The sequence below is a fragment of the Acinonyx jubatus genome, chromosome C2 (assembly GCF_027475565.1).
Source record: "Acinonyx jubatus isolate Ajub_Pintada_27869175 chromosome C2, VMU_Ajub_asm_v1.0, whole genome shotgun sequence".
Lineage (NCBI taxonomy): Eukaryota > Metazoa > Chordata > Mammalia > Carnivora > Felidae > Acinonyx > Acinonyx jubatus.
This window is the reverse complement of record NC_069384.1, coordinates 113,359,847-113,490,315: the sequence shown is the minus strand read 5'-3', so window position 1 is coordinate 113,490,315 and position 130,469 is coordinate 113,359,847. Positions and strand designations below refer to the sequence as shown.

The 130,469-nt window shown below is 40.6% G+C and overlaps 1 protein-coding gene, 1 long non-coding RNA gene and 1 pseudogene across 4 annotated transcripts; 2 read left to right on the top strand and 1 right to left on the bottom strand.

The window, feature by feature from the left end:
* Positions 1 to 28,041: 28,041 nt before the first annotated feature.
* Positions 28,042 to 30,411, top strand: LOC113600009 (methionine aminopeptidase 1D, mitochondrial-like; annotated as a pseudogene).
* A 24,245-nt stretch (positions 30,412 to 54,656) lies between these two features.
* On the top strand, positions 54,657 to 129,660 carry GYG1 (glycogenin 1). Of its 2 annotated transcripts, none has more exons than XM_027061633.2 (7): positions 54,657 to 54,786; positions 97,123 to 97,258; positions 99,083 to 99,257; positions 99,544 to 99,706; positions 111,191 to 111,317; positions 126,053 to 126,272; positions 128,753 to 129,660. In XM_027061633.2, the coding sequence occupies exons 1-7, from the start codon at positions 54,735 to 54,737 to the stop codon at positions 128,924 to 128,926; spliced, it is 1,047 nt and encodes a 348-aa protein (XP_026917434.1). In that variant the 5' UTR covers positions 54,657 to 54,734; the 3' UTR covers positions 128,927 to 129,660. The 2 variants fall into 2 exon arrangements, with proteins under 2 accessions (XP_026917434.1, XP_053077299.1); XM_053221324.1 differs by lacking the exon at positions 54,657 to 54,786 and adding an exon at positions 94,433 to 94,800.
* Positions 106,407 to 113,051, bottom strand: LOC113599929 (uncharacterized). 2 transcript variants are annotated; one of them, XR_008297947.1, is made up of 3 exons: positions 112,570 to 113,051; positions 107,756 to 107,922; positions 106,407 to 107,383 (listed from the first exon to the last, which is right to left on the bottom strand). It is a non-coding gene; the product is annotated as an uncharacterized LOC113599929 (long non-coding RNA). The 2 variants fall into 2 exon arrangements; XR_003420898.2 differs by having other exon boundaries at positions 107,756 to 107,918; positions 112,579 to 113,051.
* Positions 129,661 to 130,469: the final 809 nt, after the last annotated feature.

Sequence of the window (130,469 nt, the reverse complement as noted above, 5' to 3'; positions counted from 1 at the left end):
GTGCCTCATGCTAGCCATCCAGGTGCCAGGATTTTGTTTTGTATTGACCCAAACCCCTAACACCTCTTCAAAACTCCCTTTCTCTCATGCCCACGAGTTAATGTTCAGTTTCACTGTCTCTGTGCACGTCCATCAAGCTTGTAAGACTTCTGATCCTAATAAAAATGGAGCAAGGACCCTTACTCAGGACTCTTGTCTCCTCCCAGGCATTAGCCTATCTAGCATTTTAATCCTGCATCTGCTCTCTTGCTGGACAAGAGAGAACTCCTGACCCAGAGTCCATGACAGTGTCACAGAGTATTTGCTTCTTTGACTTCATATGAATTATAAAAATACATGTGAAGAAACATACATTAAAAGTTTAAAACTGAAATGTCATTTATGGGAAAGTTTGAGTAATCAATGCTGTGATTCTTCTCTTGTCATTTTTCATTTATCAGTAAAAGGACTTGGTACCCAAGTTATAAATTGTGCTACCTCCTATTCTTAACAATATGTCTCACAAAACACACACACACAAACACACAAACACACACACACACACATACTACTAAACCCTCACTCATTTCCTAGTTTTAACTCAAGAGACATTGTTCAGTATTGAACATTTATTATTTTATGGCATTGGTTTAGTGGCTAAGACATACATCACCATTATATGAGAAAATGAAATATCTTACCATTTTCACTAATTCAAATAAATGAGATTCCAGTGGGCATGCAACTCCAAACTGATTTTAAAATATCATATCAGAGGTTCCAACCCCATATCTTACACAATGTATATCTTCTATAACTATGTAAGTGCTCATTGGCTAAGTAAACATTAGGTTTATTGACAAGAGTTTCTGTTTCTCATTTAAGGCAAACATCTATGCCTGATTTTCTTTAGATAAAAAATAAATAATTCCCAGAGAAACTTGCAACAGATCACTGAGAATATACAAGTTCTCTCTGTCTCTCCCTCTCCACTAGCAGCTTGTTCTCATAAAAGAATTTAAATGATTTTGGTAATTCCAAATGGATGGATGTTGGGCTTTTCTGGACATGGGAAAAGATCACAGAGAACTCTTCTTATTCCACCACGTGGTTCTCTCAGTACTATACACTAATCTTTAACCTTTAATATTAAAAAGACAAATTGGAGTTTTTCTAAAAAAGAATACGCATTGGTTCCAAATTTCCAAGGATACATATAATACAAAGTAGCAGTAGTAAGCAATCTTAGTTGAACACTCATTTATTTGAGCATCTACGAGAAACAATGGAGTCCAGAAACTGTGACTGACTTCAAGAACTTCTAGTTGTCCCCTAAAAATCTATTCTTCCTTCTTCCTAGTAGTAGGTCTCCCAATTCTGAACTGGGCACATGGCCACTCAAAGTCTCAAATTCAAAACTTCCCTTTCAAAAGAGATGGTTCTTCAACTGATCTGGCCAGTGAGTTGTAAGAGTAAACAGCATGTGGCAAAGTCTAAGTAGCTAACTTTAAAGACCTCTGGCATATACATTTTGGTCCGTCTCCATCCTTTCTTTCTTTGGAACTGAAATACAATTGTGATGACTGATTCCAAGCAATCATTTTGAACCATAAAATGCTCTCAAGAATTGAAGCAAAAAATAGAATAGTAGAAGCCTATGCTCATGACAATTAGCAGAACAGTTCCAGATGTGTCCTGGGTAGAAATCCTTGGAAAGTGATGTTGTGTTGCCCAACATCACAGGACTAGAAATCAGGTTTGGGTTAGAAAACTGAATCTACCACCAAATGACACCCAGTAAGATACAATCACCCTTTCCCACCCTGCCTATCTTCTAGATTTTTTGGAGTATTTGAAATAATAAATGCTCACCAAGATAAACCACTAATTTCCATTTTGTTTGTATTTGGGACAAAGCACACTTACCTTAGAGGTTGACTCAGGTGGTTCCTAACTGAGGTAGGTGTTGGGTGGCACAAAAACAATGGCACTACTGCTACTCTCAAGGGTGGTTCTTCCCCAAAGCTCTGCTATGGTGGATACGAAGTGACATGTGCATGTGCATATGTACATTTTCGCCCATGCAAAGCTCTCAACAAATTATTACAGTCAAAGGATTATTGATCCGCAAAAGTTTAAGCATAATAGGAAACAAAATTCAACATAATATTGAAAAATATTTGCATACATCAAAGTAACTATTAACTCCAATTCAGGGATCTCAGAATTTGTGTAGCAATTTGCTTCTTTTTTGTTGTTACTACTATTAATTTTTTTTCTGTTTGCTTAGCAATATTCAGAAAACATATATAAAATATCTATTACATTTCCAATTACCAAAACCAAGAAAATTAAATACCCTAAAATTTAACAAAATGATTAAAGCCTGCCAATTTATTTGTTATAGAAGTCCAGGAGTCTAGTGGAGAAGCTCCAGCACACCACTGGAGCAAAAATGTCTGCATTTGGACACATCAGAGAGGGTAAGAGGAACAGTTTCACTCTACCCACAGCACCTCTCCTGTAAGGTGGCACAGCTCGGCCCAAGAGGGCCCTCTTGGCCTGCAATTTTCCCCACAGAGGAAAGAGAGGGTGTGTGTGTGTCAGCCCCTGGCCTCCACAGGTGTGTGGGATGCTCCCAAAGAGACCCATTTCTCTCTTTCCTCCAGAGTAGTGAGTCATGAGCTGCATGACTGGGGAGCAAAGAGCAGTTGGGAGGATAGCGGCCAGGGCTTGGAATATATCTAAGGAACACGGATGCTAACCTTATCAGGAACTCCATCATAAGGCCCACCCATGTGTCACGGAGACAGACACCCAACCTGCAAATCCCCCATCTAGCCCACAAGCACCACAGTGCCACATGCTCATCACATACCCACACCCACACCCCATGGCAGGCTCCCTGTGTGTGCTACCAATCACAGTGAGAACAAGCTTGGCAGACAGGTAGCGAACCTGCCAAAAGCTGGGCTGAATCTTCATGCCAAGGAGAAACCACAAACTTGAACATTTAGCTCTGTAAAAGGGAGGCTGTCAGTACACCAAACACCAAGCACCAAGCACCAAGCCTGGTGCGCTGCAAGATCAAGACAAGGCATACAAGCTTAAGAATTCTGCCATGAGAGGGAGCAAGATGTGTGGAACAGACATATCCACAGAAAGTCTGCAAAAAGCCTCGGAATCCCTAGCAGGACTGACAGAAGGTATTTCTTCCCCAAGGTCAGTCAATAAAGACTGGATAAAGTGATTGCTACTTCACATGTGAAGACAGCAACGTAAGATTTCAAGAAACATGAAATATCAAACAAACATGGCACTATCAAAGGGTAACAATAATTTTCCAGTAACTGACCCCAAAGACATGGAGACCTGCAACTTACCCGCTAATTCAAAATAGCTATTTTAAGGAAGCTCAATGAGCTGTAAGAAAATGCACAAAGAACATTCCTGCCCACCCCACCCCTGCCAGAAAAAAACCCACAGGAAAACACTACATGAACAAAATGAGAAGTTTAACAGGGACAGAAATTATAAAACAGAACCTAACAGAAATTCTGGAGCTAATGCAAACAATGAATGAAATGAAAAATGCAACAGCATCAATAGAATGACTCAACCAGAAGAAAGAATCCATGAAATAGAAGACAGGAACTTTGAAATTATCCATCCTGAGGATTAAAATATTTTAATGAATGAAAAGAGTAAAGAGGGACTCATGGGTGGCTCAATGACTTAAGCATCTAACTTCGGCTGAGGTCATGATCTCACGGTTTATCGGTTTGAGCCCCACATCAGGCTCTGCACTGACAGCTCAGAGCCTGGAGCCTGCCTGAGATTCTGTGCCTCCCTCTCCTTCTCTCTCTCTCTCTCTGCCCCTCCCCAACTTGTGCACACACACACATGCTCTCTCTTTCTCTCTCTCTCAAAAATTAGAATTCTTTAAAAAAAAGAGTAACAAAAGTCTATATGGACTATGGCATACCATCAAGAGAAACAAATGCACATTACTGGAGTCACAGAAAAGGAGAGGGAGAAAGAGCCAAAAAGCTTATTTAAAGAAAAAATAGCTGAGAACATCCCAAATCTGGTGAGAGATTTGCCCACCCAAGTTCATGAAGCTCGTAAGTCCCCAAACAAATATAACTCAAAAGATCTTATCCAAGGCACGTTATAATAAAACTGGCAAATATCAAAGACAAATATAGAATCTAAAAAGTAGATTCTACAATAGAATCTAAAAAGTAAAAAGAAGCTTATCATTTACAAAGGAATCCCCATAAGTCAATCAGATTTATACACAGAAAACTTATAGGCCAGGAGAGAATAGGATGACATATTACAAATGCTGAAAGGAAAAAAAATGCCAACCAACTTTATCTAACAAAGTTTTCATTCGGAAATGAAGAAGAGAAAAAATTTTCTCAAACAAAAGCTGAGAGAGTTCATCATCACTAGATCTGCCTTATAAGAAATACTTAGGGAAGTCTGGATGACTCCACTGGTTAAGCGTGGCTCAGGTCATGATCCCACAGTTCATGAGTTCAAGCCCCATATCAGGCTCTGCACTGACAGCTCAGAGCCTAGACCCTGCTTCAGATTCTGTGTCTCCCTCTCTCCACCCCTCCCTCCCTTCCCCTCCTTCCCTCCCTCTCTCTCTCTCTCTCAAAAATAAATAAACATTTTTTTTTAATTTTAAAAAGGGACATCTGGGTGGCTGAGTTATGCAGCCGACTTTGGTTCAGGTCATGATCTCATGGTTCATGAGTTTCGGCTCTGTACTGACAGCTCGGAGCCTGGAGCCTGGAGTCTGCTTTGGATTCTGTCTCCCTCTCTCTCTGCCCCTCCCCAGCTTGCACTCTGTCTCTCTCTCTCAAAAAGAAAAAATAAATAAAAACCTTTTTTTATTTTTTACATTAAAAAAAAGAAATACTGAAAGAAGTTCTTCAAGTTGAAATGAAAGGGTTCTTTCATATTAGTAACATGGAAATATATAAAAATATGCAACACACTGGTAAAAGTAAGTATGTAATCAAATTCATAATACTCTAATATGGTATTATATTAACCACTTAACTATAGTTTCAAAACCAGTTAAAGGGAGACTGGAGGAAGATGGCAGGGTAGGAGGACACTGGGCTCACCACGTCCTGCTGATCACTTAGATTCCACTCACAGCTGCCTAAATAATCCAGAGAACTACCAGAAGTCTAGCAGAGCAGACTCTCCAGAGCCAAGTAGACGAGAGGCCCACAGAAGAGGGTAAGAAGGGTGGAGAGGCAGTGCGCACTACACGGACTGGCGGGAGGGAGCCGGGGCGGTGGAGGGGCAGCCCGCCCCACAACGCAGAGCCCCCAAGTCTGACTTGCAAAAGCAGAGGGGCTGGACAGAGTGAGTTCTGATAGCCAGCGGGACTTAACATCTGGAATGTTATAAGTCAACAGCTCTGCTTGGAGAGCGGGAGGGCGAGAGGACAATGGGAGGGAGAGTTGTTGAGCCCCAGAGGACAAGCTCAGCTTGGCGGGAAACAAAGGTGTTGGGAAGTGCCATCTCCCTTGCCCATCCCCCAGCCAAAATCCCAAAGGGAACCAGTTCCTGTCACCAAACTTGCTTGCACAGCACAAACACCCAACGCTGTGCTTCTGTGGATCCATCCCTCCGACGGGTCTGCCTCCCTCCCGGTGCCGCAGGCCCCTCCCGCAGCGGACCACAGAAGGCAAAGCAAGCTGAGCCTGCCCCTCCCACCCCTGTGCACCTTGCAGATCCACCCCAGCTAATACACCAGATCCCATAGAAGCAGCACCACAAGCCTGGAAGTGTGCAAGTAGCCCAGACAGGGGCCACACCACTCCACAGTGAGTCCTGCCCCTGGGAGAGGGGAAGATAGGGTACACGCCACTCTGACTGCAGCCCCAGCAGTGGGCTGGGGGTAGACATCGGGTCTGACTGCGGCCCCTCCCACCAACACAAGTCACTCCGGACAGCACAGAAGTGCCCTGCAGTTTGGAGCCACCACAGGGACACCAAAATGATGAAACGGAAGAACGTTCCTCAAAAGAAACTCCAGGAAGTAGTGACAGCTAACGAACTGATCAAAAACGATTTAAGCAATATAGCAGAGAATGAATTTAAAATAATAGTCATGGGGCGCCTGGGTGGCTCAGTCGGTTAAGCAGCTGACTTCAGCTCAGGTCATGATCTCACGGTCCGTGAGTTCGAGCCCCACGTTGGGCTCTGTGCTGACAGCTCAGAGCCTGGAGCCTACTTCATATTCTGTGTCTCCCTCTCTCTGACCCTCCCCGTTCATGCTCTGTCTCTCTCTGTCTCAAAAATAAATAAACGTTAAAAAAATTTAAAAAAAATAATAATAGTCATAAAATCAATTGCTGGGCTTGAAAAAAGTATAGAGGACAGAAGAGAGTCTATTGCTACAGAGATCAAGGGACTAAGAAAGAGTCAGGAGGAGCTAAAAAAATGCTATAAATGAGGTGCAAAATAAAATGGAGGCAACCACAGCTCGGGTTGAAGAGGCAGAGGAGAGAATAGGTGAATTAGAAGATAAAATTATGGAAAAAGAGGAAGCTGAGAAAAAGAGAGATAAAAAAAAAGCCAGGAGTATGAGGGGAGAATTAGAGAACTAAGTGATGCGATGAAATGCAATATCCGTATAATAGGGATTGCAGAGGAGGAAGAGAGAGAGAAAGGAGCTGAAGGTGTACTTGAACAAATCATAGCTGAGAACTTCCCTGATCTGCAGAAGAAAAAGAGAAATCCAAAAGGCGCAGAGAACTCCCTTCAGACGTAACTTGAATCGATTTTCTGCACGACATATCATAGTGAAACTGGCAAAATACAAGGATAAAGAGAAAATTCTGAAAGCAGCTAGGGATAAACACACTCTAACATATAAAGGGAGACTGATAAGACTGGTGATGGATCTAGCTACTGAAACTTGGCAGTCCAGGAAGGAATGGCAGGAAATCTTCAATGTGATGAACAGAAAAAATATGCAGCGGAGAATCCTTTATCCAGCAAGTCTGTCATTTAGAACAGAAGGAGAGATAAAGGTCTTCTCAAACAAAAACTGAAGGAATTCATCAGCACTAAACCATCCCTACAAGAAATCCTAAGGGGGATCCTGTGAGACAAAGTGTCAGAGACATCACTACAAGCATGAAACCTACAGACATCACAATGACTCTAAACCCATATCTTTCAATAATAACACTGAATGTAAATGGACTAAATGCGCCAACCAAAAGACATAGGGTATCAGAATGAATAAAAAAATAAGACCCACCTATTTTCTGTCTACAAGAGACTTATTTTAGACCTGAGGACACCTTCAGATTGAAAGTGAGAGGATGCAGAACTATCTATCATGCTACTGGAACTCAAAAGAAAGCTGGAGTAGCCATACTTCTATCAGAAAAACTAGACTTTAAATTAAAGGCTGTAACAAGAGATGAAGAAGGGCATTATATAATCATTACAGGGTCTATCCATCAGGAAGAGCTAACAATTATAAATGTCTATGCGCCAAATACGGGAGCCCCCAAATATATAAAACAATTAATCACAAACATAAGCAACCTTATTGATAAGAACGTGATAATTGTAGAGGACATTAATACTCCACTTACAACAATGGATAAATAAAGGATCACACACAGGATCAATAAAGAAACAAGAGCCCTGAATGATTATTGGATCAGATGGACTTGACAGATATATTTAGAACTCTGCATCCCAAAGCAACAGAATATACTTTCTTCTCGAGTGCACATGGAACATTCTCCAAGATAGATCACATACTGGGTCACAAAACAGCCCTTCATAAGTATACAAGAATTGAGATCATACCATGCACACTTTCAGACCACAATGCTATGAAACTTGAAATCAACCACAGGAAAAAGTCTGGAAAACCTCCAAAAGCATGGAGGTTAAAGAACACCCTACTAAAGAATGAATGGGTCAGCCAGGCAATTAGAGAAGAAATTTAAAAATATATGGAAACAAACGAAAATGAAAATACAACAATCCAAACGCTTTGGGATGCAGCAAAGGCAGTCGTGAGAGGAAAATACATTGCAATCCAGGCCTATCTCAAGAAACAAGAAAAATCCCAAATACAAAATCTAACAGCACACCTAAAGGAAACAGAAGCACAACAGCAAAGACACCCCTAGCCCAGCAGAAGAAGAGAAATAACAAAGATCAGAGCAGAACCAAAAATACAGAATCTAAAAAAACTGTAGAGCAGATCAATGAAACCAAGAGCTGGTTTTTTGAAAAAATAAACAAAATTGACAAACCTCTAGCCAGGCTTCTCAAAAAGAAAAGGAAGAAGACCCAAACAGATAAAATCATGAACGGAAATGGAATTATTACAACCAATCCCTCAGAAATACAAGCAATTATCAGGAAATACTATGAAAAATTATATGCCAACAAACTGGACAACCTGGAAGAAATGGACAAATTCCTGAACAACCACACGCTTCCAAAACTCAATCAGGAGGTAATAGAAAGCTTGAACAGACCCATAACCAGCAAAGAAATTGAATCAGTCATCAAAAATCTCCCAACAAATAAGAGTCCAGGACCAGATGGCTTCCCAGGGGAATTCTACCAGACATTTAAAGCTGAAATAATACCTATCCTTCTCAAGCTATTCCAAAAAAATAGAAAGGGAAGGAAACTTCCAGACTCATTCTACGAAGCCAGCATTACTTTGACTCCTAAACCAGACAGAGACCCAGTAAAAAAAGAGAACTACAGGCCAGTATCCCTGATGAATATGGATACAAAAATTCTCAATAAGATACTAGCAAATCAAATTCAACAGCATATAAAGAGAACTATACACCATGATCGAGTGGGATTCATTCCTGGGCTGCAGAGCTGGTTCAACATTCACAAATCAATCAATGTGATACATCACATTAATAAAAGAAAATATAAGAACCATATGATCCTGTCAATCGATGCAGAAAAAGCATTTCACAAAATTCAGCATCTTTTCTTAATAAAAACCCTCGAGAAAGTCAGGATAGAAGGAACATACTTAAACATATAAAAGCCATTTATGAAAAGCCCACAGCTAATATCATCCTCAATGGGGAAAAACTGAGAGCTTTCCGCTGAGATCAGGAGCACAACAGGGATGTCCACTCTCACCGCTGTTGTTTAACATAGTGTTGGAAGTTCTAGCATCAGCAGTCAGACAATAAAAGGAAATCAAAGGCATCAAAATTGACAAAGATGAAGTTAAGCTTTCACTTTTTGCAGATGACATGATATTATACATGGAAAATCTGACAGATTCCACCAAAAGTCTGCTAGAACTGATACATGAATTCAGCAAAGTCTCAGGATACAAAATCAATGTACAGAAATCGGTTGCATTCTTATACACTAATAATGAAACAACAGAAAGACAAAGAAACTGATCCCATTCACAGTTGCACCAAGAATCATAAAATACCTAGGAATAAACCTAACCAAAGATGTAAAAGATCTGTACGCTGAAAACTATAGAAAGCTTATGAAGGAAACTGAAGAAGATATAAAGAAATGGTAAAACATTCCATGCTCATGGATTGGAAGAATAAATATTGTTAAAATGTCAATACTACCCAAAGCTATCTACACATTCAATGCAATCCCAATCAAAATCGCACCAGCATTCTTCTTGAAGCTAGAACAAGCAATCCTGGAATTTGTATGGAACCACAAAAGGCCCCGAATAGCCAAAGTAATTTTGAAGAAGACCAAGGCAGGAGGCATCACAATCCCAGACTTTAGCCTCTACTACAAAGCTGTAATCATCAAGACTGCATGGTATTGGCACAAAAACAGACACATAGACGAATAGAATAGAAACCCCAGAACTAGACCCACAAAAGTATGGCCATCTAATCTTTGACAAAGCAGGAAAGAATATCCAATGGAAAAAAGACAGTCTCTTTAACAAATGGTGCTGGGAGAACTGGACAGCAAAATGCAGAAGGATGAAATGAGACCACTTTCTTACACCATTCACAAAAACAAACTCAAAATGGATAAAGGACCTGAATGTGAGACAGGAAACCATCAAAACCCTAGAGGAGAAAGCAGGAAAAAAACCCTCTGACCTCAGCCGCAGCAATTTCTTACTTGACACATCCCCAAAGGGAATTAAAAGCAAAAATGAACTATTGGGACCTCATGAAGATAAAAAGCTTCTGCACAGCAAAGGAAACAATCAACAAAACTAAAAGGCAACCAACAGGATGGGAAAAGATATTTGCAAATGACATATCAGACAAAGGGCTAGTATCCAAAATCTATAAAGAACTCACCAAACTCCACACCTGAAAAACATAACCCAGTGAAGAAATGGGCAGAACACATGAATAGACACTTCTCTAAAGAAGACATCCAGATGGCCAACAGGCACATGAAAAGATGCTCAACGTCGCTCCTCATCAGGGAAATACAAATCAAAACCACACTCAGATATCACCTCATGCCAGTCAGAGTGGCCAAAATGAACAAATCAGGAGACTATAGATGCTGGCGAGGATGTGGAGAAATGGGAACCCTCTTGCACTGTTGGTAGGAATGCAAACTGGTGAAGCCGCTCTGGAAAACAGTGTGGAGGTTCCTCAAAAAATTAAAAATAGATCTACCCTATGACCCAGCAATAATAGCACTGCTAGGAATTGATCCAAGGGATACAGGAGTGCTGATGCATAGGGGCACTTGTACCCCAATGTTTATAGCAGCACTTTCAACAATAGCCAAAGTATGGAAAGAGCCTAAATGTCCATCAACTGATGAATGGATAAAGAAATTGTGGTTTGTATATACAATGGAATACTACATGGCAATAAGAATGAAATATGGCCTTTTGTAGCAACGTGGATGGAACTGGAGAGTGTTATGCTAAGTGAAATAAGTCATACAGAGAAAGACAGATACCATGTGTTTTCACTCTTATGTGGATCCTGAGAAACTTAACAGAAGTCTATGGGGGAGGGGAAGAAAAAAAAAAAAGAGGTTAGAGAGGGAGGGAGCCAAAGCATAAGAGACTCTTAAAAACTGAGAACAAACTGAGGGTTGGTGGGGGGTGGGAGGGCGGGAAGGGTGGTGATGGGTACTGAGGAGGGCGCCTGTTGGGATGAGCACTGGGTGTTCTATGGAAACCAATTTGACAATAAATTTCATATTTAAAAAAACAGTTGAAGGACAAAAGTATTAAAAATAACTACAGCTTCGGGATGCCTGGGTGGCTCAGTCAGTTAAGTGTCCGACTTTGGCTCAGGTCATGATCTCATGGTTCGTGGGTTTGAGCCCTGCATGGGGCTCTGTGCTGACAGCTCAGAGCCTGGTGCCTGTTTCAGATTCTATGTCTCCCTCTCTCTCTGCCCCTCCCCCCTCACGCTCTGTCTCCCCGTCTCAAAAATAAACATTAAAAAAATTAAAAATAACTATAGCTATAATAATTTGGTAATGACTACACACTATAAAAAGAGGTAAATTGTGGCATCAAAAACATATAAGGTGGGGAGTAAGAGGAAGAGTTTTTGTATGCTATTGAATTTACATTCTTATCACTGTAAAATACACTGTTATATCATCTAGAAGACATCTTATGTAAGCTTCTGGTAACCACAAAGTAAAATTCTTTAGTATACATGAAAGATAAAGAGAAAGAACCAAAGCACACCACTTGAGAAGTCAGGAACTTGCAGAGGAAAACAGCAAGAGAGGAAGAAAGGAGCAAGAGAACTATAATACAGCAGGAAAATATAAGATGGCATCAGTAAGTACCTACCTATCAATAATTACTCTAAATGTAAATGGAGTAAATAAGACATAAAATGGATAAAAGAACAAAACTAACCATATGCTGCCTATAAGAGGCTCACTTCAACTTTTAAGGACACACACAGTTCAAAGTGAAGGAATGGAAAAAGATATTCTATGCAAATGGAAACCATTTAACCCAAAATGGATTACAGATTTAAATGTAAGACCTGAAACCATAAAATTCCTGGAAGAAAACATAGGGTAAACCCTCCTTGACATTGGTCTTGGCAATGATTTTTTGGATATGACACAGCCACAAAAGCAAAATAAGTAAGTGGGACTACATCAAGCTAAAAAACTTGTGTAGAGCAAAAGGAATAACCAACAAAATGAAAAGGCAACCTACGGAATGGGGGAAAATATTTGCAAACCATCTACCTGATAAGGGGTTAATATATACAAGGAACTCATACAACTTAATATCAAAAAAAAAAAAAAAAAAAAGGCAATCCAATTAGGCTGAGAACCTGAATAGACATTTTTCCAAAGACATACAAAAGGCTAACTGGTACATGAAAAGATATTCAGTATCACCAATCATCAGGGAAATGCAAATTGAAACCACATGACATATTACCTCATACCTGTTACAATGTCTATTACCAAAAAGACAAGAGATAACAAGGGTTGATAAGGATATGGAAAAAAAAGGGAATGCTTGGGCACTACTTGTGGGAATGGAAATTTGGTGCAGTCACTATAGAAAATAGAATGGAGTCCTCAAAAAATCTAAAAAAGAACTACCAGAACTACCATATGATCCACTAACCCCACTTCACGGTATATGTCCAAAGAAAATGAAATCAAGATCTCAAAGAAGTATCTGCACTCCCATGCTTACCGCAGCATTATTCACAATAGCTGAAACATGGAAACAACTCAGGTGTCCATCTATACGTGAACAGGTAAAGAAGATGTGAGATACATATAGGGTGTGTGTGTATGATATACATATATGTGTGTAACATATGTATATACGTGTGTATATATGTACATACACGTACATACATATACACTGGAATATCATTCAGCCTTGAGAAAGAAGGCAATCCTGCCATCTATGCTAAGTGAAATAAGTCATACTTATTCTATGCCATCTATGCTAAGTGAAATAAGTCATACAGAAAAAGACAAATACTGTATGATATCACTTCACATGCAGAATCCAAAAAAGCCAAACTCCTAAAAACAGCAGAGTAATGGTTGCCAGGTGCTGGGGTGGGGGAAATGGGGAGATGTTAGTCAAAAGGTACAAACTTCCAGCTATAAGATGAATTAGTTCTGGGGATCTAATATAGAGCATGGTGACCATAGTTAACAACACTGTACCATATACTTGAAAGCTGTTAAGAGAGTAAGCCTTAAATGTTCTCAGCACAAAAAAAAAAAAAAAAGGTAATTACGTAAGGTAATGGAGGTGTTAACTAATTCTACTGTGGTAATCATTTCACAATACATATATGTATCAAATCAGCAGGTTGTACACCTTAAACTTACACAATGTTTATGTTATTATATCTCAATAAAACGAAGAGGGAAAAAATAAAAAAATATGTGGCCTTTATAGACGCTGTGATATTTTCAACTGCATGTGTCACAATACTTTGAGGCAATATATACTTTCCCTCAAAAAACTGAAGCCACTGAAATGGGACCATTAAGCAGTATTCTACCACTTAGGAAAGAAAGAATTTGCAGGAAACGATATGAAGTTCAGACTACCTCTAATTACAGAGGACATCTCCTTTCATTCAACTAGTCACATGCAGAAAATTATGATTGGAAGTCACATTAGGAATAGCAAATACATGCAACCTTCCAAATTAAAAACCATCTTAAAAGCAACATTTACTAAATAGTGCAGCTAATATAAATACATGACAATATTTTAAAGATCATGCACTTACACTTTACACTTCTTTCCCCTTTTCTTCACAACTGTATTTCGTGATTAAAATACCAAGCCATTTTTCTGTAATGAGTAGAAATGAGTCATAATAGCATCTTGAAAATTTTGGCAGCATATAGGCTACTGTCAGAAATTCCTTAGGCAAAGCTTTTGGGAGACTCTCTTGCATTTCATTGTCACAAAATCCATTATATCAGGACAGATCTCAGCCTGCCTGAGTAACATCGATCTGAGGGTTATAATTTTGTCATAAAAATTTATTCTCACGTGAACTTAGCATAAAAGGTCTCCGTCCAGAAAACAGGAATTGAAATAGATATATTATCACTTGAACTGCTTTTTTGCTCACTTATCCTTCAATTACAAGCCTTAAGTTCACTGATGTCAAGAGAGGTTAAACCAGAAAAAAAATGTAAAACAATTTTTGAAATATGTGAGGGAAATTTGACACTTAACGTTCCAAATGCATTATCATTGCCATCGTATCACTGAAGTGTGCTATTGATTCATTTTACATTGTGGATTAAAGGCTTAAAAGACTATTCATGAAACAAAGAAAAAATCCACATGTATCATTTCATATATAAAAGAAATTGCAAGAACTCTGGTTTTTTCATTTAAAAAGTCTCCAATTTCTTCTTTTTAAACATCTGCTTTGTAAAATGTAAATTTTAAGAGGTAATTAAATTTTATGAGGCCAGGACAGGGGAAGTGAGAAGGGTAAGTTTTGAGACTTGCAATCACACTGGCAGCAATGATTGTATGAAAACTAACACTTGCACAGCACTGGATAATTTACAAATTGTCCTCACATGCATGTCTTCATGCGATCACAGCAACTCTAAGAGACTGGGTTGTGGGGAGGCTATCATTATCCCCATTCTATAGATTAGAAACCATGGTTCAAAGTACTTAAGTGACTTGCATACATAAAGGTGCAAATTGAAACCAGATCTTCACACTTCAAAATTCAAATTCTTTAAATTATACCATCATGCCCAATGGTCATACTTCTCTCAAGACAAAGAGAAAAAGACGTTATCTAATTTGTGAGTCATCAATTTAGGTCCCAATTCTTGAACCTTGCTATGAAGTTATATCATCCTAATGACCCACCGGACACTCTACCGGATGGTCTAGACCAGAGATTCTCACACTTGAACATGAACAGGAATCACCTGGGAAGATTAAACCTGCTGGACCTCTCCACCAGAGTTTCTGAAACAATAGGTCTGGGGTGGAGCACAAGAATTTTCATTTTTAACAAGTTCTCAAGTAATGCTGATGTTGCTGGTCCAGAAGCCACACTTTGAGAACAATTGACAGAGAATAATTCTAAATTTGCCTTCTATTTTTCAATGGTTGGGTTTTTTTTCCCAAGAATTTTAGTGACCTTTATTGAACTGTGCAGTTTATTTGCAAAAGTAATTTGCTCATAGGTTTTATCTTCAATTAAAATTGTAGGCAAAACAAATAGACAACACAGGGATAATAGTTCCATTTCAATTCCTATCTTTTATAAAAATATTTGTAAATAACAAAACCAAGCATTTAAACACACTTATTTCAAATACCTAACACATTAAAACAGTTTAAAAATATACATAAATAAGTATACCAAAGGGTCCCTACTTTGAAATTTTGTTGATTCTACAGATTTTAAGATAACTGGCATTAATTTTTTATTATTTATATTTATATTTTATATCAGTTTATTGACTTTTTAAATGTCTTCAGTTTTTATGTTAAATGTCATATTCAAATCCATTTTTAGAACATAAAAAATGTGACTTCCAGGGTGCCTGGGGCTCAGTAGGTTAAGCGGCTATGGCTCAAGTCATGATCTCAAAGTTCATGAGTTACAACCCAGCATTGGGCTCCGCATGCTGTAAGGGGAGATTCTCTCTCTCTCTCTATCTCTCTCTCTCTCTCCGCTTGGGATTCTCTTTCTCCCAATCTTTCTGCCTCTCCCCCACTTGCGTGTGCGCACTCTCTCTCTCCTAGAATAAATAAACTTAAAAACTGTGACTTCCCCTGAGGCCCAAGGAAACTGGCTTGGAAACCACTGTAAGAATTCCTTTGGCAATAAGCAGTAGCTTTCTTACTAGTAAAACTGAGCAAATTCTGAGAAGTATCTGCAGAAGTATTTTTGGAGTTTGGAGCATTTGTTCAATGAAGACTAAGGGAAGGATTCCAGCTGATATGATTCTCTGGCTGTCACACAAAAAGTTTAGGCAGGGTAATGGGATAATCTGAGGACTTTCTTATGTTCAGGAATCCCTTGATGTTGCCACTTGACAAAGCTCACTTGCATCTCCAATTAAATTTTTACAAAAGCAGAGAAATGAAGAAAGGTAAAGAACATGTGTCTGGTCGTTTTGGTAGAAGACTAGAAAGAAAAGTGTCAAGAAGAAAAAAGTAACAAAATCAGATTTTCCCTAGCTTCTCCCACAAACTCCCATCCTCTCCCAGGATTATTTAAATATTCTGTCTCTAAGCCTCATCTTAATCCAACTGTCCATTGTATTCTGTCTACAAAAAGTAGATTTTTGTAGTAGAAAGCAAGTCTTCGAGATGAGTCACCTTTGCTCAGGCTTTAGTCCATGATTCTTGCATGTCCAGTATATTCTTATTCACCTATTTTTTATGAACTTTATGGAAGTTAAATATCTATTATTCCTTTATAAACAAATATGGAAAACAAATATGCTTCTGATATACATTTTGAAAGACTACTTAAGAATACAGCAGCAACACTTAATTGTACAATGGATGTAAGGGAACATTCACGGACTATGATGAAGTCACTCATTGGCAGGTTTGAACAGGCTTCACCACTTACTAGCCATGGCCTATCTGGGAAATTTGGTTAATGATACCTGTGTCACAAGACTATTGTGAAGAGTTAAAAAGAACTGTATAAAGCATAAGAGTGACCAACTGTTCTGGTTGGCTCAGAAATGAGGGGTTTCCCAGGACAAGATACTTTCAGTGCTGAAACCAAGACAGTCCTGGGAAAACTGGGACCAGTGGTCACTGAGTTGCAATGAAATATTTCTCAAGCAAAAATAAATAAATATTAGGACTCTTCCTCTCTCCTTCTAATTTTCTAAAAATTATTTTCACCAGATGAAATATAAATTAATATTTATTACTAGTTATCACTTCGCTATTAGGTGTTAAATACTTTATGTGGGTTGTATCAGTTATTCTTTAAATGAACTCTTGGAGCTAAATGCCATTTTAATCGCTTCCATCTTGACAGATGCCAAAATGGAGGCACAGAGTAGCTAAACGTCCTACTCAAGGTCATAGAGCCAATGAATAGTAGAGTAGCCATTCAAACCCAAGCAGTCAGATTTTCAAATGCGCACACTGAACTCTTTCTGCTCAGTGTGGCCCTCGGATGAGCAGCAGCATCACCTGGGACTTAGTGAAGGAAACTGAAGTTAAAGTAGAACTTGCATCTCTAGAAGTAAGTTTAAATACACTAAGTGAACTTGAAACTGAAACAATGCTTTCTTATAGAACAGAGTTCAGGGGTTTTCCTCAAAATATACCTACTTAGAACATGACCAAGACTATACTTTCTTTCTAATACAAATGCATCACAAAGCAGGAAGGGCAGAGACCAAAGTATCAAAGTATTCTGAAAGGAAACTTTGAACTGATCTACTTTTTGTGCTGTTCAAGTTCCTGGCTTTCACATAAAACTGAAAATAGGAGGGAAATTCATAATTAGAATACTTATGTTTAGCACAGATTTAGAGTTTTGAATACAAATATAAATTAACAAGTATTTAATGTTCTTTTCAAAAACAGGATCTTAGCAGTGATAGTCTATCAAGCACTCTTACCGAAAGCTGAAAGCACAGCAATAAAATCTCATTCCCAGCTGAAACCAGACACACAAAGTCAGAAGTGATGAAGTCATTATCGTTTGCTAGATTAAAAACACTCAGTCTCAATAACAACTGAGACCCAGTTCAAAATAACAGCTTCAGTCTATCAGAGTAAATATTTTATGTGCCAAAATATGTTGGGTACACAGTCTGTACCAAATTATGTGTTTAATTAGCTGCATTTCATCAGATGCCTTTATACCAAGGCTATCTCTTCTATATGACATCATTTTTTCCATATAAAGTGAATAAAATAGTCACTGGAAACAAACGCAGTTAGGAAATAAGACTATAATTCTACCTTCAAAATTCTTCAGTTTAAATCTAAAGATTTCTCTCATTGTGTTTTTTTAATAATGCATAAATATCTTATTTTTTCCTTAAATTTAAATTGAATTTTTAAGGCTTTAGCTTCAGGTATCACAACTGACATATTAGGCTATATTAGAAGGAAACTACATTTCTGGAGCTCCACGCCAGGGACTTTAATCATTATTTTATTTAATCTCCCAACAATGCTATAAAACAAGTATAATTAACCACCATATAAAGGAAGAAACCAAGACTCAAAGAACCCTTATCAAAATTGATCCCCCAATTCCAATTTATTACTCGGATGTGGTCCCCTCATGGGGCCTTTCCAAAAGGTTCCAGTGCACACGAGAACTCTCTCTCAACTCCTCCTCTCTCTCAACTGCCCCGAGTTTGAGTTACTGCCTTGGCAAAATTCCCCTTGTGGAGGGTTGTTACCGAGCATACATCAATATTCCTCAAAATCAGCCACTATTGCATATACTTCTTGTTTATTCCCCCACAGCGCCTAACACATCTATGACATATAAAAGGACAAGACCAATCTTGGCAGGCTGCTTCAGCAAGGCCTCCTGGGACAGCAACGCCTAGCTGGAGTAACCACAGTCTGGAATATGATGTGCAGAAATGTGACGAGGACTAAACAAGCACTGCTAAATGAACACATGTCAGTCAGATTCAGTAGGGCCTGTCTTGCTTCCACATAAAATTGCCAACCTATTCATCTACAAGGGGCCGATAGGGGTTTGGAGGGAAATGGAGAAAGCGGAGTAGATACAGCTGGGGTACACAGACAGCATCCATCCCAAGCAGTGGTTAAAGAGGCAGAAATTCAAAAAGGCTGGGAGAATACATGTCGTAAGATCATGCTAAGTCTCAACTTCATGCATTTTGGACTAGCAAGTAACATGGAAGAAACAAAATTGGCAATATGCTCCCAGTAGCCAACTCTCAGTTTCATCACTGCTCTTTCCCTTTATTCAAAACAATAAGGTGTCTCTGCTCTTCTACCTCAGAGAAACCTGGCAATTAGGGGGTGGGGGCAGTAAATGGCCCAAGGGTAAATTTAATGACCCTAGAGGGTCAGGTGCTTTCAGTGAGCACTTTCTAATAAATACATTCTCTATGCACCCACATCCTTGTCTCAGGCTCTGGTTTTAGGGGAACCCAAACTAAGAGGGAAATCAAGACAGGAGAAATTGCCAAATCACCCTGAAGAGCTGAAAAAGTGGCTTTTGTGAATTATTTATTTATCATCCAAGATTATCCTTAAGGCCATAAGTATCTATTTGCCAGAAACCTTTTGTAGACTGTGAACAGAAGTTACCTATGTCAGTAACCTGTGATTCAACTGAGGAAATTAATAAAACCATTTCTTTGGTCAAATAGAAAATGCTAAAGAACTCCAGGGCTGATACCATCACTATTAAAGATGATAAAGTTGATGACATCATGACACAGGTTCTAAAAAGCAGCCTAAACCTATAAAGCTATGCATAGTTACCAATAACAAGATTATTGTTATATTTAATATTTTCATAGACTTTTTTAGATTGTTTAGAACGATTTTGGATTCACAGCAAAACTGAACAGAAAATACAGAGTTCCCATATACCCCCTGCCCCACACATGCACAGCCTGCCCCACCAATATCTCACACTATGGTGGTATATTTATTACAATCAATGAATCAACACTGATAACCGTCTATCATTCAAAGTCCATATATACATTAAGTTTCACTCTTGGGGTTGTACATTCCATGGGTTTTAAATTTAATTTTAAATTGCAAAATGGTATAAAAAATTCGTTCTTCCCCCAAGAAGTCATAGTATGCACTCAAAAAATAGAGTGCATACCCATGGAACTAGTTAAAAGTCCTCAGAATAAAGACCTAGGAATCTTACACAACCCACCAATTGGTTTTTGAAACATGGCAGAAATGTGGATCAAGATGGATAAAGAATATGCTCACAGAGAAGTACAAAATTGCATGGTCATTCCCAGCAGCACAACTGAACCATCGTAAATCCTCATACATTGAATCCAGGAACTATTTAAGTACTCTTTGTGAATGGAATATGAGTTGACATAAAATTAAGACAACTGAAGCCAGACTAGCATAATGGTTGTTAGTAACTTGGAAGAAATGACAGTAGATAATGATGGAGTACTCTTTTAATAAATGACCCATTGCCAATGGTCCCAAATCTCCTGATGAGTGGGAAAACACACATTCAGAACTCTAAGTGGAAAAAAATGATTCAGAAGAGCAAAATTCCTGGGGCGTCTGGGTAGCTCATTGGGTTAAGCATCTGACTCTTGATCTCGGTTCAGGTCATGATCTTGTGGTTCGTGAGATCAAGCCCCATGTTGGGCTCTACACTGACAGTATGGAGCCTGCTTGGAATTCTCTCCCTCCCTCTCTGTCCTTCCCATGCTTGCATGAGCACATGCTCTCTCTCTCTCTCTTTTTCAAAATAAATAAACTTAAAAAAAAAAAGAAGAGCAAAATTCTGAATATGAAGTTATTTCAGGAATAACAGTGTATTGTGACTGTATTGGAATTTTTACATGTGTACAATTATATGTGCAGGTGTTTTAAAACCTATCTAATTAAGTCTAAAAGAGCCTTTTTAAAAATATGGAATAAAAATCTTAGGGATAAAAAAATCTTAATCTAATTAGTAGCTTTTTTTCTTTTCTTAGTGACACAATTGATGGCATCTTAAATTCAGTAAAATATGACAAGTGCTTACAAAATTGTGGGAAGGTCTGGGGGAGCAAAGGTAAGGGAAAATCACCACTGGCTTTCAGAGGTCAAAAGGTTTAAGGAATCACAGAAAACCTCTGCTGATGATCTCAGCTATAGGTAGCACCAAAGCAAGTGATTCCAAAAAGAATGCCCAGAAATCAAAATAAAACCTCATGCCTGCCACTGCCCTTACTTGTCCCCTGCTGACAGAGTGGACCCCCATGATAGAATGTGCTCTTATAAGAAGACACTAGAGGGGCACCTATGTGGCTTAGCCAGTTAAGCATCCAATTCTTGATTTCAGCTCAGGTCTTGATCTCAAAGTTCGTGGGTTTGCTGTCAATGCAGAGTCTGCTTAGGATTCTCTCTCCCTCTTTCTGCCCCTCCCCTGTTCACATTCCCTCAGTGCTCTCTCTCAAAATAAATAAATAAACATTAAAAAAAAAAAAGACACTGGAGAGCTTGTACCTTTTCTCTGCCTACCACGTGAAGGCACAGTGAGAAGGCAGCAAGACAGGCAAAGAGCCCTCACCAGAACCCAATCACACTGGCATGCTAGTCTCAGGCTCCCAGCCTCTACAACTGTGAGAAATAAATTCCTATTGTTTAAGCCACCCAGTATGATATCTTGTTATGGTAGCCCAAGCTAACTAATAAACTAGGCTTCTTCCCTAAAATGCAGTTCAATCAGCACCTTTACATCACATAGATGAAGAGGATGATAGTGGTTTAATAATAAACAATCTGCACAATTGTTTATTATTATTATTGTTATGAATTATGATACATAGGATTATCATTCTCAATTCTTCACTCACTCCTTAATAAAGTTATACATCCACACTCTTTCCCACATGACTCTGCAGTGCCTCCTACTGCACTGTGGGCAGTGCAACCTACTGCAGTTACATATGGCCATGTGATTTGCATGGGACAATGGAATTTACTAGATGTGATGCAAGCAGAAGTTTTAAATGTTTATTTTTTTTATTTTAACTTTATTTATTTTTGAGAGAAAGAGACAGAGTATGAGCAGGGGAGGGGCAGAAAGAGAGAGGGATATATAGAATCTGAAGCAGGCTCCAGGCTCTGAGCTGTCAGCACAGAGCCCGATGAGGGGCTTGAACCCACGAACCACAAGATCATGACCTGAGCTAAAATCGGACGCTTAACCAACTGAGCCATTCAGGCACCCCACAAGCATAAGTTTTAAATATGTTTGTGTGGTTTGCCGGCCTACTTATACTTCTGTTGTCTGCAATAAGAAAGGCATGCCCCAGACAGCCATTGGCCCTGGGGAAGCAGACAGGAACCCAGCCCACAGCCCAGAGCCAAGGCCAGGCAATCTTGGAACCCCGCTGAGCCACAGACAACCCACAGACCTAGGAGGGAGAAAATGAGTGTTTATTATTGTATACCCTCAGGATTTTGACATTGTTTATTATACAGCAAAAATTACTTCAAGGATTAAATATATAGCTAAAACAGTGCTTGGCACGTATTAACCATAATTATTTCAGGAATCTTGTAAATTACATAGCATGATGTAAGCAATATATATGTGAGCAATATATTCAAGAGTCTTTGTTTAAAGATAATAGCAGATATGAATAGCAGGCCTTCAATATGTAAAAAATGTTACATTTTACATTTTCTATATCAAATAATACCTAATTCGAGCACCAGATATTAGGACTAGCAAGAAGTCTAATAGCTGTCCTTTTTCCATCCTCATCCCTTTCTTGCATGATACAAAACCCCCAGGACTTATATGGTTCCAAACAGAAGGGGAAGACCAGACTTCCGACAACTTGTGAAAGTAAACAGATTTCAAAAAATATTTTGTACCTTTCTGAGACACCTAAGACCTCAAACTATATAAGTAATACATGCTCTCTATATTGCTGGAATCTGAGGGAGTAAATGTCACCCATTGTCTTAATTTATATTTATATTCCTAATTACTTAAATTAGAATTAGAATTAAGAGGATTTTACAGGGCTATTTGGAAGTAATAGTGGTTTAAAAAAAAAGGAGATGGTCTATCACCATTTTAATTTAATGTATCCTTAAAAAATGTAATCAGAGTAGTGTAAAAAGACAGAAGAGGATTTGTCTTAAGTGATATACAACAAGTTTGTGCATATGCAATTAAGTATACATCAGAATAAGTATATAGAAAACCATTCAAAGAATAGCATCATTCTTTGAAGGGCAATTTGGCAATACTTATCGAGAGCTATAAAGTTTTTATGTCCATGGACCTTGTAATCTCATTCTTAAAACAAATCTAAATCAATAAATCAAAAGATGAAAGATATATTTATAAAGATGTTATATTCATCTCTAATTGTGAAAAGTAAAAATAACCTAAACATAAGAGAGCTTTGGTAATGTAATTTGGTATGTAATTTTTAAGAATATTATACAATATATTAAAAATAAGCATTGTAGAATCATAAAAATCAACAAAAAGAATCAAAATAAGTACACTCAAAATAAATGTGTGGTTAAAAAAAAAACCCACAGCATAAAAATAATGTAATTGCATGTGGCAGAAGATTGAAAATGGAACACAAAGAGTTTGGGTGTAATATTTTGCATGCTAGATTTATATTTCTATTCTAAACACCTCTTGTAATAATAAAACCATGAGAAAAATTATGTTAATGTGTGCTAAAAAATAATGGTCCCTAAAAACAGTACCAAAAGGTGGGTGGATCCATTTCCAGATCCTACTAGAAGGTGAACAGGCAACTGTTATGGACTCTCACTCTCAAGACCAACCAAAGACACCGAGAAAGGTATGAGAAATCCCTGAGATGAAGACAGAGGGCTATTTTGAACTGATGTGAGAGGGAAAGACTGGCATAGGCAAACACAAGAGGTGCCCAGGAGAGTATAGAAAAGATAGAAAATAGAATAAAATAGAAAAGGTACTGTTGGGGAGTGCCTGGGTGGCTCAGTCGGTTAAGCGTCTGACTCTTGATCTCGGCTCAGGTCATGATCTCACTGGTTCAGGAGTTGGAGCCTCACACCAGACTATGTACTTATCAGTGCAGAGCCTGCCTGGGATTCTCTTTCTCCCTCTCTCTCTGTCCCTCCCCTGTTCACACACACACACTTTCTCAGAACAAATAAATAAACTTAAGAAAGAAAGAAAGAAAGAAAGAAAGAAAGAAAGAAAGAAAGAAAGAAAGAAAGAAAGAAAGAAAGGAAGGGAGAGAGAGAGAGAGAGAGAAAGAAAGAAAGAAAGAAAGAAAGAAAGGAAGGAAGGAAGGAAGGAAGGAAGGAAGGAAGGAAGGAAGGAAGGAAGGAAGGAAGAAAAACTACTGTTGGGATAAAGAATACCCACCCTACACCTATAGCAAATCAGATTTGGTTCAAGTGATCTCAAAAACAAAGGCATATCACAGGCAGAAGCTACTGTGACGTGGTGTGAAAAGGAAGTAATGACTCTGGTTAAGTTGCTATGCTTACGGAGGATCCCCACCTAAAACTGCTCTTTCCTGAGGGACAAAGAGCAAAGCCCCACATCAAGTTCTTCTGTTAGGGTGAGGAGATATTGACTCAGTTTTTCACTGCCTGGGCCTCTCCACACCAAGGCTTATGCATATACCCCACTGCTCACCCCCTGAGCTAACAGGTGACAGAAACAGGGGTATGACCTTCCCCTATATGTTTTGCTTGACAGGAAAAACAAGCCCATAAATCAAAAGAATAAGATATTTGAGAAGTACAACTACCTGGATTTTAGATTCCACCAGAAGCACAAACATACACATCAACAAATTTAAATCAGCTTAATGAAATATTTTTAAAGGAAAGAATGTATCACTATGATTAAAAATATATTAAAAGGGTGAAGCAGGGGGGAGCCTGGGTGGCTCAGTCAGTGACTCTTCGTTTTGGCTCAGATGTCACAGTTCGTGGGTGAAAAAGAACACTACTGAGAAATGAAAGGCAAAGAAGGACTAGAAAGAGAAGTGCTAAAATCCAAATTACAAAAATAGAAGAAATTTTAAAAGAGGATTAAATATTTGAAGATGTAGATAAATGTTTGATTTTCTTAAAGATAACAGGCCTAAGATGGAAAGAGCTTACAGAGTGACAAAAAGGAGAAAGAAAGAAAGATCCACACCACATTATATAATTAAAAATAAGAAAGACAGGGGCCCCTGGGTGGGGCCTCAAGTTAGGCTCAGCACTGACAAAGGAGCCTGCTTGGGCTTCTCTCTCTCCCTCTCTGCCCCTCCTCCACTCATTCTCTGTCTCAAAATAAATAAGCAACTAAAAAAAAAGAATAAAAGGGGCACTGGCCCGGGTGGCTTCCTCAGTTAAGCATCAGACTTCAGCTCAGGTCATGATCTCACAGTTTGTGGGTTTGAGCCCCATGGCAGGCTCTTGTGTTGACACTTCAAAGCCTGGAGCCTGCTTTGGATTCTGTGTCTCCCTCTCTCTCTCTGCCCCTCCCTTGCTCATTCTCTGTCTCTGTCTCTCTCTCTCTCTGAAAAAGCTAAATAAACATTTTTTTAATTAAATTTAAAAAAAAGAGTAAGAAAGATAAAGAAAAAAACCACAAAAGCTATCCAAAAGAAAAAGCTTATCACATCAAAGAAATAAAAATCAAATTACTCAGAAGCAACACTGCCCTAGCAACTATGTAAATAGAATTTCCAAAGTACTGAAGAAAAAACCTTAGAATTTAGGATATTATATCCAGCCCAAAAATAAATCAAATCTCAGAAATATAAGGATTTCTCAGAAATATAAGGCGTCAAAAGGTTTGCTATGCAAAGATCCATGATGAAAACAGGGTGGGGATATGCTTAAAGAAGAGGACAAACAAATATAAGAGACGCTGCAAGTGATAAGTGAATAAAAGAGATATCTTGGTTGTAATCCTAAAGTTGGTTGCTATATTAAAAAGAGGGCAAGAAAGAAATCTGTGATCAAAATAAAAGAAGAAACATTCTAATAAAACCGTATTCAAAAGCTTAGATGCTATAAGTGTGTTGAGAGTTAGGTTCTCACAAGGGATGTAAAGAACTCAAACTAGTTCACCAACCTAGCTGGTCTCTTGTCAGTTCTTGACAAGAGAAGTTTCTTGCACCCAAGTATCAATCACATCACTAAATATACCGCTTAGTTCAGGTAACATGATGTTTACATAAAGATTTTCTCAATGAAAGGAATGGTACATGAGGTCCTTACCTCATTATGGATCAGTAACAATTCCCAGATGAGCATTTTGAGTAGGTTTAGCTATTAATTTAAAGGAGAGAAGATGAAGTGGGTGAAAAGAAATAGGAATAGAGAAAAAAAACAGAAATAATGACATATTTTGAACCCCAAATATATTAATAATTAGAATAAATAAATATTAACTAAATTTTAAAAGATAAAGTCACAGTTGGATTTTATAAAATCTAAAATATGCTGTTTATAAAAGATATTCCTAAAGCGTAAGAACACATAAAAGTTAAAAGTAAAAGGATAGAAAATTAAATATGCAGCAAATTTAACAAAAAGAAAGTTGCTACAGCCATTACTAACAACATATAAATGTCAAAGTAAAACGTATTATTAAGGACGGAGAATTCAATTCACTATTTAATGCAATTATCCAAGAGGATAAAATAGTTTTAAATATGTAGTTACTAATAAAATTGCCTGAAAGTATATGAAGTAAATTTTATTGGAACTGCAGGAACAGAGTAATAAATCCACTATTTTAGAGAGGGATTTCAGCACACTACTCTCAATTACTGAGAAGTCAAAGAGAAAAAAAAATGACAAAGATATACAAGATATGAATTACACAACTAAAAAACTTAGCCTAAAGAACATTTGACACTTAGAATAAAAATACTATTCTCAAGTACAGATGACTAGTCATAAAAATTATCATGAATTAGGACATAGAGAAAGTCTCAATAATTTTATAAAAATAAGTATGCAATTAAATTAGACATTAATATACAAATACAAATTTTTAATTCCCACTTACTCAAAATTTATTTTTCAAAGACTTGATAAATGACTTGTGGATTAAAATGACATCATAATGGAAATTTTAAAATGTCTAGAACTGAGGGGCCCCTGGTTGATTCAGTCCGTTAAGTGTTCAACTCTTGGTTTTGGCTCAGGTCATGAGCTCACTCACAGTTTATGAGTTCAAGCCCCTCATCAGGCTCTGTGCTGACAGTGCAGAGCCTGCTTGGGATTCTCTCTCTGTCTCTCTCTCTCTCTCTCTCTTCCTGCCCCTCCCCTGCTCATTTGCGCATGCTCTCTCTCTCTCAAAACAAACTTAAAAAAATAAAATAAAATATCTAGAACTGATTTAAATTTTTTTAATTCTATATCAAAATTTATGTGATGCAAAAAAAGCAGTGATCTGAGAGAAATTTATAGCCTTAAACATGACTATTGAGGGAAAAAATTGAAAGCCTCAAAAATCAATGAATTAATTGTCCATCTTAAGAGATCAGAAAAGGAACAACAGGATAAAGGTAAAGAAAATACAAGAGATAAATGAAAACAAAGAATAGAGAAGACTAACAAAGCTAAAACGCCAAAATATGGCTATTTGGAAAAACAAAGTAAATAAACTTTGGCAAAATTAAGATAAATAGAGAAAAGATACAAATGATTTTATAAATAGAGGCAATTATTATAGGAAAAATAAGAGTTAAAATGATTTTAAAAGACTTCTAATTCCAAACGATGGAAAAATCAAATTGGCTCATCTGCCAGAAACAACAACAACAAAAAAAAGCAAATATATATGGAACAGTAGTTTTTAGATATTGGTCATTATGCAATAATTGACAGCAAATGATGCCAGAGAGAAGGGAAATTTGAGGGGAGTCCCACAATCACCCCATCAGCTTACTGTTTGGGAGAGATTTTAGACTTCAACTTAGTAAGAATCTGTAACGCAAATTAGTGCAACCACTTTGTTAAAGAATTTGGCATTATATTATATAGTTGAAGATTTACATAGTCCGTAGCCTAGCAATTCATTCTGTTCCTAGGTATATCTCAATAGAAACTCTAACACATGTAGGACAGGATACATGTAAAAGACTGTTCATACAAGCACTGTTCACTTCACAATAGCAAAAACCTGAAAACATCACAAATATTTATTCACAGGAAAACTGCATGAATGAAGCATGCCATGTATATATATATACATATATATACATATGTATATATATACATATGTATATATATGTATATATATACATATGTATATATATGTATATATATATACATATATATACGTGTATATATATATATACATATATATATATATAGTAGAACTAATTAACTACACAGGGACTTGCTTGGCATAAGATAACTCCTAACAACAAGCTATTAAAGTGGAAAAATAAAGTCCCTAAAGAGTAAGTTGAGCACGATGTTCTTCCTGGAAAGTTAAAAATAACTAAAATAAAGGCTACGTAAAAATAAGTAAAAATACAATTAATCTATCTGTATAAAAAGGAAAGTAACTTCCACTTCTGGGAGCATAGATGTATCTTTCCCTATTCTTCCCACTAAGTAGAACTAAAACCTCTGCTTTTAATATATAAGACAAACATCATGCTGTACATGACATCCCCGTGACTTACTTATTTTATAACTGTTAGTTTGTACTTTTGACCCCCTTCATCTATTTCACCCACCTAGGATATGCCTGGAGTATTGGTGACCCCAGCCAACAAAACAACACCCAGTGGCCTCCACCTGCTGGTACTTAGAGGTTGTTGTGGAATTTTCTCTTCACCACTCAATCGTATCTACTTACATTAGCCATCAGCAAAAGAAGAAATATCTTTTTCCGGAGACCAAGAGATATTTCACACAGTATAGTTTTGACGGCTTCAGTTTCTTCATTCAGCTCATCCAGTCGCTAAACACATAGAAGCCAGGATTGTACCCGAATGGGGAGACAGCGGTAGAAGTTAAGAATGAAGCTCAGATTCAGGGGATTCCTCAGGCTTGTCAGCTGGAGGGACATGACCTCCTCCTGCCTGAGAAGAGCTTAAAAATTGGCATGACAACTGAAAACATAGCAGCTCCTGTTCATCAGGAAAACAGCAGTCCGCATGCCTATCCCTCACCTCTAGGTTATAGAGGTTTCCCAAAATCTGTAAGTCTGTAAATAACGTGCTATGTCATGGTATTCCTGGCAACTGACCTCTTCGGAATGGAGATATGATCAACAGATGTCAGGGTCTATTAGAACAGCTGCCCCGGAGGCACCTCTGAAACATTTTTGGTGGGCAGTGGTGGATGAATGCGATTAACAACTTGGTGGATGCTGCCAAGAGGTGTAGACATGAAGCAACGTGGCTTACGGGGCCGTCTCCCTTCTCTGTCACTGGAAACACAATCAGCCAGAACTCATCAGAATGGTTTGCAAGCCTGTCCACAATTGGTGGGTCGCGGGGCAGGGAGGCTTATCTTTACTTCCGCAGGATGGATGGGGCTGGGGCTTCTCACGCAGCTGCCCGACGGGTCCCATGGAGGCAGCAGACAGAGATGGCAGAGGCCACTGCGGACACCGCCGTCCAGGTCCTGGACTGTACCGGCATTCCTCTGGCCCAGTAACCAGCGGCATCTGCTGGGACAAAAAAAAGCGGGGCTGCGGCTTCTTCCCGGGGAGCCGTACTCCATACGTTCCCCCGCGGACTGAGTGCGCACCACGTGGCTGGATGCGCTGGAAGCTCTTCCGGTGCAAAGTTACTGCTCTGCGCCTCGCTCCGGTAACAGGACCCACCTGGGATCGATTTTCCCGTCAAGCCGCATCACGCTGGAGCGCCACGGTGGAGCTGCCTCCGTGTGGAAACTGCTTTTCAAGCGCACAAATAGCACCGCCTTTCATGGTTCCTTCTTCCTTGAGTTGAGGCCTGGGGATCTGGTGCCACAGCTGCTTCACAGCCTGGTGCAGGAACGCCTCTTCTTCCCTCGCCAGGAGGACGTTGGAGTCCCAGAGCGGCTGGTCTTCCATCTCAAAAATTGTCACATTCTATCAGATGTGAGGTGCTCATTGTGGTTTTCATTTGCATTTCCTTGATGATGAGTGATATTGAACATCTTTTCATGTGTCTGTTGGTCAGCTGTTTGTCTTCTTTGGAGAAATGTTTGTACATGTCTTCTGCCCATCTTTTCACTGAATTATTTGTGTTTTGGATGTCGAGTTGTAAAAGTTCTTTATATATTTTGGATAGTAACTGTTTATCAGCTATGTAATTTGCAAATATCCTCTCCCATTCAGTGGTTCCTTTAGTTTTGTTGGTTGTTTCCTGTGCTGTGCAGCTTTTTATTTACATGTAATCCCAATAGTTTAATTTTGCTTTTGTTTCCCTGGGCTCAGGAGACATATCTAGAAAGATGTTGCTGTGTCCAATGTCTGAGGGATTACTGCCTATGCTCTCCACTAGAACTTTTATGGTTTCAAGCCTTACATTTAGGTCCTTAATCCATTTTAAGTTTATTTTTGTGTATGGCATAAGAAAGTAGTATGTTAAGTACACTGGAATTAAAAAATAAATAAATAGATATATAAGTATATATATCAACAAGTAGTTCTTCATAGACTGAAACTTAAAAAAAAAAAATCTCACCATGGCAGTTCAAGTGCAGTTTGCTGAGGTCAGCTTATATAGCTTGGTGTACATCATGGTAACTATAATCAATAATACTGTATTGCATATTTTATTTTTTTTAATTTTTTTTAACGTTTATTTATTTTTGAGACAGAGAGAGACACAGCATGAACGGGGGAGGGGCAGAGAGAGAGGGAGACACAGAATCGGAAGCAGGCTCCAGGCTCTGAGCCATCAGCCCAGAGCCTGATGCGGGGCTCAAACTCACAGACCGCGAGATCGTGACCTGAGCTGAAGTCGGACGCTTAACCGACTGAGCCACTCAGGCGCCCCTGTATTGCATATTTTAAAGTTGCCAAGACAGTGGATCTTAAAAGTCCTTACAAGAAAAAAAAATGTCTTGCTACTATGTATGCTGACAGATGTTCACTAGACTTATTGCTGTCATTTCACAATATATGTAGAATCGTCATGTTGTATACCCGAAACTAACATAATGTTATATACCTCAAATTTATAAATTAAAAAAAACAAATATCAGAATACCTGAAAAGTAGAGAGCCATCTAGGGATGTTGGGACCCACTGAAAGATATGCTGGTGAGCTTTCTGTGTTTTCTCTTTGCTTTATGTACACCAGACTTAAAGCTGAAGAAGTCAGCAACATAGAAACACCCATGGACACAGAGAAAAAAAGCCCCAAACAAACGCCTCCTCTCCCTAGTCAAAGAGCCAGGAAACGGACAGCCTAGCAAGACAGAGAACCTGTAGGCAAAAACTGCTCTATTCTAGCAAACACCCCAGAAAAACTATGGCCCAGCCCATGCCAGCAAAAACTAAGTGAACAGGCTCGACTTCTACCCCACCACCACCACAATCCCACCACCCCCTCCACCACCACTTGAGGCTATAACAAAGAACTCCAAACCACTAATGTGAAAGACAGTAGTGTGGGAAGCCAGGACTTTCATCTCCACCACAAGGTAATGAAGTCCTCCCTGGGTTCAGTGGAGACAAGGTGGGGAACCTAGATTTCCCCTTCAACCTGGCAGTAACAGAGTGCTCTTTCTTTCCATTGTGGTGGTGTGAGAGGAAGTCTTGGGGAGATTCAGGTCCTTCATCACCAATCAATCAGCAGTAATGAGGCTACAGGGAGATTACATGAGGAGCAGCTGAGGTATCCATGCCCCTATCTGCCAGGGGAGTATCACTGATGGCCTAGTAAGGAGCCAGAACTCCCAATCCTGCCCAGCAGTAACTAAAACTCCCACCCTTGGGTGTCAACAAAGGCCAGGTAGAGAACCTGGACTTCTACACCTACCTGGTAGTAATGAGGCAGGGCCCTCCCTTACTCTGCCACAGAGGTATCAGAGGAAGCCAAACAGAATAAAAGGTTTAAATAAAATCCAGAATCACATAACATAATACCCAAAATGTCCAGGTTTTATTTGAAAAATCACTTATCAGACCAAAAATCATGAAGATCTAAAGCTGAATTAAAAAGATAGTTATTTGAGGGGCACCTATGTGGCTCAGTCAGTTCAATGTGCAACTTTAGCTCAGGTCATGATCTTGCAGTTCACGAGTTCGAGCCCCACATCAGGCTCTGTGCTGATACCTCAGAGCCTGGAGACTGCTTCAACCTCTGTGTCTCCCTCCTTCTCTACCACTCCCCTGCTCATGCTCTGTCTCTCTCTCTCTCAAAAATAAACATTTTTTTAAAAGGATAGTTATTTGAAAAGACAGAGATGATAGTGATGTTAGTATTATCTAATAAAGATTTTAAAGCAGCCGTGATATAAAATGCATGTGCAAAATTATAAGCACATTTGAAACAAATGAAAAAATAAAAAGTCTCAGTAGAAAAACATAGTATAAGCAAAGAAGGTAAGAAGAAGAGCCAATGGAAATTTTAAAACTCAAAAAAATTTTTTTTAATTAAATAAAAACCTCACTGGATTGGATCAATAGAATGGATGGACAAATAAAAAGTAGAATAAAATAAGTAGAAACTAACCATTCTAAACAGGAGGAAAAAATTCAACCAAAAATATTAACAGAACTTTAGACACCAATTCTGCAGAATCTCTTCTAACAAGAATGCATACAATAGAAAGGAAAAGGATATTTTCCAATTCATTTATGAGGCCAGTATTAGCCTGATACCAAAACTACAGACAGTACTAAAATAGGAATCCATAGGCCAAGATCCCTAATGAGCATAGATGCAAAATCCTTAAAACAAAATAGTTTAATAAAATCCTTAAAATAAAAATAAAATATCAGCAACTAGAATTAAACAGTATATAAAAAGAATTTTAAGCTATGACCAAATGGAGCCTTACAAATTCCCAGAAGAAAAATCCCATGATTATATCAACAGATACAGAAAAGATATTTGACAAAATTCAATACTCGTTTACTTAAAAAAACTCTCAGGAAAAAAAAGACAAGAATAAAGAACCTAATAAAGAACATATTTAAAAAATCTATAATTGGTTTTTTGTTTTTAATATGAACTTTATTGTCAAATTGGTTTCCATACAACACCCAGTGCTCATCCCAACAGGTGAAAATTTTAAGACAAAAAACAAAAAAACCTTCTATCAGTTGATATTATATTTATGGTGAAAGACTGATGCTTTCCCCTGAAGATTAGGAATAAGATAAGGGTATCCATTTTGACCATTTTTGTTCTATGTTCTACTAGAAGGTGTAGCCAGTGTAATAATGCAAGAAAATGAAATAAAAGCATACAGATCAGAAAGGAGGGTATAAAAGGGTCCCTATGCAGAGGACGGATTGTCTACATAGAAAATCCGAAGGTGCTTCCTTCCGCAGCACATTTACTAAAATTAGAAAGAAGATCCCAAGGAATTAAAAAAAAAAAACCTCCTAATTCTAATAAGTGAATTCAGTAAGGTTGTAGGATACAAGAGAAACAGAAATATCAACTCTATTTCTATACACTAGCAATAAATACATGTGGACACCAAAATTAAAAATATATCATTAAAAATTGCACAAAAATATGTGTAAATCTAACACCACATGTACAGGACTTGTACTACAAACTATAGAACATTAATAAAGATTTTAATAAAAGAAGAGCCACAGCACATTCATGGATTAACAGATTCAGCATAGGAAAGCTGTCAGTTCCCCCCAAATTGATACACAGGTTTAACATAATTTCTACCAAAATCCCTGCAAGATGTTTTATAGATGTAGACAAGGTTATTCTAGAGTTTATATGGAAAGGCAAGGGAACAATAAAAATTCACCAAGGGCACTCCTGGGCATCTATCTCAGAGAAATGAAGATTTATGTTAAAAAAAAAAACTTCACAAGTATTCAGAGCAATTGTATTTGTATAAATTAAAACTGAAAACGATCCAGTTATTACATGTTGGGCAAATGGTTAAACAACTGTAGTACATCCCTACCATGGAATACTACTGAACAATTAAAAGGAATGAACTATTGGTACATGCAACAGTCCAGATGAATTTCCAGAGAATTATGCTGAGGGAAAAAAACAAAAACAAACAAACAAAAAATCCCAAAATGAAGCAGATCCATTTTTAAAACATGCTTGAAATGACAAAACTGTAAAAGTGGAGAACAATGTAGAAGTTACTAGGGCTAAGAAGGGATTGAGAGCCAGAGGGAAGCTGGTGTGACTACAACATAACTGATCCTTTTTGTGATGGAAATATTTTTTTAGTGGTTATTTATTTTGAGAGAGAGAGAGGGAGGAAGAGAGAGAGAGAGCATGCGCGAGTAAGAGAGAATCCCATGCAGGCTCCAGACTGTCAGCACAGAACAGGACACAGGGCTCCATCTCACCACTGTGAGATCTTGACCTGAGCTGAAGTCAAGGGTCAGATGGACACTTAACAGACTAAGCCAGGCAGGTGCCCCTTGTGATGGAAATATTTTATATCTTAACTATATCAATGTTAACATTCTGGTTATAATGTTGTACTATAGTTTTTTAAGATGTCGCCACTTGGGGAATTTGGGTAAAGGGTACACAGGATCTCTCTGTGATACTACTGAAAGGGTATGTGAATCTCAAATTATCTCAGGATAATCCTGATATTTTTACAGAAAGAAAAACAATGGAATGATCAGTACAGTTTCTGAATGATGGTAATCTTGTGTGGAGAGTCAGGGAATAGAAGAAGGGAAGACCATTTAGTTAGTTGTAGGATTTTATCAAGGTCCTTGCTCATATTTAGGGTGGTGAGTTTGCAAGGTTTATCACGTGATTAATGATAACTAAGTCAATAATTAAAAGCAAAAGTTAAAAAATGAAACACAATAGTTTTAAATTCTGTCTCAGAGTCTTACATTCTCAATAAAGTGTGGTGGCTGGACAATGCTATAAATACACCAAACTCATTTATTTTCCCCTCAGGTCGAGAGAATGGCTACATTCCCTGGACCCCTTGTGGCCAGGTGGGACTATGTGACTGAGTTCTGGCTGGTGGCATTGGCCAAAAGTGAAGTATACCACATTCAGAACTGGCTGCTGAACATCCTTCACAATCTGTCACTATCTTTCTCCTCCATCCCTATGGCTATGGTGACAGAAATGCACAAGGTAAGAAGCCTGAATCCAGTAGTATACTGGTTGGAGAACCACCCTAGAGAGCCTCCTGACTACAAACATCTGCATTGGATACTGCAGGAACTAGAAAGAAACCTGGACCGGTTTAAGCCACTGTGATTTGCAATGGTTATTTATTATTACACTACAGTCTAACCTACTCTGACTAATACAGATGCTTAAAAAGAGCCCCAATAAGTGATGAGAACTCACAGCAATGAAAACTAGCATTGGCACTCAATTGCCCAAATCTGGAGAAATGGCCACTATTTGTAAAGCCCTTAGAATTGGATTGAGAAATATAATTGGTGATCCATGAATGTGTTGGCACTGGGTTGCAGAAAACCTGATGGCTGAAAAGAAGGTAGAAAGATGCTTTGCCCCTCCCCACTGTCTGCCCTGGCTCAGAAATGCGAAGACACTGCCAACCAAACAATGGAGCAACCACTCCTCTACTGCAGTGAAGCTTCCAACAAATGCTGGCTCCCTCCTCTTCCACTTCTAGCCCATCCTCACCAGATTCATTGTAAGTAAAAGGACAGTATAGGTGTATCTAAAACTCCCTTGTAACCTTCCCAAAGTCTTCATTCATCCTTATTCATCTGCTCTGAATATGGGGTCTATCATTTCTGTCTATATTTTTATACTCTTACTATGTGTGTATTTGTCCCAAATATATAATAGCATGGGATACTTTAAAAGATTTACTTCAATATTAGTCTAGCCTATGAATCCTTCTGCAACTTGCATTTTCATTTAGTACCATGTTTTCTATATTTATTCAAAATGATACAACAGTTTGTTCGTGTTAACTGCTACATATATTCAATATGCCACAATTTTTTGTCCATTCCTCTATTAATATGTTGTATATACATTTTGGCTATTAGAAGTTATACTCCAAAGAGCATTTTTGTGTGTCTCATTATACATATTTCTAAGCATTCTCTCGGGCATCTATGTAAGAGTATAGAAATCTATGACTATATTAGATGTATTCAAGTTACTGTAGTATATACCAATTTATGTTGCCATCAGCAGGGTATGGGTTTCTATTTCCCTTCATATTCAATAATACTTAATATTTTTAGGCTTCCAATGAGTATGAAATGCTCACTTTGAGTAATCTCATTTTTAAATCTTAAGTTTCCTGATTATCAGTGAACTTCAGCATTTTTTCATATGCTTATTGGCCACTCAGGTTGTAATTCTGTTCATCACTTGTTCATATCTCCTGTCCATTTTCCAACTACGCTTTCTTTTTTCTTACTGATTTATAGAAATTTTCTGCATGGGGCCCGGGGTGGCTCAGTTGGTTGAGTGTCTGACTTCAGCTCAGGTTGTGATCTCACTGTTGCTGAGTTCTAGCCCTGCGTCGGGCTCTCTCTGCTGTCAGCATGGAGCCCACTTCAGATCCTCTGTCCCCTTCTCTCTCTGCACCTCCCCCCCCCTCAAAAATAAATAGCATTTAAAAAATTCTTCTGCATATTCAAAGTATTAATTCTTAGTTAGTTATATGCTTTGAAAATAATTTCTCACGGTCTATGGCTTTTCTGTTCACCTCACTTATGAAATCTTCTGCCATGTCAGGCTTACATACTAAATTTATCAGGCAAAAATATTTTCCTTTATGATTTGAGGTTTGTGGGTCTATCCCACCACTTTATAATGTCAAGTCATTCATTTACCAAACATCTATATATACATGACAATATTTCTGGCTCTCTATTCTGTTGTGTTGGTCTGTTGGTTTATTCCTATATCAATTATTACTGCCGCTTCATTAAAAGTCTTGCTATCTGCTAAGCCACATTCCTCAGTCCATATTCTCAAATTGTTTTTGCTATTTCTGTCCTCTTACTCTTTAAATAGAGTCTAGGATTGACTTGCAAATTTGCCTTTAAAAAAGACTTTTTAATATTTAGAGAACAAACAAAACTTTCTTTTATATAATTATCTTTTCAGAATCAGTAATATAGAGGATGCTAAAAATTAATGCATGTCAAAAATTTGTCTAGAATAATGATTTATGTTAGTAAACAAATGCCTGCAGTTATCAGAAAACCATTATGTATTTTTTCTATATGAAGTTCTTGATATAGGGCATGGGGGACTGCTTGACTGGGAGGACTAGATGTGACTTCACTTTTTGGAATCCCAGAGATTAGCAACCTCTGAAGATCGCATAATAATTAAAACTGTCAATCCAATATGTTTCTTATAAGAAATTTTTAGTGGAGGAAAGAGTTAAGATACCTACATTCCTCTGAGATGCTGTCGACAACACTTTGATATTGCACTCTATTGATCAGAATTATTTTTTTTTTCTGAGCCAAATGCATTTTCGGTTGCAAAATAAAATAAAATAAATTTCCTTTAATTCTTTGCTGTTCAAAGAATATGTATATTATATTAGGGTTCTCCAGAGAAACAGAGCCAGTAGGATATGCGCATATATGGAGAGAGAGATTTATTTTAAGGAATTGGCTCATGTAATTATTGAGACTGGCAAGTCCAAACTCTCTAAGGCAGGCACGTAGGCTGGATACCCAGGGAAGAAATAATGCTGTAATTTGAGTTCAAAGGCAAAATTCATCTGCTGGCAAAATTCCCTCTTCTTCAGAGAGGTCAGTCTTTTTCTCAAGACCTTCAGCGTATTGGATGAGGCCCACCAACATCATGGAAAGTCATCTTCTTCACTCAAAGTCTAATTTAAACATTTATCTCATCCAAAAAATACCTTTACATAATCCATAAATGTTTAGCCAAACATCTGAGTACCATGATCTAGCCAAATTGACACATAAACTTAACCATCACAGGCATTCCAAGTGAATTTCATAAAATATATGAAATTAGATATTTCGGGAAATACTGCAAGGAAAAAGAAACGTGACAATGTTACAGGATAAATCCTTTTTTTTTTTAGAGAGAGAGAGAGAGAGCACACGCAGGGGAAAGAGACGGCGGGGGGAGAGAGAGAGAGAGAGAGAAAGAGAAAGAAAGAGAATATCTTAAGCAGCACAGAGACCAACATGGGGCTCAATCCCACAACCCTGGAATCATGACCTGAGCCAAAATGAGATGCTCAAATGACTAAGCCACCCAGGTGCCTCAGGATAAATTCTATACTATAGACTAGTAAAGACAAAATAGGTTTTGTGAATGAACATGTTTTCCAAACATTCTAGATTAAATACAAAAAGAGAGAAACTTGATGAAATTTCACATTTCATATTGTTCTAGAGTCTCAACATGGAGTTAGGGTTTTGTCTCCTGAGTTTTCAGGAATAAGAGAATTGACTTTCCACTATTTCTAATTTTTCTAAGAGCTTAGTGAGGTAATTCATACCAATATTTTTCCCGGTAAACTTTTTCAATTTAAACTAAATTCTTTTTTATCTGTTTATATCTTTTTTCCCCCTTCCCGTCCCTCATGGTCTTCTGTTAAGTTTCTTAAGATCCACGTATGAGTGAAAACATATGGTATCTGTCTTTCTCTGACTAACTTATTTCACTTAGCATAATACCCTCCAGTTCCATCCACGTAAAAAAAGTTACAGAGAGGGAGGGAGACAAACCATAAGAGACTCTTAAATACAGAGAACAAACTGAGGGTTGATGGGAGGTGGGGGAGAGGGGAAAATGGGTGATAGGTATTGAGGAGGAAACTTGTTGGGATGAGCACTGGGTGCTGTATGGAAACTAGTTTGACAGTAAATTATATTAAATAAATAAATTCTTTTTTATCTGAATCTCAGCTGAAAAGTGTTAGTTATGCAAAAATGCTGTAAAGAGTTTTTATTAAGTTGGACATAGAATAGCTTTTTTATTTTAGTATTGCAGGAACTAAATGACTGTTGAACACAAAGCTAAAATGCGCCATCTCATGTAAACTCGGAATCATAGTTTTATTGATGTTTGGCAGTTATAGCTGGGCTATTTTATTGCTGTCATATTCTCCATATATTTCTTCTTTAAAAGGAAATTGTTTGAAAAAAGGAATCCAGTGACTCCCTGCTTTTCCTGCCAATTGTCTAATTGACTGTAACTAGGCTGTATGGGCTGTCTGTATGCATAATATGCCAAATTTTCAGACAACAAAGAATTGAACAAGCACCTATTGTGTGTGTGCTGGTGGAGGGAGATGAGTAACACTTTTCAAGTTTCCCAAGGATGAGAAGGCTAGGTTTTTCCCCTGCTGTTTTGCTCTGTGTCGGTAATTAGCAGACATCCTCATGTACTTACAGGTAACTGCTCAAGCTAAGAGCTTTCTGCTTTCTTGGCTCTTTGCCCTCTGGAAGACATCCCATCAACAGAATTTTTTTCAACGACCACCTTGAACTTTGTGTGCAGCTCTTGCTGACTGACTTTGGACTGGGTTTTGTTTTGGGTTTTTTCTTCCTCTCTTTCTCTAATCTTCTGGATTTTTTGGTTTTATTTTTTTAATATTACTTTTTTATTTTTTATTTCCTTTCTAAATCTTTAAGCTCTTCTACTTTTTATATTCTAAACTTTTCTATCAAGCATCAAGTTAAATCCAACAGCTGCATTTTGTAAGCTCCAGTAGACTCCTTGGAGTGTGCTCCTCAACAGCAAAGATTCCTTCTAAAATAAGGCAGACACCTGCAGCTTTTATTATTTATAGTGCCATTTTATAGTTTTACCTCCTTTTATCTCTTCAAATATCACAAAAAGAACTGAGGCAAGCACTAGTGTGGATGAGTAACGTTTATTGCATCAGTCCAATATCCAGTTTTGCACCTCACTTTATCAGAACTCCTTCCTTCCTGGCCCAAGTCAGTTCCAGGAAGATGATAGGGTTATCACCCCACTCTCAAGCCAGTTTTTGCGATGATTTAACAATTTTTATTCACTCAACACACCCAAGAATTAATCATGTATAGGGAAACAAATGATACATGCATAAACTTAATCCATGTGTTGACTCAAGTGACCCCCTCTCTCTTCTCTTCCTATTTTGCTGGAATCTTTTCATGATATTTTGGGGGTGACGTCTGTTGCTTCAACCTATGTGTGAGGAATTAGAGCAAATGTCACTCACCAAATCATTGTGCATTGCCTCTTGACTTAATGCCTTTCACAATTATATAAATCCCAAACCCCAAGGTTCAGCCTGGAGCCAAAAACATGCCACATCTACATGACACAAAGGAGCTTAACCTTGAAATGCATCATACCAAATGGAACCCCATTCCTTGCCAAAAGCTTTGCAGGCATCTGTCACAACATTTATCTCCCTGCAAGCCAGCAGCAGCATTCACATTGGTTTCTAACATTCGAGTCTCTTCCCCTCCATCTTCTTCACACCTTGCTCCAAATGCATTGACTAGGTTTCCTCCCAGCACACCTCTCTTTCTTTCCATTATGAGCTTCCCTGGTTCGCCCTACAACAACTATTGTTCCCACTGCTAAGAAACTCCTTTAATAGTTTACACAGAATTGGCATGTATCTTTCAGGGTTATTTCTGAACTCAGTCTTCTGCTCATTAATACCATACAATTTCAACTATTTTAGTTTGTAATTGTTTGAGGTTTCTTAAGTAATACACGTACAATGATATTTATTTTAAAAGTTCAAAAGGGCATAGAGTGAAAAGTACATTTTCTTCTCATACCAGCCTTCATCGTGAGCTCCCGTTCCGAGATAACTACTAAAAATAGTTCGGTTGTGTTTTCCAAGACATGCTCCTTTATTTATACAGAGAGATAGCAATCCAGTTTATGGAGAAATATCAAATAGTGAAGTTTAAATTGTGAGAGCTTATTTTTTTAAGCACTGCATTCAACTGAGCTCTGAAGAATCTCCTTTCTTGTCCTAGGTGACCTCTTTGGCAGATCCTGGAACTTTCTTGCCACTATCAGTTAAATTGCATTTTAATTTGTTTAAAATTCCCACCTCATATCCACTTTAAGTCTCTTCTCCCCACCTCTCTTCAGTGAGGACCTAGCACTGCTTCAAAGGTCTTGGAGTTGGGAAGGTGCTCTTTCATTGTGTGGATGAAGAAGGAGAGGATCTGGTTCCTTTTCTGGATTGGGCATTTTGGATGGGGGTTGGGAAGACCGGAAGCAGAGACTTTCTTTTTCTAAATATATTTATTTAACGTTTATTTATTTTTGAGACAGAGACAGAGCATGAACAAGGGAGGGTCAGAGAGCAGGAGACACAGAATCTGAAACAGGCTCCAGGCTCTGAGCTGTCAGCACAGAGCCTGACTCAGGGCTCAAACTCACGGACCGCGAGATCATGACCTGAGCCGAAGTCAGCCGCTTAAACGACTGAGCCACCCAGGCGCCCCTTTCTTTTTTTCTTTTTCTTTTTTTTTAATGTTTACTTTAGAAGCAAAGACTTTCTTACATCACTAGCAGCCTATGGATCTTTGAGAGGCTCGCCTAGTCTTTCTCTGGCTCCATCTAGTTCCACCTGCTACTGGTAGCTTCCGCTGGTACAGAGGTGTCTCCAGAGGTGGGATGATTTTCTTGGAATCGTGCCCAGCTTCACCACACCTTCCTCTATTGTGGAGAGCCACCTCAGAAAGTGACATCTGTGTCTCCTTTAAGCTTTCTTCATAAAAAAAAAAAAAAAAAAAAAAAAAACCTATGCCCCTGTTATGAGCTGAATTGTGTCCCCCAAAATTCATTTATTGAAGTACAAAATTCCAGTACCTCAGAATGTGACTGGAGATAGGGCCTTTAAAGAGTGATTGAGTTAAAATGAAGCTGTTAGGGTGGACCTTAATCCAATATGACTGGTATCCTTTTAAGAAAAAGAAATGTAGACACACAAAGAGATATCAGGGCTGCACACACACAAAGGAAAGGTCATGTGACGACACAGCGAGCACGTAGGCATCTGCAAGCCAAGGAGAGAGGCCTCAGAAGAAACCAAAGTCGCTAACAGCTTGATCTTGGGTTTCTAGCCTCCGTAACTATGAGAAAATAAATTCCTGTTGTTTAAGCCTCCCAATCTGTGGCATTTTGCTATGGCAGCTCTAGCCAACTAATACAGCCTCCAAATCCTATACATCCACTTGGACCAGAGGCTGCCTGGACAACCTCCTGGCCTATATCTCAACTCTCTGCTTCATGCTCTTTCACAGGAAGATCCAGTAACCTGTAAATTCATCCTCCATTTTTCCAAAGGACATGGAGAACTGCAGGTGGGGCTGCTCGCTTCCTCTTCCCAACGCAAACTACCCCCATCACTTTTTATGGCTCTGCAATGGCCCCTGCAAGCCTCCTTGCAGAAATCTCCATATAAGAAAGATTATATGGGTTCAGATCACCTCCAAACCACCCGAGCACCTGTTAGCTCTTCCAAGAAGTAAACTCATTTCCAGTGATAACAGCACAGTAAGTCTCCACATGGAATTATATCCAGCCAGGAGAAGAAATGTCAGCCACGCTCAGTCCCTTCTTGGTGAATAAGCCCTCATCCTGGTGAATAAGGCTTCTGGAGCCCCTTCATATCTTGGGAGAACGAACATTGGAGTTATTCCTCAATCTTTTTACATAAGTATGTGGATGAAGAGGTGATGTTTGAGATGACAGTACTAATTCAGCACCTCTTGGTAAGCCCAAAGGGAAGTGTCTGATCATAATTGTTGGCAGCTCTCTTTAGCATGTGGGAACTGAACACCTCTGTTCTCAACTTTGAGCCTTATTCGTCAATTTGAAAGAAATAGGAAAAGTACAATACCACATACATGTACATATGCCAAGTTTTTACTCAGAGGTGTAGTTTGTTTTGACTATAATCGATCTGGTCTTCAACATCAGCCCCCAACTTCTAAGGGGTGGTGGGACAAGAATCAACTTAAACCTAACTGGTTTGACACGTTATCCAATCCCTTCAATAACCGCCTTTGGAAAATATTCAATCTCTTGGGAGAACTGCTCAGTCTTTGCTACAAAAAACTATGTTCAATGACTATCAATGTTTATTTTGCTTTGTGTACAGAAGTGTGTCAAAGAATAAATTCCTAGAAGTAGAATTGCTGGATCATTCAAAAATATTCCATAAATATTTAAAATATATATATAGGAGCACCTGGATGGCTTAGTCAGTTGAGCATCTGACTTCAGCTCAGGTCATGGCCTCACAGTTCTTGGGTTCGAGCCCCGCATCAGGCTCTGTGCTGACAGCTCAGAGCCTGGAGCCTGTTTCAGATTCTGTGTCTCCCTCTCTCTGCTCCTCCCCTGCTTGCGCTCTATCTCTCTCTCTCTCAAAAATAAACACTAAAAATGTTTAAATATATATATTTATAAATAAATATTAACAGTTGTCAGGCACTGTCAATAGATAAAACAAAATAATTTCTACCTTTGCGGACCTTAGATTCTAACAGAAAAGAAAAAAAAAACAGACAAAACCACAATAAATATGTTAGTCCTATAATATGCTAGAAGATGGTAATAGCTACAAAAATAAGTAAAGAAGATCAAGAGGAAATGGGATCAGGAGGTTGTAATTCTAGGTCAGTAAAGTCCTCACTGAGAAGGTGCTATTTCAGCAAAGACCTGAAGGAGGTGAGGGATTTGGATTTGCATATATGTAGGAAAGACTATTCGAGGCAGAGGGAACATGCCATGCAAAGGCTCTAGAATGGAAAGATCACTGACATGTTCAAGATAAAACAAATAGGTCAGTGTGGCTGGAGCAAAGGAAGCAAGAAGGACAAAATAAGAGATAAGATCAAAGAGATTCTAGGACCACATTATGTAGGGCAGTGTAGCCCATTATGGGGGTTTTTGGCTTTTGCTCTTAATGAAATGGGATGCCAATAGAGGGATTTGAGCTAGACATGTGACATGATCTGGCTTTTGTTTTGAAATACTTGCTCTGAATGCGTGTTAAGAATAGACTTCAGGGGCGCCTGGGTGGCTCAGTTCGTTGAGTGACTTCGGCTCAGGTCATGATCTCATGGTTCATGGGTTTGAGCTCCACAGCTCAGAGCCTGCTTCTGATTCTGTCTCCCTCTCTCTCTGCCCCTCCCCTCCCTCAAAAATAAACATTAAAAAAAAAAAAAAAGAATACAGGCAGCAAGAGTGGAAGCAGGAGGCTATTGCACTCCAAATGAGAGATGTGGTGGTTCAGATATGGATAGCAGTAGTGGAGGTGCTAAAATGTGGTCAGAGTTTAGCTATATTTTGACTGTTGTGATGGAAGTTGCCAAATTGCCCCTCCAAATGATTGCAGCAATTTATCTTCCCACCAACAAAGGAGACTTCCTGTTTCCCCACACCCTGGCCAATGCAACACATTAATAATCTCCTGAAGTTTTTGCCACATTGATAAGTAAAAAAGTAGCAGCTCTTTTTTTTTTATTATTGAATTTGTGTTTTTCTATTTGTGAGCGAGGATAAATATTTTTCACATGTTTATAAAGTATGTTTTTCTTTCTACCTGTTCATGCCCTTTGCCCATTTTTCTAGTGGGTTTGTAATCTTATAAATTGATGGGTCACAAATCTTTATATATTAAGGTAATTAGCTTTTTGTTTTATCTGTCATCCTTTCTCAGCTTGTCATTCTCCCTTGGCTTTTCTATAATATTTTTCCAATGTGGATATTTTTAATTTTTATATACTTAAAGTATATAAAATTACTGAAAATTACTTAAAATTACTGATCATTTATTTTTTTTATTTTTTTTAATGTTTATTTATTTTTGAGACAGAGAGAGAGAGAGAGACAGAGCATGAACGGGGGAGGATCAGAGAGAGGGAGACACAGAATCTGAAACAGGCTCCAGGCTCTGAGCTGTCAGCACAGAGCCGACGTGGGGCTCGAACTCACGGACCGCGAGATCATGACCTGAACCAAAGTCGGCTGCTTAACCAACTGAGCCACCCAGGTGCCCCTTGATCATTTATTTTAAAATAACTCCTCCAGGAAAGCATTTCTTGTCCACCAATACTCCCTTTCCCAAAGTCTCTCTAAGTACATTGGTTCTCTAAATTTCCAAAAGAATGATCCCTGTGGTCAAAAGTCTAGAAACAAATGTAACCCTATTACCTTCCTTACCATATCTTTGAGCATAGTAAGAAAAATCTTTCAGTTAAAAAAAAATGTATTTACATGGGCACCTGGGTGGCTCAGTCAGTTAAGCGTCCAGCTTTGGCTCAGATCATGATCCTGCAGTTCATGGGTTCGTGGCCCACATGCCCCTGGAGTCTGCTTTGGATTCTGTGTCTCCCTCTCTCTCTGCTTCTCTCTCTCTCTCTCTCTCTCTCTCTCTCTCTCTCTCTCCCCCTTCTCTCTCTCAAAAAGAAGTGTATTTACTTTGCTAACTCTATGTTTTCCAAACTTAATCACAAACCACAGCCATCACCTCATTTTCCTTTTATTCCTTATTAAATTCCATGGAACTAGTCTTACTTAGAACATGGTTTGTTGGCACCTGGGTGGCTCAGTCGGTTGAGCATTGGACTCTTGATTTCGACTCAGGTCATGATCTCATCATGTTTGGTGAGTTCGGGCCCTGTATTGGGCTCTGCGCTTAAGGACATTGAGGGCATGCAGATCCTGATTGGGATTCTCTGTCTCCCTTTCTCTGCCCCTCCCTTCTCTCTTTGTGTCTCAAAAATAAGTAAATAAACAAACATTTTTTTTTAAAAAAGAACATGGTTTTAAAATCACATTAAACATTGTAAGATCTATACCAGTGTCTGTCAATCCAGCCACGAGCAGTGATCCTGGATTGCATTGTTTTGCCTACTCTCTTCCTGTCTCCACAATGCCCTGCCCGCCCCACTCACCTGCCCACCCAAACCCTGTCACAGTGAATGTGCAGGGCCCTACAGCACATGTATCGTGTACCAGCCTTACTCATGGTTTTATCGGACCCTTCCAAAGCCTCTCACTTTTCTTCTGTCCCACTCTCCTTATCCACTTATTTTATTTTATGTATCTCATTATTTTGCATTTATACATGCATGTACTTGAGACCTCTCTTAAATCCTTTCTGGAATAAGTCAGGGGATAAGTGAATATAAAGAAATAAAATTCCATCTATGTAGCAGAGATATTGGGGCTGGCATGTGAAGTGCTGAGGATATAAAGATAAGTCCCTTAAAAAGAAGGAACCTGCCACAGTGAGTCTGAAGGTTGAGGAAGAGTGAAAGGATTCCTGACTTCGGCAGCATATCAAGGCTCAGGAAATGCACAGTCCTCAACGCAATTGCCCCCTCCTGTCTTCATCTGTCTTAAGGTGGGTGGGGGTTGGGGGAGCCCACCAGAAGGCACGCTGGGACCTCAGCTGTGGGTCAGCAGAAGACAGGAGAAAATTGAAGTTGGAAGGGACCAGGGCTTTGGGAATCAGTCCAAATTGGGGCTGGTCTTCAACTAGGTCTAGCAAGTGCCATATGAGTGTCCAGCAGAGATCTAATTGAGCGGCACAGTAAAGGCCTTGGGATGTCCACTGTCTGGCAGTGCATGGCCAGAGCAGTTTAATTAGAACTACAAACTGAGGCACCGGGTTCAGGGAAAAGAGACCAACCTGGGAGATGCAGAAGAGTAGAGTGGTTAAGAGCAGGAACATTGGTGCCATATTGCCTGGGTTCAAATCCTAGTTCAGCCACTGACTGGCTATGTGGCCAAAGGAAAATTATTTATCTTCTCTGGGCCTTAGTTTCCTCATCCTTAAAAAAGCGGGGGTTAAGAGCATAAGACTCAAGCATAGTGACATAAAATGAGGACTAAGAGGAAGAACCCAGCAAGAAGCAATTTAGGCTCAGGAGAAAGCAATGGAAGCCAGGGGACCTGAAGAATGCAAATACCCCATGCTTTGTTTTTGGTTTGCTTGTTTTCCAATGATCTGCAAGTCAGGAGAAAGGTCCTAAGTTTAAGCACAGCAGGATACAACCAACATAAACTAATCATTTCAATTCAGTTACAGGCCTAGGACCAAAGGAGCAAAAATAAACCATTCAAATATCAACTCAGCATCAGGGCCACTGCTTTCCCAGATGGCACCTTTTTGCAAATTGGAGGGTGTGGATGGGGTAGGGGTCACTTGCCCAAGACGGTTCCAAGTGATTTGCTTGGTGCGAATTAGTGTAATAGGTACACCAAAGTTCGATGGCTCTGATGTGAACAGAATCACCAGCATTGTGTAGTGCGCATTCTACACAATCACATGCAGCCTTCCAGCTCCCACTGCACGTTTGTTTTCTTGTCTTCATACGGTCTGTAGCATATCCTTTATCACCAAAAGTTTTAAACAGCAAGAAAAATGAGAATGGTATGAACCATGTTAATCTTTCCTCCTGTGTGATAGACTGGAATATTTTAATCCTTCTGAAAATCTGTTTCACTTGAGATGTGACTACACCCAAATGCAATCTTTGAAAAAAGAACTTAGTTCAAAAAAGTTCAAGTTGTTTAAAAGTTAAATATGTTGAATATGATCTCATGTTGGAAAAGCTGTGTTAGTAACTCCTTTATTTTGAAATAAACTTCTGGAGAGGTTTAACAAAAGCTGAAAGGCTTTAAAAACATTTCTGCAACAATTGAGATCCACGGAAGTGTGTGACAGGGCTTGAAGCAGTTTGGCTGAAGCAAACACAAACTCCACTTCTGGTTTGGGTAGCATTTCTCCCTCCCAGCCGCCAAATTATTTTCCTTTCATCACAAACTAGAAAACCTCTTTGTTTCACGTATCCAGCTGTGCACCCATGGGCATTCATTCTGGTTTGGTCTCAGCTAAATGCAGAGAAACACAGTGGACCTGTTTCAAGTCTACTCTGCCAAGTCGTCATGAATTCATCACTATACTGTCACAAATGTCCTCCCACGGTGTTTTTCATTGCCTGTGGTACCGAAAGAAAGGAGCCAGTATTGTTTATGAAATGGCTGTGAAACAGATATTTGATTCTTTTCTTCCCTCAGAATCTGTTTTAAGCCACGGAAGCAAAGGAAGGAGGAAGGAAAAAAAAAAAAAAGAAGAAGGGCAGTCACTTCAGTAGTATCAAACAGAGAAGAAGGAAAAGGGGAGAAAGAAATAGAAGGAAAGAGTTGAAAGAGAAAAGAAGAAAGCTAGAGGAAAAGAAGGGAAGGAAAGAGGAAAAAAAAATCTCAGCTCTCCAGCCATATACCTGGGATATAAACAGACCCCAATTTGGAAGAAGATTTTTTTTTTTACTTTTTTTTACCTCAAATGACAAATGTCTACATCTTGTTAAGCTGTGATCTCTATCTTTACTACAGTATAAGCCTCATAATGATCTGAGACTTTCCTTCCCAAAGGTGTGCTATTTAGATTTTTCATCTGAACCTCTGGGTAACCAAAATAGGAGCTAAGGTTGAAACTATGTTGGAGGAACCAGAAGGTCCCTCCATCCTGCACTGCTGGATGACCCTGGAGTAGGATAAGCAAGCCAAGCCCCACCCAGGAGGAAAATTTAAGGAGGTGCTCACTCTCAGTCTGCCACCCTGTACCTGCAGGAACCTGACAGTGGGTGCCTCCTTAAATGTAGCACCCCAGGTGCCTTACTCACCCTAGCCCTGACCTGCCATGGGCTCCCACAAGTGTTCCTCAGCCCTGGCAGTCATCTCAGGGCTGTTTCTTCTACCTAAAAACCAATTGCTGTGGCTCCTCTCCCATCTGAATCTCACCCTAGGCCCCCAACTCCTTCCCACACCATCCCAAGCCTTGCTCTCACCTAACTCAACCAAGCTGCCCTGGCCTCAGGAATCTGCGGCTGAGTTTTGGACAAGCCTCCAAGAATTGTACAGGTTAACAAGTAGTTCTGGACCTCACTTCAAGAAGGAAGCAAATCAGCCTAAGAGATTTCCTTTGTTAGGCTGTGAGACAATGAAACCACAATGAGCGACATCATGCCTTACAAACCATCCAGAGTTCTACCCAAAACAGATTTTTATCGAAGGAGATGATAAGTCTAACAAGACAGGCCTTTCTAGTTAGTTATTGATTGGATTACGTTATTATTAGTTTAGACTCCTGACTGAGATTTTCTAGAAGCAATTGTGAGATCACAGAGGCACCTGCTGAGGGCTTGCTTCAATCACCCAGAGATACTCCTCCTCACTCTACTTCCTTCCTCCCCTATAAACAATTGCACTCTACTGGGCCTCTCTTAAAGAGAGGAGTACAGGGGTGCCTGGGTGGCTCAGTTGGTTAAGCGTCTGACTTCAACTCAGTTCATCACCTCCAACTCGTGAGTTTGAGCCCCACATTGAGCCCTGTGCTGACAGCTCAGAGCCTGGAGTCTGTTTTGGATTCTGTGTCTCTCTCTCTGCCCTCCCTTGCTCGCACACTCTCTCTCTCTCAAAAATAAATAAACATTAAAAACAAAAATTTTTTTTAAAGAGAGGAGTGCATATCATATCCCTCTGATAGACTGAAAAGCATGGCTTTTGCTGGAGATAATCAAATGACTCTGGGGAGAACAAGACAACCTATGTCCAAATGAGAAAGCCCCGGTGAGGACCTACAGGCCTCGCTGACAGGTAGGCAGAGCCGTGTCTGGGTCAGAGGCTCTTCTTCAACACCCACCACATCACCACAGTGGGCAGCCAGCGCTTTCCCCACTTCTTCTAGAAGCAGCCTCTGGATCCTGAACACAATTCTTCCTTTGATTCTCTTGATGAAAAAGCAACAGGAAAATGCTGTGGCAATCAAAACTGCCTGAAAACAGCATATTAACCATTCAGAGTTTTAATTGAGTTAATCAAGGAACGTCAGCACATATGGTCTCTGCAGTTCTTCTCATATAGATGAACTCTTGATGCTGCGTCCTTGAGACATTGCTCCTTCTCACTCGAAGTCCCTCTCCCAGACAGGAGTCCAGGATTCACAGGAATGACTTCCTACTGGGAGGAGGCTGGAAATGAAGACGTGCCCGACATTTACAAACACCTTCTCATTTACGTTCCCAGAGAACCCAGCCAGTCACATCTCAGTATCACCGTTTGGCAAATTAGATTGATGCAGGGAGAAGCTCGGTGGCTTCCCTAAGGTAACTCAGTTCGGAAAAGGCAGAATTAGAATTGGAACCCATGTCTACTCTTGTTACACTTTACCCTCTCTGTCCCTCTTCACCCCTGCCTGCCACTGTTTCCTCCCATAACGTAATGCTACCAATACTTTCCAGAGCACAGTGCCTGGTTGACTGGTTGGCTTATTTTTAAGAGCTGGGTCTTAGCCTTTCTTATCTGAGTTCCAATCATCGGAAACTAATGCTGAACAAATCTTCTGAGGTTGCCTCACGCAATCCCTTTAAATTCTGATGCTCGGTACCTGGAGCGGGACCAGCACTGACTCCACTGCAGTGTGTTGGTGCTTCGTAGATCTGGCAAGGAGAAGCCCATGTCCTAGATGTGGGGAGCTGATTATCTCAAGCCCCCACCTGTTCTGGAGACACGCAGGAAAGCGGTGAGGTGGTAAGGGGCAACATCCATACACGTCAATCATGTTCAACTCCAGAGTTCACTGTTTCTCTCCAGCAGAGCAGTTCTAGTCATCAAAACCCATAGGGAAAACACGTATCAGAGTGAACAGGAAACAGATTCTCCAGCGCCTCTCCAGGCTTATTCCTGCATCTTCGTCTAGGACTCCCTGATTCCCTCATTCTCAAGCACTTAAGGGCTCCCCACAGCAGTACCACAACTGAACTACTCCTCAAGCCACCCTCAACTCCTTGCAATCTATTGTCCAACATGGCCCCTTGATCTGAGTCAACCCTGTCTGTATATACCAGCCCTATGAGGACACACCCTCCACACAACTTACCCGTTCCCAGTTCTGGCCCAATATTCATGCCTCAGCTCCTGGATGTCCTCCCCACCCCAGTTCCTCTAAGATGGGGTTGCAATCACAACTGTCTTTGAGGACCAGGAAGGTCAGGGAAATATCTGAAGTGCTAAGTGCACAATGATGGGAACGGTGAGAAGTGTAGCAAACTAAAAGGTTCCTGCCCCACATGAATAAATTCAAATTTTAAGAACTTGAAAATGTTTGCTTGCTCAAAGTACTTCCACAGCCTGGATTCAGCAGGCACCAGTTTTCAACCCCTGCTTGCACTCTAATCTTGTAGGCATTACTTTCTTTAAATCCTGACTCCGAGTCAAATGTATTTCTTCAGCATTTTCTTCACTAGTCACCATCCCTTTACATCCCCTTAATTGTGTGTAGATTTTCTACCCCCATTATCTGGATTTTGTATTCTATACACCAGAAGGGCAAGAACAGTTCACCTTTGTTTCATACCTCAACTTTAGGTCAGCCCTGCCTCAAATTTAGTTAACCAGAACCTCCAACAGTATGTAGTGTAGCGAGCACAAATCTCATACAAAAACAAAACAAAACCTTATGTGGTGCAAGTCCTATTTCTACGGGTGCCCATTCGTGTCGTTGGTATCTTCGGAAACTCCTAACAACAGGGCAGAAGTTAATTTTCTGCATCTCCATAGTTCAGGGGAGAGGGAAACATTCTGTTGTTAATTTGCACCAATACAAATAAACCATATGGCTTTCTGAATGACAGAGTCACTGTGACACCCAGCCAACTATGCCTGGGCCATTTCTCACTTATCTCCCAGAAAGCTGTCAACACAAGTAAACCTTGATGGCCCAAGAGTCCTTCTGTCATCTGCTTCCCTCTAGTGGACGGAAGAGAAATAGCAGACAGTGGGATCCAGAATCCTGAACTTCCTGAGGCCTATCTCCAGAAGACCATTAACAGTCACATGGAAAAATCATCTCTTCCTCTGTGGTGTAGAGATGGAGTGATTATAATAAAAACAGAAAAAATGTACAGAGGCATCAATCTATGTTTTTTTATTGTGGAAGGCAAAGTCTGTGCTGAAGTAAAATAAGTAGGAATCAATCATTCATTGGTGAGATATTAAACAAGCAGTGAGGCTGAGAGGAAACCATGCAGCAAACACCAGTTAAAAAAAAAGAAGAAAAGAAAACTTTTAGTGGTGTTTTTCTATAATATACAAGTACATAAACTTTATTGTACGCGTTTTTCTTTGTTACACAAGTAGATATTCATCTTAGGAAGTATGGATACGCAACAAAATACAAATGAAGTCACTCAGAAACCACCTTCCATTAAAAGAACACCACTGGTGAGGCATCTGAGTGGCTCAGTTGGTTAAGCGTCTGACTTCTGCTTAGGTCACGATCTCACGGTTCGTGAGTTCAAGCCCCATGTCAGGCTCTGTGCTGAGGGCTCAGAGCCTGGATCCTGCTTCAGATTCTGTGTCTCCCTCTCTCTCTGCTCCACCCCTGTTCACACTCTGTCTTTCTCTCTCTCTCAAAAATAAAATAAACATTTAAAAAAAAATTTTTAAGAATACCACTGGCAATATTCTGAGAATATAATTCTAGAAATTATTTAATGCATATATAAACATATGACTTTGTTTTACCAAACATAGGATCACATTTTACGTCCGGTTTCACAATCTGCTTCATTACTGCCATATTCTGATGTCATCGAAGGTGTGTGTTTTCTGAAGTTATTCCTTAACTGTGTTGTGGTGTGCCAGCCACTCGGAGTGTGGGCTCATGAGTGGGCTATCCCAGGCAAAATTACCTGCATTTCTCACCTAGAGTCCCCCTCCTCTGACTTTTCCAGCTAGCTTAAACAAGTGACTAATCATAGCATATCATGTTATTTTCCAGATGGTAGTTAAAATAATAAATCTCGGCATATAGAAAACAAGTTAACATGAGTACTATCTAACGTAACTGTATTTGTCGTGGACTTAAACTGTGTGGATATGGCATTCTATTCCTGCTTTAATAAATATATTTTTAAAATTACCTCTGTGGAAGATTGTTTTTCCCAAAATTATGGGAGATCTTTAATGCTCTTAAGAGAAAATGTCAAAGGTAACCAATCTGTACTTACCTTAGAAGTGAAATGTGATCATTGTTTCTCCAGGCATGCGTAGTTTGCCCCCATGTGATAAACACACAAGGAAAAGAACAGCATCTTAAGAGAAAATCCTGATGGTGGGAAAGACAGCATGACCAGATTTAATGTTAAAGCAAAACTAAAAACTCCAGGATGGCACTTAAGTGAGCGTGATGGGAACGTATTGTTTCCTTATAATGATTTTAAATGGAAATTACAATTCAATCACAAATAAAAGTAAATTGTAGACAGTGAGGCGAACAAATCTGTTTCACTCGGATTCACGGTGATTATCAAATTAGCAGCTACTCATTCACCACTAACCATTTTCAGTCTTCTTGGTCTCTCGAACAGCCCTGACTGCAGCTTCATGGGGATTGCAATGGTGGCAGCTCATCAGGGCTGTATTTTAGCTGTGCTTTTATCTTCCCTGTTTTTCCTTTTCATTGCTCAGCAAGGTAAAAGAAAAAAAGATCATTAGAGGAGTGAAGACTTGTGCTCGCACCTGTTTTTAAAGTCATGCAACACCAGTTGGAGGCCTAACATCTGGCTCCAGGCTATCTCCCAGCCCATCTCCTGGCACTCTCCCCTAATTAACTCCATTCCAGCTACATGGCCTTTTTTCACACACCAAGCACACTCCTGCCTCAGGGCCTTTGCACTTGCTAGTCCCTCTGCTAAAACATCCTTCCCACCTACAGCTGCAAAGTTGACGGCCCCACTTCATTCAGGCCTGAGTTCAGATATCCCCTCCTTGGAGAGATTGGCTTTCCCCAACTGATCCTTCCTAAAATAGCACCCCTGTCACCCTCTACTTCCTCAGTCTGCTTTGTTTTTTCTTCCCAAAACATCTATCATTACCTAATGTAATATTATATGCCTATTTTGTGTTTTACTGTTGAATGAACACAATATCAGGGAATTCTGACAATGTTCAGCATGGATCTGGGAGCACATATACTGAAAAATTCACCAGGACATTTTGATGTACACCTTACTTAAGAACCTGGTTTAAGGGACTTCATAGCTTTTGGAATCAGGTTGTCTGGATTAAAATTCCAGTTTAGCAAGCATGGAACACCACAGCTGTAGGCCCAGTCAGAAACACAGTAGTATTAATACTCATCTCCCAAAGTTATGCTGAAGGTAACACAGGTAATGAATTTGAGACAACCTCATGAATCAGAAAGTGTTACATAAATATTAGTTATCAGTGCCCTATTTCTTCTCTGAAGGTGATCTCCTTATATATTGAAGAATAACATTTTTAAAATAAGAATAAGGCCTATTTTTTAATTAAAACCCCAGACAGTCTCTCTGAATCGGATCGTTGCTATTTCTATCCCTGAAGCAGTGCAAACGAGAAACGAGTCAAATTTGGCCAGTACTCGTGACCAATCCAATAATCCCATATTCTGAACTTCAAAGTTGCCAGCAGCGACTTTACCAGCCCCGCCCCAGAACGGCCGCGGTAAAAGCCGACCTCCCAGGGCCGCGTGTCCCTGAACTTCCCCATGCCCTTTGGCAGGCTCACTGCGGCCAGTGGAAGCGGCGGGGTGGGAGCGCGCGGGGATGCAGGACACGTGGGGCCCGCTGAAGGTGCAGCCTGGAGAGACCCGCAGACAGCACTCCTGGGAGCAGCAACCGGAAATGTAGCATTCTGGAAACATGAGCTCTAATCACAGGAGATTCCAACGTGATCCCGAAGGGGTAGGGTCCTGTGAGAAAAGAAAAAAAAAAAAAAGACAAAAAAAAAAAAAATCAGCGAATTAAGGCTCCGACTTCAGCGGCCAGCTGGCAACTCCAAAGAAGTCTCAAGGTCTCACAACAAAAGTGGCTGTGATAGGAATTAGTCCTCCAGAGAACTGATGTATGGTCGCCTTTTATGACAGAGATTACCGGGAAAGGACTTCAGAACACACAGGTGGGGACATTTTGTTATTCATGTTTACGTAACCAAGGATATCAATGTTTTATAGATATACTTCTATTTATAAACACCGCTACCGGGTTTAATTGGATCAAGAGTGACACCTGGTGGAAAAACTTTGCTAAGCTCTATTTTCTATCTCCCCCCAAAACTCAAATTACTTTATAAAATTATTCCACAGTATGATCAAAGCGTCATAATGCCCATGTCTTTGAAAATTGCATCCAAAATCCTGTAACATCAGTCTCCGTAAGAATAACAGCAAAAGGGGACCGAAATAGTGGAACTAGTTTTAAAAGTATGTATGTATGAAGAAACTGATAAGGAAAGGCAACAGTAAATAGAAATAAGACAAATCTTTGTCCCGTTTCTTTGGCATGGTATGAAAATTTTCCATCAGATAAAGAGAACAATTTGAATTTGACTAGGAGTCTATGAGTAGGACTTTTTGAATTGGAAGTAGGTGAAAAACAGTGGCCACTACCTCTGGAAACCCTGCTGAGTGGCCTGGCCCCTGGCAATTGTCCCCTTTGCTTGGGAGGTCCAGGAATCCACGTTTGCCCCCAGTCTATCAGCTTCTGCAATTCACATGTCCCAGCTTACACTGGAGCAGGGCCATCGGGATGCCATCTTGGCCTTCTAACCCCAGATCCTTTCCTCATTTTTTTCTGACCCTAAAATCAGGGCATATGACATTAACACCCAGTTGGACCATAAAACAGAGCCATTGAACTAAGGACTGCCACAGGAGATTCAAGATAGTCACTTGCTGAAACTACCTAGATGGGTATTTGCTCTTAATGATTTCCTTAAAGAATTTATTCTGTTCCCTAAGTGTCCTCTAGGATAATATTTTGCGCCCCTCTCCCCAACAGCAACTATTTGCTGCTGTTCAAGTGGAGGACTTCACCAGCCTTTCAGTAAAGTCTCTGTGCCCTCTGGTGCTGCCAGCTTTCTCTTAGTCTTTCATCTCCCCCTTGTCCCCGCCCCCCATCCCCAATCTGGTGGGATTGCAGCTTTCCAGTGTCTGATGTCTCTTATCGCCTTCTCACAGGACTCTGGGCCCCAATGCAGGGTTTCCATCCCAGAGTGCTCCCTCCCAGCTGTCTCACAATGATTCCTCTGAAACTCACTGAGTAAACATCAATTTGCCGTGAAACAGCTCCCACTCGAGCATCTCCTTTCCACTAGAAACGTGCACTTTATAACTCCCATGCCCGGTCTGCACCACGCTGTCAGTTTGCTCTGGCAGCCCTGTGGAGCCTAATGGTGTAATTCACTCTGTTTGTTTAATTGGTTAAATCAGATTGAAATGTGTTTTTGGCAGGGGTATAGTGTGCTTGCTTGTGTGTATTTTAATTTTCACACACTCGCTCAATGCTGAGACCCAGAGGCGCAGTTTAAAAATTAAAAGTTTACAAAGCCATGCTGATGACAGTCAACAACAATGAATAGGCTTCACAGCCAGCAAATACTTAAAATAAGTTTCATTATCTTAAAGAACTACTGCTCTTCCAGGCCCAAAGAGGTATCGCTCCCTTCTTCAAGGTCCCCAAACCAGGCTGCACCAGCAACCACCAGGAAAGCTTCAGGAAAAGACACAGTCCTGGACCCCATCCCAGGTCTTAGGAACTAAAACCTGGAATCTCTTTTTCTGCAAGCTCTCAGCCAGCCCCACATATTTTCAGTCCAGTGTCTGGAGGCACGGCTCTGAATCACTGCCCAAAGCTCACCTCTTTCAAAAAGGTGTGATAAAGCAATTTTTGCTTGTATTTCCCAGTCTAAAGACATGCATACCATCTTGATTTTTGCCATATCCATGTACCACCTGCACTGCAACTTACCTAATTTATCTAACTTATCTGTATCTGATTTACCTAATATATCGATTGACTCGCATTTTATATAAATGAATTTCATTTTTTTAAAGTTCTTTCACTACTATAAAATCATAACTTTGATGTATATTTTTTCTAATTTTTCTAATATACAATATAATAAGTATACGCCATTAAAAACTGTTTTGAAATGCTTTTCCCTGCAACGACATGCATAGTTTTTGTACCAATGGTACACATACCATACCTGAGAAAACACTGATGGAAAGAAATAATCTGTAGCCCCACTTTTCCTTTCAAAGATGGCCCTAGGGAAAATTATGAATAGGAGAATTTTGTATTGAGGGCTCCATTCTTCACCCACCCTCTGCTTCCTTTAAGCAATAACGAACTAGATCACTGGAGGTATGGCCCAGGTATCAGTAATTCTAATATAAAACCAGGGATAAAACCCATCATGCCATTTCCCTTTCCAAAGAAAATTTCTCCCCAGTTAGGAACTCCCATTACCGCCTCCATGGGGCTACCTTGTATTCATTGATAAACAGAGGGTAAAAGAGCCACTTAAAATATTCTTACAAGTGCAAATCAGAGCCAAAAGGCTGATGTCTTTACTCCAGAATTCCAGGGAATACCAACCTCCAGGGCTGTCCTGTGTTCACACTGCAGTGATACACCTCTGCACCCACCATGGAAGGCCCTGGTTTCTTCCTTTCACCCTCCACCTCTTCTTATTCTATTTTCCCTTCCATTAGTCAAAAATAAATGACATACTTTTTTCTTATTTTGAAAGCAAATATTCGATGTAACAAAAATTAGAAAGAAAAAGTAAGTAACCCACAGAAACCTTTTTAAAGGTCCATAATACAACTGTAGAGACACTTATTTTAACCCTTCAGGTTATATATTCAGAACCCTTTCTAGAATATGTGCCAGGGTATTAGTCACAGATTAATGTGTGCTGAACTCACTGCTAAAAAAGAATGAGAGGTATTTTATTCTTTTTCATTCCTAAGCCAACTCTGCATCCTGAGCCTGAGCTCCATAGCTCATACACTTCAGTTGCAGAACTAGAAATGGAAGCTAGGGGGTGCAAGAAGGCTGAGGCCTCCCCTACCCAGAAGGAGGCTGGTGTTGAGTAGAGGAGGTCTAAGCCAGGAGGACAGAAGGTTCACTAGGGAGGAGGCCAGTGGCAGTGGGTTCTGTGAATGGGGAAGACCCAGGGTCCACCCCACAGAGCCTCCTGTGAATGGGGAATTGAGCCCAAGATTTTTGGCCTTATCCTATAGCATAAGACCCTCGTACCCAGTTTGGCTGAGGAAATGAAGCTGCCATCTTAGAAAAAGGATAATGAGTTCCCACAGAGACCTGACCATTTGTAAGCCCTCTATTTGCTGTCCTCTATATAAAACTCAGCTGAGATGGAATTTCCAGCCAGTTCTGGTGAGTGGGAGAGGGCCAAAGTTACCTCATCTAGAACTCTTAAAGCCTATTGACCAAAGCCACTGAAAAGGGAGTTGAGAGGGGCTTCTCAGGGCAGTGAGGTTTTATATGGATACTTTTAAGGAGACATTAGGGCAACAGGGATCAAATTTGGATTGGATTCTGTCAAAAAGAAAGGGAATTTGCTGATGACTATCTTAATTTTCACCCTGAAAGGAAAAAACTAAAGTGAGAGATATCAGTTTAAAAAGATGGGGCACCTGGGTGGCTCAGTCAGTTAAGTGACCAACTCTTGATTTCGGTTCAGGTCACTATCTCAAGGTTCATGAGATCATGCCCCACATCTGCTATCAGCACAGACCCTGCTTGGAATTCTCTCTGCCCCTCTCTCTCTCAAAATAAATAAAGTTAAAAAATGTTTTTAATAAAAATATAAAAAGAAAGCAGCAGTCATCAGTGTTAGAGAAGATATTTAGTTATCTTTATGGTTATAGAGTGGCCTTGTCTTTATCTTGTTCCAAACATAGTCAGAATGTCACTGTATGAGCATTCTTTATATTCTGTAAACATTGTTAATTTCCACTTGGAAACATCATGATCCAACTGCTAGCAGAGCCATTTTTCACTTTTCTGAACAAAGGAAAGTATTTTCTCTTAGACCAAATTAATATCCATTATATATGTACACATAGATGTTTTTATAAATAAGGAGTATACTATACATACTGTGTGATAATCTAGTTTACCTAATAACATATCAGCAAGAGTTTTTCATAACAGTATTTATCTGCATCATTTTAAATGGGATAGATAAACGGGTTTCCATTGTGTGGATGAGCCATACATATTTAACTAGTCCCATACTGCTCGACATTACATGCCTGTGTGTGTGTGTAAGTGCATGTGTGTGCGTGCACTGGTTTTCTTGGGCTGCCATAACAAAGTACCGTAGACTGGTGGCTAAAGCAACAGAAATTAATTTTCTCAAGGTCCTAGAGGCCAGAAGTCTGAGATCAAGGTTATCAGCCTCTCTCCTTGGTGTGTAGATGGCTGTCTTCCTCTGGTATCTCCTATGATCTTCTGTGTGTGTGTGTGTCTGTGTTCTAATCACCTCTTCTTATAAGGACACCAGTCATATTGGGTTAGAGCCCAATTATATGACCTCATTTTTATTTTTATTTCCTCTTCAAAGGCTCTATTTCCAAATACAGTCACATTCTGAAGTAATGAAGGTTAGGATTTTAGCATATGCATTGGGCTGGGTGGGTGGGGGATACAGTTCTAGAGGTACAGTTTGTGTGTGTGTGTGTGTTTGTGTGTGTGTGTGTGTGTGTGTGTGTGTGTGTGTTTATGCTTTTGTAATCAATGTAGTTATGGATATCTCCATATCTAAGATTTTGTGTATATCCACAGTTAGTTCTTAGGATACATTTCTAGAAGTGAGATTGCCAAATCCAAATAGGACCACAGTTCTAAGGCTTTGGGCAATATTGTCAAATTGCCCTAAAACAGTTGTTACAATGTACATTCTCACAAAGATGAGTAGGGGAGATTTTAGCCCTGTTTCCTTCAATGTGCTTTGTAGTGTTGCAATTATCTGCTTTTATTGGTTTTACATTTGGTAGATTTATCCACCTCCATATGAGTTCAGATGGCCTCAACATGTTAGTGTGACCAAAACTATCCATTTAATTGCTTCACAAGTAAGAGTTTTCATCACTAGTTAATTAAACAAGTCAAAGGGAATGTCCTATTGGTAGTAAATCAGGACTGATTTCCATACACAAAGGTCAACATGTTAAAGTTAAGTTGTTGATGACAAAAATAGTTCCTTGATTTGTATCTCAAGCATTTATTATTTGGTACTCTATGACATTGCAGTAAACATTCGTTGACTATAGTTTAAACACTATCTGATCCAATTAGAATCGTTCGGTTGCAAGTGACAGAAAAACTGAATTTAAATGGCTTAAGCTAAAAGGGAGGTGGGGGTGGAATTCATTGACTCATGTAACTGAAAATCCTGGAAGACACTATAGCCACAGGTGAGGCTTCATCCTGAAATTAAAGTCTGCCGCCAGGATCCACCTCTGTTTGGCTGCCTTGGGACTGGCTCGATGCCTAAGCTGTCTGTGGTGGCCTCTGACAGCCTCAGGCTTTGCCATAATAGTCACAAGATGACTGCAGGAAAATCAGAAGGAAGTCATCATTTGATACTGGGCAGGAAAACAACGAATACCACCATTCTGATTCTCCTAGAATTCTAAGTAGGAAATTTGGAAATCGTTAAGTCTAATGAAGGTGTTTGTTTTGTTTTGCTGGATCAAAGATCTTTTGTTTTCTTCACACAAGGTCTTATGATGAAGCAAAACACGTAAAACAGAATGAAATTGAGGTGCTTAGGTTGAAACCAGGGTGGGGACCCTAAGCCTCAAATATTTCACCCCATCTCCTTTTCCTCATCCTACCTGAACCTCCCACAAGATGCCCTGGTCACTCTAGAGCAGGGAAAATGAGGCCCCGAGCACATGCATGGCTTGCTCTAGCACAATAGCACATGAGTGACAGAGCCAATGGAACTCGAGTGCCCTAACTCTGTCCCCTCTGTCTTACTGATTCCCTCACCTCTGTTTACTTCTCACTGCCATTTTGAATATTATGTTTCACTTCTATTTTTGATTTAGCACCTCTGCCGCCACCAAAGGGGGAAAAAAAAAAAAACCAAGTCAACAGAATTGGAAGGCTCAGTTGTCCACCACGGGTGTGGTGTAGAGGCACAGCCCTCGTGGCTCCACCCATAGTGGATCATTGAGACAGACTAAGGACCAACCAGATTCAAAGTTACACTGAGCTTCTGTATTCTCCAAGTCCACTTGAGGTTTTTATTTTAAATCACCAAGATAATGCCCCAAATCAGTGTTTCTCAGGGTATAACTTACAGATTTTGTGGCTACTTCTCTAAGATTCTCTTAGAAATTCCTGAGTTTAGAAGATAGTTTTGGACAGGGTGCAGGATAAGCAACAGAAGCATAGTGAACCAAAACAACAGTCCTAGGGATAGCTGTCCTACGAGAAAGGAAGGTTTTCAGTTTGACTTTAAGGGAAAGAAAAGTTTTCTTTTAGTACATAGTTGAGAGTTAAAGCCATTATTGAGAAAGAAATTAAAAAGATGACCAAATTTATGCAGATGCAAAAGGAATCCTAAGTGATTAAAAATAAAATAAATACTTTAAATAACTAAAATAAATAAAAATAAAATAATAAACAATACCATCTATGTCTGGTGAGAAGTATACCCCCAAAATATCACCAATACATTTCATTTGCATGTATAGCCAAGGGATAGATATGAGGAACCAATGTAATTCACTGTAGACTCACTCTCTCTCCCAGTTTTAATTAAAGCTTTTCTTATGCAGAAGATTAGTGACATAGAAAAACTGCATTAATAAATTTTCCAAATAAAACAAAATAAAAGGTTAAGAGTCATTGGGAAACTGGGTAACTTTCAGAGCCCCATAGATACAAGATTGTGGGTTAAAGCCAATGGATAAATGTCACAAGAGACCAGGAGGGGAGCAAGCCTCTCCTTTGCAAAGAACAAAATTTGGAGGGTCTCATTAAAGATAACTCCTCCTTTATATGGAGGAAAATAATTTCTATCAGAACAATGCTTTCTAGCAAAACCCATACATAACCTTTTTCATTGTACACTGGTATTCTTCAATTAAAAGCAATATTTAATTTGCTGAAGCTAGATATGTAGAGTCTCTCCAAATATTCAAGGTATAAAAGGAAACATTTTCCCTTGAACATAGAAGAAAAAAATTAGGAGAAAACTGTGTGTGTGTGTGTGTGTGTGTGTGTGTGTGTGTGTATACACACATCCGTTTCAGATCCAAACTCACTTTGTGACATTAGTAACACAGAAATATATTAAACCTATCATTATTTGTGGGTAGAATCCTGAGGTCTAGTGCACAGAGAAATGTGACTGTCAGGAGAAATAATTCAGGTCAGGGAGGCATACATTTTTTTCATCTTTGTGTTTGAATCACCAAAGATATTAATTCACGTCCCCCTGTGACCACTCACTTCACAGTTCACACCTCAGTTTTTTGTCACTTGCTGTTACAATTTTATATTTACTCATCCATCTTTCCCACCACCAAACTCGGCAAAGATGAGGACTGTACCTTACTTATTTAGGATCCAGAAGGTCCTAGGAAAAGGCTTATGCCTCAAGCATTCAACAAACTCAGCAGGCACTCAATAAATAACAGGCAGAAAAGCGATCAAATGAATTGTATCAACACCCCTTCCACAATTTGATTTTCTGCCATTTTTACGTGTGTGTGTGTGTGTGTGTGTGTGTGTGTGTGTGAATTAATAAAAGGTTACGTGTAAATTCCAAAGAAAGATTGGGTCAGAAGATTCAGAGACTATGGCCAAATAAGGATTAGGACTGTGGAAGAAAGTTCTAGAAACAGTGGGTAAAATTAATTTATCCCCAACAATGACTTTTGCCTTTCTCCTTTGTCAATTTAATAAAAAAAGATAATTAAGCCTAAAAATGCAGCATTGTCAGGGAAACAGCAGCTGAAGACAAATAGGGTATACCAGAAGAGGGCACTCTTATCACAGATATTTACAATTAACATTTTTTTGACCGTTTGCCCACAGCAGGGCCAAGGGAGAAAGCCCGGCATTCTTTCCAAAGGAGCTCATAATTCTCCCAGCCAAGCAAGGAAAAGGAAAAACACCAAGGGTAAAAAATCTAGAGAACAATGCCAAAGGTGATGACCATGCTCCCTGGCCATTGCAGTCTGGAAGCAGAGCTTTATATGGCTCTCAAAGGACTATTTACCTCCTCCTCACTAAAACTCAAAAAAAAAAAAAAAAATGCCCAAGGGAAACTATACCAAGCCAACCACATTCTGGTCTGCATTGACCCCTCCCTCTGTATTGCCTTTCAACTCTTTTTATTTCCATTTATTAGAACAAGTCATTTCATTCTAGGGCCAGACCAAACCAGGTTTGGGGACATTTGCCAGAAATCTGTAGTATTAAGTGATAGTGTTCTACTTTTTAGGGGAAGAATCGTTACATTCTCCCTTATGCCCCATGGACAGTGCCTGGGCTTCTGAGCTGTGGAAACAGATGAACCCTAATCTCTGACTTCACCCTTCTTTGGGACAGTTGCAGACTGTAGACCTTTTGATTATCCTCTTCCTCTGACAGCTGTTATTGCACATGATTGATCCAGAGATTGGGAGGTCAGTACCCCATCTCATCCTGTCCCCAAAGTCCTGTCTTCCCCAAGACTAGCTCTGTTTGGGGATTTCACGTTGTGTCCAAAATATATCCTTCTCCTAGAGTATGTATGACTCTACAATTGCAACTCAATTGCCCACCCTGATCCAGCCCTCTTCATTCCTATGAGCTCCTAGGGGTGTCTCCCTGCTCCAGTCCTGGTCCTCGATCAGTCCCACCCCCCTTCCGCCCCCACCCCCTCACCCCCACCATTGCACTGGAGTTCCCTTCCTAGATAAACATCTGATCCTTGACTACTTCAGCCTCACTGCCCATCATTCTTCCCATTGTTTACTCCAGCCAGATTGGCCTCTATGTTGTTCCATGACCATAACTGTGCTGCTGCCTCAGGGCCTTTGTACTTGCTGTTCTCTCTGTCTGGAATTATATTCTCCAATACCCACATGATTCATTCTCTCACTTCGTTCAGGCTGTGCCTAAATATCATGCCCTCCCTGACCATGGGCATCCAAAGCAGTACCTGCCGTATTACCCTCTACCCTCTTACTCCTCTTGCACTGTTTTATTTTTCTTCATAGGATTCATCACTCCTTGACATTATGTTATGCAGCCAATTGTTTATTTCTGCCAGCTCCATGAGGGCAGAGACTTCGTCCCACCTTGCCCAGGGCTGTATTTGCAAGTACCTGGCACTTTGGATGCTCCCAACAAATATGTGCTTAATGAATTAATTAAACCATACCTTTCATCCACTCAATTCTATCCTCCACCCCCTCAGGTATTCCTTATTCATTCCAGAATTAAACCAAACCCTACGGTGTGGCATTCATTCATGGCTCATAATCTGACTTTCTTCTCCTTTTCTGGCCTCATCTCTTATCACACCTTCCTCCCCGCAATGGACCCTGAACGCTAGTCAAACCTAGTAATATACCCTCCACTCTCATGCCTGCAAGCCTTTGCTGCTGCCTTATGTTCCATCATCATCTGTTGAAATCCTGCTAATCTCTCGAAAACCTTCTGACACACTATCTCCCCACAGAGGAGACATCTCTATTCTCCCTCCCATCCCAGCCATTGACAGTTCCATCCTTTGACATCAGTTTGTACATCTCTTACATTGTGTCCTGTGTTACAAATTATTTCTCCATTTAACTTTCTCTACAAGTAGACAAAATACCTCAACCAGATATTCAGTCTTTTAACTCCCAAGCACATAGAGCAGGGGTATCAAACTCAAATGCCCACAGAAGCTAGGCAGAAAGTGAAGTACATGGGTGTATTTGTCTGCTTGGGTTGCCATAACAAAACACCACAGAGCAGGGGTGCAAACAACAGAAGCTTACTTTCTCACAGCTCTGGAGGTTGAAAGTCCAAGATCTAAGGTGCCATCAGCATTGGTTTCTGGTGAGAGCTCTCTTCCTTGCTAATAGATGGCTGCCTTCTCTCTGTCTGAGGGCCTTTCCTTCTCCTCTGTATACACATGGTAAGAGAGAGAGAGAGCACTCTCTGGTGTCTCTTCCTCTTCTTATAAGGACACTGGCCCTAATTGCCTTCTTTTCTTTTTTTTTTTTTTTTAAGTTTGTTGTTTGAGAGAAACAGAGACAGTGCAAGTAGGGAAGGGGCAGAGAGAGAATCCCAAGCACACTCTGCACCACCAACACAGAGCCCGATGCAGGGCTTGAACTCACAAACTGAGCCAAAGCCAAGAGCTAGACCCTTAGCCAACTGAGCCATCTGGGCACCCCGTCCCCCCTGCCTCCAATTGCCTTCTCAAAGGCCCTATCTCCACATATGGTCACACGGGATTCGGGCTTCAAAACATGAATTTTGGGGGACACGGTTCAGTCCATAACGAAGGGCCAGATGGGGTTTAAGAAAACTGGAGGCAGTTCCCCACTCATATGGGGGAGCTACTACTCAGCTCTAGCACACGATCCCAGGCCTGACACACAAGCCTCATATTCCCCAACCTTCAGGATTTGAAAGAAACTGAAAATTGTAGGTGAAATTGTAGGTATAATCTCTTAAATTTAAAATACCGGTAACCAATTAAAACACAGACTTAACTTATGACAGCAAAACATATACCGTCCGCAGGCAGGGTTCTTTCTGCCTGGGGACCAAGAATTGGCAGTGTCCTGGATCCCGGGCCTATAGTGCCGGGCCTATAGCAATGCCTTGTTAAATGGTAAGCAAATGGTTCACTGATGTACTTGTGTGCCATTGTTTGGAAAGCTCTGAAATGAAAATGATTTGGTGGCGAAGTCTGACTTCTGACTTCTGGAAAGACTGCCTACTCCTCCCCCGTTTTCCGTTGTGTTTGTCCACTAACAAGTTCTGCTGTCACTGCCCGCCTCTCCATTCCCGTCTTCCCTGCTCAGCCACACAAACCAGGGCAGACCCTTCTTCGGGGCTGCAATTAATAGGGGAGACGGAGAAACTGGAGTCAGTTCACAAAAAGCCGCAGAAGAGATTAGAGGTCTGAGGAATAAAGATCAGGAGAGGTTAAAGGAACCAAGGTAATTCTGTTCAGAGGTGAGAGGGTTACAGGGTTAGCCAGCAATGGTTTTCAAGTATATAAAAGGCTCGTGTCCAGGACAGTAATGAGCTGTTCTCCCTAGTGAGAACAGAACAAACAGAAAACAGACTCCAAATGCAACATGGGGATTTGGATGTTTTTCCCCCTGATATAGGCATTTGTAAGGACTTCTGTGTTTGAATGGACCTTTACAGTGGAAAAGTTCTTTTTTTCATTCATTATCTCCCTTCTGGTTGTAACATTCTGTGATCCCAAGAAAGTCCTGTTAGAAAAGATTGTTCACAGTAAAAGAGCGAGTTGTAAGGTGAAAGACTTTCATCTCTTCTAAGAAGATGGTGATGTGATGTTGCTCAACTAAGAATATAATATTTCTGTATTTACCTATGAGATTCGCTTCATACAGAAAGCCACAGAAATCCAAATGACTCTGGTAATATGTTCAAGGCCACAGATGGCTATAAACACCCACATCTTCCCCATCATGTGCTTTCCAGCTACATACTGAGAAAGCTAGGTTTTCTCCAGTAAACGAGGAGGGGTAATGAAGATATATAAACAAATAGATACACATGAGCAAACAAACAACCTGTTCCTTAAGAAGTGCAGAGTCATGGTCCTCCAGGACAGAGATGAGCTGCCCTCGCAGGACAGCTGGACGTTTCCTAGGAGCCTCTGTGGTGACTTAACGTTTTCTTAACTTGGGAAGTGAAAGGGACAGCAGGGGAAGGCGTTTGTCTTTGGCAACTCTGGCAAACCTGAGCTACAGGCTCCAAGGAATCCCCCGGCAGAACAACACTGGTAAAGTCCTGGATGTTTCCTGTGTGCGTCCTTTCCCCTCTGTGGCCCAAAGCCCCCCAGCCCCCGTCCCTGGACACCTCCACCCATAGTGGGTTCTTTTTGCCAGGTGCACCCACGGAGAGGGTTAATCAGACCTGGAAGCCAGCCTGTTATCTTTCCTCGCACACTCTCTGACCAGGAATTCCAACCAAAGTGATGTGTCCTTGCTCCTTTCAAAGACCGCCCGTTGTCACATAGCTCGTGGGACTGAATCTGGAGGATTTCCAGGGTTTCAGATAAACACATGCCCTCACACGCCCCGTGCAGGTAAAACCTGCCTGGTTAGTCTGTAACATTCGCTCACTCCCGAATTCGTCTTTCCTCCTTTTTCTGCCACTTCCCAAGGCTTACTTCTTTACTCCGATATCGCCTAATTACATTTTTCTTCCTGGTGGACTTTTAAGGGCACTCAGTACCATATTTTCATATGATTATATTAATCAATGAGGACAAGAATGACTATCAACATTAAATCAAAGAGAAGTGTTTTGGGATGCTGTGTTTCGTGTGGTAGGACTCTATCTGAAGGGTATGATAAGGAGAGGGGATTCTGTTTAATTATAGGTCATAAACTGTTGCTGGACATCTGGACTCAAGGAGACTACACCAGGAATTTGGAAGGCTAGCAAACATGACACAGGTACTTAAGACCATGAATTTAGAAAAAGCTGAAGGGGCATCTTATCTTATTGCTGGTTGTTTCCTCCGATGCTGTTATGCTCAGTGCTATTGTGCTCTGCACTGGCTTAAACAGCCTAAAAATGGAGGGATGAGGTCATTGAATCTACTTTTTTTTTTTTTAGTGTTTTATTTGTTTATTTTTGAGAGAGAGCATGCATGCATGGAAGTGGGGGAGGGTCAAAGAGATAGGGAGGCACAGAGTCTGAAGCAGGCTCCAGGCTCCGAGCTGGCAGCACAGAGCCCGACCCAGGGCTTGAACCCACGAACCATGAGCTCGTGACCTGAGCCAAAGTTGGACGCTTAACCGACTGAGCCACCCAGGTGCCCCTTAATCTACTTTTAATGAGTAGAGATTAAATTACTCATTTGAAATTCTGTCGCATAAATTTGGAGCCAGACAAAACTGGGTTCTAATCCCAGATCTGCCATTTGCTGGGAGAACCTGGCCAAGAAATGTCCATCTCTAAAATAAGGACCATACCAACCTCCAAGGTGATTGTAAAAATTAATTTAAATAAAGATACATCATACACATAGCAGTTGTTAGCACGTTATCTTTCGAGAGATGGAACGCACCTCTCTAGATTCCAATCAAACTTACCTTGAAAGTGCACACCAACAACCTGGAATATTGTGGCAAAAGCAGTCCTGGTATGGGCTCAGAGATTGTACTTCCAGTGTATTTCACTGAGGTACAGAGTGTGTTCAGTGTATCCTGGGCAACCTCCCTCTGTCACCCTTCCTCCATCTTCCAGCAAACTCATCCATATCTGCCCTGCCCCAAGGCTACTCCTCTTCTTACCCTCTCCTTTACGTATGTATGTATTTCTTTATTTTCATTTAATTTTCTTTATTTTGAGAGAGAAAGAGAGAATGAGCAGGGTAGGGGCAGAGAGGGGGAGAAACAGAATCCCGAGCAGGCTCTGCACTGTCAGCAGGGCTCGAAGTCACACACTGTGAGATCACGACCGGAGCCAAGATCAAGAGTCAGACCACCCAGGCACCCCTATCCTCTCCTCTTTTTTTTTTCTTTTTTAATGTTTGTTTTTCTTTTTGTGAGAGGCAGACAGAGCACGAGTGGGGGAGGGGCAGAGAGAGAGGGAGAGACACAGAATCGGAAAGCAGGCTCCGGGCTCTGAGCTGTCAGCACAGAGCCCGACGTGGGGCTTGAACTCGCGTCTCTTACTGCAAGATCATGACCTGAGTCAAAGTCAGACGCTTAACCAACTGAGCCACCCAGGTGCCCCTTTCTCTCCTCTTTAATCAAAACTCTTTTTCCTTTGGGACTGTGATGTTTTGTACATGCTCAGGCAAAGGTATCATCAGTTCCCTCATCAGCCAACTAAAGAGTAAATGAAAAGCTCCTAACTGCACTAGACACTCAAGAGGTCTAGGTAAATGTGAGTTCTCATCCCTCATCTATGAAATGAGAGATCTGAACAAGGTTACCTCTAAATTCCTATAATTCCACAGAAATTCATAGCCAAGTGTGAAGCCAGGGTATATTTGTGTGCTGGCAGAAATTTTTTAACCACCCACACTCCCTCTAATTGGGACTAATCTCCAGTTGGTAGGTTAAGTGATATTTCAAGATACTGAGAGAAACTGGATTGCCCCCAGCCCCCACACGAAGACCACAACAGTATTAAGCTCCTCACCACCCCACTTCTGAAAGGTGATTGGCCCTTGCCTTGAACACAAATATGATTAGAGAATTAAAATTAGGGTTACCACCTGTTAAGAATATTTGTGGACAGTCCAAGGAACCATAGGTCAACTTCATCCTAGAGGGACCCTTTGATCAGAAGCTGTGTCCTCAGGTTATCAGAAACATGACAGGCTTTTTGAGCAGACTCTAAGAATGGCCCAGGCACCCCAGGCTTCTGTAGCATCTCCTGGATTCAGGCTAGGGTGAACTGACCTCAATACGGCACTTGACATTAAGTCAAGTTTGGAATTCTGTGGCTGGTTTGTCAGGCAGAGGACCATCCACAGGACTGATGGCTCCATAAGAGCCCGGTAATGAAATTATGTGCCTAGGATACACAGCTGGCAATTATACTCTCTGTGGATCACTTCAGGCAGCAATAAAGATAAAGTGCTTTATAATGTATTCATTCATTTCAATATAGTCAGTAGTAATGTTAGAAAGTGGTTCATATCAAGAAAAGGCTGTGAACTGCATTTGAAAAGGAAAAATGTGTTTTCTTAAAGGGATTATTTTGGAGAACCAAATGCATGTACATGAGATGCTTCATTAAATCGTAAGTCAGTTTGGCAGGTGATCCTAATATGCTCCTGGCAAAAGTGGGAATTGGAGCCATCGAAAGAGTGGAAACAAATGAGCTACAGGTGTGCCTTGTTTTTGTTCTGGGTCTCGCTTGGATTAATATTGGCCAAATCAAATATATTTCAAAAAGTTTGTAGTAGATCATCCCAATAAGCAGATTTCAAATTTCTGGGAAGCATCAAATATTTATTTGATGGACACACAAGAGATAAAATGTGGTTTCTAGGATGTTCTCTTGGAGACTCAGCAGCTTCTGGGTAAATACCCTATTCTGAAGCTGTTCTCTTCCCCTCTCTCCCAGGAAAGAGGTCACACAGGGGGAAAACTGGACTCTTAAAGGAAGGTGAAAAACACTGAGATAACCACCCAGAGAAGGGGATTGTCTTAGGAGAGGTTCTTCTGATACTTATAAAGAAGGTAAACCTAGAGAGCACCAAACAGGGTCCCTAGCCTTGTAATCCTGCCACCCACCATCTAAACTATTGTTTCTTCTAAGCTAATCCATGTTTTTTTTCTTTTTTTTTAAGTTGGGTTTTGGGGGGGAGGTTGTTTGTTTGTTTGTTTGTTTGTTTAGAGAGAGAGAGAGAGAGAATCTTAAGCAGGCTTTATGCTCAGTGGGGAGCCTGACAAGGGACTCAATCCCATGACTCTGGGATCATGACCTGAACCGAAATCAAGAGTCAGATGCTCAACTGACTGAGCCACCCAGCCCCTAAGCTGATCTATGTTTAAAGGTAACTCATCATCTTCCTTTTCTTCTTCTTCCCAAATTAGCCTCCTTTTTTAACTTTCCTATTTCATTTACTTAATTCACCTATCTGTTGAGAACCTATGTGCCAGGTACAGTGTTAAGGGCAGAGTTAAAACTGAGGCACAGTCTTGGGTTGCCTGAGAGGCTCAGTCAGTTAAGCGTCTGACTTCGGCCCAGGTCATGATTTCACAGTTCGTTGGGTTCAAGCCCCAGATTGGGCTCTGTGCTGATAGCTCAGAGACTGGAGCCTGCTTCAAATTCTGTGTCTCCCTCACTCTCTCTGCCCCTCCCTGATCACGCTGTCTTTCTCTGTTTCTCAAAAATAAGTAACTGTTAAAAAAAAAAAAATGAGGCATAGTCTTTGTCCATTTGCCCTCACATCCTAGTAACAAACAAACAAAACAGAAAATAACCAAACAAATGACTAAATACATAATATATTGTTAGATGAGGAAACATACTAAGAAAAATCAAGCAGCGTAAGGGGAAAGAGAGGAATGGAGTAGTCAGGGAGGGCCTCTCTAATGAGGGTACATTTTAACAATGTCTGTGAACCTGCAAGAACTTTAGGGGAGAGTAATATTTTCATGTTTAGTGTATTGGTTGAAATTTTCAGTTTTCAAATTAGGAAGGTAAAATAAATGCGGGGAGAGGCAAGGTAGGGACTGAGAGTGAGGAAGCAAGTCAGGTGGATAGCTGGGGGAAGAAAGTTCAGGATGGAGAAACTGGCAAGTAGAAAGGCCTTGAGGTGGGATTTTGCAGGCCTTGTTCAAGGAGCAGCAAGGATATCTGTGTGGCTGGACAAAGTGAGCAAGTGGGATGAAGGGTAGGGCACGGTTCTCGGTTCTTATTCCCCTCCAGCATGGAAACTACAGATGCCTTTTACTCCTCCAACCTTTTCCTTGCTTCATCCCACTATATTTGGTTATCTTTTCTAAAGGATGATTCTCTAAAATCACCCTCTCCCCACTCTCCCACCGGAAGGCAGGCTCCATTCGCTTTATGCCTGGATTACTGAAGAGCATCCTAACTGGCCTTACAAACCCGTGCAGCAGCATCTATTGCTCTAATCACTTTAAGCTTCCAGATTAATCTTCCTAGAGCATTGCTTTCATCAAATCTTTTCCTCCCTTGCATAAAAATGGCTTAGCATTACCTATAGGACAAAGCTCCTTAGCGTGCCCTTCCTCCATTCCTGCCTCAATCTGGCCTCAACTCCATCGCTCTGTGTCTCTGTTCCCACCTTCCCAACTCCAGCGACCTCCCCCCCCATCATGCCGTATACTGGGTGTCCTCACTCTCAAGCCTTGAAGCCCAGCCGAAGACCCACTGTAGCCCCTCCCAAAAAGATTGTCTCCTCTCTTGAACAGCTGGCACACTAAGTCGCAGACATATCTCCAATTTACTGTCTAATGTACAGCACTTATAAGGCTCAGAGCTTTCTTCCTTAGTCCTAGCTCACTGGTTATACTAAATTCGTTGAGGCCGGGAACCAGGTCTCTACATCCTATACATCATTTGAGTGTCATGTATTTACAAGCCATTCTTTATATTATATGTGGTCAATAAATACTAACACAGAAAAAGTTCTAGGTTGTTAGGCATTGAATTGGGGGAAAAAACGAAATAAAATGATGGTATTATGTCAGTGAAGCCATCCTTTTTCTGCAGACAAAAGGGGCTATTCGATGCAAGGTCATTTTCCTTGTCATTTGGAGGAAGGTAGCCCAGCAGCATGGTCTCCGACATCTTATTTTGTTCACCCCTATATTCAGTAACTAGCTACCTAAGTAATCAGATATCTTACATATTTATTTTAAGCACTGAGTATACGTAACTACAAACTTTCTAGGGAAATGCTATCAACGTGACTGAATAAAATGTAGAAACTGTGCACAGCGATATGGACTTCTAGTAGGGAATGCTAACAGATCTGAAGAGCTTTATAGAGTGAAAAGATACATTTCTTCAGTCTTCAGTACCAATATCAACAGGTGGGCAACAGCAATATTTTTTTCCTACACAGAAAGCTCACATGGGTGCCAGTAAAAACATAGGCGAAGTTCATAAATCTTGCATTGTTACGGAGAAAATATATAATCTCATTCATGAATCAAAACGTTTCTAACAAGAAACCAAAGTAAAAATTCCTTCCACCTTTGAATGCCTGATGGCCTTGCACACAGTTGCCCAGCAGAACTGAACTGTCTGGACAATATTTTATGTGTGTTCTTTGAAATTAGCACCTGCTAGAGTCTTTGAAGTCCTGTCTTTCAAAATCATAATAACCATAATTAGGTTTAAAATAAAGGATGCAAGAATTCTGTATTCAATTCATATTTCATCTGGTTTCGGCAAGATGAAGCCCTTGAAGGGACGGGTGGGTGTGTAGGTGGCTGGGCGGGGCTGGGTGGCAAATCATTAACTTTGCCCTTTCTCTTGATTCCTGGAAAGCCAGGCTGCTCTGGTTACACCCCCCATGAAGGCTCAGGACAAGACTTGCTCATGATGACAGTAGGCAAAGGCCTTTCCTGACACGAGATGCAGCGGCCCGTGTACCCTCTGGGTCTTTCCACTAGCTGAAGCCTCGAATTCCTTCGTTATTGGATAATTTGTACAGCTTTCTTCCTTCTCCGTGAGCCCGCAGGAATTCTAAGGAAAGATAATACTTCGAGCTGTCTTGTATATCTTAGGGCAAAGGTTGAAATTCTAGGTTTACAGGGCCAGGCAGGGCTAGGAGGGGACGGAAGCGAACAGCTCCAGTGAGCCCCGGCAACATGGCCCACCTTCCTCCTGCCAAGTCTGCTGACGTTCCTGAAGAAGCCCAAAAGCCACTTTTCTATGTGAAATCCACCCCCTCCCTTTTTCTAATGTTGACAACTAACTATGGCTTGTTAAAACACCGTATAGATCAGGGGCAGGCGGGTGGCTCCGTCATTTAAGCGTCGGACTCTTAAACTCAGCTCAGGTCACTATCTCACAGTTCATGGGTTTGCTCCCCGTGTCGGGCTCCGTGCTGACATCATGGAGTCTGCTTGGGATTCTCTCTCTCCTCTCCCTCTCTCTCTGCCCCTCCCCTGCTCGTGTGCTCTCTCTCTCTCTCTCTCTCTCTCTCAAAATAAATAAACATTAAAAAAAAAAAAAACTGTACAAACCAGACCAAATCCAGCTGCAGGCCAGCAGTGAAACTTGTTCGCAAGCTCGTCTCAGTACAGCGTGTGGGCAAAGGGTGGGTAAGAGCCAGTATCCACCTGGTGGACAAAGGCAAGAGGGAGGGGCAGTGCTTCAGAGAGAATGCAAAGGTCTGGTGAGTTGAGCAGCTTTGCCAAAAATGTGCTCTGCAGCAGTTTGTATGTGAGCCCTTCACCGGGAGGGAAGGGATCACACAAGGAGCCTCTGGTGGCAGCCTTCGCCACAGCCCCTTCGCCCTGAAGTCCCCTTCGCCCACAGCCTCTCTGCCTCTACTCCACCCTTCATTCAGGCCCACCTTATGCCATTCCTGGGCACATTTAAAAATATATAAGTTATGGTGTTGCCAATATAAAGTCAAATATGAACCAGGTTAGAGTATATTCATTTTTTTTCTTCTGATTTTAAAAGAAATTTACATTTTTTTCTCGGGCCTTAGGCCCGGGCTTACAGCGCCTAAAAGATAAAGTTGGTCCTGCCTCCAGCGCAGCAGTGCTTGGCTTAAATGCCAGGTGAAAACTCTTGGTTATTAGCTACTGGTGCATGTCACTGTAAAAATGACAAATCAGTAGTCACGTTAGGAGGCAGCTGCGTTGCTGTGGACATAAGCATAGGCCATAAAAATGGAGTGCGTGGGTTCAAATCCCAGCCTTGCCATTTGTAATTTAAGTGACATCAGGCAAGTCATCTGCCCTCTCTGTGCCTTGATCTCCTTATCCATGAAGGAAGAATAACAATACCTCTCTGGGGATCACCGTGAGGATTAAATGGGTTAGTATATGTAAAAAGCTTAGAAAGTCACCTGGCAAAAGGAAGAAACAAACGTTAGGTATTATTTTGTTCTGTTGTGTTCCCACAACTGACTGGCTTTATGGTTCTGAATGTTGATGAAATTACTGCATTAACATGTAAAAACTCTTGAAGAACCAAGCATTCTCTGGTCACGAAGGCAATAGCTTTAATCTAGATTCCCTAAAGATAACAACTCTATAAAATTCGAGAGGTAGATGAATATCTATGCAGGCTTGGCTTGGCTAATTTTTCATTTTATTTTGTGTTCTTTCTTTCCTGATTTCCCCCATTTGTCTCTAAAAGAAGTTCAAAGTGGAGACTTGAACTTAGAAACTTATCCATGGATTGTGTTTTATATCCTGAAGAGATATGGTCTTTCAATAAATATGCCTTGCATTTATCAAGTGTCTAGCAGCCTTCAAAGCACTCAAACATTATACAATGTTATGCACTTGAATTAGCTAAAAACAAGAGGGAATTTTAGAAAATTTCATGACACTGGGAGGACCCAGAGTGCCGATCTCCCTCGTTGTCCTGGGGTAATCGTCAGCAGTGATTTCTGTTGTTATCCAGAGAGGCATAGAGTGAGCAGGAGTCTCTCAAGTTATCAGCCCATCCCTCATTTGCTAAACACACAGTTGTTTCCTCAAGGCCATGTTGGTGAGTCTCAAGCTCTTCATGTCTAGTCTTGCCATCTCTGTCATCATTTTGCATATGTTGCTTATTCTGAGTTCTTTTCTATGAATCCACCCGTACCTGTAATGCTAGAATTGTTGCAGCTAAAGGCAGTTACAGACTTTTGTGCAGATTTTACATTTCTTTTGGTGGAAACAAAAAGTGGTGCTCAAAACTGCATGTTAAATGAATGAACAAAAGTCCTTTAAGCTGTCATTTCATGTTATCTTGTGATCATGGACTTCCTCAGCATTTTATAAAGCAGGAGGAGGACATAGAGACCCTCGTGCATTATCAGGTTCTCAGCCTACATGTACTCCATATGGTTCATAGCCACATGTGCCATGAAGCATTTCTATTTCCAAATATTTATAGATATATTAAAATGAGTGTTGTTTGATTGCAAAAGAGCTGGCAACAATGTATCCACAGCCACATAATTTGGTGATTAATGAAGATAAGAATAAGGGAAGTCATGTGGAATTATGAGCTATGCTGAGCCTGCATGCCTTGCTCTCTCTACATAATCTACTTTTAACTGCTCAAAACTACAAAATATATATATATGTGTGTGTGTATATATATATATATATATATATATTCTCATCTCATCTGAAAGAATGACTCAGCTTTATTTTTTAAAGTTTATTTAATATTTATTTTGAGAGAGAGAAAGAGCACAAGCAGGTGAGTGGCAGGAAGAGTGGGAGAAACAGAATCCCAAGCAGGCTCCACACCATCAGCACAGAGCCTGATGTGGGGCTTGAACTCACGAACTGGGAAATCATGACCGGAGCTGAGATCAAGAGTTAGATGCTTAACCGACTGAGCCACCCAGGTGCCCTAGGAATGGCACAGCTTTATATCTCTTACACCAGCCAAGAAAAAAAATGCAGCTTTCAAGACACAGCTTTATTGTAGTCTAATAGTTCCCTTTCTAAAAAAAAAAAAAAATCAACAAAAATCTCTTGCACATTTGCAGAACACTTTAAAATCAGCAATTCCTCCCAATAGTATTGTTAACTTACTTTGTAGTGAAGGTGCTAAAGAAAGTTTGAGACACATTATGGACTTTTTATAACTCACATTCTATTCAGTTGTTGGGTCCAGTGAGCCATGCTGTGTTCCTAATGTTCAAATAGATGTCCGAATCTTTCTTTGGGCCAAAATAAACCAATTGGTTGCATCAGAAATAGCTGCTTTGTTAAAAACCAGAGTCATTTATAAACAGAATGGTCGTTTCCTTATAGCAAAAGAACAAAACCCGTTACTAACCTATGCTCACATATGATGTTCAGCTCTGTGGGCCAAATGCAATTCCCGAACATAAGCCACGTCAGCATTAAGTGCTGGATACAGGCTAATATATGGGCTCTTTTTAACTGGACTATTAAGTCCATTAACATTTAATGAAACAATTTTACCTTTACCCACAAAAACACTCACAATGCCTTTCCATCAACTCCCTAAAGGCAAAACAACATAAATTTAAAAGAAAAAGAACTATGAAGCTTTGCTCAGTGCAGATGATTTCCATAGGACAGGTTAAGTCCTGAATTTCTGTCTCAGTGCAGTCCATATTTGATTTTTACTACAAAGATAAACTCAAACTGGCAATTACCCTTTGCTAACCTTACCAAATAATCTCAGCATGAAAACACTGGCATTTTTCTTACTATAGTGTAATCTATATAGAATTAACTGAAGTAATTTCACAAAGAGTCTTAGTAATCCATTTCACATTTATGCTATGAAGCATTATCTTTAAAACTATCATGTTAGTTATTTTCCCTTTACAACAGTCTCAAAGTAAAATTATATTCACTTTGGCTTGAATGATGAAGAGCTAGAAACCAAAGTCCTTTACAGAGATGCACTGTCACATTGACACAGAGAGATATATGTGGAATGCAGGTAACTCAGATTGTCTGGTCATTTGTGCTTTTTTTCCCCGTTACCTTCAACACGTACATGCACTAGTTTAAACTTATTTTTGTTCTGAACCTATGTCTGCATATTTTTATAAATAATATTCCCAAGTCCTGTTTTGAAACTTCTAACGTGGAGAGAAGAGAAATTGGTCCCCTTATTAAGCTTTTTAAAAAAATTATTAACATATTCTTATTCATGTTTCTTAGTGTGATGCACTCACTAGCTGGACAATTCTATAGATTTAACGACTCCATATCCACTCCTCCAAATCTGACGCCTTTGGAAACAGCTCTCCCTCAGTTAAAAAAAAAAAAATCAACTACAAGCATCCATGACTCCTAGTCATGTTTTTGGCAAACTTATTTAATAATCTAATGATTTAAAAATACATCATATTTTTTTAAACACCTGTCTTGAAAGACCTCACATAGCAGCTTCAGGGATTTGAATACCTTTGAGAAACCTGAACATCTAAAGGAGTTAGTGGGACTGATGCAGTCAAGGCACTGAACATTTGACATGGCAGTTGTAGAACTTGTAAATGTACCACAGTAGGAAGCAGCTTTCCATGGACTTCAAAGAAAACGGCAGTTAATTATCTAGCTTTCAGGAACGATGTGGACTTTACCGTGACAGCTGTTAGGCGAGGACACATGGGCATCTCCACAACCGAACATCAGCTCGTGTCATTGTTTGGCTTGGATCTCATTGGAAAGAAATGCTTAAGGTCTCAGCTTGGTTCAATTCAAATTAGTCTAAGAGTTTTCCCAGATGGTTTCTCAGCACAAGCTTATTTCTCACCCCCAGAGCCTGTGCCTCGCCATCACCTCAGATCTGCAGTCGACATGCTGTTTGCATATGCTCAGGCTCCATTTTTAATGCCATGCGTGGGATATATCCATTTGAACTTTCTCCTCCCTGTTTTTATTGTGAATTCAACCTGGGAGTCTTGTAACTTTGGAGAGAAAAGAAATGCTGCTGCTTTTTAATCTCTCTCTCTCTCTCCGTCTCCCCTGCTCCCTCCCTCTCATCCACCCTCCTCACTTTTTTCACCAACAGAGAAGATTGGCTGTTTCTACCTGGTGCATAACCGGTGGGGTGTCTTGGGGCGTTCTTCATGGCGGGCCAAATATAGTGGGCCCAACTATTATTTGGCTTTCATGAATCCTAGCATGGCCTGGCTTGTCCACAGTTTCCCAGAGCATCAGCTCCGTTATGGAGCCGGTCAGCCTTTATATCAGCCATGACAAATGCCCAGAATAACCAAGTTCATTCTTGGCCTCTCCTAACACCACCTCCCAGTGGAGCATTGTGGTCACAACTGTGCACTTTGCTGCATCTAGCACTATTTTTAGATCCAGAACTCATCCTTCTTGAACAATGTCAGGTCGTCCATAAACACAGGGGATGTGCCCTCAAGGAAAGAAGGCGAAAAGAAAGTAAAAGAACATATTCCTTTGATTAGACCTGCTGGAGATAGGGAAGGATGAAATTTGAAGGGGAAAAAGTGAGGGGCAGGGTTATAGGGTTCAGAAAACTGATTAGAAAGAAGTTGAGAGAAGGAAAACTTCTGAAAAAAAAGAAAAAAATAATGAAGTGCCAAACTGTTTGATATCATCTGAACTAACTTCTTCCCTTTCAGAAAAATGTCTGCCTTTAAGTACTCTAAGTTAGTGAGGTCTTGCTGTTAAACTTAGAAAGTAAAAAGTAGAAAGAAAAAAAAAAACCACTTGAACAAAAATCCCTAGCAATTGCTGATCTCTCATTGCCATTCACTTCAATCAGCCCCATACTGTTTCGTGACATGTCCAAAGTCCCAAATGAGGCCTTGCTGATTTCAAGCAGTCGGTAATATATGTGCAATATATGCAGATTCATCTTCTGGGGACTCCAAAAACCCGGACTCTTCTAGTCCCTCCACCTCCAGGAAACAAATATCAAATGCTTTCATCTTTCTAGTAGGAAAAATGTTTTCAAGCTGCTTGTAAAATGTGGGGTGTCGGTGATTTGACAAAAAGATTATACAAATTTATTAATTACCTTTAAACATGTTTCTTTGCAATTTTCAGCTCATCTTAGATTAAGTGCTGAGCAGAAACTGGCTTTGTTTCTTGCCGCCAAATTACACAAGATGCATAAATCTTTAATGTTCTTGGTTTCCTTTAGTGACTCTGCTTTCTTCTAAAAGTGCCCAAATACCTCTGAAACGCATGCGGGATAAATTCCCAAGATGCCAGGCTTCGGGCCAAAGTACACAAAGGTGATAGGCTGCAGCTGCTTCCTTCTTCCTAAGGAAAATGGTGCAAAGATGCGAGGCACTGGATACTTGACACACGTGTGATTGCCAAGTGTTCAAGCTCTGTCTTCTAAGGAGATGCTGAGTAGACCATGTTAAAGCAAACTGCTTTATGTGGAGAGTACATAGTTAATTAAACCTATGTTTGCTAGTCTAAATAAGGCAATGTGTGATCAGTGAATCATAAAAGCTGAGAATGGGAATGTACTTTAAAAATCATATGGCCTTGGAGTGCCTAGGGAACTCAGTTAAGTATCCAACTCTTGGTTTTAGCTCAGGTCGTGATCTCACGGTTTCATGAGTTTGAGCCCCACGTTGGGCTCTGCACTGGCAGTGTGGAGCCTACTTGAGATTCTCTCTCTCCTTCTCTCTGCCCCTCCCCAACTCGTGCTGTCTCTGTCCCTCTCAAATAAATAAATAAAACTTTAAAAAAATTATGTAATCCGGAGATCTAATCCAAGAATACCTGCTATAATACTCCTACCAAGTAATCATATGTTTTTTTTAAAGTTTATTTATTTCCTGACAGAGAGAGAGAGACAGAGAGAGTGCACACGAGCGTGAGCTAGGGAGGGGCAGAGAGAGAGGGAGACAGAGAATCCGAAGCAGGATCCAGACTCTGAGCTGTCAGCACAGAGCCTGACACGGGGCTCGAACTCATGAACTGTGAGATCATGACCTGGGCTGAAGTCGGACACAACCGACTGCACCACCCAGGTGCCCCCCAAGTAATCATATGTGTGAACAACTCTGGAGCAGAGCATCTACTTTGTGTTAAAATAGTCTATACACATACACACAATTGCAATTCATATCAGACAAATGGATAATCTCTACAACATGGAGAGCTACTACATAATAGCTCTGACAGTGAAGAGCCTGCTTGGGATTCTCTCTCTCTCTGCCCCTCTCCTGCTAGTGTTTCTCTCTCTCAAAAATAAATAAATAAATATAAAAAGAAATAAATACAGATATGCTAAACTTCACTCATCAAATCGAAACCACATTGAAGTACAGCTTTTCAGGGGCACCTGGATGGCTCAGTTGGTTGAGCAACTGACTTCAGCTCAGGTCATGATCTCATGGTTTGTGGGTTCGAGCCCCACGTAGGGCTCTGTGCTGACAGCGTGGAGCCTGGAGCCGGCTTCTGATTCTGTGTCTCCCTCTCTCTCTGCCCCTCCCCCACTCATGCTCTGTCTCTCTCCATCTCAGAAATAAATAAACATTAAGAAAGCAAATTAAGAAAAAAAAGAGAGAATAGCATTAGAAATACAACTTTTCAAATATCTCATATATTCCTGATAGGAGTATAAATTTGTACAACCCCTATAGAGTAAAATTTAGTAATTAAAATAACAAATGTATATACATGCTTTTATTCACTATTTCAACTTTTAGGAATTTTTACACAGGCAAAATGATCAATTTATATAGGTAATCACTGAAGTATTGTTAGTGGTAACAAAAGATGTGGAAATAACCTAAATACTCATTAACAAAGACCCAGTTAAATAAACTATAGTATACCCATGCAATGGAGTACTATGCAGCTGTAAGTAACAATACTATTAATAAGGCATCTCTTAATGTTCATAATAGAAAGTTCATCAAACTTTATCGTTAAAAAAAAAAGTTACCCTCAGGAAACTAGAAATGCAGACCTTCCTCAACTTGATAACGAGCCACCATAAAATAAATAAATAAATAAATAAATAACCAAAAAAAACCCCTAACATCATAGTTAGTGGTGAGAAACTTGAAGCTTTCCCACTAAGATCAGGAAGAATACAAAGATGTTCCCTCTTACCACTGCTTTTCAACATCATACTGGATATCCTAGCTGATGCAAGAAGACAGTAAAAGGAAATAAGAGGTATACATATTGGGAAGAAAGAAAGAAAACTGTTCACAGATGACGTGATCATCTATGTAGAAAATCTGAAACAATTGAACAAAAAAAAAATACTCTTGGAGCTAATAAGCAATTATAGCCAAACTGCAGGATTCAAGGTTAATATACAAAAATTTACCACTTTCCCATATACCATCAGTGAACAAATGGAATTTGCTTAAAACACATCGCTATTTACTTCAGCATCCCCCCAAATGAAATACTTAAGTATAAATCTAACAAAGTAAGTACAAGATTTATATGAGGCAAACAATAAAATTCTAGTAGAAGATATCAAAGAAGAACTAAATAAATGGAGAGATATTCCATGTTCATGGGTAAGAAGACTTAATATCGTCAAGATGTAGGTTCTTTTCAACTTGATTTATAGATTCAAAAGAATCCCAGTCAAAATTCCAGGAAGTTATTTTGTGAATATTACCAAACTGGTTATAAATTTTATATGGAGAGGGGCGCCTGGGTGGCTCAGTCAGTTGAGCATTCGACTTCGGCTCAGGTCATGATCTCACAGTCCGTGAGTTCAAGCCCCACGTCAGGCTCTGTGCTGACAGCTCAGAGCCTGGAGCCTGCTTCATATTCTGTGTCTCCTTCACTCTCTGCCCCTCCCTCACTCATGCTCTGTCTCTCTCTGTCTCAAAAATACATAAACATTAAAAAAATTTTCTTTTTAATTTTATATGGAGAGGCAAAAGACCCAAATAACAAACTCAAGACTAAAGAGCAAAGTTGCAATACTAACACTACCTGACTTCAAGACTTACTATTAAGTTACAAAAATCAAGACAATGTGGTATTACAAAAGAATAGACCAATAGATCAATGGAGTAGAATAAAAAGCCCGGAAGTAGACCCACACAAATATAATCAATTTATGTTTGGCAAAGGGGCAAATGCACTACAATGGAAAAAAATTCATCTTTTCAACAATTGGTGCCAGATCAACTGGATATTCACATGTGAGACTAGACACAGATTTTACACCTTTTACAAACATTAACTCAAAATGGGTCATGGACCTAAATGTAAAACACCAAACTATAGAACTCCTAGAAAATAGCATAGAAGAAAATTTGGATGGCCTTGGGTTTGGCAATAACTTTTTAAATATAACACAAAAGGCACAGTCCATGAAAGAAAGAATTGATAAGCTAGACTTCATTAAAATTAAAATTTTCTGCTCTGTGAAAGACACTATCAAGAGAATAAAAAGATAAGCCACAGACTGGAAGAAAATACTCGCAAAAGACTTATCTGGTAAAAGACTGTTGCCCAAAATATACAAAGAACACTTGAAAGGAAATAATAATTAGGGAAATGCAAATTAAAACAATGAGATGCCACTACACATCTATTAGAATGGCCAAAATCTAGAACACTGACAACAACAACTACTGGTGAGCATGCGGAGCAACAAGAACCCTCACCCATTCCTAATGGGGATACAAAATGGCACATACAGTTTTGAAGACAGTTTGGCAATTTCTACAGAACTCAACACATTCTTACCATGTATCCAGCAGTTATGCTCTTCAGAGTTTTTTTTATATTAAATATAATTTATTGTCAAATTGGTTTCCATACAACACCCAGTGCTCATCCCAACAGGTGCCCTCCTCAATGCCCATCACCCACTTTCCCCTCTCCCCCATTCCCCACCAACCCTCAGTTTGTTCTCAGTATTTAAGAGTCTCTTATGGTTTGCTTCCCTCCCTCTCTGTAACTTTTTTCTCCCCTTCCCCTCCCCCATGGTCTTCTGTTAAGTTTCTCAGGATCCACATATGAGTGAAAACACATGGTATCTGTCTTTCTCTGCCTGACTTATTTCACGTAGCATAATACCCTCCAGTTCCATCCATGTTGCTACAAATGGCCAGATTTCATTCTTTCTCATTGCCAAGTAGTATTCCATTGTATATGTAATATGATCTTTAGTGTTTACCCAAAGGGACTGAAAACGTAGCACGTGGCTGTTTACGGCAGCTTTATTCATAATTGTCAAAACTTGGAAGCAGCCAAGATGTCCTTCAGGAGGTGAATGGACAGATAATCTGTGGTACATCCACACAATGGAATATTATTCAGCACTAAAAAGAAATGGGCTATCAAGCCTTTCATGAAAAGACGTGAAGGAATCTTCTATGCATATTACTGAGTGAAAAAAGCCAATCTAAAAGATGAGTGGTTGCCAGGGTGAGGAGGAAGGGAGGGATGAATAGGCAGACACAGAGGAACTTCAGAGCACTGAAACTATTGTGTACAATACTGCAATGCTGGATACTTGTCATTATACATATGTCTAAACCCATGGGATGTACAACACCAAGACTAAATCTTAATGTAAACTATGGACTTTGGATGATAATGATATGTCAGTGGAGGTTCACTGATCATAACCAACACGGCATTATGGCGTGGGATGGTGATGGGGGGGAGATTGTGCGTGTGTGAGGACAGGGGGGTATATGGCAACTCTGTACTTTCTGTTCAGTTTTCCTGTGACCCTACAACCACTCTAAAAATAAATTTTGTTAGTTAAAAAAAAACATACCACATAACAAGATGTATAAGATGTTCCCTTCACGTAAACTGGGGGAAGGGATTACCTATATATTCACTTTTCTGATGCATGAAATGGTTACCTGTGGGGAGTAGCACAGGAGTTGGAGGAAGACTTTTTACCATACACCTTTTTATACTTATTTTTGAATGATTAAAAAAATTATTCAAAAAATTAAAATGATTAAAAATGTATGAAAACAGTCTATCCTATCCCTTTCTTACAGTCAGTTAAAAAAAAAATCTCAGCATTGAAATACTGCCTCAAACAGTTAACTCTTTTCATATTTTTTTAACAGACCATCACACAGTGATCTATTTATTCTAACCCTAAAAATTTGGGCCCAATTTTCAATCTTCTTGAAACCAATAAAAGTATAAAGAAAATCTTATAAAATCTCCAAAAGAGAAAAATCAGATCTTAAAAGAATGTGGATTCTTGTATGACCCTCCACCATTTTTTTAATTTATTTTTTTTATTTTTTTTAATGTTTATTTATTTCTGAGAGAGAGAAAGAGAGATACAGAGCACAAGCAGGAGAGGGGCAGAGAGAAGAGACACAGAACCCGAAGCAGGCTCCAGGCTCTGAGCTGTCAGCACAGAGCCCGATGCAGGGCTCGAACCCACAAACCACGAGATCGTGACCTGAGCCGAAGTCGGACACTTAACCTACTGAGCCACTCAGGTGCCCCTCCACCATTTTTTTTCTTATTTAAACTTTACCTTAAACATCAACTATCAGTCTTGATGATTTATCTGCTGTTTAAGGTCTTAACTGTAAAGCCTCCAGTCCAAAAGATTCTGTAGGCAGGGAACATGTTGTGCTATGTCGCGGGCGTGTTGAAAACACCCAGCTGTCCTCACCAGCTGAGCATATTCCTTGGGAACCGCTAGTAGCGGGGTTTCTGGACCTTTAAAAGTATTTTTTTTTCTCCTGACCTCAAAAAACATCCACACACCTTCTCTAGACAAATGCCATTTCTTTCAGAACCGATTAGTCCAGGTCTGTCAGACAAATTGCTGTAACAGATATGTTTGATAAAAGCCGTTCTGTGCTTGTCAGTCAGGTAGTTATACCTTTCTTACAGATATGCCCTTATGAGTTTCACAGACAGTGGTCACAGGCTTTCCTGAATTTGATTCTAGCAGGTGGCAGGGCGGCTCTGCCCCTCCTTCCTTTGGGAGCACTCACTTGCCTCCAGAAAGGGTTGCCCTCAGCTGACACCAACAGAACTTGCCAAAGAGTTCACATGCTGATTTTTTGATAGGCCCAGTGAGGTTAGATGCAATCACCACTCTTAAGCTTTTGGCCCGGCCAGAGGCTGGGTGTATCCCAATGATGTACCGTGACCAAACTGTTTGGGCTGTGGCACCCTGTTTGGCAATAGTATGGTGTAGTTTTATCAAATTCTGGCAACAGCTTTCAGCTCTGTAGTAGTCAAGGAAGATCCTGGCCTGCAGGAAGGGTTTTCCTGATGCGTACTGGCAGCAAAAAAATCTTCAGCTCAAGGTCAGTCCACACTGCACAGATTCCATGTACCCCCCAGCCCTTAAACTATTGATCACAAATCTGTTTCTGGAATATAGATGTTAGTAGATGATGTTTCCTAAATACTTGCCAATGAAAGTTAACGCGGTAGACATTTTAGTACATTTTTTGAGCTGTTGAAATCCAAATCAAAACTTTTATCTCAATCATCCAACAGAACAAAACCTGAAAAACTTTGGGAGCCAAAGATTTATCTGGTTATCACACCAAGAAAAAAAAAATCCAAAAACAAAGAACTTGAAAGTTCATCGGAAGCAAAAGTGAAAACAACCAGAAGCATATGTTTAAGAGCCGTATAAAACAAAACAGAAGTGAGAAAGTATTTTTTTAACATTTATTTATTTTTGAGAGACAGAGAGAGACAGAGCATGAGCAGGGGAGGGGCAGAGAGAGAGGGAGACACAGAATCTGAAGCAGGCTCCAGGCTCTGAGCTGTCAGCACAGAACCCAACATGGGGCTTGAACCCATGAACCGCAAGATCATGACTGAGCTGAAGTTGGACATTTAACCAACCGAGCCACCGAGGTGCCCCATGAAGAAGTATTTTAAAGCTCAAGGGCTATATTGATCTGTGTGGAGTAATAAAAAGTTACTTGTTCTGACTTTACTTTTAAAAAATCCTTAAAATACTGATTTCGAAAAAACCTTAAATATTCCTTTAAAAATTTTAGTACCAGGACTCAGTAAATGTCTGTTTCTATATAAACACCTCTTTAATTTATAAATGACCACAATAGCGCTAGGGACTCATCATTCTAAGAATTATATGTTACTATAATTACTCTGTGTGCAAAATAGCAATACATCAATGAATGGATCTTCTGAAAACATGTTGCTTTATTAAGAAGTTTTTTTTTTAATAATAAGCTTGTTTTCAAAAATCTTCAGTAATCATTTCAAGCAAAACTGTGTGTATTCATGTATGACAAAAATACCTCTGGACACAGAATCTATTTATTGGCCCATAAAAGGCATATTCACACACCAAAGGTAAACAGTTTCTTAACCCCTCAGTTTCATCATTTTGTGTGCAAAATAGAGCTAATAAAATCTCCTGCACAGGGCTGTTGAAAAGATTAAACGAGATTATATATGTAGTATGTATTCCTTACTGTGCCTTATAAAATTAGCTCTTCAAATAAATGTCTCTTCTCCTTCAACCAGAACTTATTTTTCTCTCTAATTATAGATGAAATATTTTGTCCTCTGTAAAAGGAATTCCAGACGGATAAAGATATTTTAGGAGTTTAGGACATTCCAAGAAATCATTAAGTCTTTGTTCAGGTGAGCCCCCTCCCTGGAACAAGAGGCGGCTGGAACTATTCTAGAAGCTGCTTAGGAGTTACCGAAAGTGAAGCGGTATCCTTTGACACCAGCTTTTTCAGGACCTTGGAGCCTTCTTAGCTCTTTTTCACTTCAACTCACTCCTTCCCTGCCTGCTTGTGGGCTAGAAACTCTCTCAAGCTCCTTGCAACATTTGTCTGTCTTCTACTTTCTGCCCCTTTTGATCCTTCTTCAAAAATCCAGTGCTTCATTCATTCCTCCATTTCCTCTGTCTCAAAAGGAGAAGCAGCTGGAGAGAGCTCTCTGACACACTGCCTGAATTGGCAACAAGTGTCTCTGAGGTCCCAAATTCCGAGGAATGCTCTGCTTCCCACTCAAATTCCAGGGAGGCAGTGGAGTTTAAGAAGACCCAGACATGCCAGTCTCTAGTCAAATGACCTCGAGCAATTGTCTAATTTTTCTGACTTTCAGTTATATCATCTGTCCTATAGGGACAGTAGTTCTGCATGAACCAAAGAAAGCCATTTTCGCCTGGTGGAAAAGAAAAATCAAAACAACTTTTTGGGTTTCTAAACACTGTGTTCAACAGACATCCCTCAACCTCACACTCACCTTGGAGGTTCAAGGCTGGGACTGAGCTCAGAGACGTGGTGAGCCTGAGGGTTTGGGTGATGTCCAGTAATGTAAGAGGGCTCAGGACTGCAGAGACGCCTGCTACAACCTATAGTTTTGATGTTGTTGTTTAAGCTGGAAGTTTAATTTTTTTTTAAGAATAAAATTATTGCTAGAGTTCCAGTGGCCTTGTTCCAGCTAGATTACCTGATAGGCTTTTTTGAGGATCAAATGATACAATCCACAAGAGAGTACTTTCTATAATATATATTGTGCCCTAGAGGTTTGATGACAATGGAATTCTCTCTTCAGGCAAAAGCTTACAGTCGACAGGTCACTAAGTCTTTAAATCGTAATGAACTTTGGGGTCATCTTCTCTAATCCTTCTCAGATGAGGCTCTGAGTGTACACATGCTGGAGAGTTAGAAGCAGATGGCATTGGCATGCTAAAGGAAAGTTAATTCTCCAGTAATACGTGTGGGGACTTATGTCCCCTGCCCTCTCAGTGTATTATGAATGGACCTCAGATCAGATAATCAACTTTATATAAAAACAATAACTTCCATTCTTCGTGACTCATCCAGTTTTGGCAATGAACTCTGAAAGCTGACTGCCATTCTTATAAACTTAAACATACCCTACTATACAATCCAGTAATCCTGCTCCTTGCACTTGAGTATTCATGGCAGCTTTATTCATAAAACCCAAAGTAGAAGCAACCCAAATGTCCATCTGCTAGTGAACGGATAAATACATCTTGGTCTATGCATGCAAAAGAATTCTACTCAGCCATAAAAAGGCATGAACCATTGATACTCAACAGCATGAATAAACCTCAAAAACCTTATGCTAAAAGAAGTCAGATGCAAAAGACTACATACTGTATGGCTGCAATTATATGAAATTCTAGAAAAAGCAAAGATAAATGGACAAAAGTCAGAGCTGTGTTTGCCAGGGGCCAAGACAGGGGGATGGGATTAACCACAAAGGCAGTAGAGGGAAGTTTTGGGGGTGATTATGCTGATGGTCATATGATAGTATATATTTGTCAAAGCTCACTGAATTGTACACTTTTAAAAAGTAATTTTTATTATATATAAATTATGCTATAATAAAGCTTATTTTAAAGAAAAGGTGAGTGCCAAAGAGATTATCTTAAGTTTTAGTCTTATAACCAACTAATTTAAAGGATTTAACCCAGAAACTAACCCAGAAACTGAAAGATAACAAATATGGTAACTAAAGTTTTAAAGGTGGTATATATTCAAAGTGTTCAGGGTTAGAGATCCTGGACAACTTTATTCCTGCTTTTTGAGCACCTACCATGTTGCTATCGTGTTAGTGGTAGAATAAGTAATAAAAGTACGATTGAAAGATCAAGCAATTACTTTGTCTTTTTAACTAATCTTAAACTAATTACAGAAAGTTATTCCCATGTCTGAATCAGCAACCGTGCCTCTCTAATTTATGGAATCTTCATTTTACCGACAAACCACTGCAAAAATCTCCAGAGTCACCCAAATTGAGCTGAAATTTCATTTTCTGTGCTCTACTCCCACTAAAAAGCTCTGATCATTTAATTATTTACTAATTAATTCAACATGCCTCCCCCACTTCCAAAGGATCCACTTCATAAATGAGGCAAGGGTAATAATGAGGGAAAAACTTAAAGCACAAGTCAGTGCAGGGTAAAAACTAGAAATAGCTGCAATTTTTGCCATGAGTTTCCAAGTGGACCAAAAAACAGGGAAACCTGTATAGATATAAGATTCAAAATGTCTACAGGATAAAGAAAAAACTATTAAGAAGATGCAACATTCTTTCTGATGCTAAGACCAGGATGAAAGCTTTCCGATGGATCCTCTGAAAGAAGAAACAGTGTGACACAGCAAATATCATCGACAGCACATAGGAAAAGCCGCAGTGACTTTTCTGTGGCATCCTCGATCCATAGAAAGAGCCAAGAACATAATGCCACTCTACAGAGGGAAACATGGTAGCTGGAGGGAAAAGGTGGCAGGGGAGTGACTTTTCACTGCACACATCTCCTTTGCAGCTTTTGAATAGCATTCAACCTACACACATAACCAAGCAGTGGGAAGGACCTCTACAAATTATTAGCTGTATAATGTTAGGCAGGTTCTGTGTCTCACCTCTATATTGGGGGTTAGAGACGATCTACCTCATTAGATTGTTGGTAAGGTTACATGATTTAACATGTATAGAAAACTTAGCATCAGGTAAGTGTTAGCTGTCACTAATGACAATGCCAAAGTGGAATTTTGTAAAGATTGTCTTGTCATGAAGCAAAACAATGTTGTTCCTTGTATAAAGCTCAGTGAAAATCCCATTTGAGTCAAGAATATAAATTTAGAGTCTCTACTAGATGTGAAAATCAGTTGTCATGCCTGTGGAGTTTATACAGCTAACAAATCTAATTTATTAAATTTTGTAAAATTTTTATTTATTTTTGAGAGAGAGAGAGAGACAGAGTGTGAGTTGGGGAGGGGCAAAGAGAGAGGGAGACACAGAACCTGAAGCAGGCTACAGCCTCTGAGCTGTCAGCACAGGGCCGATGCGGGGCTCAAACCCACGGACCACGAGATCATGACCTGAGCCGGAGTCAGACGCTTAACCGACTGAGCCACCCAGGCACCCCAGTAACAGATGTAATTTATTTTAATTTTGTTATGTGTTTTAAAAGACAATGTATTACTAAGCATTGTTGAAAAAAATTAAGGAAGATATAAATAAATGAGAAAACATCTCATGTTCATGGATCAGAGGGCTTAAGTTTTTAAGGGGTCAGTTCCCCCAAATTGATCTAAAAATTCAATACAATCTCTATCAAACCCCATCTTCTTTTATTGCGAAAATCAATAAACTGACCCTAAAATTCATATGGAAATGCAAGTGACCCAGAATAGCCAAAACAATCTTGAAAAAAGAACAAAAATGGAGGACCCACTCTTCTCAATTCCAAACTTACTACAAGCTGCAGAAATGAAGTCAATCTAGAATTAGCATTAGGATAGACACATAGAGCAGTGGAGTAGAATGAGTCCAGAACTCATTGTCACATTTATGTTCAACTGATTTTCAAAAAAGGTGCCAAGACCATTCAAAGGAGAAACAATTGTCTTTTCAATAAATGGTGCTGGGACAATTCAGTATTCACATGCAAAAGAAGGAAGTTGGACTTCCATGTCATGTGACACACACAAATTAACACAAAACGGATTATAGACTTAAATTTAAGAGCTAAAACTGTAAAATTCTTAGAAGAAAACGTAAGGGCAAATCTTCACGATGGGGAGTTAGGTAGTGGTTTCTTAGACATGACACCAAAAGCATAAGCAAAAAGAAAAATAAATAAATTGGATTGTGTAGAAATCTAAAACTTTTATGCTACCAAAAAATACTATCAAGGAAGTCAAAAAGTCAACCCACAGAATAGGAGGATATATTGCAAATCACACACACACACACACACATATGTATATATATAATTATAATATATTTATAAATAAAAATGTATAATATATTTATAATCTTTATCATAAATCATACATATCTGATAAGGGCTTGTACCCAGAATGTATAAAGAACTCTTACAACTGAATGATAAAAAAAACAATTCAATTTAAAAATCAGTAAAGTGTTTTAACAGACATTTCTCTAAAGAAGATATGCAAAGGGACAATAAGCACAAGAAAAAATGCTCAACATTGTAAGTCACTAGGGAAATGCAAATCAAATGCACCATGAGATACTTACTACTCCAATCCCATTAGGACAGCTATAATACAAGACAATATTGGCTAAGAAATTCTCATACCAAGGGTAATGCCAAATGATGCAGGCACTTTGGAGAACAGTCTGGCCATCTTAAAATGTTAAAGATAGAGTTACCATATGATCCAGCAATTCTATGGTTGGTATATATCCAGGAGGAGATTAATATATATTATATATAAATAAATATATACCTCACTATATAATTTAAAACATATGTATATATATATATAGAGAGAGAGAGAGAGAGAGAGCGAGAGAGAACAAGTGAGGAGAAACTTGGACCCAAATATTCATGGCAGCATTATTTGTAATAGCTGAAAAGTGGAAACTACCCAAATGTTCGTCAGCATGTTTATTCATGAAATGAATAACTAAAATGTTATATATCCATATAATGAAATATTATTTGGCAGTAAAAAGGAATAAAACACTGATACATACCACAACATGGAAGAACCATGAAAATATGGAAGTGAAATAAGCCAGTTGCATAAGACCACATATAGGCAAATCTTTCTAGACAAATCTATAGAGACAGAAAGATTAGTCGTTGCTGAGGGCTAGGGAAAGAGAGAACAAGGAGTGACTGCTTATAGCTATAGTTTTCTTTTTGAGTGGTGTAATGTTCCAAAGTTAGACTGTGATGTTATTTGCACAATTCTGTGAATATACTAAACGCCATCTAATTGTATACTTTAAATGGCTGAATTTTATGGTATGTGAATTACATCTCAGTAATTTTTTAAAGGCATTGTAACGAGTCAACAGGTCCTTGCAACCTGTCGAGTTTGAGACTCCAGTTTCATTCAAGTGAAGAATGAACAACTTTGGGCCTCCCAGGATAATATTTCTTGAATAAGCTTTCGATTGGAATCACTGGCAACAATTCTGGGTGCAGATTTTGTGTGTTACCAATTAAGGGCAAAATTTTAAATAGTTAGTTAACTAGTTAGTTCCTGTGTCTAGCCAGATGTGGTGTATCTGTTTCATGGACTATCCATGGGAACTGTTTGTGTCTTGGGCCAGCAGGTCGTCCTCTGCTCTGCAATACATTTCCAGGTCAGTTGCTTCCTCCATCAATTAGAGTGTGTGCTCAAGGGAATGCAAACTGATTTCAACATTATCTTAAACAAAACATAATTAGGAAGGTAAGCATCCTGCCAAAAAAATTACATAATGCATTCCAAAACTAACTAAAAATGAATTGTGGACCAACCATGCTAAATATACACATTGAGCATAGGTTTAAATGGTTAATAGTCATGTTAATAGTTACTAGTACTCATGTAGCTTTTCTTTTTAAACTTATATAAATCTTTCTTTTAGGATTTAGAAATTCTGCTACACAAATTTCACCAGAAAAAAGTTAACAAATTAAATTCTCAAATGTTTGTCTCACTAAATGTATGTCTATCCACTGCTTCTAAATCCTTACAACCCGAATGTTCAAACACCTTGCTATTCAAAATGGTCCCCAACCTGGATATCACCCAGGAAGTCCACTCCAAACTACTGAGTCAGAATCTGTATTTTAACAAGTTCCCCAATTTGTGTGTACATTACAGTTTGAGAGGCGTTGCCCTCCTACCTCAATGTAGAGCAGCCTCAGGAAAACTAGGCAGTGGGCCGCTATTAGCAATCTTGGTTGAGACAGCATTGTAGCAACCTCACAATGCCCCTATTTGATATAAAATGGGGAAAGCTATACACTTTCTCTCACTGTAAATATGCATGAAACACAGGAAAGAAGGCTGTGGTGACCAAACTTACTTAAACATCCTGGAGGATGGAGAGAGAGGAACTTGTTCCTTAGGAAGGCTTCCTTGCTATTCTAGTTGTCCCCAGACCTTCCTCCTGGCTTTGCCCTTTTGGGCCCAGCTTCACCGTTTGTGAAAGCCCAGCCTGGACACTTAGCTGTCAAGCAGTAGGTGGTAAAAAAAAAAAAGTCACTAATAGCAGCACAGTTCCTGAGTGAAAGATGAAAACCTCACTGTTCCAGGTCCACTTACCAACATGGAAAGAAACAATCTAGACCTTAAATACAACTGTTTTCCCTCTCCCGGGTAGGTACAGTTCAAGTACAGGCTTCATATTCCTTAAAGAGTGCCAACTCTTCTAAAGCCACAGGGTTTGAATATATGGAAACCCATGCACTGTACCTTTGCCCCCCCCCCCCCCATTTCTACTTTCTGCAAAGGAAGTTGATAAAGCCAGCTAACCAGGATATCTTCCCAAGTGCATCAGTGGTCTCCATGCCAGGGTGGGGTTGGAGGAAGGGGAAGGATTCAAGAGAGTCTCCTGGAAGATGATAATTAAGATGCTGATTCTTGGGTTCTGCCCTTAAGATTCTGATTCAGGGGGACCTGGGTGGCTCAGTTGGTTAAGTGACCAAGTCTTGATTTCCACTCCAGTTCATGAGGTGGAGCCTATGTGGGGCTCTGCACCAACAGCGGGGAGCCTGCTTGAGATACTCTTTCCTCTCTCTCTGCCCCTCACTTGCTCAATCTCCCTCTCTCTCCCTCTCTGTCTCTCTCTCTCTCAAAATAAATAAATAAACATAAAAAAATGATTCAGGAGGTCTGGACTTAGGACCAAAACAACATTTTAACAAGTGCCCTAAGCATTCTGATATAGGAGGTCCAGGCCTACACTTGAGGAAACAGTGAGATAATTATAAGAAATAGTAATACCACCTTTGCAATAGAATGCTTATTCTTAAGAATATATTTCATTTTTTGAATTGATGTTGGTAATTTCCTATTTGGCTCCCATATTTGGACTGGGTGGAGGGGATGGTGAGAGGAGAAGGGTGTGATCACAATAGAGAGACATTTCTCAACTTCCTAGAGAAATGATTTGTGAAACAGATTAACCTAAACAAGTACATTACCCAACAACAGTTACCATAATTTGCTAAACTTTTTAGGGCACCAAGGTACCAGAAATGTCCTGGCCATACTGGCAGGAAGGGTCAGTTCTGTAAACCAAACTGCCTACCTTCTCCACTTAGTGAAATGACCACAGGCGAGTAATGTCACCCTTCTGCAACTCAGTTTCTTCATCCGTAAAATGAGTATTGTAATACCCACCTCATCGAGCTGATATAAGGATTAAAATGAAATACTATCTAATCGATGCAGAGGGCTCCAAGAATGTAAATCCTATAGTGAAGTTTCATTCATTTGTCAGTCAAAGCCACAAAACCATTGTGAGAACACTGAGAAATGTTTACAGAGGCTGATTTGTAATTTGATTGGTAGGTGAAAAGAGTGAAATTTAAACTTTATTTCAAACAGTTCAAGTGAATGATTGTGACCACAGTGGTCGTCTGTTTTTGTGTCTTAGGGTTCTCTAACCCGAGGCTGCTTCTTCAGGAGTTGGTGCTGCTGATGTCACGCTCGGTCCCAAAGTCCCGCTCCAAATCCCCGGTCTAGTAGGGGATGCGGAGGCACGAGGTCCCAGGCAGGTGCCCCTCGGGAGCAGGACCAGAGGTGCCAGGGAGCTGGACCCGGGCCCAGCCCCGAAGGTGCTGGGGCTGGCAGGGGACCCGGGCCGGCCGCTCAGCTGGGAGGATGCCGGCGGGCGCGGGGAGCGTGCGCGGCCACGTGACAGCCGCTATAAGAGCGCTCCGGGCGGACGCTCAGCTCCCGCCGCGCCTCCTCGCTGGCCGAGCTCCCTCCCGGCGCCCGGCTTCTCCCAGCCACCAACCTGCGGCTGCGGCGGCCGCCCGCCCCTACCCGGCAGCACCATGACAGGTAACGCGCCTCGCCGCCCACCGCTCCCCGGACCTCCGACTCCCAGTCCCGCGCCGTCTGCCCGCCCCTCAGCCTCGGGGGAGTTGCCGGCAGGACTAGGACCGCCGCAAAGTTGCAGGCTGGCTGCAGCCGGGCGTGCCGCTTCCTGCGTCAGCCGTTGCCCGGCCGCCCCTGGCGCAGGAGCTGCCGCCTGGAGCCCAGGGCGCCGTCATGGGGGGGCAGCCTGGCGGGCCCTGGGCCCTCTGCCGAAGCCCCCGCTCCTGCTTCCGTCTCCGTGCCCTTCCTCTTGCTCTCGCCGTGAAGGGCGGACGGGCGGAACAGCTGCGGCGGGGCTGGGTGGGGGTGGGGAGCCGGCTCCTGGGGGCGCCAGTCCCGAGCCCCGGAGCGCGGCGCGATCGTGGGCGGCCGCCCCCGCCTCCCACAAGCAGGAACACCTAGAAGGGCCGGCCGCGAGACGGGGACGCCTGCGGCCCCGGCCCGGCACCTCCGCCCGGGCCCTGGCCCGGGCGCTGGCCGCCACGCTGACTATTTTTAGGCCTTTGGGGCTGGGTTGCGGAAAGCCAGAGCCAGGGGAGTGCCCTGGGGGAGCGGGCCCCGTGCGGTGGGCGTGCGCCGGCCCACTTGTTGCAGGGGTCGACTCTGCCCCGAGAAAAAGAAGCTCCAAGATAACCGGTTGACGAGGCTAATCGCGTGGTTGTTACAGCAATTGAACTGCTAAAAGATTGCAGATGTACCCAGAGTTCGGTTATATTCTACCCAACTGTCATTGGTCTTTTCTGTTCATTTGTAATGTTTGCTGGGTGTTCCAGCTTATGTTTTTAAGCATTTGTCCTGTACTTCGTTTTGGATATCATACATATCCTTGCTTCTTTAAATCCTGTTTACCTTATTAAACTCTTATCCAGGTTCACCTGGAATCAGGACTGCCTTTCAGTTAAAACATTAGTCATTATCCCACCTCCGTCCCCTCCGCCCCTCCATATTAAATACTCTTGGACCGACTGCCTGAAATGTTGCCATCTTACGATGGTTTTAAGGAACAAGTAAAGGCAGACATTGATGGGGATGTCAAGTGACAGGTGTCATTGTTCTGAACTTTCCTACAATGTGACTAGGCAGGAAGCCCATGGCCCTTGAGGTGTTGGGGGACACCATTTTTCTACAATTTAATAGTGAGCCTGTTTGGAAAGAGAGTCCAACAGGGTATGAAGATGCCCTCTGGTTAGAGGCTGGCTCATGTGCTAGCCCCTTTGATAACCTACAGCTTTCTCCCACTTCTCCATGGAATTTGCTCTGCCTCTAGCCTCCACATTGGAAAATGGGCAAAGGGAGAATGAGAAAGCGCATGACTTCGTGACGAAATGTCCCAACTCCTTGGTTGGGCAGAGTGTCCCAGGTGACCCCTGCCAAATGTATCCTATACATTTGGATGCCTACCAACTTGCCAAAATCCCCTTAGAGATAGAGTGTGCCCCAGAATCCTCCCAGGGAAGAACTGGAGAAATCCTAAAGGCTGGGCTGGTGGTCTTGGGAGGGAGGGGCTTGTTCAGTAGGAAGAATAATCTGTGTATTTGCCTTCCCTTCTGGCGACTGAGTGATTATTGAGTGTGTGTGTTGGGGGAGGGGGTCCCAGGGTGCAGGGTAAGGGTGCTGCTTGCTTCTCCAAGGAAAAGGAAGCAGGTTTATTTGTGATTACGAAGTGGTCCCTAAATCCAATTAACAGTGATTGGCCACTGTTCAGATAGAAGCACCAAGGAGGGAGGGCCTGTGGAGGTGATTTTTGAGCAGAGACTCAAAGTGACTGTTGAGATGTGGTGGGTGGGTGGTGTGGGAGCCTTTGCTCCAGGTTGAGGAAATAGTCTGTAAAGCCCGAGGCTTGGCAGAAGCCTAAGCATCAGAATGAAGAATATAGCCTCTGCTTTCAGGTGCTCTCAGTTGAGGTCATTAGTTGGATTTGTGCTTGGCTGAAAATACTTGTAGGAGAAACAGAAAATGTACTTCTTGATTTCTTCATTACCACCTGTTAATTGCCTGAGGTTCACCTGGTGTTAAGCTACCATTTAGTCTGAGAATTTTGCATGTTCGAACTCTAAATTGGATTTAATTTTTATAACTTGGCCTGTGTTTCTGCCAAAGAATGGTCTTGAGTTAGTCTTAAAGTGATCATTTAGGTTCTTCCCCCACTCCCAAAGAGGCTGCTCCTTCATTAACGAAGGAAATTGATCTCAGAGGAGCTAATTTTTCCCAAGTTAGTGGTTGAAAAGACTCCTGGGGTAGGATATTATAATGAGTGTGTTTTTTTTTTTTTCTCTTTGTATTAAGATCAGGCCTTTGTGACACTGACCACAAACGATGCCTATGCCAAAGGAGCCTTGGTCTTGGGCTCCTCTCTGAAACAGCACAGGACAACCAGGAAGCTGGTCGTGCTTGCCACACCGCAGGTCTCGGACTCCATGAGGTGAGGACATCCCTGACTAGCTGTTGGTGGGGCTCCCACATCCTTAACCCACTTCTGGTGTCAGTGGGTATTGAGGCCATTCCCATTCCAGGGGTTGAGCCGTAGGTGGAGAAGGATCAGAGTTGCTGAGTGAAGGATTCCTGGATCTGAAACCTCTTCCTAGCTCTTGGGAGATATTCCAGCTGATCTTCCTTCTGGGAGGTGCTATTCTGACCCATGCTTTAACTGGTTCCAGCTGGGAGAAGGCCTCTCCAGTAAGCAAGTTTTCTAGGATGACCTGAGTGAAAGTTTTAGTCCAGGCATTCCTTTTATGTGGTCACACTTCACTTACATTCCTTTCCCCAGATGTAGCAGGGCTACTTTGTTTCCTGTTCCCAACTAGGGAAACCTCTAGGTGACTGAAAGTAAGGAGCATTTTTCTCCATTGTCAGTTGACATTTGTAACCTAAAGACCTTCATTTACCATTTAATAGACTAGAATATTTGCCAAAGGGCTCTCTGAACTAAGGATTATGCTAAGTGAGCCTCCTGGGGGTGGGGATTGGGGGACACACACACTGCTTGTGATTGGGTTAGTTCACTTTGATCTGTTGGTATTAAATTTTGAAGTATTTGAATGAACTGCCTGGATCCTAATACTACAAAAATATCTGGGCACACTTACAGCTCTGTATGGTGTTTAGTTTTTCTATTTGTCTTAGAAATTGAACATGCACTTTTTGCAACTTCTTACAAGATGTGTAAGCACATGCCAGGGATCTCTGAAAAGGCATTACACACACCACTTATGTATATATAAATAATCTCAATACTAACCTTGTTTCTAAAGGGTAATTTAGGAAAATGCCAAAAAGACTGTTTCCTAATGTGTATGTCCTAATTTGCAGTCTATTTAGTGAGGATGTGTGTAAGAAGACAGATGGAGTCTTAGATCCCCCTTTGCTGTGGAAAATAGCTCCACTGACCATTTATTTTGAAAAAGATCGAGTTTACTGTGTGAATTAGAACATATTTTTCTACAGCTTGGGGACAGATAATACAACACCAGTTTTGTTCTGCATGTTTCATATTGTTATAGACTTTGAATGATCTTTTTATCATGTGTTCCCTTGTGCTGAGCCTAGTGTTTTACGGAAGTATACCCCCACTTAACCCACCTCAACATTGCTTTCTAAAATAAATCTTGAGTTAATTTTGGGGACGGAGGAGTGTTGTACATCACAAACCACAGTGAGTCTCTCACCATGCCAGAAGTGCTAAGCATATAAGTGTGGGTTATATTCAGTGCTAAAGCTTGGCAACTGAATAACTGAGTCCTTTAACTTCTTTTGGGACACACAGTTCTGTCATCTGCTTTAGCGAAAATGGGTAGTTGTAGGCTTCACTGCAGGTATTCTGTGCATTTAGCATCATTTATAAAAACATGCAGTAGCCAGCAAGCATCCATTCTAATGAAGTATCATTGTTAAATACATAGACTGTTGTAAAGATGTGCTCTTTCCAAATGGGAGTCCCATTTTGACAGGCTGTTGCTACAATTTGCCTGGCATTCAGTGGTATAATAAAAATTAGGAAACTTCTGTAATAAAGTTTAAGACCAGTGTTTCAGCCTCACCAAAGCAATTTTTATTAGTGATGTTAACTACATATGCAAGTTAATACAGTTTGGCCTGAAGTAAATTAAGACCTATTTAAGATAGTATATCAAAGTAACAGATGGCTTTAGTAATTGACGGATAGACTAATAAGGCTGTAATAATGGATTACTTGTTACTTGTCTGAAAAGACACTAAGTGCGCTGTTTTCTGGATTTTATCTTGACAGAAAAGTTTTAGAGACCATCTTCGATGAAGTCCTCACAGTAGATGTCTTAGACAGTGGCGATTCTGCTCATCTAACCTTAATGAGGAGGCCTGAATTGGGTGTCACGTTAACTAAACTCCACTGCTGGTCACTTACACAGTATTCAAAATGTGTGTTCATGGATGCAGATACTCTGGTGAGTGTGAGTCTGATGACTGAAAAGATGTATATAGTAACTGAGACCAGTTAGGCATTTGAGGAACGCTCTTAAGACTCGACTGTAAAGTTCAGATAAAGCCACTCATTAAAAGCATCAGGTGATGAAGGAGAGTTGGCCCAGGCTGCCTTACAGCTGTCATCCGAATGGTTAAGATCAGCAGCAGATTGCATCTTTTGTGTTGGATAACTTAGGGAGAACTTAAGAGTATGCTGGGGCAGAACATATCTGTAATGCTTCCTCTCCCATCTCCCTTTTGAATTAGGTCCTAGCAAATATTGATGATCTTTTTGAGAGAGAAGAGTTGTCGGCGGCACCAGACCCAGGGTGGCCTGACTGCTTCAATTCTGGAGTCTTTGTTTATCAGCCCTCAGTTGAAACCTACAATCAGCTGTTGCACCTTGCTTCGGAGCAGGGCAGTTTTGATGGTATGTGTCTGTTATCTTTATATTTGAGCTGTTAGTAACTTCTAGGAGCTGCTCTTCTCTGGGATCTAATTGCTTTGATTTCTTATGCCTGGAAGACAGTAACGCATGAGATGTAGTAAACACTTTCATTTGTTTTTGTTGGAAAATACTGTTGTGTGTTCGCATACATGCCTCTTTCTTCTATTAAGTATATGGGATTAACCTAAACGAGGAGAGGCAGTTTTTACACACCTGCTTTTAACTGGCTTTCTTGCATCTAAGTTAGAGTATGATAAATGAACCGTGGTTATTTAAGAATTCAAAAGACTATTCTTAAATCAAAAGCTTTAACAACTATCTTGAAACCAGGGAAAGCTTAATTGGAAGAGCTAACAGGAGGACCAAGCATTGTCTTCGTGGAAATTGGAGGTATAAGCCTGATAATTTGGCTCTCATTCTCTTGGGAAACATTACAAAAAAGAAGATAGAAACTTTACATGATTAATCTTTGTCTCCAAGTTCTCATTCTCTATAAGGCTGTACATCAGAGTGGTGTTTGCAAGGCCAAAGAATCAAACATTGGCAAGGTCAGCATCTGTTTTCCATAATGTATAAGTGTATCTGTAGTTACACGTATATATAGAAAGGTCCTGGCTATTTGTGGATTTAAGGCCCCACATCCTTTTGAGAAATTTAATCGAATGAATTAGATCTGTTTCCATTTCAGGCCAGTCTCTGAAATAATCTGGTTTTGTTTTTGTTTTTAACAACAACAAACCATCCCAAGACAAAAGCAGGTCTAACAGTAATGTTGATGGATCTTTTGAATAAAGAGGAAAGCCAGTTGTATCAAAGATGAAGGGTATGCTCCAAGACAAAGCCTTCTCAGCAGCAACTTACTGTCAGATACTTGACATCGTGGCAAAGAGCCCTGAGCCCTGAAGCAGAGCCTTGGCTCCAGGGGATTCTTTCTCCCCTGTCTCCTCTCCAAGAGCAGATCTGAGATTTGCAGGGAGTAGATCTTTTGAAACTAGGGGAAACAGCTTTCTTCATTTGACCTTGGGTTTAGTCCTCAATATAGATAGGAAGGTTCATTTCCATTAACTAGTTATAGAGTTAAAAGTCAAAATCTCCAGTTTGCTTGTTTTAAACTAAAAGATTAAAAGTTTGTCAGATTGCTGAAGTTAAAACATTTAAAGGTATACAAAGAACTGAAATTGGGTTGCTGTTTGTTGTCCCTACTCACAGAAAATGGTCACTTGAGGATTTGGGATATGCAGCTTTTGAAATGTCATTGAAAATAAAGTTTAAGTCTCGATCTTGAGTCATGATTTGGCTAGTTTATGCTCTATACCAGGAGCTCTCCACGTGGGGTTGCTTTGACTTCCCAAGGGACATTTGGAAACGTCTGGAGATCTGTTGGGTTGTGACAGCTGGGAAGAGGGTGCTTCTGGCATCTAGCAGGTAGAGGCTAGGGCTGCTGCTCAGCATCCTACAACACACAGGGCAGACCCATGACAAAGCATTATCAGACCCCAAATGTCAGTAGTGCCAAGGCTGAGAAACTTTGTGCTAGGCCAAGACGCTGCATGCTCTAGAACCACGAGCAGGAATATGTGAACTGTAATGAATGGCAGCATCTGAAAAGTGCAGTCTTCTGTTAAGCACCCTAAGTAAAAAATAACATGTTGAACGTTCACTGTGGCCAGGGCCAAATGCAACTTCTTTTCTGATGGCCTTTTTTAGCTCCATATAAGAAATGAAAAGTGTATTAGTATTTGAGTTCAAAACACACGTTCCCTATTTGTGCTGCTATTACTAAAACCTTTGCCATAAAAGGAAGAAGGTGAGCATACTTTCAGAGGAAGTTCACTGTTAACCTTCCTGGCAAAATACAGCTTTCTTCACCTCCTCTGCTCAGATTTGAAGGAAGTAGGGAAATATGCCAGAAAATTAGTGTAAATTCTCTGCTCCAGTAAACACACTGCATTCTCAAGTAGATCGAGCAGTCTGAAATCCCAATGATTGTAATAGCGTAAAGAGAATCCATTCAATTTCTAATCCAGAAGAGTACTACTAGATTTTGTTGAGAGTTAAGAATTTGGGTACCAAACCTGGTACCTGTACCAGGTTACAGTTTTAGCATATAAAACTAATTGATTAACTGGCAGAGAACAATCTGGATCATCTACCTTGTTTGAGATACAGGAGGTACTAGAGGAGTTGAATTCTTTGTTAAGAAGCCAGAATGTGTGAAAAGTGCTCAACTAGAAAGCACTTTCTGCTTTTTCAGCCAGAATCTGAGACCACTGAGAGATTCCCTGTGTGCCTGGTAGCATATTTTAGTCTTCAGCAAGGTTTCCAGGAGCTGGTCTTTCTCTAAGGTGTTCCATTTCCTGGCTTGTTGGTGGCGAAGAATAGAGTTTTCTCTGTTAATAGAAATGCTTAACCAAAGGAGTTGAAAATTCAGTTATGCAGATGGAAACTGACAGTTATTCTCAATATGTTGTTTAAATTCAACAGAAGACTAGCAGCTCTTAAATGAAAGGTAGTTTTCATGTTGTGTTAAGCTTTACTTCCCAAAGAAAGCTCACAACATACTGTGGAAGCCTGTTCCACTCTGGAGAAGTTTACTGTCCTATTGAATTAATACCTGTACGACATAAAGACTTACTAGACTTACACGTAACATTTCTTTGTGAGCTACATCTCTTTCTCATGACGGTGGTAACCTTGCTTTGCTTCAGATTTTCAGTGCTTTGCCCTATTTTGTTTAGATGTTCTGTCCTAGGCACTGAGATAGGAACGTTTTCAGATGTTTCCTTTCACATTGTCTAATCTCCATAAGTATTCACCATCCACCTTCATCCCCTATTTTTACTCCACAGGGGGCTTAGGACCCAGCATCTTTAGACTGGTACTAAAGAAAACCCATTTGTAGGTGATTGTATCTTAGTCTGAATATCTTGCAAGTCCTGCTTAATCTCTTGCATACATTCAGCAAAAACTATGGGGCCTGGTGTCCGCTGACAAGCCACACAGGCTGCTGATGGCTGAGTGTTGGCAGCTGCTTTCCCAGCCCTTCTAATGCAGAGGAATGTGACTGTCATACTTCTAATCACCAGCCCTCTAATTACTACCTCCCCCGCCCCTGCCCCAGGGCCTCTGGCCAAGAGAATAACCCTAAAATGGCAATCACACTAGACACTTTGACTTTTCTTTCCAAATATAAATAGAGTATTAGAATTTATGAGTGACTTGCACACCTCGTTCATGACTGATGTCTGATTTTCCGTAATGAAGCGTCTAAGTTCTATACCGTTTGTATTTGCAGACTGTCTTGGCACTTACGTCATAGCTGACGTTACATGTTTCCTGAAAGTTGAACAATGGCTGTTGTGAAATATATATGCACTAACATTTTCGAGAGCGTGACATGATCAGGTTAATTCAGCAATGAGAGGAAGAGAGCGATTATATTAGATACTAAGCGACAGTTTTGTCCCTGCATACTCAAGTACGACGAAGATGATGCACTTGGCTCTTGAAACCAATCTGAATGCAAGTTGAGGCTTATTTTCTTTTGTTACTCTAAAGCCGCCTAAATTAAGGGTACTTGTACGGTTGAAGAGTTTAGTGTTTGATAATTACTGTCTGTTAAATTTTATCTGTATGTGTTAGTTTCAAAAACCTAAGTCAAAAAGAGGAATTCATATTTTCCAACTTGGAATGTTCTTTTTAAAAAAATTTGGAGATTATGTTACTGTAACTTAAACACCCAAAACTTGTTATTGGAATAATGAAATTTTGGTCTGTGGTTGAATTTTCAGAAAGAATGGGAGACAATAAATTGGAAGTAGAATATTAGCTATGATTTTACTTTAAGTAGAATCCAAGATCTTCTGTGAGATCCTTCTACCTACATGTTCCATATCCTGAGTGGTCATTGAGACCCTTAAACTAGAAGACCTTTTTTCTCTGCTTAGAGATGTAATAAACCAAGAGAGTATGAAAAGTTGTTAAAATAATTTATAACAAAAGATTTGGTGTTAAATTCTTATAAATTGTAAAATTGACCTCCTATTAATCTTTGAAGTTACCTAGGCTTCAGATTGGACCTGCCCAAAAAAGGAATCAAGGTGAGAGGTATTTCCAGATAGCACTTGTCTTGTTCGACCCAAATGAGCTCAGAAATTCAAGTGTGCCTCACTTGGTTTGCTGACTTGATGGGTTCTACCTTGACAGCTGCCTGGAGGCTTGCACCAGCTGCCCAAACACTAGGCTGCTTGTGGCCCTTAGGGTATTTCATCAATTGCTTTGAAAATTACTCCGTTCTCTTGCATTTATATCATTTAATTGATCAAGTAATAAGTGTCTTGAATTCAAGTGAAAAAGCAAAAGTCATGACATGTAATATCAAGACAAATGAGCACCCATGTTTTTTTCTCAAGAGCTATTTTTATCTCATTGTACCCTTGAGTATTTCTTTTAAGTTAGCCATCTGTTTGTCTCTAGCCTTGTAACCAGCAGAGATCATAAACCCCGTGAGAAACTGAGGAGGAGGAAAGGACTAATGGTCCATATTAGTATGTATAGGCTCTTCTGGTCGTACTCCTTTTTTTTATTTATTTCTCAACAGTCCTGTGAGGGTACTCATTCACCCACTCACTCATTAATGTATTCATTTAACAGGTAATTATTGAGGGCCTGCTGTATGACTAGTACTAGGAACTTCCTATAATGATTCAGGACAGCAGCTTGCCCAGTGTTCCTTAACTGCTGGCAGAGCCAGGTCTGAACCAGACAGTGTTCCTTGACTCTGTAGCTGGGGTGTGTGTGTACGTGTGCTTCCTTCTCTCCCCACTAGTCCATACTGCAGCATTCACAAAAATGTACCCTGGTAATGATACAGGATGGAGGAGAATGTCTATTACACAGCCCTTATTACAGATTAATTACTTAAAATTCCTTCCTCTGAGTGGTGCACAGCTGATACATTCTGCATTGTACAGATAAAGAAATGGAAGCTCAAGCCTACCACAAGTAGACTACAGTTACTGCTTACTAGTCTGTAGTCTACAGCTTACTGCTCTTCTCTAGTGAACCACAGTATCTAGAAGTACTTTGTCTTTTTAAATCAGCTGCACAGTTGATGGTCTTGCATTGGTTTGTGAGTCTGGAAGAATTCTTGGAAGTGTTACTTGCTACATGTCGGTAGTCCATTCAGCATTTACATAATTTACTAATCTGGGCAAGATGCTGAATTTAATGGACAGCAGTAGACTGGTAAATAATTGACTTTTATCCTTGCCTCTATAAAGCTTATAGGAGACCTTACAGGAATTTAATAACTAATTACATAACTCACATAATCATGTAATTGTGATTCTGATAAATTCAGAATGCTAAGCAAATCTACACTAGGAGGACCTGCCTTAAATTGAGAAAGTAAAATTTAAGCTAAGAATAAACGCTTCCTTGCATTTTTATATTTTTTAACATCTTGATTAAGAATCTTTCTTTAAAAGAAGTAAAAAAAAAAAAAGCTATAATGAAGTGGTAAAAATCAATTTTTCTTGACTTAAATGGGTTGAGGCCAGTGAGATGCAGTGGTAAACCCAAATTTCAAGTGCCTGGATTTCCATGAACTACCTGGGGTTAATCCTCTCATCTTGGGTAAACCTCATGGAAATATGCCCAAGATCTGGGCCATTCATAAGCTATAATCCTTGGCATGTTTGTGGTAGGCAGAAATGATATTAGTATATTGTAGAAGTCAGTATTAACAAGTGAGTCACATTTTCATTTCAGCACTTGCCTATATTTCTTATAATATTAAGTATATTTTACTTTATTTGCTTAGTATCTGCTCCTGTGCTCCTTTATTAGATTGAGAACCATTTGAGAGCTGAAACTTCTCTTACTAAGCATCCTATCCATAATGCCTATACCTAATTTATATAACTTCAGACATTTTCTATAGAAACGACACTGAGCATTGCATTCTCTGGTAAGAGTTTTAAAAAAAAGGGGGAAGTCATTCCCTGGGGTACCTGGGTGGCTCAGTCGGTTGAGCATCCAACTTTGGCTCAAGTCATGATCTCAAGGTTCATGAGTTTGAGCCCCACATCTGGCTCTCTGCTGTCAGCGTGGAGCCAACTTGGGATCCTCTTTCCCCCTTTCTGTACCTACCCCACTCGTGCTCACTCTGTCCCTCTCAAAGATAAATGAGGGGCGCCTGGGTGGCTCAGTCAGTTGAGTGCCCGACTTCAGCTCAGGTCATGATCTCATGGTTCATGGGTTTGAGCCCCGCATCAGGCTCTGTGTTGACAGCTCGGAGCCTGGAGCCTGTTTCAGATTCTGTGTCTCCCCCTCTCTCTGCCTCTCCCCCACTCATGCTCTCTCTCTCTCTCTGTAAAAATAAACGTTAAAATTTTTAAATTAAAAATGTTAATTTTTTTTTTAAAGAGTCATTCTCTGAAAGATTCTAAACCAGTGCTTCATGTATTCTAATATGCAAAGAAGTCACCTGGGAACTGAAATGTGGATTCTGATTCTGTAGGTCTGGGTTGGGGCTTAACATTCTGCATTTATCAAGCTCTCAGATGATGCTCCTGGTGCAGAGACCTGGACCACTTTGAGGAGGATGATTCTAGGGGGAACATTCCTGTGGCTGAGCTACTAGCCTTCACGTTTAAACCAGAATTGACCCACCCTCCCTATTACCCACAGTAGGCAAGACAACTGCCAACAAACTATGGAAGAGCACAAAAACAAATGCACAAATTTGAAAGACAGCACTCCACTCTATTTCTGTCTTATAAAATACTAGACTGAGTTACTGATAAATGCTGTGATGTGTCTATGGTTACCAGGTTCATGACCCTGGTCAGAAGACCTGGAAAATACCAAGTGGTTATAAGGTTATTACTATACTTGGGTAGCCAGGTGGAAGGATGATGTAGAATCTGATCTTTGCTTTTGTTTGCAAAACAGGTGCCATGTGTCCCTTGTTCCTTTTCCTTTCTAGCTCTCACCTGTGTTGCCATGCCCTGGCCTGGTGGATCACAGCTGTTAATCATGTTTGTCGGTTCATAGATGATTGAGGTTAAAAGTATCTTAACCTGTCAGAATAAATAATGTTGCCTCGGGAAGTCTGACTAAAATGTACTGGACTAAAAATTCCTGGGGGTTTTGTAGTGAAAATTTAGCCATCTTTCTCGCATCTCTTGTATGTTTTGTAGCACAGATGTGCTTAGATTTGCATTCTGCTTTGAGTTATGCTCTTAGGGACTTCTAAAAAGAAGCTATTGATAACATTAAACAGATTTTTCTGATGAAGTTAAAACATCTATTTGCCTGACCTTGAAATAGGAATTGGGCATTTGGAAAAAGAGGTTTGGAATGCTAAACTTAAAAATCATATGAGAAGGTACAGCCTTCCAGGCAGAGTTCAATTCTGTTTTTAATCCACAATTTTTGGCTAAAAGTTGACCCTGTGTAGTCACAGAATGAAGTTGGTGGCCGTGGAAGTTTGAAGGTCCTTGCTGCATGTTTAAAGATTTGATGGTTGGAATGGGTTCCACTGACTCACAAGTTGTCTCTGCCTGTTTCATCTCTCTCGTTGCCTGTCCCCCACAGGGCATCTCTGCCCTGCTGTGGCACATGGTTGAGGGACTGATGATGTTTGTAGGGTACCTGAGGGTAAACAGAAACAGCCTTTTGTAGCCAGAGGCAGCCGGCCAGGGGCTCTGAGGGATCAACAGCCCTGATTCCTCTTTACCAGGATCATCCTGTCCGATTGGGAAGTTCTGCTTTACAACTACTATTTTGACCTTCATGGAATTAGATTTCTTCATTGTGCTGCGTGTACTCAGTAGTCCTTTTCAGTAGAATTGCTTAATTTCAAAAAGGTCTTATAATGTGGCACTAAGAAAAACTAGTAGAAAATATATAGCATCCCCAATTTTACAAACTTCAGAAACAAGTGAAACTACATATGTTGTGTGGGCATACATATGTGGTAAAACCAAGGATATCAAGATAATTAGAAACAAAACTCAGGGGCACCTGGGTGGCTTAGTCAGTTGAGTGTCCAACTTCGGCTCAGGTCATGATCTCCCAGTTCATGAGTTCAAGTCCTGCATTGGGCTCTGTGCTGACAGCTCAGAGCCTGGAGCCTGCTTCAGATTCTGTTGTCTTCCTCTCTCTGCTCCTCCCCCACTCACACTGTCTCTCTGTCAAAAATAAGTAATAAAATAAACATTTAAAAAATCTGAAAAAAAAAACTCATGATTAATAGTTACTTCTGGGGGAGGGGTAGTGGGATTGGATTAGGGAGCACACACAGAATTTAAACAGCATTGGTAATGTACAAGTTTTTAAATTGAGCATACAATTTTGTTCTTTATAAACTATACATATAATTTTCTCTTGATAGCTTCATACTTCATAATGAAAATAAGTGAACACGTAAAGAATATTTAGAAAAAAAAAGGTTTAGCACAATTCACATTCTTGCCCTTCATTATACTATTTTAAAGTTATAAAATTACAAAAGTAATAAAACTATACTAAGTAAAAGTCATGGGGAGAGCATATGTGTAATACCAATCACCTTATATACTATTACTGTTTATTTTTTCCAATACGAGTGTTTATAGTCTTAGTTATAATGATGTGTGTCACTGTAAATCATATTGCATGGTGGACTGATCATCTTTATAGCCGTTAGTTTTAATGGCTGAATAATATTCCCATGAGTGGTTAATATCCTAATGTACTAACCATTCTACTATAGTGGGATATTCAGGTTCTTTTAACTTCTGCTATTAAAGAACATCAAGTATATTCATTACATTAAGTAACTTACATGTGTGTAAGGCATTCTGCTAAGTGCTAGAATTATAGTACTAAGCAAAAGGAGCCATAGTCTTTGTGGATTTAGAGTCTGATGACTAACAGTTCTTGATTGTATTTTGCATTTTAAGCACATTAATCCTTAGACTTTCAAAAAAGCTTATTTTGAGAGAATTGTAGATACACATGCAGTTGTAAGAACAATACAGAAGGGCCCCATGTACCCTTCACCCAGTTTCCCCAATGGTAACATCTTACGTAATTCCACTGACATTGATAGGATCCATCACCTTTCAGATTTCGCCAGTTTTACATGTTTGTGTGTGTGTTTTCTATGCAATGTTATGTGTGTAGTTTGGTGTGACCACTAACACAGTTGAAGTAGAGCAGTTCCTTCACAGGGATCCTTTATTCTCCCCCTTTATGGTCATGGCCATTTCTCTTCATCTCCCTGCTCCTTAACTGCTGGTACCCACAAGTTCTGTCTTTATAATTTTGTAATGTAAAGAATGTTCTATAAATGGCACAATGTAGTATGTAACTTTGCAGGACTGGATTTTTTTCATACAACATAATTCTCTTGAGATCCATCCAAGTTGCTGTGGGTTTCCGTACTTTTTTCCTTTATATTGTTGAGTAATGTTCCATTGTATGGAGGTATCACATTCATACACCTGTCGAAGGACATTTGGACTGTTTCCACTTTTGTGCTGTTATGAATAAAACTGCTGTAAACATTTCCTCAACCTTTATTTTTGATTATTATATGTAAAAGTAAATTAGTAAACCTTTAGGTCTCTGTACCTCAACCACCACTGTCTATGCCCACAGTTGGGGTGTCTCTTTGTAGAATCCCAAGTAAGCCTCTGATGAATGGGTTTAATATTTTGTGTCTCAATATGTTAAATTTTGATATGTCAATGCAGCTAAACTCTGCTCTTGTTCACGTAACCAAGGAAGCACATCCTGATGCCATCTTTGTTGTCCTTTAGAACTTATGAGGGTAAAATCTTGATTTTCTGTTGAGCTGTTTGTCCCTTGAGGAATGGGGAGCTATCAGAGCCTCCTAATACAAAGAAGTTATTCCATAGACATTTGTACTACAAATACCTTTGGTCCATAGAGTTGACTGAGGGTATTTAGAAAGGATGAGATATACAGAAGATGGATAAGGTACAGTTGGACTTCAAACCTAATGCTTGGTCTTCTTACTTCGTTCCAAATATTAAATATCCAGATTGTTTTAGTCTTTCAAAACCAGTGAAAACCAAATAATGACAGCCAGTTGAGCCTGCTGTATATTTAGGAAGGAAACTGGGTCTTGGGGCAAAGCAGACTAAGGAGGAAAGTAACTGCTCAGGTTACTAGCCTCATACTTCAAAAGAGCAGGATTCTCCCTGCCTGCCATCCCCCGTGCACGTGTGTACACACATACACACACGCGCGCGCACACATATACCCAAACTACTGTTTTGCTATATAGGAAGACTCTGGCTCTGTGCATGTTTTCTGAACTCTCATGAGCCTGAAACTGAAAGGACATGGGCTATGTGACAGAATATGTTTTGAGGTGGCTTAGTGACCTGTTTGGTTATTTATATGTTTATGATTTAGGTCAGGTGCTTAGCTGTTTAGATTTTTATTGTTCTTGTTTTGAATGAATGGCCATGGTTGGCACTTTCCAAGGAAAACCTGAAGATCAGGAACCCCCAGTGGCTGATCATGTACTATGCTGTGTGTTTATGGTCCCAGAAATGACTGGCCTGGACCTGTCCAGAGGCTTGGGCGGTGGTAGGAAAGTACACTAGGGTGATGTGTCCTTCTGGGTCTCTGTTGATGAGCCAGTGGTTGGGGGCTCTGGAAAACAATTCCATTATCCCAGTTTGCTCTCTTTGCTTTTTACTACCCTCCCCTTCCCCCATTGTTCTTAACATAAAGTCCAAAATCTGTAACTGAGGATAAGGTCTATAGTGTGAGCCCTGTGTGGTCTAGTCCGTGCCTGCCTCTCTGAGACTCCCCCAGTGCTCTGTAACCCCTTCCCACATTCTGCAGTCCACTGACACAGGCCACCTTCATGGTCTTCTTACCACAGCTTTGTGTTCCTGTCCACCTTGGATCTTTGGTACATCTGTTTGTTCGGCCTAAAACACCATCTGCCCTCCCCTTCTCCTCCTGTATTAGTCAAGTACTCCTGTACACCCCTTAGATCTTGGCTTCAATACAACTTCCTCATGGAAGCCTTCCCTGACCCCGTATATGGTCTTGAGCCACTCACACATGCCTCAGCACCCAGTACTTGGTTTTGCTGCCCTTCTCCCCATTTGTGATACTGTTTATGGACTCTTAATATGCTGGTACTAGTGTATATTTCCTCCTCCTGCCCTGCCCATCATGAAGATCATGACCGTTTCTTTGTTCACTGTTGAGTCTTCAGTACCTGGTACAGTGACTGGCACATAGCAGCTCCTCAGCAAATGTTGAATTAGTGAATTAACTAAAAAAAACTGGTGACCTTGGTAGGTTTAACATGGAGTTTCTTATTTTAACAGAGGAATTCGTACCTGTTCTTAAAGATCCAGTTATACATTTATATAAAATTGACCCCTCTTTGAAGTATATAACTAATTCTTTTTTTTTTTCTTTCAGGTGGGGACCAGGGTTTACTGAACACATTTTTTAGTGGCTGGGCAACAACAGATATCAGAAAACATCTGCCATTTATTTATAATCTAAGCAGCATTTCTATATACTCCTACCTCCCAGCATTTAAAGCGTAAGTGCAAATGGTTTAACTGTTACTGGAGATGGTCAGGGCAGGGGAGTGGGATTTAAGATTTTGGGGGTTCCTCATGATCATTCTGAGGGCAATAACCAGTGGGGACTTTGGGGGAAGTCTTTCTCTTATGAGAAACATGGCTGTATCTGGAAAGGCCTTGATGTTATCAATTACTTTATGTTTGCGGTGACCCAGAGAACACTTAACTGCCTTATGGGAAAAGTTTCCCATTAAATAAACATTAAAAAAATAAATAAAAATTAAGGGGCCCCTAGGTGGCTCAGTTGGTTGAGCGTCTGACTTCAGCTCAGGTCATAATCTCACAGCTCATGAGTTCAAGCCCTGTGTCAGGCTCTGTGCTCACAGCTCAGAGCCTGGAGGCTGCTTTGGATTCTGTATCTGCCCTTCTCTCTGCCCTCCCACACTCTCTCTGTCTGTCTCTCTCTCTCTCAAAAATAAACATTAAAAAAATGTACTTTGGGCACAAAAAAAATACGTACTTTGGGCACAAACCCAACTTCTGCTTCATATTGGCTGCTGAGCTTCAGCTCCCTCACCTCTAAAATGAGGGTGTTAATAGCTTTCTCCATGGTTATTATGGAGACCAAGCAAGTGCTGGCAACAGTGTGGTGTCATGGTCAAGAGCAGGGACTGTGGAGTCAAACCACCTCAGTTCACATTCTGGAGTAGCTTCTTCCTGATTGGTTAATTGGGGGAGCCTGGGTGGCTCAGTTGGTTAAGCGTCCAGCTTTGGGTCAGGTCATGATCTCATGGTTTGTGAGTTTGAGCCCTGTGTCGGACTCTGTGCTGACAGCTCAGAGCCTGGAGCCTGCTTCGGATTCTGTGTCTCCCTCTCCCTGCCCATCCCTTGCTCACACTCTGTCTCTCTCTCTCTCTCTCTCTCTCTCAAAAATAAATAAACATTAAAAAAATTAAAAATTACTGAACTTGTAGTTCACTGGAAGTTAGACTAGTTACTGAACTTGTCTGCCTGTGGGTCCTCCAAAGCTAATTGTGATCACTAAGGGAGGTAATTTTATGAAGTGGTTAGAAGAGGACCTGACCTACCTTTAGCACTCAGTAAACGTCAGGTTAGTAGTCCTTTTTGTTTAGAGGTGGTCTAGCAGAGTAATTTCTGAGGCCAGAAAAGCAGGGTGTGTGTTGTCACTCTGCTGTTTACCTACTATATGGCTTAGGCTCTGTGCCTCCATTTACCCATATGCAAAATGAGAAGGAAAAGAATACCTACCTTCTGGACTTATCATGAGGATGAAGTGAGTTCATACATACACAAAGCGCTCAGTGAACATCTTGTTTTTGGCAGCATTACTTATTTGGCACTCCCCCTGGTGTGGTTCTGATTTAGCAATTAATACAACCTAGTTGCAGTGCTTGTCTCAGTGAGGGCCTGAGCCCTGTTCTTTAGCCTCTGACTCATTTGTGTTGAACGAAGAAGATGATTCAGGCTTCTTGAAAGGAGGCCAACCTGTCAGGTTGATCTGAGACACAGCCGTGAGCAGCAAAGCTCTTCATTGAGTTGGGCTCAGCTCTCCACTCTCTGTCCCACATGGGCATTCCTGAGTGAGCAGAAAACAAAGGGCTTTATTTCACTCCTCATGTTTCATTATCCAAAGTCCTCTCTTTAAGTCTCCCACCACAGTAATGAGCATGTCTGGCTTTTTGTGGCAGAAGTGTTTCCTTTTCTGTTCTTTTCTGGGAAAACTCTGTCAACATTCCCCCAGATAAGGGTCTCGAGTATCTTGTGTTCTTTCCTCCCTAACTGTTCTCTCGGTATATGTCTCCGACATATTATAGGTTCTTGATTGTCTTCCCTGTCTAGAATGAAACAGGCAAACTCTGAAACATACCAACTGTAGTCTGAGTAAAGCAAGTAGAACAGGATTCATTACCAAGGGGTGGATTCAGAGAAGCATTTTTTAATTCCTCTTCTTCTTCTTCTTATTTTGTCTCTCAGTCCTTGGCCTTGTCAAGTACCAACCTGTCTTGCTTGGAAATGTGGGCCTGCTTCTTTTAATTCGTATTGCCTCATAACTCGCCCTGCTACTTTCACCCGTGCTCCTGCATACCATGATAGCTTGACCCCTAAAACTGAATTTGTTATAATAGGGCAGTCGCTTAATGTAATTGACTAGATTCAGCTGAGCAAGCAAAAAAAATGAGAGGGTGAAGGAGCAAGAATAATTAGTAGTGTGAGCGATTCCACCCACCATCCCACTTAATTCTGCACAGTGAGCATGTGTCTTGCGATGAATATGTTGGGGAGGCATGAATCTGAAATTCCTTCCAGTTGGTCTCAGTTCCCAAATAGTCAACCTAATGTTTAAAGGTTCGTGTTTCTCGTGTAATGTGGCCCCTGATGCCTAGCAACTGTCTCCCCTATGGTTCATTTGGACTCCATTTGATTTTCTCATTACCAAAATTGAACACACTGTACCTTTCAGTGATAGCCTTGTTTGCACAGATGCTGCTTGCGTTTGTTTTGTTTTGACAAAGAAGAAAAAGAAGCAGGTAGAGTGGACTTAAGTTTTTTGTGGGAAGAGGGACTCACTTGCTAGAACCATGGCCCCTCTCTCAGAAACCCAGTTGTTTTTGTATCCTCTGAATGAATTTCCCAGAAAAACGGTTTGAGATCTAAATGACCAAAATGGTTAGGATGGTTTCTTCTTCCTGGCTCAACAAATCAATGCTAATTTTGGAAATCTCCCTGGTTTGTTTCCATAACCGTAGAGTATATGAACCACTGGGGAAGTTGGGAGCAACTCTGTCCATTGCGCATCAGCTGGCCTGTGGCCTGATAGGAGCCACTGCTGCTTCTGTACAGTCCGCCCTGGGGGGGTGTCAGCTCCACATTTCTGTGATAAGACCTTCCGGGGCGATGCTTTGTCTCACCCCATTGCTGCCTATGTAGGAATGTTGAAACCAGATCAAAGAACTCATTTTTCCCTTCCCTCTGCCAAAAAATGCTTTTGTTTTTCTTACAGAGATCCATCTCCAAAGATGGATCCATCTCCAAAGATTTTTCATTCAGTTGGGAAGAGCTAAAAAAGACAGTTTATATATAAATATGCATATGTGTGTATATATATGTGTGTGTGTGTAGTGTGTATATATGCATATATACACACATATATATTTGTATGTATAAATGTATGTATATATGTTTCATGTTAATGCAAAATTTGTGACCCAGATCTTTTTTTTTAATTTTTTTTTTTTTTTTTTTTTTTTTTTTTTTTTTTTTAGCGTTTATTTATTTTTGAGACAGAGAGAGACAAAGCATGAACGGGGGAGGGTCAGAGAGAGGGAGACACAGAATCTGAAACAGGCTCCAGGCTCTGAGCTGTCAGCACAGGGCCCGACGCGGGGCTCAAACTCACGGACCGCGAGATCATGACCTGGGCCGAAGTCAGCCACCTAACCGACTGAGCCACCCAGGCGCCCCGACCCAGATCTTTTAAACTGAAGTAGATGATGATGAACATTTGGGCTGCCAGGGATACTCCACAGATTGCCCTGTGGACCTCAGCATGAATGTGAAGCTCCATTGCTGGGCTCAGAATAGTGTTGGGGGTCTCTGGGACAGAGCCTTCCTGTGGTGTGCTGTCACTAGGACAGCATATGGGTGGTGGCAGGCGGAGTGAGAAACCATGGAGTGGTTGAGAGCAAGTTGGGCTTTGCAGAAGAAGTGAGAATTTGTCTTACCAGCTCCAAGCGACAATGTGCCATGAGGTCACCAAGGCAGTATTTAGATGCCCCAGAATCTTAGAGCCTTGGAGATCTTAGAACACATGCTACACTTGTAACAGTGAAGCCTTGTTATTATGTGAAGTTTCTGCTAAAGATGGCCTAATATGAATCATATTTGACATGAATTTGAGCCATGAAGGTAGCATTTCTTTTTTTTTAGTGTTTATTTTAGGTGGAGAGAGAGCGCTTGCGCGAGTGAGCACGCACAAGCGGGGGAAGGGCAGAGAGAGAGGGAGACACAATCTGAAGCAGGCTCCAGGCTCTGAGCTGTTAGTACAGAGCCCAGTGTGGGGCTTGAACCCACAAACCACAAGATCATAACCTGAGCTGAAGTTGGACACTTAATCAACTGAGCCACCCAGGCACCCAAAGGTAGCATTTCTAATGCATTCCTCTACATACCATTTAGATAGAACAAAATATAAAGGAAACACTTAATGGTTCTACCACTTTGGATGAATGCTCAAATCTAGCTTCTGAAAAACAAATGAGTACTGTTTTCCGTAATAGAAGAGCCTCTTTAACACAACATAATTTGAGAGCTAAAATACTTGGCTTAGTAATTTTTAAGGTAATTTGCAATATACATATTGAGAAACAAGTTCATATACGCATTTCTTAATGAAATGATATTTCTGAAAGTGCCTAGCATGGTGTTTAGGAAATGACAGGGTTTTAGTCAACATTAGTTTCTTTGAAGTTTTCTCCATCTAGAGGGTCTGTTTTATTGATGTCACTTAGAATTTGGCTGGTGCATAGTGCTAGGCAAAATCTCATTAGCCTTTTTAAAAATCAGTCATTTACTTCCATTTTCACTTTCTATTCTGTCTGCTGACTGAAAGCTGTTCATGGTATTTCATGCCATATAAAATGGGCCTAAAGCAAAGGGAATGAATTCACTGGTTTTGCTTCAAATTGCCATGCAAATTAGTTAGTCATACTGATTGACTACAGAGCTTGTTTTACCAAATAATTTCCAAATATTTTAACTTTATATTTTTACTTGAGTTTAGATATGATCTGAGACCTGGCCTGGTCTAGTCTCAGAAAATAAGTGTAGAAACCTAAAAGATTTCTTTCTCTCCACTTGTTTACTGCTTTAAATTCTTCTGAGGATGTTCGTGTCCATTATTTCTTTTTCAGGAATGTGGCTTATTCACTAAGACCTTATCAGACCTCTTTAAAATCAGTGTTTTCCAAAAATGAAATTGAACCTTTGGTGTCCTGAATTCTGTCGTTCTTGTGTATTTCTGATTCGATTGATTTTTCCTTGGCCCCTGAGACACCCTTGGGTCCAGCTCCCCACTGTGACTATTGTCCTTGAAGACCTAGCCTTTCTGTGCTCATTACTTTCACACTCTTACATCTTCACCTAAAACCCTGAGGCCCTATAGTTTGGATCCGTCTTATTTTTTCTGCCTTCTGTTTGTTCACTCACCCGTTCGTTCAGTCGGTAGGCCTGCGGCACAGAGCTGGTACCACACAATCTGCTCACTGAGGGCCGCAAAGATGAATGAGGGAGCTAGAGTCTAATCGGCCTTGCATCTGCTTACATGTGGAGGGTTTTCTGTATGTCACGTGGCACAGTCCATGATTTGAGCATTGGAGAAGAATCAAGCAGTGGTTGCATGACTGTCCTGTTCCTCCTTTATGGGTGTCAGTGATGCCTGTTGGGCCCCAGGTACCCCAGTTTCCAGCATGGCCCTCTGCTCCTTCTGACCTCATCTCTTTTCATCAGATGATCTGTCCTCAGATCTTACTGTCATCAGTTGCATTCCCCTATCTCAGCCCTTATCACCAAGGGAGAAGCTTCCCCATCAGTCCCAGCCCAGCCTTTAGAAGCAGCTCTGACATTGGGCAAAAAAGGCACAAAGAGTGATATCTCGTGGACAGAAGTCTAAGTGAGAAATGCCTTCAGTAGGAGCTGGGAGGGGAAAAGTGTGTGGATTGAGCAGAAGACATACCTTCCTCTGAGGTCTCAGACTGGTGGGCTGCAAACTGTATTTGTCTGAGCAGTGTGTTTTTGTTTTCCTTACATAGTTTTCTTCTTTTTGTACTCCGTGGCCAGTGCTTAGAAATCAGGAAATTTCACATGAAACCTAGATTTTCAATTTCTTTTGAAAAAAAAAATCAGATATTTGGTGGGATGTGGGAGAAAGCTGTTTAATGACTGTTACTGGTTTGGGGCCTTAAGCAATTGGAGTAAAGGAGTTGCTATTCCCTGAGATGGAGAAGACTATGGGGGAATCAGGTTTGTGGGAGCAGGGCTTGACCAGAGATGTACTGAGTGTATCAAGTTTGGTTTATATTAAGTTTGAGGTGCCTATTAAACATCCTAGTGAGGGGTGCCTGAGTGGCTCAGTTGGTTGAGTGTCCAACTTGGGCTCAGGTCATGATCTTGCAGTCTGTGAGTTCAAGCCCCACCTCGGCCTCTGTGCTGACAGCTCAGAGCCTGGAGCCTGCTTTGTATTCTGTGTCTCCCTCCCTCTCTGCCTCTCCCCTGCTCATGCTCTGTCTCTCTCTCTCTCTCTCTGTCAAAAGTAAATAAACATTAAAAAAATTAAAAAAAAATTTTAACATCCTAGTGAAAGGGTGGAATAGTAAGTAGATGTAAGAGTGGGGAGTTGAGGAGAGAGGTCCGGGTAAGACCTAAGTATGGGAGTGTCAACATATAAGTGATATTTATAGCCATGAGACCGATAACCAAGAGAGTGATTATGATGGAAGAGTCCTGAAGGTCCTGAAATAGGAAAATGTGGAGGAGCAGGGACTTGAGACTAAGAACGGTAAGGCAAGAGGAGACCCCGGAAAGTGAGGTGCTGCACATGCCAGCCAACGAAAATGTTCCAAGGGGGAAGTAGGGATTCATCTGTCTCAGATGCTGTGATAACTCATATAAGAGGACAGTTGAGAATGAGTACTGACCTAGAATGTGGAGGTCACTAGTGACTTTGACAAGAGCACGTCTGGTAGAGTGGTGGGAGGAAGCCAGTTTGAAGTGGATCCAAGAGAGGGGAGAATTAGAGATCCTGAATGTAGACCACTCTTCTGAAGCATCATCTTTAAGAGAGAGCAGAGAAATGGGCTGGGAGCTAGGGAGGGATACAGGATCCGGAGAGGGTGGTAGGGGTTGTTTTTTTGAAGATGGGAGAAGTTCAAGCATATTGGTATCTTGATGGGCATGATCAAGAAGAGAAAGAGTGAGTGCGCTAATAATGCAGGGAACTGAAGGGAGACTTACTGAAGTCATGTCTTTGAGAAGCTGAAAGAGGATGTGTCCTGGTGCACAAGTGGGGAAGCTGGTGTCAGTTATGAGCCAGGATGGTTCAGTTCTTGTAGCACAAAGGAAGGCAGAGGGTATGGATACAGATGAAGGTAGGTGGGTATATTTTTTGGTTGAATGAATGAATGAGCAAGCAGCCAGGAGGGACTGAGATTGACATACTACCAGGAAAGCCTCCATAGTGGCCAGGCCTACTCTGAGGACAGGCCACCTTGGTAGGTGAAGTAGTTGACGAGGTCCTAGTGTAGGTTATTAAAGTCCACATTTGAGTACTGATGTTGTTCTGATTTCCAGGGCATGATTGAGAAAAGTTATTTAGCTTGAGAGGCAATCAGGTGGGTCCCTGGTGGCCACAGATGTTTTCCTCTGAGTATCTACTGTCTTCTGGTGATGGAACATGTATTCACTTGTGCGCTGTGGTCCCCTTCACCAAACTGATTCCTACTCTGCATGACCAGCACACCCCTTGGGCACTGGGCTCATGACCCTTGATTTAGACTGTGAGAGGGTGAGAGAGGAAGGGTGGCTGACTGGTAGTGGGAGAAGGGATTGTGCGTTAAGGAGGTACAGGCGTGAGTGGCCATGTGTCAGAGAACAGGAGTCATTGAGGTGGGCAGTGGGTGACTGGGAGTGCTGCCCCATTTCGCAGAGAAAGTTCTCACAAGCAGTACCGTGTTTCTTGTTCTTGGCGCCTAATTGAACATCACACGTAAAAACGCTTCACGAGAAGTAAAATGGCTCCCGTGTGCACTGTCACGGAGGTAGTTCCTTTTCCATGCTAAACACTTCTGTAGTCTTATCCACACGTTACCAGCTGCTAAACTAGTCATGAAAATTCTATCTGATCTTTTGGTAACATCAGGTCACAGGGATTATTTTAACGGCTAACATAAGCAGTATTATTGCTGGCTCAGGTTCAAACTATGTCTTGTGATCTGGAAGTCTCTTTTGAGATTCTATCAAGTTAAAATTAGAACACTTATTTTAAGAGATGTATGCAAGCTGAGACAAATCCCCATTACTGGGTCAGAATGAATGGCTCTCAGTAATTTAGAGACAATTGTAATATGTACCCAATGTTTTTTTTGTTTGTTTGTTTGTTTTTATTCCTGGCTGATAAAATTAGTGGGTAAATCAAACAGTGAGTCAGTGAATCTTCTAGTTATCCTTGTTCTGGGTCGAGGTCAGTTAAACTTTATCTTTTGACATCAGTATGTCCCCTTATTCACTAGCTAACTATTTTGCTTTAGCCAGGTGATATAAATTCTGACTGGTACCTGATTGCTGCTTTTGGTGAGAGAGAGGGAGAGAATTAGAAAAATACCCTGAGTTTACCCTCCTGTAAGAATATACCCAAATTTTGGATTTAGGCTGATTTTTTTTTTTTTTAGAGAGAGAGCACACGTGAGAGCTGGGGGGGGGGGGGGGGGGGTTGGTGCAGAGAGAGAATCCAAAGCAGGCTCCACACCCAGCCTGACTCAGGGCTCAATCCCACGATCGATCGTGAGATCATGCCCTGAGCTGGAATCAAGAGACTCTCAACCAACTGAGCCACCCAGGGGTGCCAGGCTAAAATATTCTTTTAAGCAACAAGTAATTTCCCCTTTCAGTTATGACCTGTGCTTTTACTTATTTCATTTTGATATCGATGTTTTGGATTTTCATAAATAACTGAAAAGTAGAATTGATTAAAATGATAGGAGGGGCGCCTGGGTGGCGGAGTCGGTTAAGCGTCCGACTTCAGCCAGGTCACGATCTCGCGGTCCGTGAGTTCGAGCCCCGCGTCGGGCTCTGGGCGGATGGCTCAGAGCCTGGAGCCTGTTTCCGATTCTGTGTCTCCCTCTCTCTCTGCCCCTCCCCTGTTCATGCTCTGTCTCTCTCTGTCCCCAAAAAAATAAATAAACATTGAAAAAAAATTTTTTTTAATAAAATAAAAAAAAATGATAGGAAATAATCTTTAGAAACATTCCTTGGGGAGCAGGATTAAGACCTAAACATAATTACATGAAATTCATATCTAGATTAATTGAAACTCTGGATACAAAAACAGCGTTTGAGACCTTTTGCTCATCTGTTTTGCAAACAAAGTGTTTTATTATGAAAGTTAATAGAGCAAGCCGTTGAGGCTGCTCTGCTGTGTAAATAAATACTGTTCTGTTTTTACAGCTAGAGCACAGTTACATGGTTTTACCGATATAACGCACGCATCATCCTATAAAGTGGCCAGTGTTAGGCCTAACAGTCCCCCTTCTATCAAGCCAAGGGCTGCCCCAGGTGATTTCCCAGAACACGGCTGTGTATGACCACCTTACGCAAAACTGCAGGACTGTCTTCACTTTCCTCCCACCCTCCTATCAGAGCCCCATGTTTCCCACTCAGCAGCTGCCTTACTTTGCGCCCTGCCCCCATCCTCCCACCCTCAAAGGGCCTGTGGGCTGGCCAGAACCTTCCACATTCAGTGACTTGTCCAGGCCTGCACTTCTCATAAAGAATCCTTGCTCTAAAACTTGTTTTTCTCCTGCCCCTACTCATTTCCATAGATCTGTTTGGTGTGTGGCCCCTAGGTTAAAGGAATACCTCAGATACCTGAAAAAAAGAGTTCTCGTTCTTCACCATACAGAAGTAGGGCTAATCGTGGCTTGAACTCATGGCCTCTGGAGCCTGTGCATGACTCCTGTGTGCCCCAGCATCTTTCTTACTTCTTCTCACCTGCAGCTTTGGCCTTAACACTCCTGAATCCTCATGAGCTCTTTTTGGTCTGTCCCTTGGTACCCCTGGGCTGCAATAAAAACCTATTCATATCATGCATTTCATGATTCGTTTTGGTTTTGCTGAAATTTGGGTATCTCTTGGGTGGTTACATCACATCTCCACAACCCTGCTCACCTCTTGTCCCTCCCCCCATCTTACCGGCACCAAAGAATCCCTTGCCTTTGGGCACAAAGGGCAGTTCCGTCCACATTTAGGACCCCTTATGATCTCTGTTTCTACCTCAGACAGGCTCATCAAGGCCTTTCTTCAAACTAAGACTGCCCTGTCTATGAAAAGACTGTCCAGTGGATACAATTTTTCACAGTGTTAGGATAGACTAGGTAAAGAAGGTAATTTTGAGGAAGGATGATGCTTCCTCTAGCCACAGAGGGTATCCATGATTTCACATTAAAGAGACACTATGGATCACAGCTTCAGGAAGGTAGATCCCAGGTCTGAGCCACAGTGAAATGCAGGATGTGGACTGCCCCCAAATGGTGTTTCTGTTGACCTGCAAGGGGAAGGCCCTGAGCCACATGGGGTGGGATCTAAGCAGCATGAAGCCCAGTCTCCAGGCAGTTTGCAGAGGCCCCCGAACCACCTTGGGGGCACAGACAGAGCCAGAGGCAGAAGTGTAGACTCCTGCCTCCAGAAGAGATGGGACGGTCTCACTGTGAGGTGTTTGCAGACCCCAGTGGCATTCTGCACCACACTGGGTCACTGTGCCCTGCCTCTGCATGAGCTTTAAAGGCCCAGTTCACGGACCGAGGTGCCGGAGAGGAGCTGAGGTGGCCCTGAGACAAGGTCTAGCATGGTCCACTTAGGGGTCAGCTGCTGGTCCTAAGCACACCACCATCCACTTCTTGTTCTTGTTCCCGCCCACCTTCCCTGACCTTTGTGCAAACCGAACCCTTCTGAGAACAGTCTTTCTCAGGTGGCCCTAAGTTGCTTGTTCTGTAGCTTTCTTTCCTGGTAGTTACTTTTATCTGTCTTTGACTATGTTTGGAGTGTTTCTAGGGTTCATTAGGCACATCCTTTCCACCTTCCAGATTGACCATCTGTAGGCAGGGAATTCCTGAGATAACATGTCACTCTCAGATGATGTCCTTACAATTCTGGGAGTGTCTTTCAATAACAGCCTACTTGTGGTTAAGAACCTTGGCTCTGGAACCAGACCGCCTGGGTGGGATCCCAGCCATGGGATCCTAGACAAGGTATTACCTTCATGCCTTGGTTTCCTCACACAGTTGTTTTGGAAATTAAATGAGATAAACCATACAGATGTTAAGCAGTGTGGTATGTGTGAGTACTCCATGTATGTTAGCTATTACTGTTTCTCCTGCCTGATCTATTGCAAACCGTCCCAAAAGCAAGTTAGAAAGGAATAGAGTTTATGCTATATTCACGTTTTAATATATGTTAAGTAGTATTACCTTTCATGTAATTTATGACATTCATATCAGGTCTAGGCAAAATCGTGGATTGAAATCAATGGCCAGTTACTCTAGGAGGAGCACGCAAGGCTCTTGCTCCAGGCAAGACGAGTCGGGAGGACGGGATGTCTGAGAAGGCGGAAGCAACACCTGTTCTTTCACATGTGCTCTCTTCTGGTTTTAGGCGTGTTTGTGTTGTAGATGAGGCAGTGCCCGCCAGCCCCATCAACACAAGCGTCAGGTCTCTGGGCTGTGGGCTCCCCCGTCACCATTAGAATGTTTGTCGAAGGCCTTTATCTTAACTGCCATCTTGCCCGGGATCTCCTCTGGACCCCACTTCCTGCACAAAGCCTCTTCTGAAAATCCCCACCTGCACTAACTGCTTTGGCATTTTCATAGACCCTAATGTCAGCATTGCACTGCTAGCCCTGACTCATTGCCTCGTTTGTGCTCGTTTCTTACCTTTACGTTAGATGACCCCTCTCCCTGTTGGGACAAAAATCATTTGGGGTCATGCACTGAGCATAGTGTCTTATGCGTCGCAGGTGTTTATTTAGTTGATAGCCCTATCTGCACAAATTTTGAGCATTATGACTTCTATCCTTTTAAGGATAAAGTTGAGAGTATTTGTATGCATGTGTTTGTGTACCTGTGGGTTATGTGTGTAGGTGTGTAAAATAGAAAATAAAGAGTAAACTCGGGGATACCAGGTATCTACTGCATTTTCAGAAGGAATGAACTGTGGAATAGTCCAGCAGTCTTAGGAGGAAGTTTCCAATAGGCTCTATTTTTCTCAGTTTTGGAGTGGCAGCATGGTAGGATTGCTAAGAGGACAGGCTTAAGAAGCAGAAATGTGCCAGATCCTTTTTCTGCTACTTAATAGCTATAGGGCTGCAGGCAACTCACTGGCCTCTAAGAGCCTCTGTTAACACATTAGTAAGGTCTACCGTGCCAGACTGTTGTTATTCCCAATCCTGTCCCTAAAAGAATTTGGGCCCCAAACATAGGAAACTCTGATAGTGATAGCTATGTAATAGGTCTCTGGCATTAAAAAAAAAAAAATTTTTTTTTAAGATCAGAAAAGTTACATGAATAGAGTTTGCATTATTTCAGTCTGTACATCATGCTCAGCTACTTTGGTTGCCTATAGGATAAATCCACTAAAATCCAACACTTGAGCCCAACACCCAAGTACCTGTCCCATTCTTCCTTTCCTAGCAAAATTTCCTCTTTGGCTCCACTGGGAGGACCCTCCATCTAACACACATATGCTCACCTGATACTTGCTATCCCCCTGCCTAGAATTCTCCGTATTACTGCTAGCTACCCAGGTCCAGTCTGCTGTACAAGCTTTAAGTCTCTGCCCCAGTGAACCTACCTTGCACGACCTCCCTGCTTCTGCATTCCCAGAGCACTCACTGTTCCCGTTTTTCTTCTGGCACATGTTATCTTTACCTTTATTATTTGGTTTTATATACACAGATTTCCTCCCAGCCAGAATAGGACCACTCTTAACTCTTAGTCTTTTTAGGATACTATTGTGAGATGCAGTGCATACACAAAAGGGTATATATAAAAAATGTTTTTTTTTTTAAATGCAAGTTAAAAAATAGAACACAACCAGTACCTCAGAAGCCTGTGTGTGTCTGTTTCCCATCATGCTCCCCTTTCCCCCAGAGGTAACCAACATCATGACACTTCTATGTTGATAGGTTTCTACTCTTTAAGCAGTACTTTGCACTATGGGAGTGGATTCCTGTGCATGTATTTCTATTTGAATTTGAATTTTTCAGCATATTTTTAAAATTCATCCATTTTCACACCCCATGTTCACTGCAGCATTAATGACAATAGCTAAGACAAGTGTTCATTGATGGATGAATGTATAAAAAAATGTATATGTACATGTAAGATGGAATATTATTCAGCTATAAAAAGAAGGAAGTCCTGCCATTTGCGGCAACACAGATGGACTGTAAGGGCATTATGCTGAGTGAAGGCAGAGAAAGACAAGTACTATAAAATCTCACTTATATGTGACATCTAAAAACAAATAGACAAACTCATAAATAAAAAGAAAAAAATTGGTGGCTGCAAGCAGCAGAGGATAGGGAGGGAGCAAAATGGGTGAAAGTGGTGAAAAGATACAGATTTCTAGTTATCAAATAAAAAGACCTGGGGATGTGATGTACATCATGATGACTGTAGTTAACAGTACTGTATTTCATATCTGAAAGTTGCTGAGAGTAAATCTTACATCGCATCACAAGAAAAAAATGTAACTGTGTGCAGTTATGGATGTTAATTAAACGTGCTGTTGTAATATAAAAAAATTATCCATTTGCTACATGATATGTATAGCTACAATTTGTTTATTTTGACTGCTGTATTACATCCCATGATCTGAATACACCATAAATTATCCTTTAAAAAGATTAAATGGGGTGGATCAGTTGGTTAAGCGTCTGACTTTGGCTCAGGTCATGATCTTGCAGTTCGTGGGTTCGAGCCCTGCATCGGGCTCTGTGCTGACCGCATGCTGACCGCTTGGAGCCTAGAGCCTGCTTCAGATCCCTCCCTCCTTCCCTCTCTCCCTCTCTCTCCCTCCCCCTCCCCCTCCCCCCTCACACTGTGTCTCTCTCAAAAATAAATGAACATTAAAAAAAAATAAAAGATAAAATGGACAAGTAATCATAAAATCTCAGTGACATTCAACAGTAAGTATGTATTTCTTGCTCATATGTTGGTGGGTAGGCTGAGGCAGCTCTGATCATCTCAGCAGGGTTTGGAGCCAGGCCACAGGTTTGATCCAGATCTGCTCCATGGGTCTCATCCACTCTTCTGCTGGAAGAGGTCACAGCTTCTCAGAAGGAACAGAAACAAGCAGGGACTGTTTTTAAAAGGCAGTGTCACTTCTGCCCACATTTCATGGCCAAAGGCAAGTGCTGTGAGCATGCCCAATTTATCAGTGAGGCAGGAATCTCATTCCTCCTGCGGAGATTGGGAAACGGAGTGAACACTTGCTGAACAATCTTAGCCCAGTAAGATACGGTCACTTGGGTTGTATCCAGTGATGACTGCTTCAAACAGTGCTGCTGCCATGAACATTTTGAGTATGTCTCCTGTTGCACATGTTTAAGAGCGTCTTTAGGATGTGTGCCTAGGAGCTGAGCTTCCAGGCCAGAGGCGCGAGCATTTTCAATGTTATGAGGTAATACCAAATGGCTTTCCACGTGCTGTACCTTTCCTGCAGTGGATTGGTGTGTTGGTTGTTGCACTGATCCACCACTACTTTGGAATTTTTGTGTATATTTAACATACAATTGAATGATTTAAAAAGCATGTCTAAAAATTTGTCTGTGAGCTTCATATCTTTTCCAACCAACCACTACTGCAAGATGGAAGGTGCACTGTTCAGGCTACAGAACAGAGGGCTATTTATCTTTTTGTCAGTGCTCGGAATCCACTAATGGCTTCAACTTGTGTTCCCTTGGCAGATTTGGTGCAAATGCCAAAGTTGTGCATTTCCTGGGGCGAATCAAACCATGGAATTATACTTATGATCCTAAAACAAAAAGTGTCAAAAGCGAGTCCCATGATCCCACCATGACTCATCCAGAGTTTCTCAACCTGTGGTGGGACATCTTCACCACCACCGTTTTACCTCTGCTTCAACAGTTTGGCCTTGTCAAAGATCCCCACTCGTACCTAAATGTGGTAGGTTCTGTTTTACCCTTTCCGGTAATTTAATGCTGTATTTTTTTTTAACTTGATAGACTGGTAGAGGTAGAGTATTTAGTGGTATTTTACCATAAGAGACTCTTAAATACAGAGAACAAACTGAGAGTTGCTGGAAGGGAGATGAGTGGCGGGATAGGCTAAATGGGTGAAGGGCGTGAAGGAGGGCACTTGTGGGAATGAGCACTGGGTGTTATGTGTAAGTGATGAATCACTGGGTTCTACTCCTGAAACCAGTACTACCCTGTATGTTAACTAATTTGAATTTAAATTTAAATAAATAAATACATAAATAAAAAGATTTTTGTAGAAAATTGTCCATCTTGGGAGAAATAGTGCCAGCAAAGGTGAAAGTAGTAGATTTTGTGGCAAATTTCGATTAGATCTGAGAGCATAAGAAAGGGTTTTAGAGGTGTGTATATATATATGTGTATATATATATATGTGTGTGTGTGTGTATCTAATATCTACAGAATTCTTAGCTCATTGTCCTAAGGTTCTGAGATTATTCCTAAGGTTTAGATAGTGCCCTGTTTCATGCTTTAGATGAATGGACACTTTTTCAAAGAAACTGCAAACATTTAAATATATGTATTTTATTTTTGCCATCTGCTTAGAAGAATGTATTTTTCAGTGAACATTACAATAATATGAACATGAAACAACAGATACTTTTCTAGGATTATTTTGGTTTGCTGTGTTTGTGCTCTTATGGTTACGTAGGATCTTGAAAAAAATCTTGTAAGAGGAAGATGACATTAACATTTAAAACACCAAACTGCTTAGACTCTTCTGACTTTAAAAGTCTTCCTGCGAGGTTTATTCTTTTGGAAAAATGGGAAGAGGATGAGAAATTATACTTTTATGCTACATATTAAGATATAAAGAATAGAATTGAATGAGTGAATGTTAATCCAGTCTAATCAGTTAATTACCTTGGTATAATTATAAGAGGCTAAAAGTTGTAAGAGATCCTTTTATTTGCCATAGTAGAGATTTTAGCCATTTTACTTATTAGCACTTGTACCAATATATAAAATGGAGAAAGGGAAAAATAAATAACACTAACATTCTTACCCTAATTGCTTTCTACGGACTATGAAATAATATTGGTACAATACTTGGAATGTTGCCTGGCACATAGTGCTTAAACAAAGTTAGCTATTATTACAGAACCCTGACAACTACTCTATCAAGTATTATTGTTACTATGTTCTTTTTGTATATTAACATTAACTGAGGCCTAAAGAAGTTAAATAACCTCTGTTAGTTATATAACATACCCATCAAAAGCAGAACTGGGACTCAAATCTAGGTCTGCAAGACTGTTACCTTCTGACAAATATCATGAAGTAGAGAATTCTGGAAGAAACTCCCTGTGTCATTCCTGTTGCAAGTGGAAGCAAAGGCAGGGCTAATCTACGGTGAGGACTTAATGTTGCTTCAGCTATAAAATAATCTCCTGGAATCTGCCCAGATGCCTTGGAGTTCCAGTATATATAAACACACACATACACACTTACATATGTATAGCAACAAAAACCAGTAATCAAAAATTTCGTTCTACTGTTTCCTCCGTTATAGAGCAGTACCTATATGGTTTCATTCGCCTTCCCTTTTCTCTGCTAGTTCTAGTACCTTTTCACCTCAGAGCTTTTTGAAGAATAGCTTTGATATCCTTTTATTGTGCACTTGAAGTTAATTGCCTTTGTATAAGTCATGAGAACCTAATTTAACGTAGAGTAGGTTTGCTCCATTTCCTGCACATTTACCCTGTTGCTTCCACAACCCAAGGACTGAGAATTAGGAACCAAGGAAAAGCGATGGGAATGGAAACAGTTGATCCAGATTAAGCAAATTAAATTCACACATGCTACAAGATGAGATGCTTCTTGATAATAAGCTTCAACAAGCAGAGACATTTGGTGCATAGTCTCAAACAATTAAGCTCTCACGTTTCTAACCTGACAACTTGTGTATGTGGTGTGGCTCTCCGGTTAGGTCCTTTGTGAAGCTTAGACTCTGAGGTATCATTTTGTTTAAGTTCTCAACCTTTCAGAGCCCACACAGATCGAGAATTTATCGTGAGACTTGTGTTCCCTTGTCCATCCATCTTACACTTTCTAATGAACTGTTTGCAGCTTTCAGACTTGGTCTATACACTGGCTTTCTCTTGTGGCTTCTGTAGAAAGGTATGCAGAACTTAAACATTAACCCTAATTACTTTGTTCTCCCAATGTTTTCACTGAGTCCAGAAGTCTTCATTTCGTTAGGAAAAAAATCATATGACCCTTGTATTCCTGTGTCTTTTTTGTTTGTTTGTTTCATGTAATACTTTTCAGTTTTTGCTACTTTGCATGATAATTCATCCTGGCTTTTCTCACCTTCAACTTCCTGCGTTCTTTTAAAACAGTCTGTTTTTCAGCTCTCAAGGAGTCTGATTATGCTCTCCTTTTTAGGAAGGTGTCTCGGGAGCCGTATCACATCTGTCCCTCGGGGAGATCCCGGCTACAGCACAGCCTTTTGTGTCCTCAGAAGAACGGAAGGAGCGGTGGGAACAGGGCCAGGCCGATTACATGGGAGCAGATTCCTTTGACAACATCAAGAGGAAACTTGACACTTACCTCCAGTAGAAACGCTGCCATTTTCCCATGGACACATCCATTTCACAGGCACTTGTTTCAGATGCTTAGTATCTAGAGCTGGGTTAAGCAAGGTCTGTTACAGTTGCTAGAAGCTTTGCTAAAATTAAAATTCATCAGATGAGGGGATTTTGCAGGACAACAGGTGAGAACTGGGCAAAAGTTGTGAAGTAGCAGTTCTGTTATGTGTGGACAGTGTTCTGCTTTTTAACCCTAGGCTTATTCACAGACGGTCAGAGATTCTTGATTTTGCTGACCTATGTGGTAAGGGAAACTCAAGCTATTAAATTGGCTGTATCGACTCTAGAAACGTGCCAAGACAGGCTCTAAATCCGCCTCTCTTCAGAATGGGACAGGGTATCTCTCTCGTGCTTGCTTGTTATACCTTTGACTAGACCCACAATTTAGAATTGTCCAGAGGCCACCAGAGCGATTGTAATTGTGCTTACAGGTAAAGACAGCCTAGAACACTGCTGAGGGATTCATAAACCTATCAACAGATGGTGTTAACCCATTCTACTTCCTAATTTCAGTGTCTGAAGTTGTTCACCAGTTTTCTATGTACAGTTTACAGCATGCAAAAACGCTTTTGTTCAGTTCTCTGTATCTGTAAACAGCCATGTGTTCTCTGATGGTTACCTGCAGTGGCACCCTGTATGAAAATAAAGACTTCTTGCCATATCCTGGTTGTCTAAATAAAGGATTCCCATTCCCCTTGAAAAAAACGTATCAAGTAGTTTTTCATGAGTTTTGGAATTGGTCAGTGTTTTAAAAACCAGTGTAACACTTGACACTGGAATTGGTTTCTAGATATCTAGAAATATTTAAATATTGTGTTCTCCAGTGATGGTGATGGGTGTGATTGATGGAGGAAAGTGAGATCAGATGTATTTAATCTGTCACCCGCATTTTATGTCCATATTAAGTTGAGTATTCAGATTTTGGAAAATATTATAACATCAAATCATTATCAGTCTCTGAACATATTTGATAATCTTTCAGGACAGTTAGTACTGGAACCGGTGTCTTCATGAATTAAAATGAGAAGTATAAAGGATATTAATTAAATGTACAGATGATTGTAGGCTGCAAGGATGTGGCAAGCCAGGGAAGGGCAGGATCCAAAATGACCTTTATTTAATTTTTTTTAATGTTTGTTTATTCTTTAGAGAGTGAGCATGAGTGGGGGAGGGGCAGAAAGAGAGGGAGACCCAGAAGCTGAAGGCTCCAGGTTCCGAGTTGTCAGCACAAAGCCCAACACAGGGCTCGAACCCACGAACCGTGAGATCATGACCTGAGCTGAAGCCAGATGCTTAACCGACCAAGCCACCCAGGTGCCCCAAAATGACCTTTTAAAACCAATGTGAGTAATCAGAGATCATTCTATTGGGGAAAAACAAAAATACAGGAGAGAAGACCATGATGAGAAGAAACTTGAGAGCATTAATTGGGCGGAAACTGCAATGGCTTTTATGGCCTAATCAACCAAGGTTGCCCTTCTTTCCCCAATATCCTATGGGTTACACAGGTGAGC

Bases quoted from the DNA above. Each gene is read 5' to 3' on its own strand.
- GYG1 (XM_027061633.2), top strand. From the start codon at position 54,735: ATGGTCGCCTTTTATGACAGAGATTACCGGGAAAGGACTTCAGAACAC. The intron at 54,787-97,122 runs GTGGGGACATTT...CTTTGTATTAAG, and splicing joins AAGGACTTCAGAACACACAG to ATCAGGCCTTTGTGACACTG. The intron at 111,318-126,052 runs GTAAGTGCAAAT...TTCCCTTGGCAG, and splicing joins TACCTCCCAGCATTTAAAGC to ATTTGGTGCAAATGCCAAAG.